At 36.6% G+C, this 144,179-nt stretch overlaps 1 protein-coding gene across 3 annotated transcripts; it reads right to left on the reverse strand.

Moving 5' to 3' along the window:
* Positions 1-4,384: 4,384 nt before the first annotated feature.
* DENND4A (DENN domain containing 4A) lies at positions 4,385-99,742 on the reverse strand (the record flags this gene model as incomplete). Of its 3 annotated transcripts, none has more annotated exons than XM_082849098.1 (31): positions 4,385-4,852; positions 10,283-10,347; positions 10,512-10,674; positions 11,279-11,396; positions 12,347-12,601; positions 12,835-13,033; positions 13,902-14,048; positions 14,143-14,318; positions 15,751-15,845; positions 19,642-19,831; positions 30,890-31,989; positions 36,201-36,329; positions 37,162-37,278; positions 39,750-39,878; positions 40,286-40,427; positions 40,695-40,823; positions 40,917-41,123; positions 41,498-41,633; positions 44,075-44,208; positions 56,693-56,838; positions 57,394-57,612; positions 59,355-59,455; positions 63,641-63,816; positions 64,072-64,216; positions 66,925-66,983; positions 68,366-68,432; positions 71,892-72,133; positions 72,952-73,121; positions 74,688-74,757; positions 93,923-94,172; positions 99,432-99,742. In XM_082849098.1, 31 exons carry the CDS (start codon positions 99,740-99,742, stop codon positions 4,716-4,718), a joined length of 5,724 nt encoding a protein of 1,907 aa, XP_082705224.1. In that variant the 3' UTR covers positions 4,385-4,715. The 3 variants fall into 3 exon arrangements, with proteins under 3 accessions (XP_082705224.1, XP_082705223.1, XP_082705225.1); XM_082849097.1 differs by having other exon boundaries at positions 39,750-39,881; XM_082849099.1 differs by lacking the exon at positions 39,750-39,878.
* Between the last annotated feature and the right edge of the window lie 44,437 nt (positions 99,743-144,179).

The raw sequence follows: 144,179 nt of genomic DNA on the forward strand, positions 1-144,179 counted from the left end.
GTGCTAGGCTGCCATTTGATGATTAAAATCGACTCTAATGGTTGAATATCATTTTTCTGATCCGTTTGCTAAATTTCTGGCATTCCTCTTTGCCTAGAAAGGAAGTTCTGACTTCACACTATGTAGAAAAGAGTCAAAAACAAAAATGAAGGCTGGGTCTTGATGGATGAGCAGCTGGTGGGGAGAAAGGAGATTTCAGGGAGATGGAAAACTTACGTAACTTCTAAAAGATCAATTTGTTATGCTTGAAATAAAAAATTTTGCAATCCATTATAAATCTACAATTTATTAAAATTGTGCTTTTTTTTTTTTTTGCGGTACGCGGGCCTCTCACTGTTGTGGCCTCTCCCGTTGCGGAGCACAGGCTCCGGACGCGCAGGCTCAGCGGCCATGGCTCACGGGCCCAGCCGTTCCGCGGCATGTGGGATCTTCCCGGACCGGGGTACGAACCCATGTCCCCTGCATCGGCAGACTCTCAACCACTGCACCACCAGGGAAGCCCAAAATTGTGCTGTTTTAGAGGTAAAGTACCATCTTAAAATGTCAAGATAATGGTTAGCTGGTCCTCTCATTTGATGGGCAAGATGTTCTGTGTAGCTAGTTACATGGGACAAATTCTAGGTCTTTCATTCAGCAAGAAAGTCAGAACTGTCCTACGTGAGTGTCTAAATTGGAAGGAAGTGGCTGCACAGATGATTTCTCCTTCATTCCCCTTGAGGCTGCATTTCCTTGAAGGCCCTGGTGATAGGTTTGGGCCAAATTTATAAAAATGTAAAACTCTTCCTAATTTAATGGGTTAAGATTCTGTGTAGTACCAGGAAAAAAAGGATGTATTCCAAATTTTAAAAAATTAGTATATGTTTAAATGGTTGCTGTACATTATGAACATTATATTGTACTCATCAACAGATCTGAAAATGCTTCTATCAAATTATAGGCTTGGCCTTTTGTGATACTCTGAAAGTATTATAAAAATTCTATATCCTAATAATCATTTAAAGATAAGTACCAAAAGGGGCAAGAATTGGAATTTAATATTTAAGACACAGCCTGGTAGATACATTTGAAGAACTGGTTGGCCTAATGGGCCACAGAATATCCTTGGTTCTGGCCCCCTTCTTTGTGGGAGGGTCCCCCTGCGGGTGCAGCTTGCAGTGTATTTTGGGCCTGGTTCCTATGAAAGGTACAAAGAGAGGGCCAATGATCTGGGTTGTCCATCCCTGTGGGGTCACTAGAACCAGGCAGGACACCCTGGTCTAAGGCTGCCCGTACAACCAAAGCATACTTCTGGTCCTCAGGCCCTTAACTGTGATGAGCCGGCCAATCTGGAGAATTTCATTTACAGAAAATTCCATCAGTTGCTCCAATGGTTTTATCACAGTACTGTGTTTGAAAAGAAAATCTTTAAATACAAAAGGAAGGAGCCATCCAAATGAACAGCAACAGTGGAAAGGCTGCAGTAACTTTATCAGAAGAGTCTGTTATCATACACAGACTTTTTGAATCAGAGACAGAAATTCCTATATTAATTTGTCCAATACTAATTTTGTAAACAAAAATAATTAAGCCAGCAAATGTACTTACTTTGGGGTCAGAGAAAGAGGGCAGTATGAAGGGATAATAAGAAGATACCAAGTACTGAGAGTATTAAGGTAAACTGGTATGCAGCTACCAGAGAATTCAATTCTGAAATAAAACTTTGTCTTGTATCCAAACAGGAAGGGCAGAGCATGCTAAGACTAGCACAAAGGCAGACCAAGGACCCTCTCAAAGAGGCAGCGTACTCTTTCCCTTCCTGCTCTGAGATAAAGTGCCTAATAGCAGCTTTCAAGTTCTAGTGGGAGAAACAAAAATAAAGCTGGGCAATCGCACATTACCATACAAATGGTTATTTTCTTACCATATACTTACAAAATATGTAGAAGTACAACATAACTTTTATATGCAGCAGGCTGACACTTGCTAGCTGCACTAAAGTATCATAGTAATTACCAGCATGAAATAAAATAAAATAAGCATATCACCTAAAATGTTGAACCAACATTTTCAGGGGCTATTTCTCTACAAAGAAAAATGGAAAGCCATTTTAAGAAAACGTTAAAATAAAATAAGCTAATGGCTTTAGGGTTTTAAAGCAAAAATCCTCCCCACAAAATAAGAAGAAAAAAAAAAAGACAAAAATCAGAATATGACCAGACTGCATAACTCCCTAACAGGAGGAAGAAACTGAATATTGAAATATGATATAAAATACAAATGTATGACATTCAAAACACAATGGGAGGAAGTAGTAAACAAGTTGTACCAGGACATGGCATGATTTATTTTCAACTAGTAAACAGATAAACAAAACTAAGAGTAAGAAAATAAAAGACAGATAATGTAGCAAAAGGGTATTTCTCTCTAACATGATTGGCCATGATTCTCTAAAATGTATGGTCAACAGAGATAAAATTGAAGAAAAGTTTGTATGGAGTTATTTCAAAGGATGATCTACATTTTAATTTTCTTCTGATCAAGGTTTACCACTCTCTATTCATGTTTTAGGTTTTATTTTTAAAGAGTAAATTTGTGCAAATAATATTCCCTGGGGATTGAAAATAGGGGAAATAAAACCCAGTCAAAAGTAGAAACAAAACTTGGTGTCAGGGGAAGGAGATAAAAATTACATTCACTTTTCCAAATGAGTCTGAACCATAAAGAATGGGCTTTACCTTACTTTTTTTGGCCAGATATTTGAAATCAATAAACTGTTATTCATATATATTGCTTGTGTTAAAGAAAAGATAATCAATAGTGAAAGCTGTTCTTATACAAACAATAACAAAAAACCAGAATAGAACCCCAGAATTCTGTTTGGAGGGATGTTTGTCACTAATGCCAAAAGCCTCATCTATCAAATGTTTCTCTCCTTTGACAACTTTGAAATGACTGTGACTTAGAGAACGTAAGACTGAATTAGAATGTGAAGTGTGGACCTGAATAGGAAGGAAGGATAAGACAAGAGTGGTATTTACAAAAGTGAGGCAGATACATGTGCACAGCACCAGACTTTTCAGGTAAGCAAGTTCAGCGCCAAACTAACTGAACTAAAATTTTACATTTTTAAACTTTCCCCATTATTTCCCAGAGTAGAAAGCTGTGAAATGTTTTAGCTTGGTGCTGTTCACTAGTGGGATGAACTCAAGTGTTTTTTCTACAGCTGAACTGGTTCTTAGTCTCAGGACTTTAAGGTATCTCCAGTCCAAAGTGTCCTGAACTCTGCCGGCTTCTACACATCTAATTTAGGACCTTTCATTTTTTCCTTCTTTGAAATTGGCTAGAGAATTCCTTCATTATGACAATGTGTTCAAACACACACCACATGAACACACTGAAAATCTATAAATAATTCTAACAGCCAAAGGATACTTTTTTATCAGAATTACCCAAAGAAAGTGATATTAGAAATAATGCGACTACAAATATTTTTTAAGATTCTATTTAATACCCATGGTACTTAAACATTCAATTTACTGTCTATTTCTGGATATTGCTGGATTTTAGATTCCATAAACCAGATTCTGAAGGCTTATTGAAAAAGCCAGGTTCCTCAATATGGGAAATTCTATCTGGCTGTACTTTTAGAGAGTTATTATTTTTCTACTTTTGAAAAAATATTTTGAATATTTATATATAATATATATATATATATAATATTAACAGAATACTCCAATAGGTCATATTCCAGATAAACATACTACAATTTGCATCATACCCAATATTTTAGATATTAAAATAAAGGTAGAATTTGGGATAAACTGTCTGACATATTTCCTAACATAAGTGTTCATGTAGAATATTAGAATTTAAATTGATATTTGGCTCTATAAGCTATTTTCCCTGTGTATTATATGTATCTATTAGCAATAGAGAAAATTTTGGAATCATGGTATATTGAACCTGATTTTACAGAAGCAGATTTGGAACCTCTCTGGCTCTCCTTCCACAAGGCTCAGTGAGTCAGTCTGGGCAATGCACACCTTTGCCATGACTCACCCACTGCAGCCAGGCTCAGGAGTACTAATATGCGATCCTAGGACAACACTGACACTAGCGCTGACATTTCTGAATCATTCTTCTAAGTAGTAAAAAAAAGTATAGATATACATATAGAGATCTGCAGCTGTACTAATTAATTCAAATAGCAGCAGACAAGGAAAATAAGCACTTAATTACCTTGCTTCATAAGATTAAGTTCATTTTGTTTGCTATATTAAGTTTAAAAATTAAAAAAATATCAACTTATTATAAACAAGTTAAAATATGTATAATACAACTTCACGGTCAAAACATTTGAGTAGTCTATGAAAACAGGAGATACTTTGTTCTTACATTTGTTTAAGTTCCATACATGATTTTTCAATCTGTCTCTTCCAAAAGAATCCATAAAACAGTTGTCTTATTCTATGGGAACCAATTTTGTTTATGGATTTTTTCATCACAAAAATACTTAATTACTTGTACGGGAGAAGAAAAAACAAAGAAATGGGAAACAAAGTAGCTCTCTCCCACTTGTTAGTATTTTCTTAAGACACTCTGTACATAAACTATCTGAACTTCCTGAACCATTTACAAATGCATTTTCAAAAATTGAAGAAAAAAGGTTAGAGTCTAAAAGTGTTATTTTATACACTGACTACACAATACATATTGAAAAAATACACACACATATCTTAAAGATAAGGTTCTCCAAAGGTTTTTCGACATTCCATCACTCCTGTACTTGGTGGTCTATCACAGTTGTGAGTACTCTTGACTTGACTAGGTGTGAGGCGATCATATGCCACCTTGTACTCTTTATCAAATGCATCTGCAAAAATTCATAAAGAAATAAAGGCATAAAGAAATTTGTATTTGATATTATCAGCAATCAAGTTCATGTAATACTACAGAACCACAAAATTAGAAGCCAAGAAGGAATCTCTAGGTCATTTCTGCCAACACAGAATTTCAGAGCTGGAATGGGGACCTTAGAGTCCGTAGCATTTAGAGCTAGGTTACACAGACCACTGAAATGTGAAGTACTAAGATGTCAACTGATTAAAATTCTTCTTTCCCAAATTAAAAAATTTTGGTAAAATACATATAAAATTTACCATCATAACCATTTTTAAGTGCACAGTTCTGTGGTATACATACAGTTCTGTGGTATACATTCACAGTTCTGAATGTATACATATATTCATAATGTTGTGCAATCATCACCACCGTCCATCTCCATAACTCTTTTCACCTTGTGAAACTGAAACTCTATACCCATTAAATAATAATACTCCTCTCCCCTCCCCCCAGCTCCTGTCAACTCTAATTCTACTTCTGTCTCTATGATTTTGGCTTCTTTAAGTACTTCTTAAGTGGAATCATACAGTATTTGTCTTTTTGTGACTGGCATATTTCACTTAATATAATGTCTTCAAGGTTCATTCATGTTGTAGCATATGTCAGAATTTCTTTTCTTTTTTAAGGCTGAATAATAGTTCACTGTATGTATATATCCCATTTTGCTTATACACTCATCCTTCAATGGACACTTGGGTTGCTTCCACATTTCAGCTATTATGAATAAGACTGCTATAAACATGAGTATACTAATATCTCTTTGAGACCCTGCTTTCAATTCTTCAGGGTATATACCCAGAAGTGAAATTGTTGGATAATGTAGAAATTCTATATTTAATTTTTTAAGGGAAATGCCATATTGTTTTCGACAGCAGCTATACCATTTTATATTACTACTAACAATGCGCAAGGGTTCCAATTTTTTCATATCCTTATTTTCCAGAAAATAACCAACACATAATTTTCTGGGTTTTTGATAGTAGCCATTCTATCTAATGGTATGAGATGGTATCCCATTGTAGTTTTTTTTTTTTTTTTTTTTTTTTGCGGTACGCGGGCCTCTCACTGTTGTGGCCTCTCCCGTTGTGGAGCACAGGCTCTGGACGCACAGGCTCAGCGGCCATGGCTCACGGGCCTAGCCGCTCCACGGCATGTGGGATCTTCCAGGACCGGGGCACGAACCCGTGTCCCCTGCATCGGCAGGCGGACTCTCAACCACTGCGCCACCAGGGAAGCCCTGATACCACCTTTTGATGCACAGAAATCTTTAATTTTCATGATGCCCCATTTGCCTATTTTTTCTTTGGTTGCCTGTACCTTGGGTGTCATATCTAAGAAATCACTGACAAATCCATGTCATGAAGCTTTTGTCCTATGTTTTCTTCTAATAGTTTTATAGTTTTAGGACTCACATTTAGGTATTCAACCCATTTTGAGTTAATTTTTGTATAAGGGTCCAACTTCATTCTTTTGTTAAGTGGATATCCCATTTTCCCAGAACAATTTATTGAAAAGACTGTCTTTACCCCACAGAATGGTCTTGGCATTCTTGTCAAAAATCATTTTTACCATAAATGTGAGGGTTTATTTCTGGGCTGTCTATTCTGTTCCACTGGTCTATATGTCTGTCTTTATGCCAGTACCACACTGTTTTGATTACTGTAGCTTTGCTGTAAGTTTTGAAATCAGTTAGTGTGAGTCCTCCAGATTTGTTCTTTTTGAGATTGTTTTGGCTACTTGGGGTCCCTTGAGATTCCATAAATTTTAGGATGGGTTTTTCTATTTCTATAAAAAACATCATTGGGGTTTTGACAGCAATTGCACTGAATCTGTAGATTGAGTAGTACTGATATCTTAAGCATATTAGTCTTCTAATTTATGAACGTGGGGTATGTTTCCATTCATTCACATGATCTTTAATTTCTTTGAGCAATGTTTGTAATTTTCATTGTACAAGTCTTTCACCTCCTTGGTTAAACAAGCTCCTAAGTATTTTATTCTTTTTGATGCTACTGTAAATGGAATTGCTTTCTTAATTTCATTTTGGATTATTCATTGCTAGTTACAGAAATTCAGCTGATTTTTGTATCTTGATCTTATATCCTACAACCTTGCTGAATTCATTTATTAACTCTAATATTTTGGGATTTTTGTTTTGTTCTATTTTGATCTGGTGTGGAATCTCTAGGGTTTTCTATACATAAGATCATGTTGTTTATAAATATAGTTTAACTTCTTCCTTTCCAATCTGGATGCCTTTTATTTCTTTTTCTTGCCTAGCAGCTCCAGCTAGAACTCCCAGTACAATGTTGAATAGAAATGGTGGAAGAAGGCATCCTCTTCTTGTTCTGGATCTTAAAGGGAAGACTTCCTGTTTTGCACCACTGAGTATGATTTTAACTGTGGGTTTTTCACAAATGCCCTTTATCAGGTTGAGGATGTTCCCTTCTATTCCTAGTTTGTTGAATTTTATCAAATGCTTTTTCTGTGTCTATTGAGACATCATGTGGTTTTTGTCTTTCATTCTATTAATATGGTGTATTACATTGATGGAGTTTTTTATGTTGAACCAACATTGCATCCCTGGGATAAATCCCACTTTGTCATGGCAAATAATCCTTTCTCTACGTTGCTGGATTTGGTTTACTAGTATTTTGTTGAGGATTTCTGCATCTATATTAATAAGGGATATTGCTCTTTCATTTTCTTTTCTTGTGATGTCTTTGTCTGGGCTTGGTCAGCGTAATTATATTGGCCTAACACATAGAATGAGCTAGGTAGCACTCCTTTTTCTTCTACTTTTTTTGTCAAGAGTTCGTGAAGGGTTAGTGTCTTAGTTTGGGCTGCTGTAACAGAATACCACAGACTGGGTGGCTTAAATGATGAACATTTACTTCTCATAGTCTGGAGGCTGGGAAGTCCAAGATCAAGGTGCCAGCAGATGTGGTGACTGGTAAGAGCACTCTTCCTGGTTTGCAGATAGCTGTCTTCTCCTTGTATCCTCACGTGGCTGAGAAAGAGAGGGACAGCTCTCTTCTTTTTCTTTTACTTTTCTTTTTGTTTTTTTTGGCTGCACCATGCAGCTTGCAGGATCTTAGTTCCATGACCAGGAATTGAACCTGGGCCACAGCAGTGAAAGTGCTGAGTCCTAACCACTGGACCGCCAGGGAATTCCCTCCTCTTTTTCTTATAAGGATACTAATACCATCTTAGGGGCTCCAACCTCATGATGTAATTACTTTCCAAAGGCTCCACTTCCAAATACTATCATATTAGGGCTTCAATATATATGAATTTGGGGGTAGGGGACACAAACATGCAGTTCATAACAAATGGTATTATCCTTCTTTAAACATCTGGTAGAATTCACCATCTGGTCCTGGGCTTTTCTTTGTGGGACGATTTTTGATTACTAACTCAATCTCTTTACTTGTTATAGGTCTATTAAGATTTTCTATTCTTGAATCAGTTTTATAGTTTATGTCTTTCTAGGAATTTGCCTGTCTCTTCTAGGTTATCTAATTTGTTGGCATATAATTATTTATAATAATTATTTTTATTTCTGTAAGGTCAGTAGGAATATCCCACCTACTTATTTAATTTTTGGCTGCGTTGGGTCTTCATGACTGCATGCAGGCTTTCTCTAGCTGCGGCGAGCGGGGGCTACTCTTCGTTGCAGTGCACGGGCTTCTCACCGCGGTGGCTTCTCATTGCGGAGCACGGGCTCTAGGTGCACAGGCTTCAGTAGTTGTGGCATGTGGGCTCAGTAGTTGTGGTTCGTGGGCCCTAGAGCGCAGGCTCAGTAGTTGTGGTGCACGGACTTAGCTGCTCTGCGGCATGTGGGATCTTCCTGGACCATCGAACCCGTGTACCCTGCATTGACAGGTGGATTCTGAACCACTGCGTCACCAGGGAAGTCCTGGAATATCACCCCTTTTATCCTAATTTCAGTAATTTGAGTCTTCTCTCTTTTTCTCTTAGACTAGCTTAAAGGTCTGTCAATTTTGTTGATCTTTTCAAAAACAAACTTTTGATTTCAATGAGTTTCTCGATTTTTAAAAATATTTTCCCTGTTTCTCTATTTTATTTATTTCTGCACTAATATTTCCTTCCTCCTGCTTGCTTTGGGTTTAGTTCACTCTTCTGTTTCTTAAGGTAGAAACTGCTTTCACTGAATCTCAAAGTTTTGGTATGTTGTGTTTTTAATTTTCATTTACCTCAAAGTATTGTCTAATTTCTATTATGATTTTTTTGACCAATTTGTTATTTAGGAGTGTGTTGTTTAATTTCTATATACTTGTGAATTTTTAATTTTCCTTCTATTATTGATTTCTCTTTTCATTGTACTGTGGTTAGAGAACATACTTTGTATGATTTCAAACCTTTTAAATTTACTGAGAGACTTGTTTTATGGCCTAACATTTGGTTTATCCTGGACAATATTCCATGTGCAGTAGAGAAGAATGTGTATTTTGTTGTTGTTGGATGGTGTGTTCTGTAGATGTTTCTTAGGCCTAGTTGGTTTACAGTGCTGTTCAAGTCTTCTATTTCCTTGCTGATCTGCTGCCTAGTTGTTCTATTATGGTTGAATGTCTATTTCCCCCTCCAATTCTGTTAGTTTTTACTTCATGTATTTTGGGGCTCTGTTGTTAGTTGTATATATGTTATAATTATTATAAACAATTAATAATTCTTGGTGGGTTGACTGTTTCATCATTATACAATGTCTTCTTTGTCTCTAAAGTCTCTCTTTTCTGATACTAATACAGTCACTCTAGCTCCCTTTTTAGTACTATTTGCATGGAGTATCTTTTTCAGTCCTTTTACTTTCTATTTGTTACTCTAAAGGAGGCCAAGCACAATAACTGAGAGTAGAAGATGATCAACCAAAAATGTTTGAGACCTCCTAAAATATATATTTAGCTACATTACATTTTTTCTGAAACAAGCTTAATGTCATTAGTGATATGACACAATAGTTAAAAGCATGGGATTGGAAATTAAGACTGCTTGGTTCAGATATGGCTCCATTATTGCTGTGAAACCCAAGTTTAAGTCATTTAACCTCTTGGATCCTCAGTTGCCTCAGTAATAAAATGGAAATGATAACAGTACCCATCTCATAGGGATTTTGAGGATTATATGAGATAAAATATGGAAACTACTTGCTACAATGTAAGGCACATAATAAGCCCTCAAAAAATGTTAGCTTTCATTATTTATCATTATTATTACCAACATGACCAAAATATCAAAGTATCTTTTACCTTATATTAAAAAAATCAGACACAGTTGTATTATATTAATATAATTTTGTATTAAACTAATTAAGACTACCAATATAAAAACACTTTGAAAACTATACCATGATATATAAATATTACATGTTATGCTGAATTACCTATATCAATGTTTTCTCTTCCCAGTGCCACAAGTGAGAGAAACAGTATTTCTCTATATAAACTCCTAGGGGGAAGAAGAAGTGGAGAAGATATTACTATTCAAACACTCTATACATATCTACAAAAATTTTTATGTTAATATAAGCGTGAGATATTCTAACAAATCACTCAGCAAACAATATGAATCTGCTTAGAGGAACAATATATTCATTTAAAAGAATGACTTACCTCTGTCTTTTAAAATGAGGACATTTATTCAGTGTCTCTAAAATCTGACTCATTGGTCCATAGACATCATTCATTTTAATGCTTTTTACCATATTTTTCAATAGTTCCTGGTTAAATGAATTATCACCTTTTTGCAATAAATGGACCATTGGATACTTCTGGGCTGTAAAAGAACAAAAGAGCAGATGAAGAAAAATGTTCTGTGTAGAAAGCAGAATGTAATGAAGCAGCAACTGACAGCTATTTAAAAAGTTACAAAGCAATAAAAATAAATTAAGGGCAATAGATAAAAGAACTGAAATCTAAGAATGAAGTAAGAAGAAAAAAGGAAGAAATAAGACAAATAATGATAAAAATAAGCTTGAAGGCTCAAATACACAATAACTAAAAATACTGTTTTCCTTAATACAGCCCCTGGAAGGAATTTTAAATCAGCAGCCTGGGATGGAGACAAACAAAAAATAAGTACAAAGAAGAGATAGGGACAAGCAATGTGCTAAAAACAGAACTCTACAAAACAAAACCCCTCCAGCACATACACAGCACCACTCAAAAAACAAAAACAAAAACAACCCCTTGACCTCCATAGACAATAATACTAAAAACAGCAAACTTAACACTCACTCTCAAACAAAAGAGTACGATTTTGACCTGTAAGACAAAAAGTAGTGTAAAATAAAAGTCAGTTACACATTAGTTTAGGCTATTTAAAGCAAGTAGAGAGTACTCTCACATGAAGGACATCAACATTCTATGACAGCACTTACTGTGGGCATTCCAGAGGATGTACAACGGCTGTCCTGGATCCTGATGTAATTTCATATTGTCCCACAACATTTGTATTAAAACATATTTACTGTCTTCAGACATACAGTGGCGAGGAATCTGTGTTGAAGAATAAAAAAACATTCATTAATGATCCTTATATGACAATGTTTTGTAAATATTTTATAAAGAGCCTTAAAAATATTTTTTAGGATGCACGTGTGCAAGAGAGAAAAGAGAACAGAAAAATCACTGATTTGTCTGCATTTTATAACCTACCGAAGGGAGATGACCTGAGTTGAGAAGCCAGCGATCCCTAAAGTAGCAGATTTAACAAAGTACTAAGATCAGTGAGAAAGGGTACCATGAAGGGCTAATCTTGACCAGCTTATGACTAAGGCTCCACAGAAAGATGAATCCAGGAGCCCCATTCTCCATCAGTTCAAGACCCTAGCGAAGATGCTCTGACTGAGTTAACCTCTCATTCACCATGTACTGAAAATGCAAACACATGCACAATCACAGACATGAAGTACAAGAAGGGAGAAGACAAAGTTCCTGAACTTAGACACTTTGCCATTTAGTGCCAGTGACAGCATATGAAAAAGAAAAAAAATGCTTTAATAGAGCAACATATCAAAAATACGAGTGAACATATAACAAACTACTTAAATGTTAAACAAAAATTCACAGTAAAGTAATGAGAATGGTAGCACATGACTGCGATATGAATTACAGGTGTCCAACTAAAGTGTTAGGCTTAGTTTTGAAGGAGGTATGAGGCATGAGTGGGGCAAACTCACAAAGTCTTCTCATAAGAGTCATTTACAGTTTATTCTTGAGGCTATAACAAAAAGTCAAGTCCATTTTGTGTAAACTTTATAAGAAGTCTAAAAAACATGACTGTCTTACCGCTAGACTGTAAGGAGAAAAATTATTTGCAACAACTTTATTGATTCAGATGGTTATTAAAAATATTCAGCATAAAATTACTTTTTTGTCATTAGGAATATGCAAACATTACAATGGTGACAGTAGCACTGGCTTTTAGTTAATTTGTACTCTCTTACCTTTGAATACTTGTTACAATGCTCAGAAGAAAGAATCAATCCAGGTAAATTACTGGGTAAGTCAAGACGTCTAAAATACCACACCAGGTTCCAAAAAACAATTGGATGATGGTCCACAAAGTCTGCCACTGTTATTGCATGATCACCTTCATTTTCCAATAAGCTTTCAAGTTCCTTCCATACCACTAAAGGACTAAGATATGGAACAGTGATAGGATCTGGACTTGGGAGGTGCCATTCTAATCCTAAAGAATCCTGTTGAATAAATAAAAACCATAAATAGCAATTACAAGATTGATGATACTAAATCATTAAAAAAAATTCCTGTCGATGATTTCCATATAATTAGAAATGAAACTGTATCATGTAACAAGACACTCTTCTTAACAATAATAAAATTGAAGCTTATAAGGCTGTTTAGCACAAGGGGAACAAACTCATATGTAAATTATCAATGTCCAAATTGTAAAAAACACCAAAATACATACTGTAGCTCCTTGTAAAGTAGTTGGCAGGCTGCCTGTAGGAATGAGCTTCTGTCCTCCATTGTCTTCCTTATCCAAGGTGCCATAAGTACTAACACTCCTGGCCATTGGAAATACTGGACATTTTGACAAAGCTGCTTTTGATCTATCAGCAGGGATCTGAATACTTCGGGCACATGTATTTTCGAGCAACTTTGATTTGCTTGGGCATTGAAAAAAGAAAAAAGCGTATCACTGTCTAGATTTACTTTATTTCACTGACCATGTTCTTCTCTTTAGAATCAGAGCTGCACATAGCAAAGTAAAAGGAAGGAAAGATGTTAATCAGGCTTTGGCTGGGAAAAAGGATACAGTTTAAAGTAGCCTAGTCATGTTAATTTCCTTTTTATCCAGTAAACTTTAAATATACAGAGTCATTCATTTGTTCAAAACATTTAGTGGACAGCTTTTATACTGCAGGAACCACAGTAGGCCCGAGGATACAAAGCAGAAAAAATAAGCACCTATTCTTTCAGGAGTCAGAGCTAGTGGGAGACAAAGAAAGGGCTATAATAGACCTATGATGAAAGAAGGGACACACACAGATTTGCAGTTTTGCAGTCTAAGCATTCAGGATCAAACAGGTCATGCTAGCCTGCTAGTACTATGTAGGCATTTTCTTTTGCACATGCATTTACCAATATAGCTTCACTTGCCCAGCTATATTTGGTGTATTTGGCACTTCTCCAAAATGGAGTCAATTTCCGCATTTGTTTTAAGCACAGACTTACTTGTATTACGCTTACTGTGTAAGTCTTAGTTTGATTTTATAGTTCATCTATCAGCTCCAAATGTTTTCTTAGATTATTAAATATTCCTAAGTAGAAAATTAAATATTGCAAAGTAGAAGTACCTCAGTACTGACTTAATTCCTCAAGAGAGAGAGATAATTAATTAGGAATAAGAACTTGAGATTAAGAATCTATTATACATAGGAATTTAAACCTTAAAATGGTCAGCTAATTCTTCTGTCATTACTTGAAATGTATAGTATATGTTGTTAAAATATAGTTCCACATAATCATAATTACCTATTTAGATCAAAATTCCCTTGAACAGAGAGAACAGATGTGTCAAGACCAGAGGCTGATGTTGAGATACAAGACTGCCTTGTCTGCCTTGAAAAGGAGGATGGAAAATGCATATTTTCTGTAGACGGGCTTGACTTCAAAAAGTATCTGTAATGTGAATCAAAGGAGCTTTTTGAGAAAAGAGATATTCTAGGAAACATGATCCTTAAACATGAAGGGGGAAAAAAGCATAAATCGTTACCTTCCAGGTCGTCTTAAATCTCTTATTTCGATGTTCAGAAAGGGCAAGAAAAGATTGCCACAAAATGGGCAGGTTGTATTGAGATTTGAATCATCTGCTGTCCAGCCAGCCATGATTTCCTCATCATGGACAAGACAATCACAGGTTCTACAACGAGAGCAGCTCGAGATAAGAACCTATGGGAGAAAACAGCATTTTATAAAGTAAGCCGGTTAGTGCAATTACAATTTAAAAACCATTTCAATTCATATATCTACTGGAAAAGTAAAACTCAGAAGGATTCAGAAGTTACAAATGAAGAATGGATTACATTCAGTACATTATATAATATACTCATCTTTAACTATTTCACCTAAGTCTATTCCAAAACTTCTGCCTGAAAGGGAAACTTGCATTTAAGTGAGGATTTTTACCATTATAATTACGTACTATAAAATCTGCCATGATTTTATTAATGGAAAACTAAACCCAAGTATTACTTTGTTAATACACAAAATAGGTATTGGTAATTACATGTTATAGATCTGTGCTACTCAAAGTGTGGTCACCAGTAAGGAGCTGGTCCACAAACTCTTACTGGTTTGTGATAAGCTAAGTAAAGAAACTGAGAAGAGGATTTGGAGACCTGTAAACTAATTGCTGTAACAGCTAAGTCGGTGATCAGTAGATTTTAGAAGAGTAACAGCCATGACAGATTGGAACTTAAAATCAGCAAGAAAAAAAACCCTGGTCTGTCACTACAGACAGTTTAAGAAGCATTGCTATAGATAAATGTAAATGCTGTCATTACATTAAAATATAGAAATTCCTGAAGCCATCAGAAACTTTGTAAACTTGCAACATCAGTGCTCATCATTTATTTTCCAGCTGCATGCAAATTTATTTTCCAAATTTATGCGAATTAGTGTGAAACGGAAACACAAATGTATTTGGAAGCAATTTTTACACAAAAATTAGGGAAAGTTTTTAAAGTGTAAAACTATAACCTTTTTATTGCAAGAAAATGGGATACAGCAGCATACCCAGCAGATATCTACATCAAACTGACACAAAGAATGAAAAACATGATGGAAAAAGTTGACACAAATGCCAAAACTGCTCCCTGTATCCTCATCCAAAAAGTGTGCCTGCACAGCAAAATTAGTTACAAGTGTTTAAGTTGTGAAATAGGGACTTCCCTGGCAGTCCAGTGGTTAGGACTCCGTGCTTCCACTGCAGGGGGTGCGGGTTCAATCCCTGGTTGGGGAACTAAGATCCCGCATGCCGTGTGGTACGGCCAAAACAAAAAAGAAAAATAAAAGTGTAATAAAAATTCAAAGAGGACATACATAAAACAAGGGGTAAATATAAATACTGGAAATAAAAATGATTTTGTATGTTGATAAACATGAAAGGAAGTATGGAACTTTTCTAAACAGAAGAAGTCATATGACTTCAATAATCTGAAATACTAGATAAATTTTAAGTTTATTCAGGAGCAATATACATTCTGAAATTTTCAGATGCCATATATTTAACTTTTTATCACTCTACCAGAGACTATCAGCACTTAAGAAATGTAAATTTTATTAAGTAGTACATGAAGATGTTCTTTTGATTAAATTGTACCTCCATTGCATAGTTCTGGAAGATATTTGTATTACTCATGTTGCAGGAAGATGCCACTTCTGATTTCCCAGGTAAGGCAAACTTGGACAAGGATCCTGTTCATTATTAAAAAACAAAGAGCAAAACCATTAAAATTAACAGAAAGGATATGAGAATCTTTCACTTTCATAAATTCTCTGGTAAAATGTCAAACAGTTTTATTTAAAACTAAGATGATAAAGGTAATTTAAGAAAAAGCAAATAAATAATGAAAAATGTTTTTCAGCATATGCCTTTGTGTACACCTAAGGAAATGTGCTTTAATTCATTACTCACTTATTAAGCACTTTGTACAGACTAGAAGGCATTCCAGTTGTTTGTAATTACTGTTTTGCTGTTTCTATTCTTACATGTTTTAGATAAAAGAAAGTGTTTAGTTCTAAGGTCTAAAAAGTATAAAATAGCTGATCTTATTTCAGATCATGAAAAGAATTACTGGCAACTCTCTGCCTTATAAGGATCTTTAAAATCTGGAACAGTAATCTTGCTTTTAAACACTAGGGAAGAGTTTCCAAGTACATTCTTAAGAGCAAAGGGATATTTAGCAGGTATTAAAATGACAAAATAAGGGCAGTTCTGTGGTCAAGTCAATTGCTGACAGTGGCTATATCTAGTTAGGAAAACTGGAAGTAATCAATACATTTCCTATACTTTTTTTTCCCCAGTAGTTACTACATTTTATGAATGAACAATGGTATTTTTATAAATATAAAGGTTAAAAAAAAGTAACAGTATAAACTATCAGTTCCAAGAAATAGCATAGGAAAACATGTTAAACACCACCACGGGGATGCATAATCCAGACTAATGATCTGATTGCTTCAGCAAATAAATGACAAGGGAGAAAAAAAAGATAGCTCTAGAGCTTCCTCTAGCCCTAGGCTCTGCCACACAGACAAGCAGAGAGGTGGAGAGAGAGCTGAAGCTTCACATCATCCTTGAAGATGATTAGAAATGGTGGCAACTAGAGTTCTTTCCTGATGGTCCCCCAATAACCTTCTGTAATCCCCCTCTGCTAAAGCTAGTTCTAAATTGCTATCAGCCTTGACTAATTCAGTCATTTATGTGGGCAGCCTACCTCTTATATCTCATCAATCTACAGCACAGAATAAATATTCTTTTTAGCAAATACGAATCAGGTTGTGAGGTAAGTCTTATTTACTTAGCTCAATAAACAGTTCTTGCATGTTAGAAAAAAAAAATAAGAGGCTGGGAACTAATCACCTGATTTCTTCATGAATATACGAAAGGGGGAAAAAACAGGGAACAAAGATGAGAGGAAGTTAGTAGACATATCAAACAAATGCAACAAGTGGACCTTGTTTGGGTCTCAATTTGAACACACCACCTATAAAAACAGTTTCATGAGATAGTTGTGAAAATTTAAGTATATATTTTATATAAGATATATGATAAATATTGTCACATTAAAAATATAATAATATTACAATTTTGTTTTGAAAACAAATGAATGCTTCACAAAAGATACTGTATGAGTCCATAACATGTTCAAAAATGGCCATGCTGACATACAGTGTTAGAAGATGATGTTCATCTGTGAAGGGAGTGGTGAGTAGATGTGGTTATGAGAGGAGGTTCTGGATGCTGTTTATGTTGTGTTTCTTTCTTTTTTCTCCCCCCCCCCCACAAACATTTATTTATTTATTTGGCTGCACCAGGTCTTAGCTGCATTATGCAGGAGCTTTGTTGCGGCATGCAGGCTCTTTAGTTGTGGCATGTGGGATCTAGCTTCCTGACCAGGGATCGAACCCAGGCCCCCTGCATTGGGAGCAAAGAGTCTTAACCACTGGACCACCAGGGAAGTCCCAAGGTTCTGCCTCTTAATCTGATACTGGTTAATCAGTTGTCCTCAATTTGTGAAATGTACAGTGTTTACATACATAAAAATGTACACACTACATGTATAACATAGAGTAAATAATAAATGTATTAAATAAACTTTAATAAAAAGTTACAAAGATATAACATTAAAGTCCTTATGTTTTAGATATATCAATACATGTTGAAGTATTTATGAATAAAATTATATATTGTTTGGGATTTACTTTAAAATAATCCAGTGGGGAAGGAAAAAATGTTGGCAGCAGAAGAGAGGCGGAAAAGATAAAACAAGATTGGCCATTTGTTGATAGTTGCTGAAGTTGTGTGAAGGGTACGTGGGAGCTCATTGTGCTATTCCTTCTACTTTTGTGACTGACTATTTCCACAATAAAAGCTTTTTAAAGTAGCAAAGATGCAAATTTGAAAAACATTATAATGCATTCATTCCTCACATCATATAACAGGATAACTTGCAAATGGATTAAATATTTAAATCAGGGGTCAAATCTATTTTTGTATGACCACAAACTCAGAATAATTTTAACATTTTAAAGCACTGTTAAAAAAAAGAAAAAGACAAAAAAGAATATGTGACAGAGATAACCTAAACAAAACCTAAACTATTTACAATATAGCCCTTTACAGAAAAAGTCTGCTGACCCCAGAAAATGTTAAAAAGGAAATCAGAGAAGTATGAGAAGAAAACAGTGGTGAGCCTAGGGAAGGGGAAATCTTTCCTAATAACTCAAAATCCAGAAGCAATAGGGCAAAAACTGATAAATTTGATGACATAAAATTAAAAAGTTTTATGTGGGGAAAATAAAAATCCCTGAACTTGACAAACTTGGAAAAAGCATCTGCCACTTATATAAGAGACAAAGGATTAATTCCCTAACATAAAAAAGAGCTATTAAAACTTAAAAAAAGTGGGGAGGACCAAAAAGTGAAAGTGGAATGTAGGCAAAGGACAGTTCACAGAAAAAGAAACACAAATAGTCCTTAAACACATAAATGGATATGCAACTTAATTTATAAGATAAAGAAAAATGAAAACTAAATTGAAATACATTCTTCACCTATCAGATGGCAAAAATCTGAAAAGTGTGCTAACATATTTTCTTCACAAGGCTGTGGGGAAATAGGTATTCTTTTTTTTTTGCGGTACGCGTGCCTCTCACTGCTGTGGCCCCTCCCGTTGCGGAGCACAGGCTCCGTACGTGCAGACTCAGCGGCCATGGCTCACGGACCCAGCCGCTCCGTGGCATGTGGGATCTTCCCGGACCGGGGCATGAACCTGTGTCCCCTGCATCGGCAGGTGGACTCTCAACCACTGCGCCACCAGGGAAGCCCAAAATAGGTATTCTTATATACTACCTGTGGGACTACAAAATAGTATACCCCTGAGGAAGGAACCTGGCAATATCACTTCAAGGAAAAACTTGGAAGTATCTTCCAAAAATACACTGGCAAAAGTATAATATGACATATATGCATCACAGTATTATTTATAACAGTTAAACACTGAGAACTTAAAAGTCCATCAACAGGGAAGTGGTTAAAATAAACCAATACATCCACACATGATGAACAATGCAACCGTAAAAATGAATGAGGGACAACACTATGTGATGATATGGAATGCTCTTCAGCATATAGTGTTAAGTGAAAAAAGCAAGGAACAGTTAAGTGTTTATAGCATGTTACCTTTTGAGTAAGAAGACAAGGAGGTATTAAGAACACACAAACACACACATACTTTTTAAAACACATTAAAAAAACACATTAAAAAAAGCAACAAAGGATAAATCAAAATGAATAAAAATGGCTACCTCTAGGGACAGTAACAAACCAAGATGAAGGGATGAGGATGGAAGAAGCTAGACATCTCTGAAAGTGCCTTGGTTCTGTACTGTTTTGAGCCATGCAAATCTTTTACAAAATTAAACATAAAGGAGAAAAAGTAAAGGTACCACAAATCAAATGCAGTATGACCGAGCTGTTTGGACAAACCTTCTAAGGAGGAAGAACCTTCCAGGCTTGTTCTGCTGAAATCAATTCCCTTAGTCCCTGCAGTGGCACTGCTTTCCTGGCAAGAAGTGGCTCCTTCCAACTCGTGGCAGACATCTTCATCTGTTAAAGAGGTAGATTCAGAATCCTGGGCTCCCACTGAAGAAAGACTGGTACGATCAGAACTTTGATCCTAAGGACATAATTATAAGCTTAATTTCCTTCATATTTAAAGTTAGTTATTTAAACGTTCACTTCAAAGGCAGAGGAAACGCCTAATTACTCAGATGATCAGTTAGTTAACATTACAACTTCTAGTGGAAAAAAAAACCCAACCAATTTTACAAGGGCATACTGGACAAACATGAGCTGGAGATCAATTTTTAAGACAGCATTTCTTAGTTAGATCAAAGCAGATACCTGTTAGTTAGATAACTGCTAACTTTAAGTCTTTGTTTATTGTTAATTTTCTTCCCTGCAAATCCCAGCCCAGGATGATACCATTAGAAAATTACATTTTAATCTCTTTTAATTTCATTTATGTTTACATTTTATTCTTTTCCATAACAATCCAGGTTTCAAAGACATGTATTTCTAGTTTTCATTTTTGAGAACACCAAAGTAGAAGTATTTTTTCCTGGTTACACCAGTAATATGTAAGAAAATTTGATAGACTTTTGTATGAAGAAAAAAATTTTTTTTAATAACTGTAATTCCACTGCCCAGATAATACACAGGTGTGTGTGTGTATGTGTTACTGAGTTACTTTTAATATTACTTGAAAAATTTTAATGGCTTTTTGGCTATATCTCATTGTTTTTTATTTAGTGGGTGTTCTAGGGATTGCAATACATATACCTAATCATTTACAGTTGACTTAAAATTAGTATTGTACCACTTCATATATAATAATATACTAATAACGAATGTCAGTAGGGTGAGTCTCTTAATCACTATGAAACCTCTACACATACTGAAAACCCCATGAGATAACGTTCAAAGTTTTGTTTTGTCCAACTGCAAGTATTTTAAGGAATTTAAAAAGGTTTTAAGGGACTTCCCTGGTGGTGCAATGGTTAAGAATCCGCCTGCCAGTGCAGGGGACGTGGGTTTGAGCCCTGGTCCAGGATGATCCCACATGCTATGGAGCAACTAAGCCCATGCGCCACAACTACTGAGCCTGTGCTCTAGAGCCCGAGAGCCACAACTACTGAAGCCTGTGTGCCTAGAGCCCATGCTCTGCAACAAGAGAAGCCACCGCAATGAGAAGCCCACGCACCACAACGAAGAGTAGCCCCCACTCGCTGCAACTAGAGAAAGCCCCCGTGCAGCAATGAAGACCCAATGCAGCCAAAAAAAAAAAATATATATATATATATATATATATGTGTATATAGCTGAATCACTGTGCTGTATACCTGAAACTAACACGACACTGTAAATCAACCATGCTTCAATAAAAATTTTTTTAAAAAAAAGGTTTTAAAAAAGGGGTCTTATAGAGATTGGTTCAAGATGACGGAGTAGAAGGACATGCTCTCACTCCCTCCTGCGAGAACACCGGAATCACAACTAACGGCTGAACAATCACTGACAGAAAGACACTGGAAATCACCAAAAAAAGATACCCCACATCCAAAGACAAAGAAGAAGCCACAACGAGATGGTAGGAGGGGCACAATCACAATAAAGTCAAATCCCATAACTGCTGGGTGGGTGACTAACAAACTGGAGAACACTTATACCACAGAAGTTCACCCGCTAGAGTGAAGGTTCTGAGCCCCACGTCAGGCTTCCCAACCTGGGGGTCCAGCAACGGGAGGAGGAATTCCTAGAGAATCAGACTTTGAAGGCTAGTGGGATTTGACTGTAGGAATTCGACAGGACTTGGGGAAACAGAGACTCCACTCTTGGAGGGCGCACACAAAGTACTGTGTGCATCGGGACCCAGGGGAAGGAGCAGTGACCCCAAATAAGACTGAACCAGACCTACCTGCTAGTGTTGGAGGGGCTCCTGCAGAGGTGGGGGGGTGGCTCTGTCTCACCGTGAGGACAAGGACACTGGCAGCAGAAGTCCTGGGAAGTACTCCTTGAAATGAGCCCTCCCAGAGTCAGCGATAAGCATCACCAAAGAGATTGGGTAGGCTCCAGTGTTGGGTTGCCTCAGGCCAAAGAACCAACAGGGAGGGAACCCCGCCCCACCATCAACAGTCAAGTGGATTAAAGTTTTACTGAGCTCTGCCCACCAGAGCAACAGTCATCTCTACCCACCACCAGTCCCTCCCATCAGGAAACTTGCACAAGCCTCTTAGATAGCCTCATCCACCAGAGGGCAGACAGCTGAAGCCAAGAAAAACTACAATCCTGCAGCCTGTGGAGCAAAAACCACATTCACAGAAAGACAGACAAGATGAAAAGGCAGAGGGAACAAGATAAAACCCCAGAAAAACAACTAAATGAGGTGGAGATAGGCAATCTTCCAGAAAAAGAATTCAGAATAATGATAGGATGATCCAGGATATCAGAAAAAGAATGGAAGCAAAGATCGAGAAGATGCAAGAAATGTTTAACAAAGACCTAGAAGAATTAAAGAACAGAGATGAACCATACAATAACTGAAATGAAAACTACACTAGAAGGAATCAATAGCAGAATAACTAAGGCAGAAGAATGGATAAGCGACCTGGAAGCCAGGATGGTGAAATTCACTGCTGTGGAACAGAATAAAGAAAAAAAGAATGAAAAGAAATGAAGACAGCCTAAGAGACCTCTGGGACAACATTAAACGCAACAACATTCACATTATAGGGGTCCCAGAAAGAGAGGAGAGAGAGAAAGGACCCAAGAAAATATTTGAAGAGATATTAGTCGAAAACTTACCTAACATGGGAAAGGAAATAGCCACCCAAGTCCAGGAAGTGCAGAGAGTCCCATACAGGATAAACCCAAGGAGAAACACGCCGAGACACATAGTAATCAAATTGGCAAAAATTAAAGACAAAGAAAAATGATTGAAAGCAGCAAGGGAAAAACGACAAATAACATACAAGGGAACTCCCATAAGGTTAACAGCTGGTTTCTCAGCAGAAACTCTACAAGCCAGAAGGGAGTGGCATGATATACTTAAAGTGATGAAAGGGAAGAAGCTACAACCAAGATTACTCTACCCGGCAAGGATCTCATTCAGATTCAACAGAGAAATCAAAAGCTTTACAGACAAGCAAAAGCTAAGAGAATTCAGCACCACCAAACGAGCTCTACAACAAATGCTAAAGGAACTTCTCTAAGTGGGAAACACAAGAGAAGAAAAGGACCTACAAAAACAAACCCAAAACAATTAAGAAAATGCTCATAGGAACATACATTATCGATAATTACCTTAAACGTGAATGGATTAAATGCTCCAACCAAAAGACACAGACTCACTGAATGGATACAAAAACAAGACCCATATATGTGCTGTCTACAAGAGACCCACTTCAGCCCTAGGGACACATACAGACTGAAAGTGAGGGGATGGAAAAAGATATTCCATGCAAATGGAAATCAAAGAAAGCTGGAGTAGCTATACTCATATCAGATAAAATAGACTTTAAAATAAAGAATGTTACAAGAGACAAGGAAGGACACTACATAATGATCAAGGGATCAATCCAAGAAAAAGATGTAACAATTATAAATATATATGCACCCAACATAGGAGCACCTCAATACATAAGGCAACTGCTAACAGCTATAAAAGAGGAAATCGACAGTAACACAATAATACTGGGGGACTTTAATGCCTCACTTACACCAATCGACAGATCATCCAAACAGAAAATTAATAAGGAAACACAAGCTTTAAATGACACAATAGACCAGACAGATTTAATTGATATTTATAGGACATTCCATCCAAAAACAGCAGATTACACTTTCTTCTCAAGGGCAAACAGAACATTCTCCAGGATGGATCATAACTTGGGTCACAAATCAAGCCTCAGTAAATTTAAGAAAACTGAAATCATATCAAGCATCTTTTCTGACCACTATGCTATGAGATTAGAAATCAATTACAGGGAAAAAAACGTAAAAAACACAAACACATGGAGGCTAAACAATACGTTACTAAATAACCAAGGGATCACTGAAGAAATCAAAGAGGAAATCAAAAAATACTGAGAGACAAATGCCAATGAAAACATGATGATCCAAAAACCTACGCGATGCAGCAAAAGCAATTCTAAGAGTGAAGTTTATACCTATACAAGCGTACCTCAAGAAAAATCTCAAATAAACAATCTAACCTTACACCTAAAGGAACTAGAGAAAGAAGAACAAAGAAAACTCAAAGTTAGCAGAAGGAAAGAAATCATAAAGATCAGAGCAGAAATAAACGAAATAGAAACAAAGAAAACAATAGCAAAGATCAATAAAACTAAAAGCTGGTTCTCTGAGAAGATAAACAAAATTGATAAACCATTAGCCAGACTCATCAAAAAAAGAGGGAGAGGATTCAAATCAATAAAATTAGAAATGAAAAAGGAGAAGTTACAACAGACACCGCAGAAATACAAAGCATCCTAAGAAACTACTACAAGCAACTCTATGCCAATAATATGCACAACCTGGAAGAAATGGACAAATTCTTAGAAAGGTATAACCTTCCAAGACTGAACCAGGAGGAAACAGAAAATATGAACAGACCAATCACAAGTAATGAAATTGAAACTATGATTAAAAATCTTCCAACAAACAAAAGCCCAGGAACAGATGGCTTCACAGGCAAATTCTACCAAACATTTAGAGAAGAGCTAACACCCATCCTTCTCAAACTCTTCCAAAAAATTGCAGAGGAAGGAACACTCCCAAACTCATTCTATGAGGCCACCATCACCCTACCAAAACCAGACAAAGATACTACAAAAACAGAAAATTACAGAATATCACTGATGAATATAGATGCAAAAATCCTCAACAAAATACTAGCAAACAGAATCCAACAACACATTAAAAGGATCATACACCATGATCAAGTGGGATTTATCCCGGGATGCAAGGATTCTTCAATATACGGAAATCAATCAATGTGATACACCATATTAACAGACTGAAGAATAAAAACCGTATGATCATCTCAATAGATGCAGAAAAAGCTTTTGACAAAATTCAACACCGCTTGATGAAAAAACCCTCCAGAAAGTGGGCATAGAGGGAACCTACCTCAGCATAATAAAGGCCATATATGACAAACCCACAGCAAGCATCATTCTCAATGGTGAAAAACTGAAAGCATTTCCTCTAAGATCAGGAAAAAGACAAGGATGTCCACTCTCACCATTATTATTCAACATAGTTTTGGAAGTCCTAGCCATGGCAATCAGAGAAGAAAAAGAAATAAAAGGAATACAAATTGGAAAAGAAGAAGTAAAACTGTCACTGTTTGCAGATGACATGATACTATACATAGAGAATCCTAAAGATGCCACCAGGAAACTACTAGAGCTAATCAATGAATTTGGTAAAGTTTCAGGATACAAAATTAATGCACAGAAATCTCTTGCATTCCTATATATTAAAGATGAAAAATCTGAACGAGAAATTAAGGAAACACTTCCATTTACCACTGCAACAAAAAGAATAAAATATCTAGGAATAAACCTACCTAGGGAGACCAAAGACCTGTATGCAGAAAACTGTAAGATACTGATGGAAGAAATTAAAGATGATACCAACAGATGGAAAGATATACCATGTTCTTGGATTGGAAGAATCAATATTGTGAAAATGACTATACTACCTAAAGCAATCTACAGATTCAGTGCAATCCCTATCAAATTACCAATGGCATTTTTTACAGAACTAGAACAAAAAATCTTAAAATTTGTATGGAGACACAAAGACCCAGAATAGCCAAAGCAGTCTTGAGGGCAAAAAGTGGAGCTGGAGGAATCAGACTGCCTGACTTCAGACTACAATACAAAGCTACAGTCATCAAGACAATATGGTACTGCCACAAAAACAGAAATATAGATCAACCCACACACCTATGGTCAACTAATCTATGACAAAGGAGGCAAGGATATAAAATGGAGAAAAGACAGTGTCTTCAACAAGTGGTGTTGGGAAAACTGGACAGCTACATTTAAAAGAATGAAATTAGGGCTTCCCTGGTGGTGCAGTGGTTTAGAGTCCGCCTGCCGATGCAGTGGACGTGGGTTTGTGCCCCGGTCCAGGAGGATCCCACATGCTGCGGAGTGGCTAGGCCCGTGAGCCATGGCCACTGAGCCTGCGCGTCCGGAGCCTTTTCTCTGCAATGGGAGAGGCCACAACAGTGAGAAGCCCACGTACAGCAAAAAAAAAAAAAAAAAAAAAGAATGAAATTAGAACATTCCCTAACACCATACACAAATATAAACTCAAAATAGATTAGAGACCTAAATGTAAGATTGGACACTATACAACTCTTAGAGGAAAACAGGAAGAACACTCTTTGACATAAATCACAGCAAGATCTTTTTTGATCCACCTCCTAGAGTAATGGAAATAAAAACAAAAATAAACAAATGGGATCTAATGAAACTTAAAAGCTTTTGCACAGCAAAGGAAACCATAAACAAGATGAAAAGACAACCCTCAGAACAGGAGAAAATATCTGCAAACGAATCAAGGGACAAAGGATTGATCTCTAAAATATATAAACAGCTCATGCAGCTCAATATTAATAAAACAAACAAACCAATCCAAAAATGGGCAGAAGACCTAAATAGACATTTCTCCAAAGAAGACATACAGATGGCCAAGAAGCACATCAAAAGCTGCTCAACATCACTAATTATTAGAGAAATGCTAATCAAAACTACAATGAGGTATCACCTCACACCAGTCAGAATGGGCATCATCAGAAAATCTACAAACAACAGATGCTGGAGAGGGTGTGGAATAAAGGGAACCCTCTTGCACTGTTGGTGGGAATGTAAATTGATACAGCCACTATGGAGAACAGTATGGAAGTTCCTTAAAAAACTAAAAATAGAATTACCATATGACCCAGCAATCCCACTACTGGGCATATACCCAGAGAAAACCATAATTCAAAAAGACACATGTACCCCGATGTTCATTGCAGCACTATTTACAATAGCCAGGTCATGGAAGCAACCTAAATGCCCATCGATAGACGACTGGATAAAGAAGATTTGGTATATATATACAATGGAATATTACTCAGCATAAAAAGGAATGAAATTGGGTCATTTGTAGAGACGTGGATGGATCTAGAGACTGTCATACAAAGTGAAGTAAGTCAGAAAGAGAAATACAAATATCGTACATTAACGTATATATGTGGAACCTAGAAAAATGGTACAGATGAACTGGTTTGCAGGGGAGAAATTGAGAGACAGATGTAGAGAACAAACGTATGGACACCAAGGCACGAAAGCGGCTGGGAGTGGGATGTATTGGGAGATTGGGATTGCCATGTATACACTGATGTGTATAAAATGGATGACTAATAAGAACCTGCTGTATTTAAAAAAAAAAGGGGGGGGGTCTTTCGTATTAACCAGATATTTACCATCTATTTTGCTCTTTCTTCATTTCCAAAGACCCAGATTTCTTTGTGGTATAATTTTTCTTCAGCCTGAAGAACTTCCTTTAGCATATTTTATACAGCAGGTCTGCTAGTCATGAATTCTTTTCTTTTATCTGAAAATGTTTTTATTTCACCTTCACCCCCAAAAGAATATTTTCACTGGATATGGAATTCTGGGTTGACAGGCCTTTTCTTCAACAGGTTAAAAGTGTTGTTCCACTGTATTCTTCCCTCCACAGATTATGATGAAAACAAGTGGCCATTCAAATCCTTATTCCTCTGTAGGTAATGTGTCATTTTTGTTTAGTAGCATTCAAGATACTATTCTTTTTTTTTTTTCTAGCAGTTATTTTTTATTAGAAATGGATATCTTTGGTTATTAACTGTTTGCTTTTATGTATATATAGGTGTTGTTTTCTTTGAGTTTATCTTGTCTATAGTTTACTGAGTATCTGCAAATCTAAATCTTTTACTGAATTTGGGAAATTTTATCCATTATTTCTTCAAATATTTTTCCTACCATAATCTCTTTCTCCAATTCTTTTGGAATCCCAATTTTATGTTATACATTTTGATATTGTCCCACAAGTCTCTGAGGCTCTGTTCATTTTTATAAAGTCTCTCTCTGTTCTTCCAACAGCATAATTTCTGTTACTCAACCTTTAAGTTCAATGACTCTCCTTTGTCATCTCCATTCTGCTATTGAACCCATCCAATAAGTTTATTTCAGAGTGTATTTTTTATGATAAAATTTTTTGACAAATAATTTTTCTGGTTAAGAGTTCCTTTCTTTTCTTATTTGAAATGTGTTTTTTCTTTATTTCAGGGAATCTAGTTATAATAGCTGCTTTAAAGTTTCCATCTGATAATTCCAACATCTGGGTTATCTCAGGGTTGTCTTTCCCTTGAGAATTAGTCACATTTTCCTGGTTCAAGTAATTTTGGATTTTATTTTGGACACCATGAATGTTATGCTGTGTAGTCTGGGTACTTTTATAATCTCTTGGAGAATGTTGAGCTATTGTATTAGCAGGCAGTCAACTAAGTTATGTTCAGATTGTAATTTGTGTTTTGATTTTTGTAGGTGGTGATTTAATCCCCAGTTTAATTCTCTAAGCCTTGTCCATGCTGGTCTGCATCTATCCCATGTATGTGTAGCTCAAGGGTGAGGCTCAGACTTGTGTGGGCCATGCACAGAATTAGGAATCCTTCTTTCACAGATTCCCCTCATACTCTCCAGCCCAGAGGCTCCCTTCTCTGGTTCCTCTGTCCAGGAAATATGGGGATTCACTTGAAGTTTTAGCTGCCAGGGATGCCATGCCACACTGTGACTGGGACCTGCTCTTGGAGCAAAAATGTATGAGAAAGAAAATGGGAAAATTTCCCCACAATCTGCTGCTTTTATTTTTCAGAATCTTTAGTTTTTGTATTTTGTTTGGAGTTTTTAGTTGTAAATCAGTGGGAGGGACAGGCTTTAGTAGTCTTATGTTACCACAGTGGAACTAAAGCTCTCACCCAAATTTTTAAAGAGTATTTTTGCTGGGTACAGAAAGGTTGGCAGTCATTTTCTTTCAGTACTCTAAAGATGTCTTTCCAGTGTCTTTTGACATCCAATTTTCTATTCAGAAGACAACTGTCAGCTTTCTTACTGCTGCTCTTTTGAAGGTAATAGCTCTCTCTTCTTTGGCTCCTTTTTGGATTGTCTCTTTGTATTTCATTTTCATCTATTTTAACATAAGATGTCTAAGTATAGGGTGTTTTTTTGGTTTTTTTTGCATTTATTCTGCTTGACATTTGTAGATCTTCTAAATATGTGAGTGACATCTTTAATCACTTTTGGAAAATTCTTGGCAATTAGCTTTTTAAATGTTCCTTCTACCCTTTTTTTTCTTCTTCTTCTGGAACTAAATTACATCAACATTAGGCATTTTCACTAAACCCCACATTTTTTCCTGTATTTTCCAATGTTTTTCCCCTGTCTGTACTTCAGTGTGGATATTTTCTACTAACTTCCCAACTAGTTTACTAATCTTTCTTCTCCTGTTTTTTTTTTTTTTTTGTCTTTTAAATCTAACTACTGCTTTCTTAATTTCGCATCTTTTTCAGTTCTAGAATTTCACTGGTTCTTTTCAAAAGATAATTACCTGGTGAAATTTTGCATGTTTCTAGCTTTTTTTTTCTCATCCTTTTCTCTATTTTCTTGGACATATTTTAATTACTTCAAAATATCTTGCTAATTCAAATATTTAGATCACCTGAAGGTCTGTTTCCTCCATCTGTTTTTCTTTTGTTTTTAGTTATGGTCCTTGTCTCTCAGTACAGCTTTCTTTTTTCTTTTTAATATTTATTTACTTGGCTGCACTGGTCTTAGTTGCAGCACTTGGGATCTTTGCTGCAGTGTGCGGGATCTTTAGTTGTGGTGTGTGGGATCTTTAGTTGCAGCATGCAGGCTCTTAGTTGAGGCACGCAGGATCTAGTTCCCTGACCAGGGATGGAACCCGGCCCCCCTGCACTGGGAGTGTGGAGTCTTAACCACTGGATCACCAAGGAAGTCCCTCAGTATAGCTATTTTTAATTCAGTAATAGAATATAAAAAATTATATATAAAAAACTGTGAGGACTCCAGTTGATGTTCTGGTCCTCTGGAAAGGACACACTTTTTCCTTGTTAGAGTAAAGGCTGATTAGTTTAATCTAATCACAGACTGAGCTGAGTCCAGCCTAGGTTGCAGTTTTGGTCAGGTTCAGTCTACCTCTGTTTTGCCAATGCTCCTAAGGCATGGCTCTGCAGGAATTTGAACTAAGGGCCTGGTGTGTACACCAAAGCTTCCCTGCCCTCACTTTCGCCAGCTCCCAGCAGCTTATGAACTAAGCTATTGTATTCCCAGCACCATGAAACTGCTGAGAACTCTTATTTATCAGAGACATTCTGCTTATGTTTTCAGACTAATGTTTCATGCAGTATCAGTATTTGGAAAATGTCCTGAAGGAAAAAAGTTGTGTATCTGAGGACCCTCCAGTCTCTATTTTTATCTCTCCAGCTCTACAAGATCCCAAAAGTCCTGCTGGCACCCTCACCTCTCCACAGTCCTCTGATAAGGCAAAGCCTGGATTTGCAACCTCTTGCTCTGTGCTCAGAATAAGCAAATGCCCTCAAGGAAAAAGTAGCTATAAAACTTCAGCTCATCTCTGCAATTCTCCTCTCTCTAGAATCTTGCCCCTCTACTTTCTAGTTGTTTCAGCAGTTCTCTGATGACTTTAAACAAATACTTTCCATATTTCATCTAGCTTTTTGCTTTGGGAGGTATGCAGGTGTATCACAAGGTACTCCATCCTAACCAGAAAGAGAAATCCTATGCCTGGCTGGTAATTTTTGAAGGCAATAAATAATGAAGCTCAGTAAGCATTTTCATATGACTCTAATTTTTACTCCAGCTACAGATCACTTTCTTTCAAAACTGAACTAAAAATATAACCTTAGTTAGTGGATTCTTTCCTTTCGAAGTTATTGTTCAAGTCCAAATTCTGATACTTACAAACCTTATGCATCCCAAGAGTCCTTTCTGTAAAGCTGTATTTTAGGAGAATGGTAAAAACAGACATCTTTGCAAGTAAGATACTTTTGGTGGTGGAGGAGGGTAAAAGGAAAAGTAGAAAACACTAATAAACCTACCTTGGATGATGTGGTGTACATGGTGAATCTTGAATACCATTTGCTTGCTTTCTCTGCGACTCCTTTTCCAGCAGTGAACATACTGTTTCTTAGAACATCTAGTTTAGGTACTAGTAGTGTATCTAAATTAAATGAAGGTGATGAATGGGTTAATGCATCTTGAGATTCTTCTCTAAATGGGCAAGTAGGTGAGAAGGCTGGAGAAGACCAGAGTCTATCCCTTGGTCTGTCTTCGCTTTTTGAGTAACTTTTAGATTTGGTAAGTCTCACTGGCCCAGGAGAATTAGGAGGCAGGCTAGATCTTCTGCATGCCTTGACCAACGTTGGACTTTTCTTAGTGGTTACTTTATCATCACAGGCCCGTTGTAAATCAATGCTTGGTGTTCGACTTGTCAAAGGACTGCTCATGTTATTCATATACATCACAATTTCTTCAGCTAAATCCCGCCTAGCAGATGGTGTCGAAACGCTTTTGCTATCATCTTCCTCCTCTTCCTCCTCCTCTTTTTGCTGCTGTTCAGTCTCAGCAACCAAAAGAGAGAGGGGATCAAATCCTGTTGCAACATCAGTTTTTTCGAAAGGTTTTACTGAAAAGCTGCTATTCAAGCGTTGACTCCTCTTAGGATTTTGTGGAGCAATGTACCCCACTTTTGATCCATCTGTTTCATTGTCTAAGTCTTCTAAGTCAAAAATAACAGGAGAATCTACTTTATCTGCCAAACAACTAGAACCATCAAAAGGTGTATCATCATCACTAGATTCCTTCTCTATACTGTCTCTATTTGATCTTAAAGATGGCTTTCCAATATCAAGACTATTTGGTCTTGTGCTTTTTGAGATTACATTTGAAAGAATTTTTGCATCAGCTCCTAATTTTTCAACCATATCTCCAGGGTTTGCTTCCTGGTTAATTCTATTGAGCATAAGTCCCATTAGTACTCCTCCACTAAGATTTCGGTTTCTATTTCCCCAGGACATTTGCTGCTGCAAATTAGGCTCATTGTCACTTTTATGTCTTTTCCTGAAGCATCTACTGTGAATGTTTCCTGTTTCATTTGTATCCTCAAAAGATGATATTAAGAGCGGCTCAGACGAACTTTCTAAAAAACAAGAAAAGTGTTTTTAGCCACGAAAAATGTAATATGCAAATATAAGTTGTCTGAAATATTTAAGATACTAGTAATAAAATGATAACAGCAAGCACTCATCAAGTGCCTGCGATTTCACAGATGCTATACTAGGCACTTTACTCACATTATCTACCATAATCATTCCAATATCCTTATGAGTGGAGAGAAAACTGATAGATTACCTAGACCAAAGTTACCCAGTCCTTAAGCGAGAGAACTGGGATTCAAATTAAATATGAAGGGTATGATCTGAGATATAAGGATGCACTGCTTTTTAAAACTTGTAAGATTAATATTTATCCTTGGTATATTTAACAACAATAATAATGAATTTATGTCCATTTCACTGAACGGATTAAATAACAATGGTTATACAATTGTGGTTGTGCTAGACGACCTTAAGATTCTGAGTCTTCTGCCTATAAAAACAAAACCAAAAACACTAAACCAAACCAAATAAAAGGCAGCTATGTGAGCTTTATTCATAAATAAAAATTATTTTTAAAACTCCAAATCCTTATGACTATAGATGTGGCTAAATAATTTTACCTTTGCTTTACATATTGATTCACGTTTATAACAGTCAAATGTGAATGGCCACTTTCTATTCAGAAACACTGTTCACTGCTTTTTACCAAATTACTTAGGTACCTACGCTGAAAGCAGAAATCTAGATTTTTTGATCACTTTAATTGTCCTTACGTGGGAGTCTTCTAAAGCATTAGTCTAGGTATGGTATTGTCAACTACTCTTTTCTTTTAAAAATAAATTTATTTATTTATTTATTTTTGTTTGCGTTGGGTCTTTGTTGCTGCACGCGGGCTTTCTCTAGTTGCAGTGAGCGGGGGCTACTCTTCGTTGTGGTGCGCGGGCTTCTCACTGCGGTGGCTTCTCTTGTTGCGGAGCATGGGCTCTAGGCATGTGGGCTTCAGTAGTTGTGGCGCACAGGCTTAGTTGATCTGCGACATGTGGGATCTTCCCCGACCAGGGCTCGAACCGATGTCCCCTGCATTGGCAGGTGGATTCTTAACCACTGCACCATCAGGAAAGTCCTTCAACTACTCTTTTTACATGCTTTATCCAACAGAATTAGCTCTCTATAATGAGCCAATTCCTAAATATGTGCCTTTTTTCCTATCATATGATGTATTTGGGTAACAGGATAGGAGATAAAAGGGACTACTAGAGACCATAAAAGCCTACAAACTAATACTGTTTAATAAGCATACGGCATTAACAAGGAAAACAGTAGAGCAGAGAGGTAAAGTGTCTTCTTTTTTTCTGTATCAGCTTATGATTAAGTATATAAGAAACCAAGAACATACTTTCTTCTGATATTCTGGGAAACCTGCTTAACAGGTTATATATTATCAAAGACCTGGAGCAATCTTATAATCCAAAGATGTAACTCTAGGCCTGCATTTAAATAGATGTGTTCCTTTGCAAAGTAAGAACAATGCAATGGCCTAAAGACAAATAAAGCTGGTTATCAAATTATACCAGGGGTTGGCAAACGACACTGCTGAGCCACATCCAGCCTGTGGACTGTTTATATACAGTCTCAAATGGTTTTAACATTTTAAAAGAGCTGTAAAAATCACACACACAAAGAACAAGCAATAGAGACTTTATGTGGCCTGTAAGGCCTAAAATGTTTACACCTGGCCATTTACAGAATAGTTTGTCTGACTCTAAGTTTATATACCTGCTAAATTCCAGCAGACTAGGCTGGATGCTGCACGCCTCTAATAGAGAGGCTGCAAACTATTTAACTTCCCTGGGCCTGGTGGCTCTATGACATTAATTCTGGCAAGTGATAGTAAAGTGGTAGTTTTTGAGGGTTTCTGGGAAAACAAGCCAATTTTCTAAGGCATATAATAGGTTTCCTAGGTATGAACTAGAGTTGTTAGTTTATCCTTAAGATTTTTGACTCCTTTACCAGGAAAGTAGACGTTTTCCCAGAAACCCTCAAAAACTACCACTTTACTATCACTTGCCAGAATTATGTCATAGAGCCACCAGGGCACGTGGGCTCAGTAGTTGTGGTTTCCGGGCTCTAGAGAGCAGGCTCGGTAGTTGTGGCACACGGGCTTAGCTGGTCTGCGGCATGTGGCATCTTCCTGGACCAGGGCTCGAACCTGTGTTCCCTGCATTGGCAGGCGGATTCTTAACCACTGCGCCACCAGGGAAGCCCTTACAGCTCTTCTTGCCAGTATTTAATATCAGGGTGTTTTTATATTTACTTGATTATTTGATTAATGTTTTCCCAGCCCTCCCATGTACTTCTCTTTGGAGGCAGGGACCATGTTTATTTTTGTTCTTTACCATATCCTCAGTAGCACCTGGCATATGGTAGCAGGTATAGTAGGAGCTCAAAAAATAATCGCTGAATGAATATTGTCTGCTGGGAAACAACTGCAGCCAAGAGACCAACCCAGAATATAACATAGTATAATATATTATAATATGCCATGTTACAGCTAAATGTGGTAGCTGAAGGGAAAAAGTTAAAGCACACTAAAAGCAGAATTAGGCTTAAAAAAACATTTCAGAGTATGTTTTCATACTTCAGAGCATGTTTCATTTCAGAGTAAATTCTCTTGTGATTGAATTCTCAGTAATTCAATATAAATTTATCAAAATGTTAAAATTCCCAAGATAACCATGAAGTAACCATAGGATGATGATTTTATTTCTATTACCAACCAAACATTAAAACATTTCTTTGGTTATTCCACTCCCACATCTTTTAGAAGCTGTCATTTATTTATATAATGATATAAATAAAATATACATATACTGTACTGCAACACATGAAGAAACTTGAAAGGTGTTTTGAATTCTAGCAAGTACTAGTATGTAAGAAAAAAGTTACAGAAATGTAAGTATTCCTATAAATCCCACATATAGTCTTTGGTAGTAGTGATAAACCCAGAGTACTTAACAGATGGGAAAGTTTTCAAGTCAAAAATCTAGAGCAGGGGTCGTCATGGGCCAGAAAGTAAATATTTTAGGCTCTGCAGGCCATACAGTCTCTGTGGCAACTCCACAGCTCTGCCAACATAGTGCCAAGGCAGCCATAGACAATATGTAAGTGAATGAGCTGGGTGTGTGACAATCAACCTTTGTTTATGAACACTGAACTTTCATATAATTTTCAGGTGTCACAAAATATTTCTCTTCTTTTGATTTTTTACCATTTAAAAATGTAAAAAGCCATCCTTAGCTTGTGGGCCTGTACAAAAACCAGGCTGCAGGCCTGGTTTGGCCCATGGGCCACAGTTTGCCTACCCCTGAGTTAGAGGCACATCTAACTATGCTGCAGAAAAACAAACATCATTGCAGCAGCCGGGCCCTTTATAGAGATATTTCAGCTTTGACAGCACAAGTCCTTCAGTGTTCGTTTAGATTATAATGATGCAGAACTGAGCTAATACAAAAAATAAAATAATGTAATTATGAAATCAGACTATTAACACTAGAAACTCTGAATCTTATGTCTGTTTATTGCCCCCCAAAACAGTCTGATGAAAAACTTGTGAGACAAGGTATTATCCCAGGTCCTAAAATGACTTTTCCATTAAGTAGCTGAGAAGTTATGGGACCTGCCAATAGTCCGACTATGCCTGAGTTTTCTCATCTTTGAAAGAGTGCTAATACCCCCTCTCACTAATATAAGCACTACTGTAATAATACATGAAAAATAATATATAGAAAGTGCTTTGAAAAGAAAAAATATTAGGTATTGTTATTTAAACTACCTGAAGGACTATCCTTTCGCCTCTGAAAAAACAGGAACAACACGAAGACTAAGGAACTCTATGCTTCATTTAAAAATTGGCGAGGTGTCTGGTACCCTCAGATTGATCATCTCACTTGCTCCCCACTTCCCCCTTCCCAAAACTCCCCACAGTCCAAACTCAAAAGGCAGCTTGTAGGTATGTCCCTTTACTTTGTTACAATAAAAGCTTGAACAAACTATATTATAAAATACAGAATTTAAGCTTCTAAACTATACCATGAGAGGCTGCGAAAGTATACCAAAAAACCAAAACCAAAACCAAAACAAAAAAACGAAAAATGAAAAAATCCCTTGAGAATTAAGACTTAAAAAAAAATATTCACTAGAAATACAGATACAAGTTATTCTGCACATAACAGACGAATACCATTCAACTTACCTGTGCTTTCTCCTGATGTTTTATCAGCACTGTTATTTGCAGCACTGAGGCGAACTATACTGGAAGAACTTTGATAATTGAGCTTAGGAAGACAATCAGCACTTCCCTTTGCACTCTCGCTCTCTGACACTGTAAAGATTAAAATGCAACTGTTAAGATGAAATCTATATACATCAGAGGAGCCATAAAGAGAAGTAGCTTTTAGTTCTAAATACTTCTACCGGAAAATACGTGATGAGAAAATACCGAACACCTCTATATCTATATTTGTCAATCACGAATAACTGATACCATTCATTCAAGTCCTCAAGGTGTGTATCAAACAACTAAGTACTGGTCACACATAAGGTCCATGCATACATTTTATATTTCTTCTTTGGTTGTGAAACACTGCTTTTGACGGGGGGAGGTAAGCAGGAAAAATATAACTCACAGACCATTAATAAAAGCATTAAATAAAAATACTGTTAAGCCCCAGAAAAGAGCCACTGTTTGAAGAAATATATATTTCTACTACAAGAATAGTATTTGATTGGAGGGTGTTTTGCCAGTAAGACTACAAACTTCACACATGAAGTACTTGTACATTGGAATGTTAGGTGGTGTAGAGGGCTTTTATAATGGGAGGAAATAGGAGTAACAATGGGAAAATGAAACATAAAATTAGTACTTTTATACTTAAAGTCACTCGACTTTTCTATTAATGTAAGCTCACAGTTTTTTTTTTTTTTTTGCGGTACGCGGGCCTCTCACTGTTGTGGCATCTCCCGTTGCGGAGCACAGGCTCCAGACGTACAGGCTCAGTGGCCGTGGCTCACGGGCCCAGCCGCTCCGCGGCACGTGGGATCCTCCCGGACCAGGGCACGAACCTGTGTCCCCTGCATCGGCAGGCGGACTCTCAACCACTGCGCCACCAGGGAAGCCCGCTCACAGTTTTATACAATATCAACTTAGTACCTACAGGAACTAGAATCACTCCCTTTCTTATCTTCTTCTTCTTGAATGTCCTCAGTAGATGTATCCCCTCTTCTAACTTCATCCTTAGACAGTGAATTATATCCAAGGTCAGACTGGCCACCTGGAAAAAGAAAAAGACAAAAAACCCTATGCTGTTTATCATCAACTTCTTTAGTAAGAAGAACTGGAATTAGAAGCAACACATTGGTGTTTAGATTTACTCATAGAAATTTTTCTGGATAACTTCCAGTTGAAAGCATTATTTTGTTAGTTCCTCCCCACCTCTATTAACGTAAGAAAGGGATGATCACAAAATAATTTATTTTTAGTTTCACAATGTAGTCAACAGTAATTACGTATGTTCACACTACTATCTGGGCTCCAAAAGACACAGACAAACCACACATTCTTTATACAAGTCCATGACCTTTCTAGGTGAAGGTGTGAGATCCAGCTAAGCAATGGAGAAGAAAAATCTGCAGGGAACTCCTAACAAAACACTCACACACAGATCACTGGAGCCAAATGTCTAAATCATCTGACCAAAAAAATGGGTTTATTTAAACTTATTGGTAGGTAGTTATTCTGAAAATTCAACTGAATAATTACTGAATTGCACATGAGTACAAATACATGGGAATGAGAAAAAAAACTAGTGTTAAACCTATTAAGAAAAGCAAACTCTGCATCAATATAAGAAAACTTCTAATACACTGTTCTGTTAAAGAGGCTCTCTGTAATTTTCAGCAAATTATTTTCACTAGATTAGCATCAAAACATAAGGTTTTGAATTCTAGTACTCTACCTTAGGAGACATGATTTTAAGTAAACCACTTAACCTTTTTGTTTGAATCTCAAGTTCCCAGATTTATAATATAAAAGGTTGTTATGATTATATGAGTATATGACTGCATTAAAAATGGTTTTATAAACTTGCAAAGAACTATCTAAAGAAATTGTATTAAGTATAATTAGGTATTTACTTTAACATCTTTGTTATAATTTTGAGTTTGGTATTTTTTCTAATCAGTTTCATCTCTATTTCCAAAGAAACTATAAATTATAAAACGTGAAGATAATCTTGATAAAATTCATGCTTTTATTATAAGGTCTGCACTGCTTTAAGATGGCCTTTTTTTAATTTTTTTATTTTTTTGCGGTACGCAGGCCTCTCACTCTTGTGGCCTCTCCCGTTGCGGAGCACAGGGTCCGGACACGCAGGCTCAGCGGCCATGGCTCATGGGCCCAGCCGCTCCGCGGCATGTGGGATCTTCCCAGACCGGGGCACGAACCCGTGTCCCCCGCATCGGCAGGCGGATTCTTAACCACTAGCGCCACCAGGGAAGCCCCCTAAGATGACCTTTTTAAAGGCCACAGTTAAAAACAAAAGATGGATTTCTTCATTTTTAAGAGATAATGCCTAAGGATGACTACTACAACTCTGTGATTAAATTCACAATTGCATGAACAAGAAACAAAACCAGGGCTTCCCTGGTGGCGCAGTGGTTGAGAGTCCGCCTGCCGATGCAGGGAACAAGGGTTCGTGCCCCAGTCTGGGAAGATCCCACATGCCGTGGAGCGGCTGGGCCTGTGAGCCATGGCCACTGAGCCTGCGCGTCCGGAGCCTGTGCTCCACAACGGGAGAGGTCACAACAGTGAGAGGCCCGCGTACCATGAAAAAAAAAAAAAAGAAAACCAGTCAAGGAAAAGCAACATATCAAAACACATACTTATATTTATTACTCTTAAAAGTATGCATAAAAGGAGACAGACCAACAATGTTAAAATTTGAAGATAGAAGCCTCCATATTTTATTATTAATGCTTAGATTTTTAAAGTTTCTGTCCATTAATAGGTAGCTCTTATACTGTATTCACAAGTCGTGTCTAATTTTTATAATGTAATAATGAAATGGACAGAATTATTTAAATAATTTAGGTGTGTCAGTTTTAATAATAGAGAAAGTTTATGTACAAATCTTATATTTTAATGAAATTAAGTCATCTTTAGTGCTAGAATGTTACAAGTTTTATATATATTTAAAATTTTTCATTATAGCTTTTAATTTTAATATAGTTGAAGACTCGCAAGAAGTTGCAAAAATAATACAGTACAGAAAGTTCCTGTGTACTCTTTATCCAGCTTCCCTGAATGATAATATCTTACATGAAACATGGGACACTGTTAAATCTTGGAAATTGATGTTGATATGGTACTATTAACTCAGATCAGGGATCTAAGTTTCTTTTTTTAAAATCCTAACAACATTAAAAGAACTATGATAACATGTTCATAATACAAAGAAGAACTTACCCTAAGAAAATGATATGATAAAGAGACCTGTGTACTATCCAGAGTTAATTGGATTATCATGGACTAAACACTCGAATACTTTCTTAAACTTTCATTTCTATTCAAATAGAGAATGAATAAAATTGCATAGTTATAAAATACAATGTCATATGCCTACCATATAAAATTAAAAAGTGACAGTTACATATATCACTGAAAATTAAAATCTAAAAAAGACAGGCTAGCAAACCTAGTTTTTAAAATGTATTGTAATAAATGTATACATAAGCACACACAAACCTGTACTAGATCTATCATCAGAAGCATACACTTTGATTAAACCCGTATTAAAAGATGCCTGCTCCACAGTGTGTGTCCCATGACCACTATCCATGCTGCCATGACTAACAGCATCCAGGTCACTGCCATCTGCTTAAGAACACAATTTGACAGCATTTTACTACTCACGGAGATACCAAAAATACATATTAGCTTGCTGCTCAAGTTAATAATCTACTAATACTGAACATGACAAGCGTCACATAATTAGCAAAATACAACTGTAACAAAGAAACCTATTGTGAATTATTAACGAATACTAAAACAAGACCACCAAAGGTTGAAAATTTAACAGTTACAACAAAATAAGTAAAATTTGGTGTTTTTTTAAATGGGAAGAACACTCTAATATTAGAATTTGCTTAATGGCAATAAAAACTAGAAAACATTCAATATTTTGAAACTAATTAAAATTTCTAAAAAGTGGAAATTGTAACTAGTCAATTAATTTTAAAGAAAAAGTACAACATATACATCCCTTAAAAACAACTAATTACCTGAGAGAGTTGTTTGTGATAAATGTGCATGTTTCTTTAAAGCTCTTTTGAACTGTGCTACTCCTAAAACAACGTTCCTCACTTTTGTCCAAAGAAAATAGCCACTACGACTCCTTGAAGGCCAGGTACTTTCCAAAACAGCCTATTCATTTGACAAAATAAAATAATTAGTAAAATAATTTTTATAAATGAACACCCACTGGCTTTAGAGTTAATCTAAAGAATAAGTAGATTGTATAATCCAAAATATCAATAGAACAAAAAAAATCTTACTTCCAATTTATAAAATATATTTTAGATACTCTAAAATAAATACCAAATAATCCCTGCATCATTTATTTCTGCCATTAAACTAAGGTTGTGAAATCACAGAAGTTATACTCTTTCTCCATTAAGTCAAAATAATTACCTTATTATAATAACCATAGGTTATGGCATTGGGGTCAATACCAGCTTTCTGCATTTCAAACAGCACTCGAACTGCAAGCACTGGCTGATCATACTGTCCACAGAGCTGCATAAGAATGCGGTAGCACACCTGGAACACAGTAATTTCGAAAGTGTACAGAATCAAAATATCTATGTACATAAATCTGGAATAAAATAATGCATTTTAAAGGATAATTGTTACCTCATCAGGTGGATCCATCTTCTTTGACTGCATTTTTTTAAGCACATCATAGGCTGTTTTCAGAGCCCTGACTTTTGAATGACATACTTTCACATAAGCTGGGAGACAAATAAACCACAGCCCGTAACAGTGACGCAGTAGACACCTAGACCACATCTGAGGAATGGAAGAGTACCTCTTGGCAATTTTATGGGCTGATTTAATTTCCTAGAAAAAATGCAAGGGTCTTATTAATAAATTTGCACACTTAAGCATCCTTATCCTTAACTGAAGGCTGAGCAAGTACAACTCACATGCTTTTATAATGTTTCCCTAACAAAATCTGTCTATAATTAATATATATTCAAGTCTCTGCTTTAATCTGTATTATACAATATGTAAAATAATGTTCTAGGACAAGAGAACTGGTTAATTTTTTGAAGTCAGATTACTCTAAATTTTCTTCAGAATGCTTCAGGGAGCATAAATGATCTACTAATAGTTATATATGGGGTACTAAAGTATATTAAGGGAGGAAGAGTGTCAAATTTATTTTTGTTCTAATACTTGATTACATGAAGAATACAAAATCATCAAAGCACCTGTTTTGTTCTTCTGAACATGGGAGAAGGGCTACTAGGACTATTTGATTTTGAAGGCAATTTGCTCTTTCGGGTTTGTAGAAATCCTTCAGGTCTCTCAAATAAATTGTTCCTAAGAACTGGAAATCCATTATAGCTGTTTTTGAAAAGAAAAAAAAAAATCTCAAGCACACATAGATGATCATACTGGTTACAAGCTAACAAAAAATTATGACCAATAACTTATTTTAACTTATTAACTTATTTTAACTATCTTTCTCCATCAGACTATGATAATCAACAAATATTCATGCTAATGTTGTTTTTCTTACTATAATAATAAAAATGTAATAGCCAAATACAGATTCAAGTATGTATTTTAGAGGGAAAAAAGTGAAATACATTTAAATTTTGCTGAACTTGACACCAAACTCCAAAGTAACTCAAAAAAACTTTGTTAGTATTTGTGTAAATAAATAGCAAACATATCAGATAATACGGGTAAAAGGCCCACCAAATCAATACTCTTTCACACAGGACAGTTATTAATATCATTGTTTGGATTAACATATTACTGTAGAACCTTCCTCTTAAAAAAATGCAAATAACATAAGTCAACCAGGACAACCTATTACATTATCATGAATGGATTTAACTGGTTAGGTAAGCTGATTCAGGGCCTCATTTATGAGAAAGAAAATTGAAGAGGTTGGAGAAGAGGAACAAAGATTAGAATAGGCAACTCTATGAGGAGGTGGGCCTAATTTGGGTGCTAGAGCACAGTGTTTGGGGCATTTAAAAGGTAGCAGCAGCTGGGAAAAAGACATGCTAAAACGACAGAAGAAGCCCCTGAGGAGAAAACTTATCCTACTTTAGAATATTCTTAAAGGCATATAAATAGTTTTAATTAACTAAGAAGAAAACTAACTATAATAAAAGATAAACTATATCTATTATACATTATTATAGGAAAATCCAGTAGAATAAGAAAATATTAGTCATGACTGAATGTTAGTAGGAATAAAATAGCAATGAAGTTCAGGAAAACTATGTTCCCTAAGAAAATTCACTGTATGTACATGGTGTGATAATAAGACCATTCTGTGTATCTTATGGAAACTTATTGTCTTATCATTTTATACAGACAATGCAAGTATATGAGTTACCTCCTACTAACAGGATCCACTGTGTCCATTAAAGACACTTAAGGATTTTCCAATGATGGGTATGATTACACCAAAATTATATTAGTAGTCTCAAGGAAAAAAAAATGACTTAGATTCTTTAAAAAATGGTAAATTTTTAAGCTAAGTAATTTTCTTATTAAAGGACTAAATCTAAAGGTAAATTTTAAATTAAAAAGTTAAAACCAAACCACAAAAAGAAAAACAAACTATATTAGTGAAACATACCAAAAGAAGTCTTAGAAGTGTATAATGTACGAAAGAGATAAAAGAAATGAGATCTTGTTTAGAAAGAAAAAGAAGAAAGAGAAATTATGAGAAATATTTTAAATGTCTTTGAGAAAAGGCAGACTTCTAAAAATTGACATGAGCAATATATAAAAATTAAGGGTAGGAATCAGGTGGCTTATGAAGTAATCAACATTCACAAACATCTGTTACACTACTTTTTCATCTGTAAAAAGAAGAATTCAATCCAAGTTATAAATAAGGATGTCCTGAAAAATCCCTTTTCAATGAAAATAACAAACTGTGACTTAATGAATAATAGATGTGAAATGGTTTTAGAATCTTTAAATAAGAAATTATTATTGGAGAATTTAAAAAATCTAAAAGGAAATGCCATTTTAATGGTATACTAGAAACTACCTCTAGTTATAACAAATGTTATATATAATATATGTGTGTATGTATATAAATACATATCTAGATATATAGATGTATAATAAATCTACCTCTATCATAACCCTATCACTGTGCTCAGAGTTTTTCTCTTTCCCACTAGACTTGAAAACGAGACCAGTGGATCATTCAAGTCTATACCAAGCACTTAGCACAGTACCTGAGCCAATTTCCTAAATTAACAATGACGAATCCCAATAGTTCTGAATTTCCTTGACTTTATAAAACTCATGGAAAAATTAAAAGCCTAAAAAAATCACATCATCCAAATCAAGGCCACAGATATCGACTCTAAATTAGATTTAATCCTTTTTTAAAAAATTGAAGTATAGTTGATAATCCTTTTGTAAACCAAGGTTACATTAACCAGCCTGTGTTGGGGGAGGGGATGAAAGTGAGGAAACCAGCCTTAGGGAGAAACAAAAATAAAAATTCTGTAATAAAAGTGCTGCATTTTGATGGGGTGGGCCCTAACTTCTTAATCAACATTTATGAGAATATATACTTATGCAGATATAGAGAGCTTCTTAAGTCTATAGAATGCAAAATTATATATTTTTTCTTTTTATACCTCAAAACTTAGTAATGGATGTGGGATAAGCTTGCTTACCACCTAAAAATTAGGGATCTGTAAAGTTTGGATTTTTGAAAATACCACAGTCCTTAGAAAGCTACGTCACAGATGATGGATTGCTTCTCTCTTTCAATCTCAAACATTCTGCCTCTTGAATACCTGTACTGTAAAGGGGGTTCTTCACCATTGGGTAGATGGGGAATCTCAGGTGGTGTTACAAAAACAGTATGTTCACTTTTGAAAGATTCATCCAGTTCTATAAGTCGCACTTCACCACTCTTGTCCATATCCACCTGAAGGAGTTTAAAAAACATACATTAAAAAAATACGTTCGCCAGACAAGTGTTTGACTATAGGGGAATGGTTATATAAACATTTACACAACTGGATACTAAGGAACTATTTTTTTTTAAAAAAAGAATGAGCAAGTCCTCTACGTAGCACTATATAAAGCCCTCCAGGATAATTAAGTGAAAATAATAAGATTCAGGACATTGTATACTATCTTTTAAGTAAGAAAGAGGGAAAAATTTTTTTAATTAAAAAAAAGAAAGGGAAAAATAAGAACACATATTCATTTTTTGCTTGTAGTCACATAAAGAATACTTAAAAAAAAAAAAAAAAAGAGGGACTTCCCTGGCGTCCAGTGGTTACGACACTGCGCTTCCACTGCAGGAGGTGCAGGTTCGATCCCTGGTCGGGAACTAAAATCCTGCATGCCATGCAGCAGCGCAGCCAAAAATAGGAAAAAAAAAAAAAAGTAATTATCTATTTGGCTAAGAGGAGATGAAGGGAGTGGACAAGAATGGGACAGGACCAGATTTCCCAATATATACCTTTTAATGTTATTTTTGCATTTTGAATAATGAAAAGTTATTCAAGAAATACTATTTAAAAATATTATTATATTAACATATAATACTATTAAAACGTACGTGTGTGTGTGTTGAGAATACTGGGTTCTGTCTTTGATTTCTACTAAATATAACGAATTTCCCAAAGTTCTTCCAGCATATGTAGAAGCACATTTGAATTAAATTCTAGTCACATCAATATTTAAAGCATTTTAGTAGTACTATTTCCCCTAGATACTCTATGGTAAGGTAATAGTCATAAAAAATAAAAACTTCATAGAATCTAAATTTCCCAAAAGGCACTCATAAACTAAAGAGCACGACATTGACATTAATTTAAACCAGATGTCAAACACAAAATGACAGATGACAAAATATAACCCACAGAACTTTTCCAGGTTAGACAGAATTAATGTCACATACCAGCCAGGAATAAATGGGAAAACAAGAATTATTAACAAGTTAAATCTTAAGATAAGGATTTAGGGCAGAGTATACCAAAAAAGGACAGGGATAGCTTTAAAGTTTTTCTAACTTTTAAGAAGAGTTGATACATTCAGAATCTTCTTATATAAATTGTTGTTTATAATTTCACAGCATTACATGCTGTAATCTCTAGTATTAAAGAATGTTTTTAATGGTGTATCCAGACATTTTAGACAACAATTAAGGCGTGTTTCAGAATTATAATTAATGGCAGGAGAAAATGTTCACAAAATAATGATAAATGAAAAAATCAGACTACTAAATAATATAAATGTGTGTGTGTGTATACACACACACACACACAGAGTGTGATTCTAATTTTTCTAAGAGTGTGCCTATATCTGTTATATAGATATATTTCTGAGTGTGCACACTGTCTCTCATACACACAGATGCACATACACATCTGTTATCAAAATGTTACCTATGGGTGATGGTATTACTGGCAATTAATTTTCTTTATATTGTTATTTGCTTTCCAGTTAAAAATAATGAATATTATTTTTATTTTCTTTTTAAAAATTACAAAAGTAATAAATGCTCAGAATAAAAATTTAAACAAGGCAGACTATATTGCTTTTAGAATAAGCACTTATTTCAATTCTGTTGAAGGATATCTGAAAGTTAATCAGTATAAAAGAAGGTGCCTTTCTTTTTAGCCTGTCAAAAAGACTTTTTATATGGTAAAACTAGCAATGATACAACAAATATAGTAAGTTGGATAATCATAAACCCTGCTGGTACTCCAAACTGGTACAGTCTTTTTTAGAAAGCAAGATGTGTTTAAACCTTATTCTTTCTTAGAATAAGTTCTAAGAAAATAACCTAACATGAAAAAAAGCTATCAGTATGAAAGATGTTTTTTTTGCAGGACTGCAATAGCAATAAATTGGAAGTCATCTGCATGTCAAAAAATAGGTAAATGAATAAAGGATGATACACAGATGAAATATACAATCATTCAAAATGAAAAGAGTGAAGGTTATGCAGACTCCTGGTTGAACAAGACAAATTAAATACAACAATTTACCTTCAATCCTTCCTAAAATCTCAACAAAATGAGAGTAAGGAGATTAAAAAAACAACAACAATGACAAAATGAACTGGAGAGAAGACAACAGCAGAGCTGAGTTCAAAACATTTCAGAAGCTGCAAAGTAGATTGATGAGACCTGTCAAAGCTGAAAGCCACATATCTGGCACTGGTGAGGGGATAGAGGAGAGCACCCAAATAGTCAGCCATTTTGCTCTACAGAGCACCAGAAAGGTCAGGAATGAAAACCATGATGCCCCTGAAGATGGGAGGGCAAGTGGGGTTGAATTGGGAGAATTAGTTAAATCCTGCATTTAAGAACTCCGAGATCCCTTGCCCAACCCAGTATAGTTAGGCCACTACCTCTCCCCAACATGGCATAAGACTAGGTTGGGTCTTTCTGAGTGAAGAACCAGAGGGACTTTAGACTTGAGGACACCGGGCAGAGCTGAGGAAGATGAAGAAGGTTAATAAAAACAGGTGAAGTGAGTAAAAGCCTACATGTTACAACAAGTGGAAAATCTTAGTTACCTTCCCCACTCAGCTCTGAGAATACTTGCAGTCAGGCTTATGCACTCCAGGCTTGAGACTGGAAATACCTCCTGGGGAAACTACGTAGCCTAAAAGAAAAGAACTACAGACACTGATCAAATAGGGACTCTAATGAAATAGTTGAGTTCCTTTATGATCATCAGTCTCATACCTAAGGAAGCTCCAAGCCCCACCCTCCCAGAAAGAGCTCTAATGAGTTCTCTGTGCCTCACACTTGACAACGAATACCAACCAAAGATCACACAAAAAACCAATAACTTGAAAAAGAATAAAGTAAACAAATATTAAAAGGTATTTAGAAGAAGCAGAGACAATGCAAGGGGGAAAAAAACCTTCAAAATAACTGAAATGAATAAGCCTACACCCATGAAACAAGAAGATGCTATAAGAAAGGAGCATTCAGGGACTTCCCCTGGTTAAGTGGTTAAGACTCTGTGCTCCCAATGCAGGGGGCCTGGGTTCAATCCCTTGTCAGGGAACTAGATCCCACATGCATGCCACAACTAAGGAGCCTGACTGCCACAACTAAGGAGCCCGCCTGCCACAACTAAGGAGCTCACCTGCCACAACTAAGACCTGGTGCAACCAAATAAATAAATAAAATAAAAATTTACAAAGAAAAAAAAGAAGAAGAAAGGAACATTCAGAGAATGAAAAGGAGCTATGGAAATTACAAAAATGATAGCAGAGGTAAAAAGTATACTATAATTGTTGAAAGATAAAATTGAAAAATCTCCCAGAAAGTGGAGATGAATGACAGAGAGGCAGAAAATGGGATGGGGAAAAGAAAAAAAGAAAAAAAGAAAATTAAGCAGATCAGGCCAGGAGGGCCAATATACAAATATGTATTTCAGAACAAGAGAACAGAGAAAGTGGAGGAAAGAAAAAGAAAGAAAAAAATTAAAGAAAATTCCCCACAATTTGAAGGCCATGAGACCATAGATTAAAAGGGCCTACAAGTGTCCAACTCAGGTAAGAAAAGAAGGCTGACACCAGGCATATCCTTGTGATTTCAGAATATCAGGGATCTTAAATGCTTCCAGACAGAAAAAGAGATTAGGCACAGAAGATTAGAAATCAAGATACTGTTAGACTAGATGTTATTCTCAACAATGACAAGCCAGAAGACAATGCAGTGATGACTTGATTTTACATCCGACCAAATTAGCATTCAAGTATTAAGGCAGAATAATGAAATTTGCAAACAGGCAGGGCATCAAAAAATGTATCTCCCATGTACTCTTTCTCACTAAACTACTGAAAGCTGTGATTCACCATAACAAGGAAATAAACCAAGAAAGAAGTTATTGAAGCCAGAAAGCAGGGGATACAAATCCGGAGAGAGGTCAGTATAATTCCAAGATGATGGTGAAGGAAAATCCCAGAATGACAGACTAGAAAGCAGTCAGTTCAGACTGGAACACAAAGATGGAAAGCTCCAGCAAGAACTTAAAAACAAACAAACAAACAAAAAACAAATGGATAGATTACTTAATATTAGAAAAATGGAGAGATTTTAGATTTTTTACCTTCATAGAAGAGTTTGGAGATGAATTAATAATACACACAAAACAAGAAATATAGCAATTATTAACTTCAGGGAAAACAAAAGTCCATACATAAAAGGAAATTTAACTACAATATATATATGGCCTACCTGTGATTATATACAGTGATAAAAATATTAACATTGAACAACCATCTGAACAGCTACATTGGGAGAATTTTGGTGACGGTGGTAAATATGACATTAATAGATAATATATAAAACAATAAGCAGCAATAACAACACATTATTTGGAAATCTTAAGGAAAATGACTGATGAAATGGCTGAAAGAGAAGGCGCTTACCTTTGGGAACAGAAACTAGGGGTGGGAAACAGAACTACTATATGACCCAGCAATCCCACTCCTGGGCATATACCTGGAGAAAACCATAATTCAAAAAGATACATACACTCCAATTTTCACTGCAGCACTATTTACAATAGCCAGGACATGGAAGCAACCTAAATGTCCATCAACAGAGGAATGGATAAAGAAGATGTGGTACATAGATACAATGGAGTATCACTCAGCCATAAAAAAAGAACAAAATAATTCCATTTGCAGCAACATGGATGGACCTAGAGATTGTCATTCTGAGTGAAGTAAGTCAGACTGAGGAAGACAAATATCCTATGATATCGCTTATATGTGGAATCATAAAAAAGGGTACAAATGAATTTATTTACAAAACATAAGTAGAGGCACGGATATAGAAAAAAAACTTATGGTTACCATGGGATAAGGGGGGGGGAGGGATAAATTGGGAGATTGCAACTGACATATACACACTACTATATATAAAATAGATAACTAACAGGAACCTGCTGTATAGCACAGGGAACTCCACTCAATACTCTAATGGCCTATATGGGAAAGAATCTTAAAAAAACAAAAAAAAAGAGTGGATATATGTATAACTGATTCACTTTACTGCACACCTGAAACTAACACAACATTGTAAATCAACTACACCAATAAAAATTAAAAAAAAAAGAAAGAAACTAGGGGTGGGAAAAAATGTGACCTAAGCCTTGTAAAATCATTTGACTTTTTAAACTAGGCTATGTTTTACTTTTTAGAGATTTGGCAGCATATAAAAATGTTTATAAGATCTGGTTATGTAAAAAATTAGGAAGTATACTATAATTATGTAAAAACATTGAAAGTAAATGTAAAGTGGATATTAGGGTACTGGGCTTATGGAGTTTTTTCCTCCCTTGTATTTTCCACACTTCCTGTTACTTTACAAAACAACATTAGGAACATGTCAATGATAACTCAAAATCACTCATATCCCTAGTAGGATATGGTATCCATGGACAACCCAAAAGCAAATGAGAAGCTCTCTATACAAACATTTTTATGCAGATGAAATGGGGTAAATGAAATTATAAGGGCAGCAATGATAATGAAGTAGAAGAGATGGACTAGAATAAAAAGGTTATTCTGGTCCAACAAATACCCAAGGTCATTGGAAAGGAAGCTGGAAACTACTCCGGTCTCCATAATGTAACATTATAGGAGAACTACTTGTCTGTGAGCACCAGGTGCTTTTAAATTTTTATTTATTTATCAGCTTCTCCCTGTCAGACCTGTGTCTTTGCTTGCATAGAAAAAAAATCTGTGGACATGGACAACTACTCTAATTCTAAGTATTGTAAAGTCTACTAAAATATTAAAATTGTGCTCTGTAAATTCAGTACCTTGGTAAAAGATATTTCCCCTATCTTGTCTACCAATAAAATCTCATTTCAACATTACAAAAACAGCCATGTAATAAATCCTCCATTTATCAGTTGGGCATTTCTGTCTTTTGGAAAGCACAGTGACATCTGTCTCTACTGGGAGAAAAAAGAAATCCAACACCCATGGCAGGATAAAATTAAAATAATTTTCATATTCTCTTCATATTTTTTCACAAGACATTAAAATGCTCAGAAAACACTGCAGAGGAATGCTTGGGAAACCAAGAAAAACCTTACCAGGCTATTTGTTGCACAAAACTGCTTTTAGTTAAGCTGCATCCTATAGGAACAGATTGTAAGGATTTAAAATACAATCATATGAAGAACAAGAACACATGGTTCTTAAATTAGTCATAAATGAAACTCAAATAATTTTCATACATTGTTTTTCTTACTCCTATTCAGGATTACTCACTCCAGCTTTTTAAAAGTTGGTCAAATGTTTTCTGTTTGGATAGGCTAAGATCAAAAGAGGAATGTATCTAATTTCTGTTCAATCTTAGTCATGGATTCTGCTCAATCTTAAGCACTTAATGCACATCTAATATTATTTAATTTTCATAGCTAAACTGCCAGAGGTAAGGGGATCTGTTCACTTAAAAAATTAAGCTTAAGGTCACTCAACTAAGGAATAACCCCACATGAATGTCTATTTTTAAAGTATTACTGATATTCAAAAACCGTTTACAGATTAAAAGTAAGCACTGACTTGCTGTGCTGAATGCACTTAAACTGTGGTATTAAAATATGAAAAGTAGTAACAGCACTGTGTAATTATTATTTCAGAGAGTTCTGCTTAATAATACTAGGAATACAATTAACCTCTACTCTCACTATATATGAAGGTTATTAAGATATATTTTATGACATCACAAATAAAATAAGATCAATTTTAACTAAAAAAAAGATAAATTTTGGATTTTGTTACATTTTGTTATTTTCTCTAATAAAACAGTTCCTTGAATTGTAATAAAGCAAATACAAGTAACTATGTTTTAGTGAGTTTATTTTCAGTTTTGATTTTCTTAGGAATCATCAAAATCTTTAAGTATAACATTAATCCATTATATATAAGTGATATTTTGTTGAATCTAGACTTTGAATGGGTAAATAGCATTTTAGGAAAACAATCTGCCTAGAAATAATAATTACACATTTAATTGGATTGTTTCTTTTTTGAGACTTCTCAGAATTTATTTTCTTTAAGCAATCACTCCAGTCACGCCTCGCATTTTGACTCTTATCAACTAAATAACAAGTGACCTATTTTCAGAAAATCCTAGACAATATAGTAATTATCAGTAATAAAATATCCTCCTTAGAACATGATACCCTAAGTACCTTGCAAAATTATGTCATGTATGTCTTACAATATTAATGGTTTTTGTTTTTTTTTTTTTTTTCGGTACGCGGGCCTCTCACTGTTGTGGCCTCTCCCGTTGAGGAGCACAGGCTCCCGACGCGCAGGCTCAGTGGCCACGGCTCACGGGCCCAGCCGCTCCGCGGCATGAGGGATCTTCCCGGACTGGGGCACAAACCCATGTCCCCTGCATCGGCAGCCGGACTCTCAACCACTGTGCCACCAGGGAAGCCCTAATGAGTGTTTTTTAAACCATGTGATACTATTATATGAGTTCTTAGCTGAAACACAAACTTGTGAAAACAAGACACATAAAATGAGCAAAAAGTAAAACGGAACAATACAAGATTTCTCTCTTCTGCACTGTTAACTGGATTTTTCCAACTAATTCAGTATTCCTATATGGATTAATAAATCTATTGGCTAAAGCATGCTATTAGCAAAACCCTGTCACTAATTTGGTCCCTTATGATTCAGTTGACTTGGCACAAGGAACAACTGTTACCCAAATACATGCCACTGTTCACAATCGCAGCTCAGTGAGTACATACAGACGACCAGTGGAAGCCCAGCACGATAGAGGAAGAAACTTCAAGGTACATGCTGGTCAGAAACATCATTTTTATTTACAAAAACCAACACAATTATTCCTGTAAAAAGGGATTTAGAGAAATTATTCTTTAAAACATACTCTTTTATTCATTGTACACCTTTTCTATTTAAAGCACACCTTTCTATTTATTTATTCTATTAATATTTAACTTTATAAGCACCAAATAAGGCAAACTTAAAAATTTGATTAAAATACTTAAAACCATGTTCTTAGTACAATGCTGCAATGAAGACAAAACTATCAAGGAGCTATAATATTAATTCTCAAAATAAACAGGATTTCAAAGCTTTATGCAGGCAGAACTCAACTTACAAAAAGGTAGAGTTCTAAAAGTCTGTCTATAGGTACTTCCCTGGTGGTCCAGCGGTTAAGACTTTGTGCTCCCAATGCAGGGGGCCCAGGTTCAATCCCTGTTCAGGGAACTAGATCCCGCATGCCGCAACGAAGCTCCTGCACATGGCAATGAAGATCCCATGTGCCGCAACTAAGACCCGGTGCAGACAGATAAATAAATAAGTAAATAAATAAAATTTTAAAAAATTACTTATTTATTTATTTTTGGCTGCGTTGGGTCTCTTTTGCTGCACGCGGGCTTTCTCTAGTTGTGTCAAGCAGGGGCTATTCTTCATTGCAGTGCGTGGGCTTCTCATTGTGGTGGCTTCTCTTGTTGCAGCGCACAGGTTCTAGGCGTGCGGGCTTCAGTAGCTGTGGCTCGTGGGCTCAGTAGTTGTAGTTCCCGGGCCCTAGAGCGCAGGCTCAGTAGTTGTGGTGCACGGGATTAGTTGCTCCGTGGCATGTGGGAACCCGTGTACCCTGCATTGGCAGGCAGATTCCTAACCACTGCACCACCAGGGAAGTCCAATAAATATTTTTAAAAAAATAAAAATTAGGGCTTCCCTGGTGGCGCAGTGGTTGAGAGTCCGCCTGCTGATGCAGGGGACATGGGTTCGAGCCCCGGTCCAGGAGGATCCCACATGCTACGGAGCGGAGGCCCACGTACCGCAAAAAAAAAAAAAAAAAAAAAAAAAAAAAGTCTGTCTACAAATAGGTTATTCAAAATACAGAAAATGAATTTCCCCTCAAAACAATATCCTGGGCTTCCGTGGTGGCGGAGTGGCTGAGAGTCCGCCTACCGATGCGAGGGACACGGGTTTGTGCCCCGGTCCGGGAAGATCCCACATGCCGCAGAACAACTGGGCCCGTGAGCCATGGCTGCTGAGCCTGCGCGTCCGGAGCCTGTGCTCTGCAACGGGAGAGGCCACAACAGTGAGAGGCCCACGTACTGCAAAAACAAACAAACAAACAATATCCTTTCTGGGGTGACAGAAATGTTCTTTGTTTCGGAGTCATGGTTACATGGACATCTATATTTGCCCAAACTTATCAAACTACACACTTCAAAGGTGCATTTATTGTTTGTATATTATACTACAATAAATTTGGACTTTAAAAAATGTCCTAAAAGGTGGTTAGAATATCAATCCACCAAAAAGAAATTTAGTACATATTTGTAGCACAACACTGTAGCCATGCACCATCTGAACTACAGCTAATCACCACATATCAGTGTTTCTGTGGGAAAATGAATTATGAGTTCTAAGCAAATACTGACATATATCCATCTTTTCCCTATTCTAAAGCATTTCAAGGACTAGGGTGGATATTTCTGGGCATCTTAGCTTATTAACTATCAGCACCAGAAACAGTATTTCTCCACATCAATCATCCCTCAGGTGTTCCAATTTGAAGGAAAGTGTAAATTCCTCCACAAGGTTCTGAACTTGTTCCTGTTCCTCATATGTGTAAGTCATTCAAAAGTTGAACATTTCTACGTCATGCAGTAATAAAACCAAATTAACTACTAATCTACAAACTGGAATAAAAACCAGAAAAATATAAAAATCGTCATAAATTTTCCTACTTTATAGTTCACACAACACTACTCTGAACACTGTGAAATATGCAGTTATAATGATCTTTCCTCACAATACTTTTAAAACGTACATAAGGAAACAACACAGAAAGACTAAATGACGTGACTAAAGTCACAAGTAGGAACGCTGAGATCAAAGTTCTCCTGATTCCCAATGCAGTGTTTTTCCTTCTACATCTTGCATGATGAAAATTTTTTTTTTTTTTTTGCGGTATGCGGGCCTCTCACTGTTGTGGCCTCTCCCATTGCGGAGCACAGGCTCTGGACTCGCAGGCTCAGCGGCCATGGCTCACGGGCCTAGCCGCTCCGCGGCATGTGGGATCTTCCAGCACCGGGGTATGAACCCGTGTGCCCTGCATCGGCAGGCGGACTCTCAACCACTGCGCCACCAGGGAAGCCCGAAAATCATTTTTATAAGACATATTTGGTACTTATTTATTTGATCAATCCCTCTATATGTAACAATCTCCCATCTCCAACACCACTCCTCCTCCATGCATATGACTCCTTCACCCTAATTTGGCTTTGACAACTCCTTCCAGACCAACCCTCTGCCCCACCAGGCTGACATCTCCCTCATCCAGATTAAACTATGATACCCCATTTGCTGGGCCTACCCAGTGGGGACACTGTCCTTGCCTTGCTTAAACTCTGACACTCCGTGCTGTCCTCACGTCTGCATGGACGCATCCTGTTTAGGTTCTGACCCCTGGAAATAGTCTGTCCTCCAGCATGGACACTCTCTTTATCCTGCTCGTCCTCTGATCCCCCATGCTAGGCCACCCCCTGCATGGATAGATGCTCTCCTCACCAGGCATGGGCTCCAAAACCCATGCTAGGCTGCTCCTCCTTCACCCATTCAGGTTTTTTTTTTTTTTGCCATAATTGCTGTATTTTTTTTTTTTTTACATCTTTATTGGAGTATAATTGCTTTACAATGGTGTGTTAGTTTCTGCTTTATAACAAAGTGAATCAGTTATACATATACATATGTTCCCACATCTCTTCCCTCTTGCTTCTCCCTCCCACCCTCCCTATCCCACCCCTCTAGGTGGTCACAAAGCACCGAGCTGATCTCCCTGTGCTATGCGGCTGCTTCCCACTAGCTATCTATTTTACATTTGGTAGTGTATATATGTCCATGCCACTCTCTCGCTTTGTCCCAGCTTACCCTTCCCCCTCCCCATATCCTCAAGTCCATTCTCTAGTAGGTCTGTGTCTTTATTCCTGTCTTACCCCTAGGTTCTTCATGACATTTTTTTTTCTTAAATTCCATATATATGTGTTAGCATACGGTATTTGTCTTTCTCTTTCTGACTTACTTCACTCTGTATGACAGACTCTAGGTCCATCCACCTCATTACAAATAGCTCAATTTCGTTTCTTTTTATGGCTGAGTAACATTCCATTGTATATATGTGCCACATCTTCTTTATCCATTCATCCGATGATGGACACTTAGGTTGTTTCCTTCTCTGGGCTATTGTAAATAGAGCTGCAATGAACGTTTTGGTACATGACTCGTTTTGAATTATGGTTTTCTCAGGGTATATGCCCAGTAGTGGGATTGCTGGGTCATATGGTAGTTCTATTTGTAGTTTTTTAAGGAACCTCCATATTGTTCTGCATAGTGGCTGTACCAATTCACATTCCCACCAGCAGTGCAAGAGTGTTCCCTTTTCTCCACACCCTCTTCAGCATTTATTGTTTCTAGATTTTTGGATGATGGCCATTCTGACTGGTGTGAGATGATATCACATTGTAGTTCTGATTTGCATTTCTCTAATGATTAATGATGTTGAGCATTCTTTCATGTGTTTGTTGGCAGTCTGTATATCTTCTTTGGAGAAATGTCTATTTAGGTCTTTTGCCCATTTTTGGATTGGGTTGTTTGTTTTTTTGTTATTGAGCTGCATGAGCTGCTTATAAATTTTGGAGATTAATCCTTTGTCAGTTGCTTCATTTGCAAATATTTTCTCCCATTCTGAGGGTTGTCTTTTGGTCTTGTTTATGGTTTCCTTTGCTGTGCAAAAGCTTTGACGTTTCATTAGGTCCCATTTGTTTATTCCATTCAGGTTTTGACACCCCTCTTTGAGCCACTGTTTCCCAAGCTCCTCTCTATCCACCATGGATACCCACTTTGCTCTATCCCACTAATGATAGTGGACTACAGGGGCAGGAAAAGTTTCACACATGAATTTAATATAGTAGAATTAATTCACTTAATTTATGCTACAATTGCACTCCCAAACTGTAGAAATATTCAGGTGAAATGTTATGTTCTACACCTACTCTCAGCATGTGACAATCCACCTTAGACCAAAAGGAGAGGTGAAAATTAAGGATGATCAAGTTAGAGGTCCATAGGCTTGGACAAAACTCCCATAGTCTGTAAGTGGACAGGAAGTGTTACAGACCTGGTTGCTAAAATAAAACTCATAATTTGGTAAAATCCTGCAAAGTACTCTTAAGAGGTTGTGGTCTATAACATCTAGTAGGCCACCAAAACTTTCATAATAAAGGGTCAGTGATGAAATGGAATTAATGTAAATTTTGTTAAAAACTGGTTAATTTATAAATAGAAACTGTAACTCATAACATTTACAATAGTCACACAAAAGAAGTTACGGCACTGTAGACATACTATTACTTACTTTATCTACACAATCATCAAAAAACGCCAGGCTTGCATCTTTATCACTGACAAAAGAACATTCCTCAATGAAGCGAATAAACATTTGTGTTTTGGTCATCATGTTATAGAATTTCTGATGTGACCGGTCGCGGCTTCTTAAGAAAGCTGTTCAACATAAATTTGTAATGTTAGCATATATAACACCATTTACAGATTCAGAGAATTTTTGAGCTAGAAGGAACTAGATCAACCATGTCATCTATACCCCCCACACCCTACTATTTTGCAGAAAAAGAAACTAAGACCCCTGAAGGGGAAGTAACCTGACAAAGATAGCAATAGGAAAGGAACTTGAAACCAGATCTTTCAAATCCCCCAACCCAGGGGCTCCTCTGCTTGCCCAACACCACCGGGCTGCCCTGAAAGCTAAACACATCAATATCTTAACACATCTGTGACACAACAGAGTGCAGTGGTACATGGTTAGGAAGCTCTGTACTTTTCAAATAGTCTCTTCTGCATATTTTGCTAATGGGATTACATCTAATGTGCCTGAGAAATAACCAGTCCAATGGAAATGGATTACCAACTGAGTTGATACTCACATACTCCTGAAATAGGTAAGTATATTTTGATAAATATGAGCTACTAACCCCGAAAGCAATCATCACAAGGTTAAGCTCAATAATATGAAAGCTGTAGTACTATGCAGTCACTCACCTTGTAGGGCAAAAAGAGAGGCTGCATCTGTGGCTGTCTCAGATGGGGCTTGTGTTATTGGTCTTAAGTATGATCTATAACCTTTTAAAATAGAGGCCATGAAACACAAAAATGCCTCCTGGATTTCCAAATCTATCATGTGCAACCTCTTTCCAGAATTAAAATCATAATCATTCATTGCTAAGTCCATTAGTCCATCGTCTCTTGGTCTCTGCTGCACTGTGAAGAAATACAGTGTTAATGTTTTCCCCAGAACTGTCAAAATTAATGTTCATAATGGTATCAATTATAAATCCATTGCATATGTAATTCAAGTCATTATGCTGCGTACCTTAAACTTGTACAGTCCTGTATGTCAATTATATCTCAATAAAATTGAAAGAAAAATAATAAGTGTGTTGTCTTTTCAAAAGGGCTCAAGCTACTTCAACCCTTTGTTTACATAACTCCTTAATATATAACCCTAGCAAAACTTGAATTTGGTCTGAGGATAAGGATGGTAGTAATGCTCAATGTTAACTTCCTGATTTTCATGGTTATAGCATACTGTAGTGATATAGAATGTACTTATTGGTAGGAAATACACTCCAGTTGGAGATGATGGGGACATCTATTCTCAAAAGGTCACAGAAACAAAGTTTGTGATTGCCTCAAAATTTTAAAACTTCTTAAAATATGAGGAACAATAAATCATCTTAGGGAGGTGTTTTTGGAGTTCTTATTGTTTAAAAAAGTAAAAGTATGTGGGCACTGGAATGGAAGGCCTAGGTTTTAATCCTAGCTTCATCCTTATTAACTGTATGATCTCTGACAAGCTACCTTCCTCAAACTTAGTATCTTCACAGTTGTAAAGACAAAAGAATGTATGTGAAAGTGCTCTGAAGCTGTAAAGTGATATATAATCCTGAATAACAATATCAGTATTGTTTAAACCTGTAATTTTAAGCTGTAAGATTCTGCCCTTCAGTACAGCTAGATGGGTTATTTCACTTATTTTAATAATACTTAAATATTGCTACAAAAGATGCTGGACTTCTCAGCTATTCAAAAGAAGCACATGAATTTTTAGAAAGCAATTAACTAAGTAGCTTAAAAAATTCCATACATAATTTATTTGCTCCATAGTATAAAATTTGTTCCATTTGATGTCATTTTTTCATATCCCAATACTTATGAGCCACTTCCAAATTATCTATGTGTTATAACGTTTACTTTGAAAACAGTCTTTTTCCATGTCTCTTTCCAACTATTCTATAGGCACCCTTGAACCCTCGAGGATGTAGGCAACCTCCCATGTTTATATTTCACCTAATACATAAATGAGAACCTCAAATATTGCTGCACCATTACTGACCATTTTTTATACAATAAGTACTAAATTATGAACCCTGAATGGACTGTTGGTATAAAATACCAAGAGGATTAGTTAAATGAAGGCTTAATTCATCTTATTGGTGATTCTGGATCACTATCAAGATACTCTTATTGTAAGCTTTGAACTGAAATTCTCCATATCCTAATCAATTTTCACTTTAATTAATTTCTGAATGCTTTTGGCAAGCTTCTATTTTCAAATTACTTGAGGTAAGCACAGCATTAAGATCTACTGAAGGTGAAAAGCATATGACCTTGCTCTCAATCCACAAGAATCATCAGCATTTTCTAATGTAATTTAAACCATCTGTCTTAGATTTTCAAAACTAACTTTCTATTCTATGTATAAAGAAAATATACAAGTAGAAACCAGTATTGTTCTATAGTATTTGAAAATAATCACCTTAATCTCTTTTTGAATTTTATTATGATGTAAAATATAAACTTTGTAAATCTCCCATTCATTGCCTTTAAGATTGTAAAAGCACTTTCCTTTAGGTAAACGCCATCCTTTTACAAGTAAGGCAAAGTTGCTGGAGTCCTTTCTTCAGATTAAATTACTTCCTTTAAATAAATTATACACTTACATTTTGCCAACTGCTGGTGCAAATTATTCAGTGTGTTCATCAGATTTTTACATGGTTTCTTTGGAAGTACCTTCCAGGCTACATTTTTCTTATCACCAGTTCTGAGATTAAATGACAACAATAATATATTTGTCAGATTAACTTGGGGTGGGGCAGGGGTGGGTATATATCTGTTATTTATAAACAGGGGAAAAGAGAAAACACATTGAACAAAAATAAAATGTACAAAATATTCTACTTAACAGAAGAAAAATACTACAGGGGTAAATTGGAGTGTTTAATACTTAAAAATTAATTTATATGAGAGTAGAACCCTGTATTAAATATAGCTCAAAACTTTACACTTATGTTTATATTGAGTCAATTCCACTTGCTTTGGAATCATGCAAATCACTACAAAACTTAATGTGGTGGTCATTACTCTCAATCTCATCTAAGAGTCTTTAGACACCTAAATATTGGGAAAATCCTACTATTAGGGGATTTTTTCTTATATACTCTAAGACAAAGCACTGTAGAAAACTTTCAATGAACTTATGATCCATAAAGCTTATCAAAATACTTCGGTATATCCAAATATTTAGTTTCCTAAAAATATAAGTAAAATTTAGCTTTGTTTCTTTCAGAAAAGAAATAATCTATAATATTAGATTATTTGGGCTTCCCTGGTGGCACAGTGGTTAAGAATCCGCCTGCCAATGTAAGGGACACGGGTTTGAGCCCTGGTCCTGTAAGATCCCACATGCCGCGGAGCAACTAAGCCTATGTGCCACAACTACTGAAGCCCACATGTCACAACTACTGAAGCCCACAAGTCACAACTACTGAAGCCTGCGTGCCTAGAACCCGTGCTCCACAACAAGAGAAGCCACTGCAATGAGAAGCCCACGCACTGCGACAAAGAGTAGCCCCCGCTCGCTGCAACTAGAGAAGGCCCATGTGCAGCAACGAAGACCCAACACAGCCAAAAATAATAAATAAAAAATAAATTAATTTAAAAAATATTAGATTATTTGAATAAAGTATAACACTCCAAAATACTTTTATAACTATAAAAGAGGACATCAGCTTGACAGTGATATCTTTGTTTCTAGATGAACTCCTATAATCTCCTTTATACAACCTTTACAACACAGTTAATCCTTTTTTAAAAAAAATTTATTTTATTTATTTTTATTTTTGGCTGTGTTGGGTCTTTGTTGCTGTGTGTGGGCCTTCTCTAGTTGCGGCGAGTGGGGGCCACTCTTTGTGGCTGTGCGTGGGTCTCTCACCATGATGGCTTCTCTTGTTGTGGAACACGGGCTCTAGGCACACGGGCTTCAGAAGTTGAGGCACATGGGCTCAGTAGTTGTGGCTCGCGGGCTCTAGAGTGCAGGCTCAGTGGTCGTGGCACATGGGTTTAGTTGCTCCACGGCATGTAGGATCTTCCCAGACCAGGGCTTGAACCCTTGTCCCCTGCATTGGCAGGCAGATTCTTAACCACTGTGCCACCAGGGAAGCCCATACTCTTTAAACTATATATGGAGTAGGAGAAGAAAAGAGCATGGTGATAAAACATGATAAAGCTTTTGGACTTAACTATAGCTTTGTTGATTCCACTCTCTATTTATTAAATCTTTTTTCTATTTCAAAAGCAATAAATACTCATTTTAGGAAACTTGAAAAATGCAGAGAAAAAGGAGAAGAAAAGTAAATCACTTATGTTCTAACCACCAAAGACAACATCACAGCACCGGTGTGAAATGGAATTGCTGAACTTTTTTTTTTTAATGTTCCCTAAACTTCCCACAGAACAAAAAGGGCAAGTATTACTTTCAAACAAAAGAGTGGATGGGAAAGCTTAAGCTGACAAAGAAGAACTGTCTTGGAATCTACCCTATCTTTCCACAATGATAATAAAATACAGATAGGGCAGGGTCAAACTGCAGATGTCCTGCTATGAGATTTTATTTCATCTATAATGTGACCAGGACTATGGAACCCTGTATTAAAGTGAGAACACAATGTAAAAAGACTTTTGACATTATTTTCTTGCTAAAACACAGCACTCCTACTGTGCCTTAGCATTCACTGTGTGTGTGTCTGCCTTGCTAACCAGATTAGCAACTTAAGAGAAAGGAGTGTATCTGGTTTGTCTTTTTATTCCCAGTGCCTAGAAAAAAAACAAAAAAAACAAAAAGGCACTCAAGAGATGTCTGTAGCATAAGTGAATGAACAGTATTTTGGCATCATTTCATCAAATTACTATTATTTACTCACATAATTTCCTCCTCTTGTCCTTGATATCATCACTGTAAAACTTGGCTCGGGAGAAGAGTTCTATCGAGGGATTTCCCTGGTGATGCAGTGGTTAAGAATCCACCTGCCAATGCAGGGGACAAGGGTTCGAACCCTGGTCCAGGAAGATCCTACATGCCGCGGAGCAACTAAACCCATGTGCCACGACTACTGAGCCTGCACTCTAGAGCCCATGAGCCACAACTACTGAGCCCACGTGCCACAACTACTGAGCCCAAGCACCTAGAGCCCGTGCTCTGCAACAAGAGAAGCCACCGCAATGAGAAGCCTGTGCACCGCAACAAAGAGTGGCCCCTGCTTGCTGCAACTAGAGAATGCCTGCACGCACAAACGAAGACCCAATGCAGCCAAAAATAAATATATTAAAAAAAAAAAAAGGAATTTTATCTAGTACCTGAGTTTGGATCTATGACAGACTTCTGCATTTTTATTCATAGTGAGTTCCATTTATAGGATTACTATTGCATAAGTAGTAAGCCAGTAATTAGTGGCAGAAGTAATAGTTATAGAGTCAGACAATGATAGTTTCAAAATCAGTTCTGGCAGTATTATGTGCCTGTTTATAAATTACTTAAAAATCTAAGCTTTGGTTTTCTTATCTGTCTGTCAGACTGGTTAGTAAAAACTACCTCACAAAATACAGAGAATAATATGAGATACCTTAGGCTATGCATACAGCTTTATGCCTAGTACATATCAGATATTAATTTCCCTTTCTTCAGAAATTTCTTGACATTCATAATATATTCCTTATTATATGTATTTATGAGTCAGAGAAGGGAAAAGGAAACCACAAATTTCATACTCAGATTTTTCTTTCAAATTTCAGGTTGAGGCTCCAGAAATTCAGGATGAAGGAAAGTAGAAAGCTATTAATTCACTAGTTTAGTCTTCCCATAGGTTTGGAAAGGCGATAAAACCAAGAAGGAAGACCACTGATGAGTGCAAACAGGTCATGTTTCTTTGATTCTTTAACTCATTAGTGATCAAAACAAAGTTAAAATAATAAGAAAAAAATTCTTTTAACAAATTGAGGAAAAGTATAAAAGTATAAAAAGAGAGAAAATGTATATACTTATTTACCATCCTGAATTTCAATTTTTAAAAACATTATGTCATGTAACATTAACAACTGGCCAAAAAAAAGATACTAATTTAATATTTGAAGAATTAAATATTTCTGGTAAAGTATGAAATGTTCATGGTAAAGAATCTTTGACGCTATTTATCCCATATATAAAATGGCTTTAATGCACAAAGTACATCCCATATTTTCTTGGTTAGGCTTTTGAAAGCATACATGCCTTATAAAAGAAAATTATTTTTTGCTAAACTTTTCTAATGGTTTAGGCAGTTGAGGTTTTGACATATAACAATACTAGAATTAATGTAAGATTTCAGAATTAAATCAAAAGGCTTTAATATGAAACATGCTTATTTAAAAATGGAGAAAAACCTATCTCACAAATACGTACTTAAATTGTAAAAGGTATACTAGCTTTTGGGCTTTACTAATAGGGTAACTTGCAGTTATTTTAAGTATATCCTGTGGATGCAACATGGTATTGCATCAATTTCCTCTTCCCTGAAGAGCTTAAGTATGATTAAACTGAAAATAAACAATACAAGAGAAAACACTGAATTATAAAAAAGCTGTAAATATACAGTTCCAGTAGCTTAGCTACAACTTAAATATTATTCCAATAGAGAGAGAGAAAATTATAAAATCCTTACATTTCTTACTTAAATTTCTAAGTAAGTGTAAGGTTATAATATTTCTCAAATATTGAAAGAGCTGCCATGTAGATAATACACTAAACTTATCCCATCAAAGTATAGTAAGAACTGATTCAAAGATGGTAAAAACCCCAAATATAAAAACAACATAGCTCAAAAGAATTCTAGTTATCATTCACAAAAAATACATTTACATACATACACTACAAAGTTGTAAATTACTGAAAGTAGAATCATTAAAACGAACTTACTGAGAAATTGTGTTGGTATCTAGGTCAACACAACTGACATCTGGTGGAGGGTCATAGAGATCAAAGTATCTTGAATCAATTCCTACTATGAACGGACATGGTGCACTTAAGACATCTGCTAAAGCCAGTGGGCAGAGAGGAACATAGGGGCATGGCCAGTGGAAAGGGAAAATCATCTTGGATAAATAAAAGATAAGAGAATATTTAGCTGTTTGACATTGAAGCATAATTCATCAGCACACACAAAAAACTGTCTTTTAAATATTTATACCAAAAGTAGTATAATGCTTATTAAATAATTACAACTAGTGTTAATGGCCAGAAAATTGAAATGCATTACACTCTGAATTTTAGTTAAGCATTAAAACAGCTTTAAATTATATGAATAATTAGGTTTAAAATGAAACTGATTGCCAATAAGAAATACTCACAGACACTAATGCTTCTGTCACACTAGTAAGCACTGAAGGCCGTAAGGAATGAATAAGAATCTTATGTTCTGTTACTGCAAACACCAGTAGTGTCACAGCATTTTCAGGGCCTAAATTCTGAAGTAGTGTTGAAAACTTGCCACCACTATAAATCCAAACAAAAATATATAATTAAAGAAAACAGAGATCAAACACCTCATTATCCAAAATAATTTTTAAAAGTTCATGATTAGGGTAGGATTATAGTTCATATTACATATTTAATTTTAAACATGACTGTTGCTCTTATGTAGGGAAAACACTGCATCAGAAACACACTATGAAAATAATGAAGTTTTATGAGGTTCTGAAATCATTCAATTCTTCTGCGTTGTATTAAATATGGAAAATGAAAAGTCATCTGCTTCATTTTATATAAAAAGATCTGCCATGTAGATAATGTTCAAATAAAGAATTCAATGTATAAGAGGGGTGCTTTGGTTGAAAGCAAATCGTTTAATGCAAGTTTTTTTAACATGGCTCATCTTCCTCTGTAATTAGCAGAAAACGTATGTGACTTACAGGCCCAACTTCCTTAAGGTAGATACACATCTCAAAATTTGGATTTACAAATAGCTAGATTATCTTTACTATTGTAATGATAATATTAATTAAGAGCTACAAAGTGATGATACACATATACAAAGCAAATTAATAATCAAAACTTAGACATTGTACATGGTAACAAAATACTGTATTAAGAAAGTAAACGATTCTGGGCTTCCCTGGTGGCGCAGTGGTTAAGAATCTGCCTGCTAATGCAGGGGACACGGGTTCAGGCCCTGCTCCGGGAAGATCCCACATGCTGCGGAGCAACTAAGCCCGTGTGCCACAACTACTGAGCCTGCATGCTAGAGCCCACGAGCCACAACTACTGAGCCTGAGTGCCACAACTACTGAAGCCTGCTCGCCTAGAGCCCGTGCTCTGCAACAAGAGAAGCCACCCAATGAGAAGCCCGCGCACTGCAATGAAGAGTAGCCCCCGCCCGCCGCAACCAGAGAAAAGCCCAAGCACAGCAACAAAGACCGAACACAGCCAAAAATAAAAACATAAATTTTTAAAAAAATTTTTAAAAAAAGTAAATGATTCAGTAAGCTAACCAGTATTTCATCTTTATAATGTTAAATAATTGGCTTCACTAAATTAACTTTTTAAAAGTAAACCAAAACTAATAAAGTCTCTTGGAGAAATAAACACATATGCCCACAAAAAACTTGTGCATGTTCATAGCAGCATTATTTATAGTAGCCCAAAAGTAGAAAGAACCCAAATGTCTGTCAACTGATAAATGGATAAATAAAATGTGGTATATCCATACACTGAAATATCTGTTGGAAATAAAAAGGAATGGAGAACGGATGCATGCTATAACGTGGATAAACATTGGAAACATGCTAAGTGAAAGAAGCCAAACACAAAAGGCCACATTTTATATGATTCCATTTATATGAAATGTCCAGGACAGGCAAATCTGAAGCGAAAGAAGCAGATCAGCAGTTGCCTAGGGCTGGGAAGGGGGAGAGTGTGTGTGTGTGTGTGTAGGGATGGGGGCTGGGAAGGGGGCGTGTGTGTGTTTGTGTATATAGGGATGGGAGGGGTAAGGGAGGGTAACTGCTAAAGGGTACAGGGTTTTTTTGGAGCTACGAAAATGTTCTAAAATTGATTATAGTGATATTTGCAGAACTCTGTGAATGTAATCATTGAATTGTACAATTTAACTGGGTGAATTGTATGGTATGTGAATTATATATCAATAAAGCCATTACCAAAAAATAAAAAAAGGCTCTTGGGTAATGTAGAATTGTTTTAAAGTAGTCTCAGTCAGTATTTCTAATTTATTCTCAGCTCAAACAAAGGTTAAGAAAACACTGGTCACTCTGGGCCAAGACCTGGTGATGAAATAATCTGCAATTCTTACAAAATTAATGTCAAAGATGGCAGCTGGTCTCCCTTAGGTATGTGCTACAAAATAACTTAATTATATTGTAACTATTTCCCTGCTAGAAAAATTACACAGCTAATTAAATTTTAAGAAATGATACTTAAGAAAAAACATATTTCATAATCTCTCTGAACTTTTTTTTTTTAAGAAGATGTTGGGGGTAGGAATTTATTAATTAATTTATTTATTTTTGCTGTGTTGGGTCTTCGTTTCTGTGCGAGGGCTTTCTCTAGTTGTGGTGAGCGGGGGCCGCTCTTCACCGCGGTGCGCGGGCCTCTCACTATCACGGCCTCTCCTGTTGCGGAGCACAGGCTCCAGACGCACAGGCTCAGTAGTTGTGGCTCATGGGCCTAGTTGCTCTGCGGCATGTGGGATCCTCCCAGGCCAGGGCTCGAACCCGTGTCCCCTGATTAGCAGGCAGATTCTCAACCACTGCGCCACCAGGGAAGCCCTCTCTGAACTTTTAAGGTGATGAAATACATTATTCTATTCCATGGGCTAGTATTTATAAATAACTTTTTATTTGGGGGTTAAATTTAAAATTAATTGCATTTGAATGTTCTTCAGAGGATATTTAAAGCTAAAAAAAATTGTTTTCATAATCTACAGACATAGATACGTATTTATGTAGTTGCATGTACTTAATCATAATAAATGGATACACAAAATACCAAACACTATTGTAAAAGTTTTTCTGTGCTCTTTAAGACCTTTAATCTCACTGTTAAGTAAAAGAAATTTAGGTAAGAAACAACTAAATGAGAAGTATTTCCATCGACACTTGCAATTTTCCCCAGGAAAGAGAGAAAATACTTGAATGTTACTTTAGCTCACACTACATTTAGAGAAACACAAATGAAATTTTACTTGCCTTAGCGGAAGAGGTGAAGAAACAGGCTGACTGAGAATCAGATTATCATGTGGTGATAACTGAAAATAGATTTAAAATAAAGTATTTGAAATATAAAGATGAACTTTAAAACACCACCTTCCAGAAAAAACCATATATATATAGACGATGCCCATAAAGTTTCAATATCCCCATTCACCAGTATAGGAACCATCTATATCACTAAGATTCTGAAAAATATGTCCTGATGACTGACCTCTTCTAACTACTAACTCTTCTTACTCTGAATCCTATCTCTTTTCTTCTGTTTCTCAACATTTCCCTGATGCCATTTAACAAATCTGTATCGAAAGACTAAATTATTCATTTAATACAGTAAAACCAGAGTTAGCAAACCTATGGCCTCAAGGCAAATCCACAGGCCACCTGCTTTTATAAATAAAGTCTTATTAAAACTAAGCCATGCACATTTGTTTACGTGTTACCTATAGGTGCTTTGAAAGCAGACCTGCGTAGTTTCCAGAGAGACAGTATGGCCTTTACTGTAAAGACTGAAACACTGTTTCGGCCTCAACATAAAAAACTTGCCAACTTCTGCTATAAAACATATCTTTTATGTGTATTCAAACTGAGTGTGCTATATGTATTCTGGCACCAAATAACAAGACGTAACTTGGGATGATATGTAGATATGCAGACTACTTATAAAGCTTATCAAAATGATATTTTTCTAGACATTTAATCTGTATCAATATATTAATGCAATTAATTTAATCTACATTTAAAATTTTATGCAGATTTATACAAATTTGCAAATATCTATTTATAAATGATTTCTAATTTTGAATGATACTCCATTAAGGGCTGTGATAAATACAAGGCACATATAGTGATAATACATGAAATAGTTTCTCAAAATCACTTCAAAAATCCTGATTAAATAGATTCAAAAGACAACTTACATATAAAGAGCATAGACAAAAAAGAAATGTAAACAGAAGACTAAAGATAAAGTCAACAGGGAAAAGAGATGGGGAAAATAATTGATGTTCACTTTAAACTTCCTCCTCTCACAAAGATATGAGCAATTCTTCCTGCAGTATATGAAAGCTTTTTCTTTTATGTCTTCTAATACATTTAACTTAGGGAATAAGTGCCAAAGGCACAAATGTTCAAATACCAAGAATAAATTTAGGGAAAGCAGTGCCTTTTTACGTGTTCAAAACATCTACTGCTGTCTACTTCTTTAACTCTGCAACACTTTATCTAAGAGGAAACATTAGATGTCTGTCTGGGAGGCCGTTAATGAAACCATAAGGGTCCAAACTCCAACGTAAAACAGTATCTGGTTCTCTTTTGATTTCATTTGATTTTTTTACCCATATAAAATTGTTATTCTTATGGTACATTTTGACAGAGTCAATAATTATTTAACTAAGCACTTACATCATGAAAATCTTACCTGAACTAAAATCCGTGGTCTCTGAGGAGATGGAAAAGGAACTTTATGCATAAAATGAGAAATATGCCTTAAAAACAAACAAACAAACACCTGATTGATTCCAAAGTGAATACCATATGCTAATAAAGGTCAACATGTCACCACAAGTCCAGGTTGAGTCAAAAGCTCTGTGTACCTATAATTTCAAAATCCCTGCTACTACAAAAGCAAGTGAACAAACAACAACCAAAAATCATTTGTCCCAGGAAAGTTGCTTCTATCTAAACCCACCCACAAACTTTTCATATTAATACTTTCTCACATTCAATAACGTTTGTGCTATTAATGTCTGAAAAGCCACTGTAACTTCTCCCTCTCCCTAAGAAGATAACAAACAACGTATCAGAGATGTGGACATTACCAAACAAGCTAATTCTTGCATATACTTTTAATCAATTGCTCATATTTAAAAAATGAAGCAACCACTGAGTACTACAGAAAAATGAAAGAGTTTAACTGTTTCTAAAACATTAACAATATACTTTCTATTAACAATAGGTTAAAAATTCTATTACTGATTTTATGGTTTTTTCCCCAGAAGAGAACAGATAAAAAGCTAGATTGATGGGTTTTGTTTTGAACACCATGGAAAAGAAAAAAGGCAACAATAGTGAACAATCCTTTTTTAAGGAATGAGTTATTTTATTTCTCTATTACTTTTTAACTATTTCCAAATCATCTTGGTTTCAGAACTGAGATAATTTCAACTGGATACAAAACATCAGAAGAGAAAATTATTAATTTTTTACAAACATGTTTTGACTGCCTGCTATATATAAGATACTGCCAGACATGTTGGGAATTATTTTTTAAAAAGCCATATACTACCAGTTTCTACTATTAAGATACTCACAATCTAAGAACAAAAAGATAAGGGGAATGAGTTCCAGAGGACACATATCTGCTTTCATTATGTGAAGTAGTTAGAATAGCAGAAAACAAAGTGTGATCCATGAATACCTAAAGATCCCCAAGACCCATTCAGGGAGAATATGCAAGGTCAAAGCTACTTTTTAAAGACACCATTTGCCATTTCCACTGTGTTGATATTTGCACTGATGGTGCAAAAGCCATTGCGGATAAAACTGCTGCCCCTTACTATGAATCAAGGGAGTGGCACTGAACTGTAGCTGTTGTATTCAGTTTCACTTAAGAATGTCTCGGATGAAGCAGTAAATACTATTAATTTTATTAAATTTTGACTCTGCAGTGTATACTTATAAATAATCTGTGTGATGAAAGGGGAAGAATGCATAAAGCACTTCTGCTGCATACAGGAGTATGATGTTTGTCTTCAGGAAGAGCACTTGTGTGACTGAGTTGTGAGTGAATTAGCTGTTTTTGTTTTGCTGTGTTCCCACAGAATGCCATTTTTCCTTGAAAGAACAAAAGACATATTAACATTATCCAATGTGGGTATTCAGTAGATATTTTCTACATTAAAATGAACAAAGTGAGGCTACTGCTTCAAGAAAAATAACTTACAGTACTTGTTGCCAATAATTAAATTCAAGCTTTCCAATAAAAAGAAATGTAGTACTGTCACATGCTACAGTATGGATGAACCTTGGAAACATTACGAAAAGATGAAAGGATCCAGTCAAAGAAGACCACGTAAGTTGCTTAGAGCTGAGTGGATGAGCGGGGAATGGGGCAGGACACCTAATGGTATGGGGTTTCTTTTAGGGGATGAAAATGTTCTAAAATTAGATTTTGGTAATGGTTGTACACCCTGTGAATGCGTGTTTTAAAAAAACATTGAATTGTATACTAATTTAAATGGGTAAACTGTGTGATATGTGAATTATATTTCAATAAAGCTGTTTTTAAAAAGCCAAGGGAGAAATCAAAATGGAATACTAAAACCTTTTTCTCAGTTACCCCAAAGGAGGAACAAACAAACAAATAAGTAAATAAATTCAAGCTTTCAAGTGAAAATTAGAATCTTGCTACCATAAACTTGACAATTTCTCAATACTCAAAAAGTTTTCTGATGTAGGTGGTTATATTCACAAATCTGATTTTTAAATTTTGATAGCGAGATGTATCTATGTTAACTCAGTGAACCAGTATTTTCCAAATGACGAATGTATGATGCTACAAAATCACACATGTATAAAAGTTCCACTCAAAGAGATAAACCAATAGATTTTACTGTAACAGAGAAAGTTCATCACTAAAGTTTCAGATTCCACATTGACAGTAGCCTATAACAAACTATACTTGCCAAGTTTTGGTGCACTGTCAAAAAAGAAAATCCACAATTTTCTGAAAAGACTATTCAAATGCCCTCCCTTTTCCACATACATATTTGTGTGAGGCCATGTTTTTTTCATTACGTCAACCAAAACAACATATTGCAACAGACTGAAAGCACAAGCATATATGAGAACCTAGCTATGGGACTTCCCTGGTAGTCCAGTGGTTAAGACTCCGTGCTCCCAATACAGGGGGCATGGGTTCCATGCCTGGTTGGGGAACTAAGATCCCACATGCCGCATGGCCAAAAAAATTAAAATAAGATAAAATGAGAACCTAGTTACGTTCAATTAAGCCAGACATTAGAGATTTGCAAAAAATGTAAAACAATGCCTCTTCTTCCTAATTTTTTTGTTTTAGGAAATGGTTATTAAAAAAAAAGATATTTATGATAACATGTAATGGGTTTATCATTTTTTAAAATAAATTAATAAATATTTTTGAAGTTCTCTGTTTTAATTTCTAATGTAGTAAATATTAATAGATATAACACATTAAAAAAAAAGCTCTTTGGGGGAGAGTCTTCATTTTTAAGAGTATAAAGTGGTCCTGAGACCAAAAAATTTGAGAACTGGTGGATTAGAATACTGAGATGCAGGCAGAAAACTGCAAGGAAAAATTATAAAGTAATATTTTACATTGAATGTTCTTATAATAATTCTATCACTTTCAACTGTCATTAGAATCACAGAATTCTGCCTAAGAACACAAAAGAGCTTAAGTGACAGATGATATAAAATAAACAATAGTCAAATAGACAGTGGTGATGTTTAGATCTCATTTGTGTCAAACCTTACTACATTAAAGATTATTCAGTTTTAGTGATCTTAAAGTAAATCACAAAAATTTTAAAAAGAATAAAAAATACGTTTATCTAATATTTCCTTTAAATTCATATCTAAAAATAGTAAGGAATATTTTAAAGGTCCATATAAACCCAAATTACACGTAAAATAAGGATTAACAAAACCTGTAAAAAAAACCCGCTAATTAGGATCTCCAAACTTCACAAGAGTATCAAAAAGATGAAACATTTATTTCATTTTGTTAGAGATAAAATTATCTAAAATAACAAAACTGTAGGTATAATAGAGAACTGAATCAACCAAACTTTTTTTCTCTTGAAAAATCTAGCTTCCAAATAAAATTTACTCAATTACCAGTACAAATACACCACACATAATGGAAAGAGCTGCCAAATTTAGAACCAAAAAGGCTTCTAACTTACTTCTCAATTGGAAGGACATGAGGCCCAGAGATGGAATAACGATATAGAAAAGTCAGAAACTTCCTGAATGCATCAAAAAAAGGCCAGTGAGAGAGAAGACAGATGCATTTACTAGTGTGAATTGTCTTGGAACTATCAGACGTCTCATCTGCTGATGATGCTAAACCCAAAAGAAATCTCTGTTTTTCTGTGAGATTCTCTTCGGAGTATGGTTCATAAAACTGAATAGCAGCACCATAGACCTGGAAAACAAGTAATATATTTGATAAATATGCCTTATATCATTTATTCCAATCACATCATTAGTTAAATATTTAATGGATGAGCTATATTAGGAGTCATTATGTGCCTATGAGTCAAGCAAGGTGCCAGGTACCAGAAACCCAGTGGTGAAGAGATAACACTCTTGCTTTCTTGAAGTACTACATCGACAACAACAACAACAAAACTACACAGCACAACTCTCATGTCTCATTATTGGGAAAAAAAAGGTGTTTTAATTAAATTGCATTTGTTTTATAAAGAGTAAAAGCAACTGTATCAATATTCTCTATAGGAAAGTTATTGAAAATAATTATTTAATAAAGAGTGGGACAGAATTTTAGATAAGGAAATACAAATTCCAACTTCAGACAATTCACTGAATTTCTCTAGACCTCAATTTCCCAATATATAAAATGAAGATGTTAGACTAGATGATTTCCAAAGTCCATTCCAACAATATAACAGTTTATGATTCTAAATAACACTGCATATTTAATAATGTTTTTAGTATTACTTTAAAGTTTTTATACCACAGAAAATGAAGCAATGAAGGATCATCATTTGATGATGAAAAAAATCTTTCACTATATTCACAAAAAAAGCACTTGGGTATATGGGACAGAATGAAATTCTCTTTTCCTATGTCTCTGGATATAGTTATTTTAACAAAGTGGAAAAGGTGCGCGTAATAGATTCAATTTAACCAGTTATTTTTTTCTATTGTTCCTGCATATGAAACTTAAGACTAGAAAATGTACAAGAAATTTGCAGATATCATTTGTTAAACATATAGTACCTTTTCAGCTGAGGCTCCAGTTAACACAAATGTAGAAAATACAGGGAGAGGGTATTTGCTATTTGATGGCCAACATTCAATAGTTGCACCCATTGGTAAACAAAATAGGGGAACAGATTCTGGGAGTGAGAATGACTCATAATCTTCTTGAGGGTATCTACAAATTAGACCTATAAAAACAATAATAAATATTAGCTCATCATGTCTTGAATTTAGGCGCTCATAATTGGAATGATGCTAAAATGCTTTATTATTTAACACTTTTGGAAGACATATATGTTACATATATGTTCACTAAGTAACTCTGAATACTTTAGTAGGATTCATATAGATTTTAATCCTCAAACTATTCATATTAACTACGTAATATTTATCAAGTTTCATCCACAAAGGCTAGTAAGGTAAACAAGAAAAGATTATTCTAAAGCAACATACACAAATATAAACACACTCCTAAAAATTCATTTTGTGGTCACACTGCCTTAAAGCATATGAACATACTATTTTTTTTTTGAAATATTCAAATGCATATATCCACTTCACTAGCTTTCAATAACTTTCCCTTAGGGTTTTTTTGACACATTAAAATAGATATTCTATAGGACTATATATATAACTTCTAGGACAAATACAAGAAAAATACACAAAAAAATAGAAGTCACATATTTACAATGTCTTTAAAATAGTATCAGCTTAACCCCAGCTTCTGAATAATCCCAGATTACATGAAAATAGAGTTTCAAGTGCCTTATTATTTCATGTTAAACAGACTAGTCTAGAGAGTAGTCCGGGTATCTTCTACCTAACAAACCCTCAGAGAAGACTCTTGTCCTGGATTTTGTGGGACTAGAAACAGAAAATAGGTTCCCTGACCTTGAACCCTTAAAGTCAAGTGGAAACCATCACCAGACATGATGTTAAATACAAAATGATAAACTAAGAATATGAGTGGTTGGTCTGCAACACTAATATCTGTTTGACTTTGGACAAATCATGTACCTATATGTCTCTGGTTTTCTCAACTATAAAGTGAGATGAACTAGATACAGAGGTCCAAGGCAGTTCTAAAATTCTCTAATTATATGCCAGCCAGCCAGTTAATCCCATGAGGATTTACGGTTAACTCTCCATTACTTTCTCAACTCATGAAGTAACGGTATAGCCTTTAAGTAACTATAGAAATAGCGATGAACTATGGACCCCAGAAAATCACAGGTAGAAGAAGTTAGGAGTCTAGGACACTAACTTTAAAAATTTATTTTTTAAAAGGTTGAATCTGCACTCTTGTACATAATTTGATATTTTGAGGTTTCTGGCAATTCAACTATGTATTATAAAATTACAAGTTAGTTTATAATATTTCAGATTATTTTCAAATATAATTACATATGAATTATAGATTTGATTAAATTTAATATAAATATTAAGGAAACATTAATTTAAAAGGACAATAAATACTTTTCCACATTTTCTACTGATTTAAAAACTTAAAGAGAACGATACCTACTTATTAGTTATTTACTTAAACCTAATATTTTAAAAACCTTGCCTTCTTTTAAAATTAATATTCCATTAAGCAGCCAATAAAGTATGGATGAAGACAAAACAATCAAAAGACATGGGTTATAGTCCCAGTCCTGACACTAACACATCGTAAGACAGATTTTGTTTTTTTTCTTTAATCTTATTGGCCCCATAATACATTTATAAAGTATTCCATGAAAAATTATACTTACCAGCTTTGTAAGATATAGTGTTAGTCTTTGCCACCGATTTTTTATAACATAAGTACACTGCTGATCCCCACTGAATTAAAAAAAAAAGGAAATATCATTAAATTGTAAAAGGTAGTAACTTAATAAAATGGAATCTCTTTGATCTCTCCGGTATGTATTTCCTAAGATGTAGTGACAGATTTCTTTCTATTTTCACTTGGTTATTTTGTCAACATTTTATTGGAGTTATTGCCTAATTTTCTTTCAGAAGTAAAATGTAACATATTTTCCCCTTGCGATAGCAATAACATGAGGATAACGACCCTTTAAAACAAAACTAAACCACAAAAATTTAGATTTTATTCTAAGCCCCAACTCTGGGCAGAAATGATAAAAAGAAATACCTACTCGTGTATGTAGACCTTTCTTTTGATTCCACAACACCTTTCAGATATTGACAAATTTTCCCCAGTTCTTTATACCAAAACTCAAGAGTTGTAATTTGCCATATCCATTTCCTTATTTCCTATTCTTTCATGAATCCATTCCAAACCAGGTTTTAATCCCATCATTTTTTTAAAAGAACACTTTAATGACTTTAATGATGCCAAATGTAACAGCTGATTCCCAGTCTTCATCTTTTTCAACCTCTCAGCAGATTTTGATACCACTAACGACTCCCTTCCTGAAACATTTTCCTGTCTTGGCTTTTGAGGCATCACGCTCTCCTGGGTCCCTCGCCACCAAATCTCTGGCCAGTCCTCAATCTCCCCTGTAGCATCCCCTCTCTTTTCCTGATCATTAAATGTGATCTTTTCTTTACTTTCTCTAAATGATCTCATCTATTTAGTACCACGCCTTTAAATAACAGCCACTCTTCAAAGAGTCTCAAATTCCTAGTCCCAGCTACAAATGAGATGAAGAAGACTATGGGTAAAGCAAATCTGGGGGCAAAGAAAAGGAGTTTTAGACATCTTAAGTTTGAAACATCTATTAGACATCCAAGCATAGAGTCAAATGGAGGTAAGGTGAGAAGTCTGAAACGGATATGTAACTTAGGAGATGTCACCACTTGACATGAGGTGGTGACAGATACATTCACAGAGCACATTTCCTCACCTCCTTCAGGCCTCAACTCAAATGTCACTTCATTAGACAGCCTTCCTTTCATCACCTTACATACAGTAACAAGTCTCTACCCTCCCCAGTCCTCCCTACTGCCTCTATCTGTTTGTTTGTTGGTTTTTTTTCTTTTTTCCATGCATAGATAGCACTTACCACCACTGGGCATATTGTATATTCTCTAATTTATTATCTGCCTCCCACCACTAGAACATAAGCTCCATGATGGTAAGGGCTTTGTTTTGTCCACTGCTGTATCTAGCACCCAAAACAGTGCCTATTATGTAGAAATACTTAATAAATACTTGTTAAAGGAATGAATGTGAGGGGATGTGTTTGTGCATACATGATGGAGAGTGCCTGCATGGACCAGTACATGAGGACAGATACTTAGCACTGAGAACAAATATATTAAAAAAATACACTTATTTTAAGAAATACATTTTTTAAATATTAAGAGATTACCATAACAAACACCCATTTACTCACCCCCTAGTTTTAACAAATGTTAACAATGACCTTATTTGCTTCCGATATTTTAATTTATAAAGAAACAAAAAAATTACAGATTTAACTAAAACCTCATCTTCCATCCCTTTCTGTCCTCTAGAGATTGAGGCATCACCTTCCATCCCTTTCTGTCCTCTAACTACTAGCCTGAAGCTAGTGCATTTCATTCACATGCATTTTAAAAATTTCTACTACGTAAATATACACATCTTTAAGTACGTAAAGATGTTTTGTATGCTTTATGACTTTAATAAATGGTGATGCGCTGAATATACTCCTTTATGGCTTGCTTTCTCACTCATCAAAATGATTTTGAGAATTAGTTACGTTGATACAGATCTACTTGCTTCATCTGAACCGCTGGATAGTATTCCATTAATGAAAGAAACAGTTTCTTTTATCCATTCCCCTACTGAGGGACATTTAGGTTGTTTCCTTTTGGGGGGATTATTATGAACAATGATACAATAAGTTGGCTCATCATCTAGAAATTTTCCACTTTCTTAAACATTTTTAGTATGTCCCCAGCAGGTTAGTATGTTAAATCCTAACTTATTTAGGACATTAAGTTATGCTCATTGCTCTGTTGGGATTTTATTTTTTAATAAACATTTCAATATTTTTGCATCAAAAGAATGGATGTATAAAATTCAAGTGGATATTATGAATGTAGGCAAACTGGACTTTTAGTTTATCTGGTGGGTAAAAAATTTATAAAGGGTCCTGTATTGCAATCTCAACTCCAGTTCCCAATAAGCCAAATTTGTAAAGATAACAAAATAACCTTCAATAACTTTTGTGATGATAAAAAAGGAACTATATATGACCATGTGGATACCGTAGAAACCGAAAGGAATATCCTAAAATAAAAAACAAAGACTTAAAGTAAAAGTTAGAAGGGCTCTGGAAGAAAAGAGCCAAGGATACAAGAAGCTTCTTCTAAATTTCTTCTTATACAAAGGTTCAGCAAAAAAGAAAGTAGGAAGAGCCATTGTTCTTAAAATACTTTAAACATTTAACCCATAAAATATCCGCACTGTGGTTTGCCATGGCAAAAACCTTTCTTCTGGAATTACGTGCATGATTTAACTACTTGGTTTGTAAATAACTCCACTTTTCTAAATCAACTTGCTAAATCAAACACTGACATTCCTGAAAAGTTGTAAAACAAGAGCCACTTGTAGAGAATATTAAAAAAATACTCTCAATGAGTTAAAAACTGAGGAGAAAGTCCCAAATTAGCCAAAAATTTGCTGTGCAAATCAAAGCACCTGGACTAAATATCCTTAACTACACATTTTTGCAGTTTTGGACCATATGACACTCTTAAGTTCTCTTCCAGCTCTAAAATATTCCTGTTCTATTCTAAATCAATCAAAGTCCAAATCACTTAAGGCTTATGGTTCAAAGGTTAAAAAACTAGTAATTCTTGAAAACTTTTGCCACAAGCTTTTATTTTTAAAAATATATTTATTATTTTTTAATTTTGTCTGCATCGGGTCTTGGTTGCTGCACGCAGGCTTTCTCTAGTTGCTGCGAGCAGAGGCTACTCTTTGTTGTGGTGCTCCGGCTTCTCATTGTGGTGGCTAATCTTGTTGCGGAGCACAAGTTCTAGGTGCATGGGCTCAGCAGCTGTGGCTTGCGGGCTCTACAGTGCAGGCGCAGTAGTTGTGGCCCACGGGCTTAGTTGCTCTGTAGCCTGTGGGATCTTCCAGACTAGGGCTCAAACACACGTCCCCTGAGTTGGCAGGTGGATTCTTGAACACTGCACCACCAGGGAAGGCCCCTTGCCTTTTTTTTTTTTAACATCTTTATTGGAGTATAATTGCTTTACAATGGTGTGTTAGTTTCTGCTTTATAACAAAGTGAATCAGTTATACATATACATATATCCCCATATCTCTTCCCTCTTGCGTCTCCCTCCCTCTCACCCCTCTAGGTGGTCACAAAGCACCGAGCTGATCTCCCTGTGCTATGCGGCTGCTTCCCACTAGCTATCTATTTTACATTTGGTAGTGTATGTATGTCCATGCCACTCTCTCACTTTGCCCCAGCTTAACCTTCCCCACTCCCCGTATCCTCAAATCCATTCCCTAGTAGGTCTGTGTCTTTAATCCTGTCTTGCCCCAAGGTTCTTCATGATTTTTTTTTTTAAGATTCCATATATATGTGCTGGCATATGGTATTTGTTTTTATCTTTCTAACTTACTTCACTCTGTATGACAGACTCTAGGACCACCCACCTTACTAAAGATAACTCAATTTAATTTCTTTTTATGGCTGAGTAATATTCCATTGTATATATGTGCCACATCTTCTTTATCCATTCATCTGTTGATGGACACTTAGGTTGCTTCCATGTCCTGGCTATTGTAATAGAGCTGCAATGAACATTGTGGTACATGACTCTTTTTGAATTATAGTTTTCTCAGGGTATACGCCCAGTAGTGGGATTGCTGGGTCGTATGGTAGTTCTATTTTTAGTTTTTTAAGGAACCTCCATAGTGTTCTCCATAGTGGCTGTATCAATTTACATTCCCACCAACATTGCAAGAGGGTTCCCTTTCTCTACACCCTCTGCAGCATTTATTGTTTCTAGATTTTTGGATGATGGCCATTCTGACTGGTGTGAGATGATATCACATTGTAGTTCTGATTTGCATTTCTCTAATGATTAATGATTTTGAGCATTCTTTCATGTGTTTGTTGGTAATCTGTATATGTTCTCTGGCGAAATGTCTATTTAGGTCTTCTGCCCATTTTTGGATTGGGTTGTTTGTTTTCTTGATATTGAGCTGCATGAGCTGCTTATAAGTTTTGGAGATTAATCCTTTGTCAGGTGCTTCATTTGCAAATATTTTCTCCCATTCTGAGGGTTGTCTTTTCATTTTGTTTATGCTTTCCTTTGCTGTGCAAAAGTTTTTAAGTTTCATTAGGTCCCATTTGTTTATTTTTGTTTTTATTTCCATTACTCTAGGAGGTGCATCAAAAAAGATCTTGCTGTGATTTATGTCATGGAATGTTGTGCCTATGTTTTCCTCTAAGAGTTTGATAGTGTCTGCCCTTACATTTAGGTCTTTAATCCATTTTGAGTTTATTTTTGTGTATGGTGTAAGGGCGTGTTCTAATTTCATTCTTTTACATGTAGCTGTCTAGTTCTCCCAGCACCACTTATTGAAGAGGCTGTATTTTCTCCACTGTATATTCTTGCCTCCTTTATCAAAGATAAGGTGACAATATGTGTGTGGGTTTATCTCTGGGATTTCTAACCTGTTCCACTGATCTATATTTGTTTTTGTGCCAGTAACATACTGTCTTGATTACTGTAGCTTTGTAGTATAGTCTGAAGTAAGGGAGCCTGATTCCTCTAGCTCTGTTTTTCATTCTCAAGATTGCTTTGGCTATTCGGGGTCTTTTGTGTCTCAAACAAATTGTGAAATTTTTTGTTCTAGTTCTGTGAAAAATGTCAGTGGTAGTTTGATAGGGATTGCATTGTAACTGTAGATTGCTTTGGGCAGTACAGTCATTTTCACTATGTTGATTCTTCCAATCCAAGAACATGGTATATCTCTCCATTTGTTGGTATCATCTTTAATTTCTTTCATCAGTGTCTTATAATTTTCTGCATACAGGTGTTTTGTCTCCTTAGGTAGGTTTATTCCTAGATATTTTATTCATTTTGTTGCAATGGTAAATGGGAGTGTTTCCTTAATTTCTCTTTCAGATTTTTCAACATTAGTGTATAGGAATGCCAGAGATTTCTGTGCATTAATTTTGTATCCTGCTACTTCACCAAATTCATTGATTAGCTCTAGTAGTTGTCCGGTGGCATCTTTAGGATTCTCTATGTATAGTAACATGTCATCTGCAAAATGACAGCTTTACTTCTTCTTTTCCAATTTGGATTCCTTTTATTTCTTTTTCTTCTCTGATTGCGGTGGCTAAAACTTCCAAAACTATGTTGAATAATAGTGGTGAGAGTGGGCAACCTTGTCTTGTTCCTGATCGTAGTGGAAATGGTTTCAGTTTTTCACCACTGAGGACGATGTTGGCTGTGGATTTGTCATATATGGCCTTTATTATGTTGAGGTAAGTTCCCTCTATGCCTACTTTCTGGAGGATTTTTATCATAAATGGGTGTTGAATTTTGTCAAAACCTTTCTCTGCATCTATTGAGATGATCATACGGTTTTTCTCCTTTGATTTGTTAATATGGTGTATCACATTGATTTGCGTATATTGAAGAATCCTTGCATTCCTGGGATAAACCCCACTTGATCATGGTGTATGATCCTTTTAATGTGCTGTTGGATTCTGTTTGCTAGTATTTTGAGGATTTTTGCATCTATATTCATCAGTGATATTGGCCTGTAGGTGTCTTTCTTTCTGACATCTTTGTCTGGTTTTGGTATCAGGGTGATGGTGGCCTAGTAGAGTTTGGGTGTGTTCCTCCCTCTGCTACATTTTGGAAGAGTTTGAGAAGGATAGGTGTTAGCTCTTCTCTAAATGTTTGACAGAATTCGCCTGTGAAGCCATCTGGTCCTGGGCTTTTGTTTGTTGGAAGATTTTTAATCACAGTTTCAATTTCAGTGCTTGTGATTGCTCTGTTCATATTTTCTATTTCTTCCTGGTTCAGTCTTGGAAGGTTATGCATTTCTAAGAATTTGTCCATTTTTTCCAGGTTGTCCATTTTTTTAAAATAAATTTATTGATTTTAGTTTATTTATCTTTGGCTGTATTGGGTCTTCATTGCCCCACGTGGGCGTTCTGTAGTTGCGGCAAGTGGGGGCTACTCTTCATTGCAGTGCGTGGGCTTCTCATTGCGGTGGCTTCTCTTGTTGGGGAGCATGGGCTCTAGGTGTGCGGGCTTCAGTAGTTGTGGCACACGGGCTCAGTAGTTGTGGCTTGTGGGCTCTAGAGTGCAGGCTCAGTAGTTGTGGCGCACGGGCTTAGTTACTCCGTGGCATGTGGGCTCTTCCCAGACCAGGGATCGAACCTGTGTCCACTGCACTAGCAGGCAGATTCTTAACCACTGCGCCACCAGGGAAGTCCCCAGGTTGTCCATTTTATTGGCATATAGTTGCTTTTAGTAATCTCTCATTATCCTCTGTATTTCTGCAGTGTCAGTTGTTACTTCTCCTTTTTCATTTCTAGTTCTATTGATTTGAGTCTTCTCCCTTTTTTTCTTGATGAGTCTGGCTAATGGTTTATCAATTTTCTTTATCTTCTCAAAGAATCAGCTTTTAGTTTTATTGATCTTCGCTATCGTTACCTTCATTTCTTTTTCATTTATTTCTGATCTGATCTTATGAGTTCTTTCTTTCTGCTAAGTTTGGGGGTTTTTTGTTCTTCTTTCTCTAAGTGTTTTAGGTGTAAGATTAGGTTGTTTATTTGAGATGTTTCTTGTCTCTTAAGGTAGGATTGTATTGCTATAAACTTCCCTCTTAGAACTGCTTTTGCTGCATCCTATAGGTTTTGGGTCATCATGTTTCCATTGTCATTTGTATCTAGGTATTTTTTGATTTCCTCTTTGATTTCTTCAGCGATCTCTTGGTTATTAACTAGTGTATTGTTCAGCCTCCATGCATTCGTATTTTTTACAGATTTTTTCCTGTAATTGATATCTAGTCTCATAGTGATGTGGTCGGAAAAGATGCTTGATACGATTTCAATTTTCTTAAATTTACCAAGGCTTGATTTGTGACCCAAGATATGATCTATCCTGGAGAATGTTCCATGAGCACTTGAGAAGAAAGTGTATTCTGTTGTTTCTGGATGGAATGTCCTATAAATATCAATTAAGTCCATCTTGTTTAATGTATCATTTAAAGCTTGTGTTTCCTTATTTATTTTCATTTTGGATGATCTGTCCACTGGTGAAAGTGGGGTGTTAAAGTCCCCTACTATGAATGTGTTACTGTCAATTTCCCCTTTTATGGCTGTTAGTATTTGCCTTATGTATTGAGGTGCTCCTACGTTGGGTGCATAAATATTTACAATTGTTATATCTTCTTCTTGGAATGATATGTTGATCATTATGTAGTGTCCTTTTGTTTTTGTTTTTATTTGCGGTATGTGGGCCTCTCACTGTTGTGGCCTCTCCTGTTGCGGAGCACAGGCTCCAGACACACAGGCTCAGCGGCCATGGCTCACGGGCCCAGCCACTCCGCGGCATGTGGGATCTTCCCGGACCGGGGCACGAACCCGTATCCCCTGCATCGGCAGGCAGACTCTCAACCACTGCGCCACCAGGGAAGCCTTGTAGTATCCTTCTTTGTCTCTTGTGATAGTCTTTGTTTTAAAGTCTATTTTGTCTGATATGAGGATTGCTAATCAAGTCCAGGAAGCACAGAGAGTCCCATACAGGATAAATCCAAGGAGAGACACACCAAGACATATATTAATCAAGCTATCAAAAATTAAACACAAAGAAAAAATATTAAAAGCAGCAAGGGAAAAACAACAAATAACATACAAGGGAATCCCCATAGGGTTAACAGCTGATCTTTCAGGAGAAACTCTGCAAGCCAGAAGGGAGTGGCAGGACATATTTAAAGTGATGAAGGGGGAAAACCTACAACCAAGATTACTCTACCCAGCAAGGATCTGATTCAGATTTGACGGAGAAACTAAAACCTTTACAGACAAGCAAAAGCTAAGAGAATTCAGCACCACCAAACCAGCTTTACAACAAACGCTAAAGGAAATTCTCTAGGCAGCAAACACAAGAGAAGGAAAATACCTACAAAAACCCAAAACAATTAAGAAAATGGTAATAGGAACATACATATCAATACTTACCTTAAATGTAAATGGATTAAATGCTCCAACCAAAGGACATAGACTGGCTGAATGGATACAAAAACAAGACCCGTATATATGCTGTCTACAAGAGACCCACTTCAGACCTAGGGACACATACAGACTGAAAGTGAGGGGATGGAAAAAGATATTCCATGCTATAAGCTTTTATTTATTTATTTATTTATTTATTGCGGTACGTGGGCTTCTCACTGTTGTGGCCTCACCTGTTGCAGAGCACAGGCTCCGAACGTGCAGGCTCAGCGGCCATGGCTCACAGGCCTAGCCGCTCCACGGCACGTGGGATCTTCCCAGACTGGGGCACGAACCCGTGTACCCTGCATCGGCAGGCGGACTCTCAACCACTGCGCCAACAGGGAAGCCCGCCATAAGCTTTTAATGGGAGGTGGAGAAGTGGGGGAAACATATTTGAGGCCAAAGCTGTAAACCTGGTACAAAAATCATGTATGAACTTGAGGAAAGACTCAACATGCATTTCCTCATGTCCATTAGACTGTTTTTTGGGTTTTGGTTTTTTGGGTTTTTTTCCTCCTGGTTTTGAAAACTAGTAGATGCTTTCAATCAAGCCACCTAATCTCCCCAAATCAAAAATAAGCTATAATAACTATACCCTTGAGTATTATCCACACATCAATAATTTAAATCTAACCTTTGTCTGATTCTCTATATACACATTTGGCAGATATGAAAACAAGTTTCCTGCATTGCATGTCTATTTTAGTTTTTCTGAACGAGTTAGAAGTCATTGTACGTCTCCTACAGAGATCTAAATTTGCTTTTACTACCTTATAGTCAATGGAAACAAAGATTGTTAAAAGATATAAACCACAACCCATTGCTTAAAATAAGACCCTACCACTAAGATTACGGAACTTTCTCTATATTCAGGACTGATACTAGATTTAAGAGTAAGAAAATAGGATGGCGGAGTAGAAGGACGTGCTCTCACTCCCTCTTGCGAGAACACCAGAATCACAACTAGCTGCTGGACAATCATCGAAAGGAAGACACTGGAACTCACCAAAAAAGACACACCACACATCCAAAGACAAAGGAGAAGCCACAATGAGAGGGTAGGAGGGGCGCAATCACAGTAAAATCAAATCCCATAACTGCTGGGTGGGTGACTCACAAACTGGAGAACACTTATACCACAGAAGTCAACCCACTGGAGTGAAGGTTCTGAGCCCCACATCAGGCTTCCCAACCTGGTGGTCTGGCAACGGAAGGAGGAATTCCTACAGAATCAGACTTTGAAGTCTAGTGGGAATTGACTGCAGGACTTCAACAGGACTGGGGGAAACAGAGACTCCACTCTTGGAGGGCACACACAAAGTAGTGTGCACATTGGGACGCAGGGGAAGGAGCAGTGGCTCTACAGGAGACTGAACCAGACCTACCTGCTAGTGTTGGAGCCTCTCCTGCAGAGGCGGGAGGTGGCTGTGGCTCACCATGGGGACAAGGACACTGGCAGCAGAAGTTCTGGGAAGTACTCCTTGGTGTGAGCCCTCCCAGAGTCTGTCATTAGCCCCACCAAAGACCCCAGGTAGGCTCCACTGTTCGGTTGCCTCAGGCAAAACAAACAACAGGGAGGGAACCCAGCCCCGCCCATCAACAGTCAAGCAGATTAAAGTTTTACTGAGCTCTGCCCACCAGAGCAACAGTCAGCTCTACCCACCACCAGTTCCTCCCATCAGGAAACTTACACAAGCCTCTTAGATAGCCTCATCCACCAGAGGGCAGACAGCAGAAGCAAGAAGGACTACAATCCTGCAGCCTGTGGAGCAAAAACCACATTCACAGAAAGATAGACAAGATGAAAAGGCAGAGGGCTATGTACCAGATGAAGGAACAAGATAAAACGCCAGAAAAACAACTAAATGAGGTGAAGATAGGCAACCTTCCAGAAAAAGAATTCAGAATAATGATAGTGAAGATAATCCAGGACCTCAGAAAAAGAAGATGCAAGAAATGTTTAATGAAGACCTAGAAGAATTAAAGAACAAACAGAGATGAACAATACAAAACTGAAATGAAAACTACACTAGAAGGAATCAATAGCAGAATAACTGAGGCAGAAGAACGGATAAGTGACCTGGAAGACAGAATGGTGGAATTCACTGCTGCCAAACAGAATAAAGAAAAAAGAATGAAAAGAAATGAAGACAGCCTAAGAGACCTCTGGGACAACATTAAGCCTAACAACATTCACATTATAGGGGTTCCAGAAGGAGAAGAGAGAGAGAAAGGACCAGAGAAAATATTTGAAGAGATTATAGTCGAAAATTTCCCTAACATGGGAAAGGAAATAGCCACCCAAGTCCAGGAAGCTCAGAGAGTCCCATACAGGATAAACCCAAGGAGAAACACACTGAGACACATAGTACTCAAATTGGCAAAAATTAAAGACAAAGAAAAATTACTGAAAGCAGCAAGGGAAAAATGACAAATAACATACAAAGGAACTCCCATAAGGTAAACAGCTGGTTTCTCAGCAGAAACTCTACAAGCCAGAAGGGAGTGGCATGATATACTTAAAGTGATGAAAGGGAAGAACCTACAACCAAGATTACTCTACCCAGCAAGGATCTCAATTAGATTCGATGGAGAAACCCTAATCAAAAGCTTTACAGACAAGCAAAAGCTAAGAGAATTCAGCACCACCAAACCAGCTCTACAACAAATGCTAAAGGAATTTCTCTAAATGGGAAACACAAGAGAAGAAAAGGACCTACAAAAACAAACAAAACAATTAAGAAAATGGTCACAGGAACATACATATCGATAATTACCTCAAACGTGAATGGATTAAATGCTCCAACCAAAACACACAGGCTTGGTGAATGGATACAAAAATAAGACCCATATATATGCTGTCTACAAGAGACCCACTTCAGCCCTAGGGACACATAAACTGAAAGTGAGGGGATGAAAAAAGATATTCCATGTAAATGGAAATCAAAAGAAAGCTGGAGTAGCTATACTCATATCAGATAAAATAGACTTTAAAATAAAGAATGTTACAAGAGACAAGGAAGGACACTACATAATGATCAAGGGATCAATCCAAGAAGAAGATGTAACAATTATAAATATATATGCACACAACATAGGAGCACCTCAATACATAAGGCAACTGCTAACAGGTATAAAGAGGAAATCAACAGTAACACAATAATAGTGGGGGCTTTAACACCTCACTTACACCAATGGACAGATTATCCAAAATGAAAATAAACAAGGAAACATAAGCTTTAAATGGCACAATAGACCAGACAGATTTAATTGATATTTATAGGACATTCCATCCCAAAACACCAGACTACACTTGCTTCTCAAGTGCACATGGAACATTCTCCAGGATAGATCACATCTTGGGTCACAAATCAAGCCTCAGTAAATTTAAGAAAATTGAAATCATATCAAGCATCTTTTCTGACCACAACGCTATGAGATTAGAAATGAATTACAGGGGAAAAAACTTAAAAAACACAAACACATGCAGGCTAAACAATATGTTACTAAATAACCAAGAGATCACTGAAGAAATCAAAGAGGAAATCAAAAAATACCTAGAGACAAATGATAATGAAAACATGATGATCCAAAACCTATTGGATGCAGCAAAAGCAGTTCTAAGAGGGAAGTTTATAGCTATACAAGCTTACCTCAAGAAACGAGAAAAATCTCAAATGAACAATCTAACCTTACACCTAAAGGAACCAGAGAAAGAAGAACAAAGAAAACTCAAAGTTAGCAGAAGGAAAAAAATCATAAAGATCAGAGCAGAAATAAATGAAATAGAAACAAAGAAAACAGTAGCAAAGATCAATAAAACTAAAAGCTGGTTCTCTGAGATGATAAACAAAATTGATAAACCATTAGCCAGACTCATCAAGAAAAAGAGGGAGAGGACTCAAATCAATAAAATTAGAAATGAAAAAGGAGAAGTTACAACAGACACCGCAGAAATACAAAGCATCCTAAGAGACTACTACAAGCAACTCTATGCCAATAATATGCACAACCTGGAAGAAATGGACAAATTCTTAGAAAGGTATAACCTTCCACGACTGAACCAGGAAGAAATAGAGAATATGAACAGACCAATTACAAGTAATGAAATTGAAACTGTATTAAAAATCTTCCAACAAACAAAAGTCCAGGACCAGATGGCTTCAAAGGTGAACTCTATGAAACATTAACATAAGAGCTAACACCCATCCTTCTCAAACTCTTCCAAAAAATTACAGAGGGAGGAACACTCCCAAACTCACTCTATGAGGCCACCATCCCCCTGATACCAAAACCAGACAAAGATACTACAAAAACAGAAAATTACAGAACAATATCACTGATGAATATAGATGCAAAAATCCTCAACAAAATACTAGCAAACAGAATCCAACAACACATTAAAAGGATCATACACCATGATCAAGTGGGATTTATCCCAGAGATGCAAGGATTCTTCAATATACGGAAATCAATCAATGTGATACACCATATTAACAGATTGAATAAAAACCATATGATCATCTCAATAGATGCAGGAAAAACTTTTGACAAAATTCAACACCCATTTATGAAAAGAACTCTCGAGAAAGTGGGCACAGAGGGAACCTACCTCAACATAATAAAGGCCATATATGACAAACCCACAGCAAACATCATTCTCAATGGTGAAAAACTGAAAGCATTTCCACTAAGATCAGTAACAAGACAAGGAGGTCCACTCTCACCACTATTATTCAACATAGTTTTGGAAGTCCTAGTCAGAGAAGAAAAAAATAAAAGGAATACAAATTGGAAAAGAAGAAGTAAAACTGTCACTGTTTGCAGATGACATGATACTATACATAGAGAAGCCTAAAAATGCCACCAGAAAACTACTAGAGCTAATCAATGAATTTGGTAAAGTTTCAGGATACAAAATTAATGCACAGAAATCTCTGGCATTCCTATACACTAATGTTGAAAAATCTGAAAGAGAAATTAAGGAAACACTCCCATTTACCATTGCAACAAAAAGAATAAAATACCTAGGAATAAACCTACCTAAGGAGACAAAAGACCTGTATGCATAAAATTAGGAATTAAAGATGATACCAACAGATGGAGAGATATACCATGTTCTTGGATTGGAAGAATCAATATTGTGAAAATGACTCTACTACCCAAAGCAATCTACAGATTCAATGCAATCCCTATCAAATTACCAATGGCATTTTTTACAGAACTAGAACAAAATATCTTAAAATTTGTATGGAGACACAAAAGACCCCGAATAGCCAAGGCAGTCGTGAGAAAGAAAAACAGAGCTGGAGGAATCAGACTGCCTGACTTCAGATTATACTACAAAGCTACAGTAATCAAGACAATATGGTACTGGCACAAAAACAGAAACATAGATCAATGGAACAAGATAGAAAGCCCAGAGATAAACCCACGCACCTATGGTTAACTAATCTATGACAAAGGAGGCAAGAATATACAATGGAGAAAAGACAGTCTCTTCAGTAAGTGGTGTTGGGAAAACTGGACAGGTACATTTAAAAGAATGAAATTAGAACACTCCCTAATACCATACACAAAAATAAACTCAAAATGGATTAGAGACCTAAATGTAAGACAGGACACTATAAAACTCTTAGAGGAAAACGTAGGAAGAACACTCTGTGACATAAATCACAGCAAGATCTTTTCTGATCCACCTCCTAGAGTAATGGAAATAAAAACAAAAATAAACAAATGGGACCTAATAAAACTTAAAAGCTTTTGCACAGCAAAGGAAACCATAAACAAGATGAAAAGACAACCCTCAGAATGGGAGAAAATATCTGCAAACGAATCAAGGGACAAAGGATTGATCTCTAAAATATATAAACAGCTCATGCAGCTCAATATTAATAAAACAGACAAACCAATCCAAAAATGGGCAGAAGACCTAAATAGACGTTTCTCCAAAGAAGACATACAGATGGCCAAGAAGCACATCAAAAGCTGCTCAACATCACTAATTATTAGAGAAATGCAAATCAAAACTACAATGAGGTATCACCTCACACCAGTTAGAACGGGCATCATCAGAAAATCTACAAACAACAAATGCTGGAGAGGGTGTGGAGAAAAGGGAACCCTTGCACTGTTGGTGGGAATGTAAAATGATACAGCCACTATGGAGAACAGTATGGAGGTTCCCTAAAAAACTAAAAATAGAATTACCATATGATCCAGCCATCCCTGTACTGGGCATATACCCAGAGAAAACCATAATTCAAAAAGACACATGCACTGCAATGTTCATTGCAGTACTATTTACAATAGCCAGGTCATGGAAGCAACCTAAATGCCCATCAACAGACAAATGGATAAAGAATATGTGGTATATATACACAATGGAATATTACTCGGCCATAAAAAGGAAAGAAATTGGGTCATTTGTTAAGAAGTGGATGGATCTAGAGACTGTCATACAGAGTGAAGTAAGTCAGAAAGAGAAAAACAAATATCGTATATTAACGCATGTATGTGGAACCTAGAAAATTGGTACAGATGAACCGGTTTGTAGGCCAGAAGTTGAGACACAGATGTAGAGAACAAACGTATGGACACCAAGGGGGGAAAGACGCAGGGGGGTGGGGATGGTGATGTGCTGCATTGGGCGATTGGGATTGACATGTATACACTGATGTGTATAAAATTGACGACTAATAGGAGCTTGCTGTATAAAAAAATAAAATAAAATTCAAAAATTAAGAAAAAAAGAGTTAAGAAAATAAACATTTAAGAGATTTTTATTCCTATAATGTTTCTTAAGAGAACTGAGAGGACCTTAAATACTGGGCAAAAATAAAATAAAACAACTCTTCCTTGCTGTATGTCAATTATATCTCAACAAAACTGAAAAAAAAGAAAATCTCATCCTCAGTCGTTAAATGCACATAAAAGGGACTGAATAAGCAGAGTTAACTAAGGAATAATTAATAACAGCTAACGTTTACATAGCACTTACTAGGTACTATCCTAAGTTCTTTACAGATATGAAACATTTAATCTTCACAAAAAGTCTGTGAAATAAAATACTACTTTATCCTTGTTTCATGCATGAGGAAACTGAGGCACAAAGAGTCAAAGAACTTGTCCAAGACATGCATCTGGAATGCAAATCCAACAGGTTAGCTGGAGTCCATTCTGTTCACACTATGTTACACTGCCTCTTTATTCTTTCAGCAGAGAATTAATGCTCTCTGACAACACTGGGACCAATACTTTAGCGTAAGGAAAAATAGGAACTCATGTCTGGTTTTGGTTTCAGTGCAACAAGTCTACCTTGAACACTTTGATTAATTAATAAGACCTAGAAATGGTTCTAATGACATTGGCGATTTCCTTTGAACACAAAACTAACAAATCTATAAAATAAAGGAAAATTCACCAATGGGAAAAGGGCAAGTATCTGTGAGCCTGAACAGTCTTGCTAAAACACCAAACCAAATCTTGAAACAAGGTTAAGCTGGACATCAGATTATGGAAGAGTTCAAAAACCCTTCTTGCCATCACTATCAATACCACATGAGGCCTGTAAAACTTACTTGCTACCATGATCTTCTTCCTCCACCATAATCTCTCCACTGTCACATGTAATCATCAAATCAAAATGCAAGGATAGCATGAAAGAATAGGGTATTTTGTATATGAATGGCTGTTGACAAGTAGGGGTCACATAGCTGCAAATAACTCTTTTAGGATACAAATGAGATACCGTCAGCATCCATTTTTCGAATTACCTATTTAAACATTTTAAACGAATACTGCTACTACCTTAAAACTGCAGATTTTTCTAAAAGAAAATTTGGAATTGAAAGGTATTTACAGATAATAAACTAACACATATATAGTGTTTTCTTGTATTTTCTGGAACATGATTCTAAATTCATTTAACCATCACAATTACTTATAAGGTAGATGCTACTATCACTCTCATTTTACAATTGTGAAACTGAGGCACAGAGAAGTTATGTTACTTTCTCAAGGTCACAAAGCCAATAAGTGTCAGAGATAGGATTCATATCCAGACACTCCGGCTCCAGAGTCTGTGCTTTGAACCACTTGGCTATACTGATCTTAACCACTACACAATACAGATCTATTTTACTATCTTATTGAGGGGGTTAAAAACATTTTCAGACTCCTAAAATTTGTGTTGTATCCAGTCACATATCAATACACTCCATTTCTTTTTCTTGTAGCTTTACCTAAAGCTTCAGTATTTCTCTTCTTGCTAGCTTAAAAGAAGAGAGCACATAAGAGCTCAATAAATGTAAATTATTTTAGGAAGTATGTAGTTCTAACTATGGTCATAACAGCTTTGCTTGTAATATAAAAAACTTAGAATCTAAATGTCTTACAATAGAAGATGGAATAAATTGTGGCACATCCACTTAATGTAGTAATATTTAGCCATTCAAAGCTGTTATATATGAAAAGATGTTAAACCTCCACAATAATCAAAGAAATGCAAATTAAAATTAGAATGATTTCTTCTTATTAGATAGTCAATAATTAAAAAGGGATTGATAACAACCAGTGTTGGTGAGGTACAGGACCTGGGAAAGGGCATTCTTATACAGTACGGTTGCTGGGAATATAAACTGTCACAACTTTTTCAGAGCAATCTGTCAACACTTCTCAAAATGTACACCATACCCATCAATTCTAGTTACAATTATTTACTCTTCCAGAAACACTCAAATAAATATACAAAGAAAAAGGTACAAAATTGATCAAAGCAGCATTATGAGTAATGGGAAAAACTGGAAATAACTTGTATTCATCATTCTTCATTTGTATTTTCTGGAATACTATACAATCATTGAAAGAATTAAGTAGAGAGTTATATTAACTGATAAAGATGGATAGTTAAAAAAAAGCTTATATCAGAATATATTGAAATTTCCAATTTTTGAAAAATAAAGGATGAATTTATCCATATTACATATACTCCACATATGTGCACACAAAAGGGTCTGGAAGGATACAAGCCAAATTGTTAATTGTTAATCCTGGCAAAGGATCACAAAAGATGGAAGCAGGAACAAGAACTTTCGCTCTTTACTTCCTAGATGTATGAGTTGCTCCCCTTCCCCTCTCAATTTTTTTTTTTGACTATATATTTCTTTTTAAATTTAAAACAGCAATTAAAAAAAAAGATAATTACAATTACAGATCATGCATGGCCTTAAGGCTACTGGAAGGACTCTGGCTTTTACTAAGAGTGAGATGGGAAGCCATTAAGGGTTGTAAACCAAAGAGAGATATGATCTAATTTGTTTTGCTATGTGAAGAATAGGTTGTAGGAAGAAGTAGAAGCAGTGATCAGCTAAACCAGGGGTCTGGCAAACTACGGCTTGTGTTTGACCCAAGGCCTGTTTTTGTACAACTGAGCTAAGACTGGTAAAAAGGTTGTTTTTAAAACAAAAGATGAATTTGTGACAGAGCCTGTATATGACCTGCAAAAGCTAACTTATCATTTAGCCCTTTATTCAAAAGTTTGCCTAACTCCTGAATTAGGAGACCACTGCAATAATCCAGTTAAGAGATGATTATGGCTTGGATCAGGGCTGCAGCACGTGGAGAAGCTGAGAAGTGTTCAAGTTCAAAATATGTTTTGAAATGAAAGTCAACAGAATTTACAGAAGTGAATGAGAGGTAGAAGATAAAGGTTAAGGATTACTCCAAGGATTTTTAGTCTGAGTAACTAGAAGAGTGGAATTTCCTTTTACTAGAGGAGGAAAATTATGGGGATAAGTAGATTTGGAGAGGGACACTAGGAGTTCAGTTTGGACATGTTAAATTTGAGATAACTTATTTGATAAGATATCCAAGAAGAGATAATGAATTAGAAAGATGTGGGGGGGGGACACAGAAATTTAGAAGTCATCCACACATAGCCTGTATTTAAATGATTAAATTATCAATGAAGTGAGTTTAGATTTAAAGATAAATGGTCTGAGGATGAACCCTGGGGCACTCTGTTGTGTTGCAGTTAGGGAATTGGGAAGAAATTAGCAAAGGCAGAAGGGGAATAACTGGTGAGGTAGGAGGAGAAAAGCCAGAGAGCACAGAGGATAGAGACTGAATCTTCTCTTCCTGCCACTGTTTCAAGAAGGGAGAAGTGATCATCTATGTCTAAATGTACTAAAAAATTAAGATGAAGAGTTGATCACTGGATTCAACAAGTGCAATCTTGGTGGAATGATGGAGACAAAAGCCTAACTGGAAAGAGTCAAAGTGAGGAAGGAGACAGAATACAGTCAACTCTTGAGATGTTTTATTATAAAGAACAATCAAATGGGGGAACAGATGGAGTGAGATATAAAGATCAAGAAGCTTTGTAAAGATGGGAGGTATTGTAACATGCTTTTGCATGCTGGAGGAAACAACCCACTAGAGAATGAAAAACTGATGATTCAAAAAAAAGTAGGGAGGATTGCTGAATCTATGTCTCAAATAGGTGAGTATACAGGATCTAATGCACAAGTGGAGGGGTTACCCTTGGTGAGTGCATCACTTTTGCAGTAAGGGGGAAAAATTATTTAATTACCAAAAAAAAGAAAGCTTTTTGCACAGCTCTTTTTGAAAATACAACTAAATTACTTTCCTAAAAATAAAATATCTGACATCTTTAAAAAATCTATTTTTTAATTCAGTAATTGTGCTAGGCTGTTTCCCAAAGATTTATTTTAAATTATGCTCTTTTCATCCGTGGCTAATTTTATCAGTGCAAAAGAGTCACTTACCATACTGTTATTGAGATTCTTGTCAACTTTGCAGAATGTGTGTGGTGGACTTTCTCCTTTACTGGGTATAATAATACATATGTCTGTAACAGCCAACGTATTCTGAGTCATGTTTTCAGAGGCTCTTCGGTAAGTGATATAAATTCTTTGTGATGAGGTACTGCCGCTAATATTTGCAGGGCGTCCGTAAGGAGTACTCTGGATAACTTCACACCCCTGTTTCAATCTTTCTTTCCAGTCATATAAAACCCTAAAAAATAAATAAAATAAATTAGTACACAATTACAAAGCACCTGCAAATATGAAAGGTAATATTGTCAGGAATCATAAACTGATCCTTAAATGTAGCAGATATTCCAATTGTACTGCAAGTTTGAATGCACCATCCCATATAAAATTAAAGAATAACTGGGAACTTCTCTTGTGGCACAGTGGTTAAGACTCCGTGCCCCCAATTCAGGGGACCCCGGGTTCAATCCCTGGTCTGGGAACTAGATCCCACATGCATGCCGCAACTAAGAGTTTGCATGCCACAACTACAGAGCCAGCGAGCCGCAACTAAAGCAGTCCTCAAGCTGCAACTAAGGAGCCCAAGTGCCGCAACTAAGGAGCCTGGCTGCCACAACTAAGACCCAGCGCAACCAAATAAATAAATAAATATTTTTAAAAATAAAAATAAATTAAATTAAAAATTAAACAGTAACTGTTTTCCCTACCAAAAATTAATAATGTAAGGAAAATTTATATTAACCTCTGTTTATTGACATAAACCACAGAATAGCAATTTTGTGCAAAGGTACTTATTTTAGCATTCCATTTAAGAGATAGATAGCTAGATAGACAGATGGACAGATAGGTGTATGTATGTACGTATGTCTCTAAAACCAAGCATCATCTTTAGAAAAAGCAACCTTGTATTTTGACCAAAGTTAAAATTTTACAAAAGGCTCCTTGCCATACAGTAGAGAACTTGCTTGCACACTTTTACCTCCAATACTTCCTTCAGCTTTAAGAGAGAGTTTTAAGGCTTTCAAAAGAGTAAATGACCTTAAGTCTATCTTTCATCAAAAGTACAAGTGAAAGTTTCCCCCTTCTCCTTTATGGTAAAATCATACGTTTTTAATAAAGGACAGGCCAGGCACCCATTCCTTAAGTTTTCTAAATACTATTACTTAAAGTACTCTGGAAAACAAAGAAAACATCATGCTTGAATAATATTAGTTTATTCCCTCACAGAATTCACTAATTTGTACTTTAATGCTAAGTCTTGGGCATTAGCAAAAAAAAATTAAAGCCCTATTATATTAAATGTTTCTTTATTTGTTATAAAAATTATTATAGAAGGTAATGTCCCCAACATCAATCAGTATTCCCTTTTATAAAATCCCATTATACAAATAAAATTTAGTGTAAAAAATTGGTCAAATTATTTCTTTCTAATATAATTTTTAATTTCCCTTTTGTCTCAGCTGTCAGCAAACTTAAGAATTTTTTTCTTTAAACATTCTATTTTGAAAGTTTAGAGTGAAATTTGATGCTTAATCATAGCAGCTATGTATATCCCAATGTTAGCCTAATTGCTTACTCCTCCTCCTCTTGATCTTGCTTTTCTGTCTTGTTTTTTCTTAATCCTAAAAAATGGCATTGTCAAACTATTATATATAGAATGGATAAACAACAAGGTCCTACTGTATAGCACAGGAAACTATATTCAATATTGAGGCAAACTATAATGGAAAAGAATATAAAAAATATACATATATGTATAACTAATCACCTTGCTGTAAAGCAGAAATTAACACAACATTGTAAATCAACTATACTTCAATTTTTAAAAATAAATAAGTAAAAAAAATTTTAAAGGCATTATAACAGAGAAGTTAGACATATCTGAATTCGAACCCCTGTACCAGCTGTATTATCTTAGGCAGTTACTTAACTTCTCTGATCCTTATACTATTCAACTATAAAATTTAAAAATCTAACTCATAGGATCTTGGCAGAATTAGATGAGAGTACAAGTAGGGTCTCCCAAATAATGTCTGGCATACAGATGTTCAACTGAAAACAAGAAAAGAAAAATACAACACACAGAACAAACCACTATTTACTACCTCAAGTTCTTAAAAGATATGGAATATAAGTACATTTTATATATAAGCTACCTATTTCTTTAATCAGGTATTGTGCTGTTGCATATATTACTTGTATCACTATTTTTGATTTTTATATTGTTGGGTAACTTTTCTTATCTATTTAAACTATAAGCTTAGTTTAAAGGCAATAATGATGTTATATCCTCCACAATGACAAATATATGAAAATAGCCATAAGAGTGGTTAATTTATTCATTCCAGTCCAAGTCCTTTCCTGTTGGAGAATCCTTCCTATGCCTGGAAAATTCCTCATCTCTAATTTAGGCAGCTCCAACACCTTGTCTAACAAGAATCTGCAACATTCCCTTCATTTTATTTGCAAACTAGAATTCTGACAGTGATCACTGATCATAGGAGCAACTTAACGTAATCTTTTAAAAATAAGATCTAATAGCTGCCTTATTTTCTCAAATATGTAAACTTCGTATGAAGCAATATTATACCTGTTCTGAAACCCACTTAAAGTTACTGTAATTAATTCATGAATTAACACAATAAAGACTGCGTTTAATATAACTTTTATCAAACATTAAGTAATAGAATTTTAAAAGTAGAAGAATGTTCAGGAGCTCTTCCAATTCATCCTATCTCCCCTTAGGTATGAGTAAACATGGCTATTCACCTTTCAGACTTAATATATTGGGAGATGGAACTTTTATAGCCCTTCTACTGATGTTAGTAGGGACATTGCTATCATGCTTATTTTTAACCAGAATATTTTAAGTTAAGCCTATCCCCTTTTGCAACAGAGCCATGGAAACAAGGAAGTTAATCTTCATTCCCTATAAACCCTTCATCTATCGTGAAGACATTATTAGAGCTACTCTTAGCCTACCTTTGGCCTTTTTCTTTCAGTTTTTCAGGGAGAATCTTCTACATAAATAAATACATATGTATATATATTTTTACATTTATATATTCCTCTTTTACATATATATTCCTCTTTTTTAAAAAAAACCCAATCGTTGCAGAAATTGACAAGGTGATCCTAAAATTCATAGGAAAATTCAAGGGACCCAGAATAACCAAAACAATTTTGAAAAAGAACAAACTTGGAAGACTCACACTTCCTAATGTAAAAACTTACTACAAAGCCACAGTAACTAAAACTGTGTAGTACTGGATAGGAGAGACATACAGACAAATGGAATAGAATTGAGAGTCCAGAAATAAAGCCATACATTTATCACCAATTTTTGAAAATGGGAAAAGAATATTCTCATCAACAGACGGTGCTGGAAGTGGATATCCATATGCCAAACAGTAAGGTTGGACTCTTTCCTCAACATATACAAAAATTAACTCAAAATGGATCAAAGATCTAAATGTAAAGGCTGAAACTATAAAACTCTTAGAGAAAAACTTAAATGTAAATCTTCGTAACCCTGGATTAGTTAAAGCTTTCTTAGATACAACACCAAAACACAAGCAACAAAAGAAAAAAATACATAAATCAGATTTCATCAAAATAAAAACTTTTCAGCTCCAATGGATACCATAAAGAAAGTGAAAAGACAACCCACAGAATAAGAAAAAATATTTGTAAACCATTTATATGATAAGGAACTTACATGTAGAATATATAAAGAACTCCCAAAGCTGAACAATAAAAAGACAACCCAATTTAAAAATGGGTAAAGGATTCTGAATAGACATTTCTCCAAAGATATATAGATGGCTAATAAGCACGTGAAAAGATGCTCAACATCATTAGCCATCAGGTGAATGCAAATCAAAACTACAGTTAGATACCATCTCATACCCACTAGGAGAGCTATAATCAAAATGATAATATAAAATGTTGGCTAGGACTGGCAGAAATCAGAACCTTCATACACTGCTGATGGGAATGCAGAGTGGTACGGCTACTTTGGAAGACACACTGGCAGTTCCTCAAAAGGTTAAACACAGAATTACCATATGACCCAGCAATTCCACTCCTAAGTACATATACAAGAGAAATGAAAACATGTCTGTATGAAAACTTGTACATTAACATTTCCAGTAGCATTACTCACAAAAGCCAAAAAGTAGAAACAACTCACATGTCCATCATCTGATGAATGGATAAATAAATTGTGGTAGACCCATAAGATGGAGTATCATTCAGCCATATAAAGGAATAAAGTACAGACACATACTACAACATGGATAAACCTTGAAAACATTATGCTAAGTGAAAGAAGCCAGCCACAAGGTAACCATATACAGTATGATTCTACTGATATAAAATGTCCAGAATTAGGCACATCCACAGAGACAGAAAGTAGACTGGTGATTGTCTACAGCTGAGGGAGTTAGGGAGAATTAGACAGAAACTATAATGAATACAGGATTGTTTATTTTGGGGGCATGATAAAATGTTATAAAATTTATTGTGGTGATGGTTTCACAACTCTATAAATATACTAAAAACAACTGAATTGTATAATTTAAATGGGTGAGTTGGATGGTATGAATTATAACTCAGTAAAGCTATTATATGAAAAGGGAGCCCCAAGTTCAACACAATATCCTAAATAAGGCACTAATTTACCCAAGATCCTTGTTTGATGCATACAGACTTAAGCACCCAACTATAATGATCATTATAACCGATCCTTAAAAGACACCTTTTTCTCATACTTTAAAAATAATAAAAAATGTTATGAGCAGGATAATACATTAATTTCTGATATTTTCCTACAAATGTTTTTCAAATTATCTCCCCCTTTTTTTTTTTTTTTTTTGCGGTACGCGGGCCTCTCACTGTTGTGGCCTCTCCCGTTGCAGAGCACAGGCTCCGGACGCGCAGGCTCAGCGGCCATGGCTCCCGGGCCCAGCCGCTCCGTGGCATGTGGGATCTTCCTGGACCGGGGCACGAAGCCGTGCCCCCTGCATCGGCAGGCGGACTCTCAACCACCACACCACCAGGGAAGCCCTTTTTTTTTTTTAAGATTTTTTTGATGTGGACCATTTTTAAAGTCTTTATTGAATTTGTTACAATATTGCTTCTGTTTTATATTTTGTTTTTTTGGCCGCGAGGCATGTGGGATCTTGGCTCCCTGACCAGGGATCGAACCCGCACCCTCCCCCCCTGCATTAGAAGGCGAAGTCTTAACCACTGGACCGCCAGGGAAGTCCATCTCCTATCTTTAATAGAAAGAAACTCAGACAAAAATGCTAGAACCTGTAGAATGAAGAGACACTGAAAAGATATAAGGAACACAGGAAGAGAATACAGGATTCTGGATATAAACGTGTCTATTTTTCTAAAGCAGCCATGTATCTATTAATAAACAAATTGAACAGTTAACTTCAAAATCCATAAGGTGTATTATTTGGATCAATAATTCTTTTAAAAAATTACTTACCCCAGATCTGTAAGTGGAGGCTTATCTCTTCCTCTTCTATAGCAAAGGAAAATCTGCGGCCCCACAAGACTTCCATTATTGAGATCAGCTGACAGTCCAGTTGGGGTAACATCAATACACGTGTAATCCCATGGCACTTCCTCCCCAAGAGATTTAATAATAACTGAAACATCTGTGATAGGTTCTTTTGGTTTAGCTACTTTATGACAAGCATCATTGAAGTGAATTTCTTCTTCAAGAGGCTTTGAAACATCAGTTAATCCTGCTACAACAAAGTAGTCAGCAACACGAGGCCCCTTATCTTCAATCATCTTCCATTACAGAAAGTTACATCTGAAAGAAAAGTAAAAGATAGTATTCTCCTGTAATAAGTCAAATAAATATTCTCCTATAATAAGTCAAATAAACCTAAGTGGTTTGTGTACAAATAAGAACCAAAAAAAAAAAGTGCACTACCTCCCTGATTAAACACGCTAGTATTACACATTTCACTTTCATATGTTAAAAGTATGCTTTTTTAAAAAAACAGGACTATATTTAGCATTATTTTTTTATTATAAAATTAATGCATAAATTTTCATTTTTGGCAATATGGAAGCCTAGATTACCTAAGTAGACAACAAAAAAAACACACATTCTTTTAAATGCATAGACTAACTTGTAAAAATGTAAGGGGAAATTCCCAGGGCCCCAAAACAGTGAGGAAACCAAAATGCCAGAATGCAGTGTATAAGCTCATACTGGGTGGGAGAATTTGGCTGATCTCCTCAGTAATCAAGGGGCGTGTATTTTTAAAAGGTATTACAGGGAAAGGAGACAATGCTTTGGGACCACGTAAGATAGGGGATTAGAACTGAGACATCTGTATAAAACCAAGACCCTCAAAGAACTACATCCCCAGTTAAGGAGTGGATTTTAAAAATCCATCCACTGGTACAGGGAGATAATAAAGTTTGCCTCAATCTGAGCCCTACTTTGGGGGGAGTAAAAAGTCTCTTCTGAGAATGTATAACAATAGGCCTACTCACACTTGGATCTGAGGTTTGATCTTAAGCCATCTGCATGGTTCCAGGATGCTCCAAACTGAAATATTAATGATAACTGTCTTCCCAGGCTAGTGATAGCCCTGGGGAAGCAAATGCAAAAGTTCTAGAGGGTACCCTCAACACAGGTTTTCCACAGATAAAGCCCTGTTGAAGATGACCTCCTATTCTAAAATTATAAAACACACAAAGAAAAATCCACCCTGAATGAGTTTCAAAAGATACAAAAAATAGAAGTTTTGTATCTTACAAAACTTTTATTTCAAAACAAATAATAAAAGTAGGGCAACAATTATAACGGTAATGCATGCTTATAACAAATACAAAGAAAAAATACACAAAGTGGAATTCATCGTGTATTTGCAAACACTTTAATAGCAAAATCTCCTTCAGTTGTCTAGTATCACTTAAACCTTATTTGTTTCTTGAACTAGGAGAAGACATTCCCACCCCCAGCCCCTGCCACAGTACTGTCATTACTTATATAAGAATTATAGGAAAAAAAGTTTAACCTAAAACAGAAATTTCCAAACATGTGTCTCATGTTAGACTTAGTTCCAAAAAATTCAAAGAAAGGATTTTATGGACAAATATTGTACTGTATATTTATAATATATATTAAAAAAATTAAAGCCTTGGAAATCTTCTGATAAAGGTACCTGATTAACTTCCCTTAATCCAGGATTTCCCCAGTCTATTTGAACAACAAACCCTATTTTCCCACTTAAAAACTAGAAAAAGCCCTCAGAACATGCTTTATAAAATGCTATTTAAAGTAAACAGCCTTCTTTTGTAGACTATAAAATACCTGGAGGCAAAGAAATTCTTATGTAATATACTTGTTTATAATATAATTATCACCACTTTCATCATAATCCCAAAATTCATTTAATTTTCTATACGGCTAATGTCATGAGTTTTCAGAATTCATGCCACATTTTTTGGAATTTGTATCCATTGCTTAAATATACTCTACATTCTCACTCTTTGCTTAGAAAACACACCTAAAAAAGGATCGAATGTTCCTACTTGTTTTATTTAGGTATATATGGCTCCTATGTAGCAATTCCCTTACACATAAGATTTCTGCACAAAACGAACGGCTTAAACTTTTCAGAAATCCCTACTGTCCCAGACTGACAGTAAAGGAAAGTAATAAACCTGTTCTCCTGGAAAACTGTTAAACACTGATAGTCACTCTCAGCTGACGGTCTATTACAGGTGTTTTACAAAAAAACAGCTGACCATCTATCCATTCTTTTAAAGTAGGAAAACAAAGCACTTCTGTATTTAACTTATTTTCTTCATTAAATAGTGTTTGAAAATAACTCTTCAATGGCTGCACAGTATTTTAACGGACGTAACATTATTGACCTACTTCCTTATTGTTGATCATTTATTATACCTACTTATTTTGCTAATAGTTTTTAAATGCTAAGATGAATAACCTTGAACATAAACCTCTGGTTACAACTCTTATTTTTTTCAGGATAAATTTACTGAAGTAGAATTATTGGGTCAAAGCAACACATACACTTACAGCTTCTATAAGTGTTTATTTGCTTTTCTGTGTGCATAAATTTTAAATTATAAGCTCTTGATAGACACGAGTCTTAAAAATTACCTTAGTAGAGCACTTTCCTTTCATCATAATGAAGAGATTTAAATATTCTCCTTTTTCTTAGACTCTAACTTCGTGTTATTTAAACTAAAGTGTATAGTTACTATTACATACAATAAAGTTTTATGTCTTGCTATGCAGAAAGAAGGGAAAGAGAATGGAAATAGTACTATGATGAAAACATATATATGTTTAATATGTTCTCTTGAAAGCTACTACCTTAGCCATTGGAAATAAACAGCTATTATATGAATAAGCAGATATTTGCGAAAAAACTGTATGAAAATTGTTTTTGTTACATCTTCCTGGTTTACAAATTTTTATCATTTGATCTGATTTGCAGTTGAATACAGTAAATAACTACTAAAAGGGAACAAGTTAAAGTTCTTCATCAATACATATAAGAGCAATCAATTTTAAAGTGGTGATAAAATATTCTTACTTTTATTGACAGAATAGTAAATTATATATTACTCCAGTTCCCTTAACTTGTTGTTGTTATTGTTGTTTTCCATTTATTCATTCGGGTGTGGAGAGTGGTAAAGAAGGTAGGCAAAAATATCTGAAGGCACTCACTGGTGACAGAGCATATAATGTCAAGAGCACAGCTGGCAACATCCCAGGTGACTTCTAGATCTAAATGCTCTTTAATTGTCTCAGAAAGAGTCTATAATACTGAAAATGCACCTCTACTTTTTATTTTAAATCAACTGTTTTTAAAGTAAGTTTGAGGTTTAGAAACTAGGGGGAAGACATTGTTACAAATTACAAGGCAGAGATAATACTGAAAATCTTTAACACAGAAATAAATAATGAATAGTATTTCCTAACAATTTCAAGAAACCAAGAGACTTCCATTGGAGTGTAAAAGTTACAATCCTCATGGAAAATACTAAACATATATTAAGACAAAATGCCTTATGTTGGTAAGAGCCAACAAAAATTACTTGGAAAGAGCATTTGAGGAAAGCATTCATAGTCATGTACAAAACTTGGACTTTTAGCGTAGTATATCAGAGCAAAAACCCTTAACAATTAGGAGGTAAATTTCTTTTCTTTTCTTTAGAAGGTAAATTTCCTTAAATTCGTTTTGGAAATGGGGGGGCCACACAAAACAAATATTTGATCCAACAGTTCTCAAAATAATCACAATAGTATAAAACCCTGAAACAACTTTATTAAAGTTCAAGTAATAATACTACATCATTAAGCAGTTATTGTTTTTTTAATTCCTCTTTGTTCAACATGATACAGATAACTTAAGGAGTTAGCTCATAAGATGTTTACAGACATCTTCTTAAAATTTCAGATACCTACTTGGCTAGTATTTCATTGCAAATTACATCTGTTTTCTTTGAGATTAGAAAACAAAAAGGATGTGCTCTCTATTCCTAAAAGGTTCATGGGAGCGAAAATGAGAAATCATTACAAGAAAGTTCTTACCTAATCAGCAACTAAGGGAGACTGACCTGTTTTTCTCCCTTTCTATCTCTGCCCCATCAATTCAGATTCTTTTTTATTTCTTCTATCACTCCATTAGGTCAAGTAGTAAAGCATTTGCTACCTAGGCTAACTCTAAGGACAAGAAAAGGCAAGAGTGGAAATCAGGGATAACATTTTAAAGATATATGAAAAACGAATCTGAACATAAATTTTGCAAAATTATATACTATTACTGAAATGGTAAAAGGAGCAAAGTCTTTGAGATAGGGCCTAGTATAGTCATAAACTCAAGATTATACATGAAAACGGTTGATAACACAATGGACCAGTTCAACTCCCCCTCACTCCAGTTCACTTCAATAAATAAGCTAGAAGAAATTTTCTTTCTTTTTTAAAAACAATGTAATTCCACAGTTAAAAACCTAACCTAGCTCATCTTTTCTTACATTATCAAAACTAAGCTAGAGACCTTCATTCCCATCTTTTTCTAAACTTCACCTCTCATTTTTCTTCCAACCACGGTAATCTATCCACTGTCCTTCAAATACAGTTTTGCTCTTTCCCTTTGATGATATACCCTATTACCTTTTTCTAGTCAATATATGTTCATCTTATTTTTCAAAACAATTTAAATGTATGTGGATTTTCATTTCAACTTTATGAATTGTACAGAACAGTAGAAAGAAAAAGAAATTCTATAATCCCATTCACAATAATAAATCTGGTTTATATTTAACAAAGTTTCCTAGTCTTCTTCTTCTATATGCAGTTACAATATAGAATATAAATATTTTTATTTTATTTAAAAAGCATTAGTCTAAACTGTTATAATCTTCATAATTATACTAAATGACTGCATAATATTCCATCAAATAGAAATATACACTATAATCAGTACCCCAGTTTTCCTTTCCCAGCTAGTACCCAAAGTATGGTAGGTAGGTGCTTAAAAAAAATTTAAGTGAATAAATAGTTCACTTTATAACCTTCCTCAAGTATATTATACTAAATGTAATGTCTTTTTTCTGTAATTCAGAGTCCATTTTCTGAACCCCAACTACCTTAAATACTATAGTTTTTGAATGTACGGTAAACACAGATAAAACTAGATGATTTGAGTCTAACTAACCACCAGGGCCTTGGGCGAAATTAGAAATTTACTGAATAAGTAATTGATTCATTCATTCCATGAATTTTTCATAAATACTTTTTAAGATGTGACACTATTCTAAGAGCCAGTGACGATACTGATGAAAGCTAGCCTCTGCCTTCAGAGTTTCTTGTTTAGTTTTATGTTTCCACATCTCTTTCTATTCCTTTATTCCACCTCTAGCCATCTTTTCTCCTACCACCCTTCCAGATCCCAAGTGCCTGCCTTCACCCTGCACAAAGTTTTTTTTTTAAAAAATAAATTTATTCATATTTTATTTATTTATTTTTGGCTGCATTGGGTCTTCGTTGCTGCATGCAGGCTTTCTCTAGTTGCGGACAGTGGGGGCTACTCTGCGTTGCGGTGTGTGGCTTCTTATTGAGGTGGTTTCTCTTGTTGCAGAGCACGGGCTCTAGGCGCACAGGCTTCAGCAGTTGTGGCATGTGGGCTCAGTAGTTGTGGCTCATGGGCTCTAGAGAGCAGGCTCAGTAGCTGTGGAGCACAGACTTAGTTGCTCCGCAGCATGTGGGATCTTCCCAGGCCAGGGCTCGAACCCATGCCCCCTGCATTTACAGGCGGATTCTTAACCACTGTGCCACCAGGGAAGCCCCCAAATTTTTCTACCAGTTTCTCCTGAAAGCCCCATGCAGAGGAGTGACTCCTACTTTGTTGTTCCTTTCCCCATCTCCTTGAAAATTGGCCCTACTTCAGCATCAGTATTCTATGGAGATTTTGAAAGGAAAGAAATCTTATTTGTATATCATATTTAACAGTAGGTTTGCTTTCTTTTAAAAAAGGTTTAACCCACCCAAGCCAACTTGACTTTTTTTTTCTTTTTGCATATTGTATCTACTACAATATGCTCCTTGCTTTTTTTTCACTTGAATTGTGAACTGTTTTTTTTTTTTTAAGGTTTATTTACTTATTTATTTATTTGGCTGCATTGGGTCTTAGTTGCAACACGCGGGATCTTCACTGAGGCGTGCAGGATCTTTCGTTGTGGCGTGCAGGCTCTTCATTGCAGCGTGCGGGCTTCTCTCTAGTTGTGGCGCATGGGTTTTCTCTTCTCTAGTTGTGGCACGCAGGCTCCAGGGTGCGTGGGCTCTGTAGTTGTGGTGTGTGGGTTTCAGAGTGTGTGGGTTCTGTAGTTTGTGGCATGCGGGCTCTCTAGCTGAGACACGTGAGCTCAGTAGTTGTGGCACATGGACTTAATTGCCCCGCAGCATGTGGGATCTTAGTTCGCTGACCAGGGATCGAACCCGCATCCCCAGCATTGGAAGGTGGATTCTTTACTACTAGACCACCAGGGAAATCTCCCAACTTGACTTTTTAAAAGTAAGTTTTTAGTAACCCAAATTGATGGACTATGTGGGGCAAATTTCTTAAGCAAGGGGGCACTTATTTGTTTTCTAGTCTACTCTGGAACCACTTCCTCTCTCAATATCTATTCCTGAGCAAAAGCCAACAACAAAAAAATCAAAACACAGCTGTGTAATTTGAAGGTTCCTTTTTGAAAGATTGACAATTTATATTAAAAAAAATTAAGATAGGAATAATAGACCTTTAAAGGGGAAGGATCTTTTCCTTAGTGATAGTCTTATCCTTTATTTTATAGCCAAAGAAACTAAAGCACAGAAGATGGCTTACTTAAGGAGACCCAGCTAGTTAGTGGTAGAGCCTGGACAAGAACTCAGGTCCCTTAAACCAGTATTCTTTATATTTGGAGATGCTGTTTCTAATAAATGGTGTTCAGTTAATACTGATCCAGGGCACACTTAAAGCATCTCCTTTCAGTAAGTTATTTTGTGTCACTTGTTACTCATAATCGTTACTTGGTGAATATATGCCAAATTCTTATTAAGAGATCTAGTAAATTAACATTTCACTATGTTTATACAGAAAACAGCTAATAAAAACAAATCGAAATGAAAAAAAAAAAACTACTTACACATTACTGAAAGTCTGTCTCTGAAAATGATGCCAGATCTCAATTTGTGAATTCTGCAAGCCTTGGAGTTTGAGAAATACTGTATTAAAAAGAATAAGAATTAAGCTTAAATTAATTCCAATCAAATATTTCCCCCTAAGATGCCTGTGGATACTTAAAAGTCCTGTTAACAATGATAATTTTCAAACAAAATGGTTACATATATTGTTTTCATATGGTTAAAGAGTCAACAAGTAATTTTCATATACCAGCTCCTCCAGAAAACACATTTCAGTCCAGAATAGATACATACTTTAAAAAAAAAAAAAGCAGGGCTTCTCTGGTGGTGCAGTGGTTGGGAGTCTGCCTGCCGATGCAGGGGACATGGGTTCGTGCCCCGGTCCAGGAAGATCCCACATGCCGCGGAGCGGCTGGGCCCGTGAGCCATGGCTGCTGGGCCTGTGCATCCGGCACCTGTACTCCGCAGCAGGAGAGGCCACAACAGTGAGAGGCCCATGTACCACAAAAAAAAAAAAAAAAAAAAAAGCAAATAAGGGGGACAAAGAGAGAAAACAAAAAATAAGTAAGGACACAAAAGACTAAATGTGTACAGGAACAAGGAGAAAGAAAAACATGCCTATTTCTTAGGCATTATGTATAGTATCTCATTCCTAGAAGAAAAATATAAGCACGAGCACAAGAGGAAGAAACCATAGCTTTATCCAATACTGAATATCCACTAATAATGGGGAAATAGCAACAACAGCAGACACCAGATTTACCTAACTTGGTTGGTGCTTGGTGTGTGTCTGGGAAGTAGGAGAGGAGTGGGGAAAAGGCCAAAATCATTTGAGTCAAGATTTGATTAAAGTGTCTTAGAATGGAATGGAGGGTGAAAAGAATGAATGAGAAGTAACGTAAGTACAATCTTATTACATTTTAGATTGCTAAAAATGGTTAAAATAGATATATATGTTTAAAAAACTAGGATAACACTCCACCTCAGATTCACTGAGTATTTTCAGTCAGTAAATATGGAGTAGTACATATATTTTTCAAATATTTCTAAAATCTTATTGCTGACAGGCAGCAAAGAAACAATGTAAATATTGACCTGCTGAAACATTTTTTAAATTCACCATCAGATTATCACAAAAATGTTCTAGCTGAAACACTCTATGTATGTAAAAACACTTGCAAATTTTGAAAACTACAGCTCCTATTTTATTGATAGAATATCAGGCTTGTTTTGATGCAATCATGAATTGTGAATGTAGTATATAACCAATTCCAAATAAATTTTCTGCTACATTGAGTTTCTTAATATAGTACAAACATTTTGTTTTTGACCATGACTCTGTGCTCCACTAAACTTAATATTTGTTTGTTACTCAATAAACAAAGCAATGGGGCTTCCCTGGTGGCACAGTGGTTAAGAATCTGCCTGCCAATTCAGGAGACACAGGTTCGAGCCCCGGTCCGGGAAGATCCCACATGCCACAGAGCAACTAAGCCCGTGCACCACAATTGCTGAGCCTACACTCTAGAGCCTGCGAGCCACAACTACTGAGCCCACGAGCCACAACTACTGAAGCCCGCGCGCCTAGAGCCCGTGCTCCGCAACAAGAAAAGCCACCGCAGTGAGAAGCCCGAGCACTGCAATGAAGAGTAGCTCCTGCCCACCGCAACTAGAGAAAGCCCGCGTGCAGCAACAAAGACTCAACGCAGTCAAAAATAAATAAATAAAATTAATTTATTAAAAAAAAAAGTATTTTGTTCAATGTTGAAAGTTTTAGATTTACAGCAGCATTCACAATATGCAATGTTTCCTCTTTGACAGTATGAACTTCCAAAACCTTTACTTTGATTCCATGAATTGTATGAAAAAATTGACCCATTATTAGAATTAACTGATTTCCCAGTACACAGAAGATGAGACTGATATAAAACTGGCATCACTTAAGTGTTTACAAAGTTCTTCTGTTAATGGAGACAACACATCACAGCTACTGCTTCACTTTCCATACATGCATAAGAAAACTTGCAATAAAAAATGCATAAATCTATTTAGCAGAGCATCCTTTGATGTAAATGGAAAGTCATGCTCCTCAAAGTGATACGTCAATGTGCTTCCTGCAGCTATATATGTTAAATTATCTTTCAGCACAGACCCCTTTAAATTGCTATTATTTTTAATTGAACTTTTTATTTTGAAATAATTGTAGATTCATATTCAGTTGAAAAAAATAATAGAGATCTGGTATACTTTTTACCTAGTTTCTCCCAATTGTAACATCTTGCAAAATTATAGTACAATCACAGTAGGGATATTGACATTGATGCAATTCCCCTATCTTATTCTGTTTTCCCCAATTTTACTTGTATTCATTTGTGTATATTTGTTTGTGTGTGTGTGTACTTAGTTCTATACAATTTTATTACGTGTTGCTACATGTACTTATCACCAAAGTCAGGATACAGAACAGTTCCATCACAAGGATGCTTAGTGTTGACCTTTTATTTTTTATTTAATTATTTATTTAAAATATTTATTTATTTGGCTGTGCCGGGTCTTAGTTGTGGCATGCGGGATCTTTGCTGCCGCATGCAGGATCTTCATTGCGGCATGCGGGATCTTTTTTAGTTGTGGCACGCAGGATCTAGTTCCCTGACCAGGAATCGAACCGGGGCCCCCTGTATTGGGAGTGCAGAGTCTTAACCACTGGACCACCAGGGAAGTCCCAGTGTAGACCTTTTATAAGTACGCCCACTTCCCTCCTGTCCTCCCCACACTGTCCCTAATCTCTGTGGAGTGGTATATTTTTACCAGAGAGCACATAGGGCCAATGAAAGGAAAAGACAACTCTCTAAAAGCAATACCCCCTTACAACACAGGTGCAGAAACAAACCAGAGAAAAAAGCATATACGTGTGGAAAGACTTGTTGGTCACATTCACTCAGCCATCTGAACACTACATTTGAATATGATTATACAAACATAAATGCACAGACATACGTATGCACACAAAGATAGGGACAGAGAGTGATCATCTACTAAATCACAATAAAAATCAATCCCCTTGGTTCTGAGATAAATTTTCCTATCATGAATAAATTCCAGACTGGAATCAAGAGGACAACATAAAATAATGCTACAGAACAACTACAGTGGGGATTCCTACATGTATAAGAAAATAAAAATGAGTCTTTTACTGTGTTCAGAGGTAAACCTGCCCCTCCCCCAGAAATTAGGTTTGAACTAAGGTAGCAGGGACTTCCCCAGTGGTCCAGTGGTTAAGACTCTGAGCTTCCAATGCAGAGGGAGCAGGTTCCATCCCTGGTCGGGGAACTAAGAGCCCACATGCTGTGAGGCGTGGCCACCGGAAAAACAAAACAAAACAAAACAAAACCTGTAAAACTGATATTTTAAAAAATAAAGAAAATAAAATAGCTGGTATTCCCTTGAGAAATGGATCTGGTGTAGAAAGAACAGGAACAGACTAGAAATAACTGAAGGTTAATATGCAGATACCTCTTGTCTCTCCAGACAGACTATAAACAATTCAAAGGCAGGAACCCTGTCTTTTATTTCTTTTGATTCCTCACATAAATTATAGGCGTTATAAATACATGGTAGGTGTATAAATATTTATTAAATAAATGAGGTCAGCACAGTAGGAAAAACATGTGAAAGTTAAGACACCACAGAATCATAGGATTGTAGAGCTAGGAGGCTCCTTGGAGATTTAGTTTCAATCCTTTTTAAATGAAGAAATTGAGGCATAAACATTAAACAGCTTGCCTAAGACCAAATACATCAATTTATGACTCAACTCTCATAGCTTTTAATTTGGAGTTATTCTATACCATACTTCAATTCAAGAATGAAAGAGAAGAAAGTAAGTCCTTGGGGAGCCCTGTGTGTTAATTCATGAATGTGGGCTTTGATGGACAAAAAAAGTTAACAGGTAAGTGGGAGAAGTTAAACTGGCTGAAGAGAGTGGGGCAATTGGCAGGTAAGAAAAAGAATGAATGACTAAAAATCAGAGAAAAGAGTAAAACAGAAAATGAAAGAAGTTGAAAAAAGAGATATGACAAGAAAAGTAATAAAAAAAGATGAGTAAAAAAATAGTGCAGAAATGGGATGGAGAAAAGTGAGAAATGGTTAGAGAGGTATGGGGAAATTGTATCCAAAGAATTTTTTTTTAATTAATTTATTTATTTTAGGCTGCGTTAGGTCTTCATTGCTGCACGAGGGTTTTCTCTAGCTGTGGTGAGTGGGGGCTACTCTTTGTTGCGGTGTGTGGGCTTCTCTTTGCGGTGGCTTCTCTTGTTGTGGAGCATGGGCTCTAGGCATGCAGGCTTCAGCAGTTGTGGCTTGCGGGCTCAGCAGTTGTGGCTCACAGGCTCTAGAGCGCAGGCTTAATAGTTGTGGTACACTGGCTTAGTTGCTCCGCGGGAGCGGATGTGGGATCTTCCCAAACCAGGGCTCGAACCTGTGTCCCCTGCATTGGCAGGCAGATTCTTAACCACTGTGTCATCAGGGAAGCCCTGGAGAATTTTTAATGCTATTTATGTTCTTTTTAAATAAAGAAACTATTAGATTTATCATTCCTATAAACAATTCCCTATAAACAACTACCAGTCTCATACTGAAAATCTGTTCATATTCAATACTATATATGAAATGCAAATATATGATGCTTACCAGTCTAGAGTGAGAGGGAAGTCTGGTTTTAAATTTTGTCTCTTGCACCATCTTTTTTTTTTTAACTTAATTTCCCATATGAATACCACTCCCACATCGCAAAGTTCTTGCCTCCTCTTTGAATTATCATAAACATTTTTTTAATGTGTTGATAGGAGTTAACTTTTTAGTATTTATTTTTATTTATTTATTTATTTGGCTGCGTTGGGTCTTAGTTGTGGCATGTAGGACCTTTGTTGCAGCATGCAGGATTCTCTCTAGTGTGGCGCACAAGCTCCAGAGTGCACAGGCTCAGCAGTTGTGGTGCGCAGGCCCTCTAGTTGTGGCACTCGGGCTCCAGAGTGTGTGGGCTCAGTTGCCCCATGGCATGTGGGATCCTAGTTCCCTGACCAGGGATTGAACCCACGTCCCCTTCATTGGAAGGTGGATTCTTAACCACTGGACCACCAGGGAAGTCCCCTGAATCATCATAAACATTTGTTAGCTGGTATCTAAAATGAATTGTTGCCACCAATGGGATGTTCCCAAAAGCTTCTCTTAAACATAAAATATCTGGTTTTTCTTCTCCATTTCATGGTTACTTGAAATAATACTCACTGGGGTGATTAAAAATACATTTTCAGAAGACAAGTAATCTAAAATTCAGTTATATTAACATATAATACAAATGAGATTCATTGATTAAAAATATCACCTTTCTTGAAAAGTAGATATCAAGATTTATAGTTCTCTCATTTGGTTAATGTTGAACATCTCACTTTCTTAACTATTTCATTTCACCACCTATTTAAATATAGTACTTTAAGCCTTTTAAAGGCTTAAAATCCACTTTTCCCCACAAACTGTAACAAGTAACATATTTATTTGTTAATAAGCACCTGAAAAGAACTATGAGAATACCTGAAAACAACTTTGAGACATCTGTTATTCTCCCACTTAATAATGACTGATACAATTTTTTAATCTGTAGGATTTACTAGATGATCAAAGACTACAAACAAATAGTTCATACACAAGAAAACCCAAATACTTGGAAAAATTGATAGGCTTGCAAATAATTACAGAAATTAAACTTCAAGGTTTTACATCATGTCCAGTGAATTAACAAATATGGAAAAAAACATTAAACCCAATGCTGTAGTGCTGTCAAGAAATAAGCACACTTAAAAACTGTCAGTGGGGGACTTTCCTGGTGGTCCAGTGATTAAGACTCCTTGCTCCCAACGCAGGGGGCCCGGGTAGTCAGGGAACTAGATCCCGCATGCTGCAACTAAGAGCCTTCATGCTGCAACTAAAAGATCCCGCATGCTGTAACTAAAAGATCCCGTGGGCCCCAACTAAAGATCTCACGTGCTGCAACTAAGACCTGGCACAGCCAAATAAATAAATAAAACATTTTAAAAAATTGTTGGGACCTCCCTGGTGGTGCAGTGGGTAAGACTCTATGCTTTCAGTGCAGGGGGCCCGAATTTGATCCCTGGTCAGGGAACTAGAGCCCACATGCATGCCACAACGGAGAGTTTGCATGCTGCAACTAAGAATTCCGCATGCCACAATGAAGATCCCACATGCCGCAACTAAGACCTGGTGCAGCCCAAATAAATAAATAAATACTTGACAAAAAAATTGCTAATGGCACCATGAATTAGAACAATTTTTCTGAAAAGTAATCCATCAGTACTTAAAACTAATTGTACTCTTTTTTTTTTCTTCGGTAGGCGAGCCTCTCACTGTTGTGGCCTCTCCCGTTGCAAAGCACAGGCTCCGGACGCGCAGGCTCAGCGGCCATGGCTCACAGGCCTAGCTGCTCCGCGGCATGTGGGATCTTCCCGGACCGGGGCACGAACCCGTGTCCCCTGCATCGGCAGGCGGACTCTCAACCACTGCGCCACCAGGGAAGCCCTAATTGTACTCTTATTAACTAATTCTATTTTGGTGAAACATCTCAAGAACATACATATATTTTTTAGTCAAACTGTTGGTCTAGATTATTTATAACCATACCTCCTTAAGATTCATAGAAGTTTTAGAGTAAAAAAGGTAGAAAGGTAAATAGGACTTGCCCAAAATAGCACAGTTCATCACTAGCAGAGCAGGGCCTAAAACTCCTTATCCCAGGTCTCTTGCTACTACATACCATGTAGACTATTCCACAGAAGCCTGAATCAATGACCCAGATTTGACAAAGATAAAGCAGATCAGGTTGGTGAGGCTAGATGACACATTGCTCCTTCTAAACATTCTGATGGCCAGGACCAGCCCTACATACACTTCTATTCTTTAAACTCCCTTAACCTTCTTTCAGCAATCAAACCAAACTTCAGGACCTTCTCTTTCTTCTTATTCCCAGGAAAATTTTTAGTTCCACTAACTGCTGCTCACTTTCAAATTTACATCACCAACCATGACTCTCTACTGAGATCCAAAATGCCTTCATGAGGCGTCCCTGGTGGTGCAGTGGTTGAGAGTCCGCCTGCCGATGCAGGGGACATGGGTTCGTGCCCCGGTCTGGGAAGATCCCACATGCCGTGGAGCGGCTGGGCCCGCGAGCCATGGCTGCTGAGCCTGCGCGTCCGGAGCCTGTGCTCCGCAACGGAAGAGGCCACAACAGTGAGAGGCCCACGTACCGCAAAAATAAAATAAAATAAAATAAAATGCCTGCATGATATCTCTACCTGCACATCTAATAGCCAAACCAGAACTACTTCTCTGGCATATCTCCACCTTTAGACCTAAACCTACTTCTCTGCCCACACACATACTTATACTCTATTATAAATTCAGCAGGAAGGCATAAATTTGAACCTGGGACTTTGCCTGTACATATTATCAGTCAAGGTAGTTGACAGTCTCAAGTGAATATGGGCTCCAGAAAAGGAAAAAATAAACACTGCAGGAATACAAAAGAGGGGTTAAAGAAAAAAAAAGGCCAAGAACAGAACAACCTATCCCAGAGGAAACAGAATTTTTGGTCCAGACCAAACATATTTCTTAAATAAGCAGGACAAACATCTTCAGGAAACTAAAGTAGGATATTAGGAAAATAATAAGGAACAATGAAGAATCAACTACAGATACTGGGTATTAAAAATAAAATAATTGAAATTCTAAGTCAGATAGGTTAAATAACAAAATGAATATAAATATAGTTGAATATTATATTTGATATGAGGGAAAAAATGAGTATAGTTGAAAATAAAATCAATGAGTAGATGATCAGAATGAGATATTAAGAAGGTATAAAGCAATTGAAAATATATATTATAAAAGTTTAAAAATATGGAGGCTTGGGCTTCCCTGGTGGCGCAGTGGTTGAGAGTCCGCCTGCTGATGCAGGGGACACGGGTTCGTGCCCTGGTCCGGGAGGATCCCATATGCCGCAGAGCTGCTGGACCCGTGAGCCGTGGCCGCTGAGCCTGCGCGTCCGGAGCCTGTGCTCCGCAACGGGAGAGGCCGCAACGGTGAGAGAGGCCCGCGTACCGCAAAAAAAAAAAAAAAAAAAAAAAAAAAAAAAAAAATATGGAGGCTTAAAAGAATAAGAAGACAACCCACAGACAAAGGAAATATTTGCAAAAGATGTATCTGATATAGGACTGTTATCCAAAATATATAAAGAACACTTGAAACTTGACAATAAGAAAATTAACCACCCAATTAAAAAATGGGCAAAAGACCTGAACAGATACCTCACTAAAGAAGATATACAGATGGCAAGTAAACACATGAAAAGATGCTCCACATCATATATCATTAGGGAAATGCAAAGTAAAATAACAATGAGAAATCATCACACTCCTATTAGAATGGCCCAAATCCAGGACACTGACAACACCAAATAATGGCAAGAATCTGGGGTGGCAGGAACTCTCACTCATTGCTGGTGGGAATGCAAGATGAATCATATAGTCACTGTGGGAGACAGTTTGGCAGTTTCTTGCAAAACTAAGCATACTCTTACCATATGACCCATCAATCACGCTTCCCAGTATTTACCCAAATGAGTTGGAAACACGTCCACACAAAAACCTGCACACGATGTTTACAACAGCTTTATTCATAACTGCCACACTTGAAAGGAACTAAAATGTTCTTCAGTAGGTGAATGGATAAATTAACTGTGGTACATCCAGACAGTGGAATATTATTCAGTTCTATGATGAAATGAGCTATCAAGCCATGAAAAGACATGGAAGAACTTTACATGCATATTACCAAGTGAAAAAAGCCAATCTAAAAAGGCTTTATACTATATAATTTCAACTATATGACATTCTGGAAAAGACAAAACTATGAAAACAGTAAAAAGATCAGCAGCTGCCAGCAAGTTAGGAAGAAGGGATAAATAGCCTAATAAGCACAGAGGATTTTTAAAGCAGTGAAACTATTCTGTATGATACTACAATGGCAGATATATGTTATACATTTGTCAAAAACCACAGAATGTACAACACAAAGAAGGAACCCTAATATAAACTATGGACTTTGGTGATAATGATGTGTCAGTGTAGGTTCATGGATTATAAAAATGTACCACTCTGGTGTGGGATGTTGACAGTGGAAGAAACTGTGTTTGTGTGGTGGCAGCAGTATATGGAAACTCTCTGTAGTTTCTGCTCAATTTTGCTGTGAATCTAAAACTGCTCTAAAAAATAAAGTGTATTTAAAAGGAAAAAAACTAAAAGAATTAGTTCTGAACACATATGGAGGCTAGGAAAAACAGAGCCAATATCTAAATAATAGGGCTTTCAGAATGTGAGAAAAAAACAGAGATGAAGAAATACTTGAGAAATAATGACCAAGAATTTCCAAGAATTAAAGATATAAGATGTCAGTTTGGTATAATAGATAAGAAAAAAATACCTAGACACCTTATAAGGAAGTCTTAGAACATCTCAAAGAAAAAATTCTAAAAATCCCCAGAAAGAAAAAGTAGTTCACCTACCAAAAAAAAATCTGACTCCAGACTTCCAATTAGTAAGATAATGGAGTAATATTTTCAAATGTTGTAAAAAATGAAGTTTAATATATGGTTAAACTATTATTTAAATACAAGGATGAAATAAAGATATTTTTAGGAATATAAGTACTCAGATGGCTTGCCAAGAAAGCAGCTAAACAAACAAATAAAAACTCAAACTATTGGTCTAAAGGTTATAAATCTAGGGGACTCGATAAGATATGGCAAGAAAGGGTGCGTAAATAAAGGTTCACTATTGCTAATTAAACAATGGAAGTGGGGGGAGGGAATGAAGAAGGAAAAAGAAGAGGAAAAAAAAGTGTAGTATACCCATAATAATCCTGAGTATTAAAAGACTAGGGAATGCTAACATTGTAGGGGCAGAGAGGAGGGAGAGCCTACTAAGATACATGCTTTATTCAGGAGGAAGATATATATAATCAATAAGCTTAAAAATTTATAAATATAAATAAGAATCTAAGTAAAGGGTAACCAGTAGAAGAAGAAAAACAGAATACATAATTTTCAAACTGGCACAAAAAATTATTTATCCTCAGAAATTGGAAAAGAGAAAGAAAGGAAAAAAAAATTAGTGTAAATAGAAAACACAGAATAAGATGGCAGGAATAAGTCTTAATATAATAGTAAGAGATATACTTAAAAAACTCTTAGAAAGCACTCTTGGAGGTAACATGCCAGTCTTCTTACTGATCCTTGAACGAACCAGGCATGTTCCAGCCTCAGGGCCTTTTTATCCTTGCTGCTCTCTCTGCCTGGAATAGCCTTCTCGGATGCCAGCTGAGCCAGCTGCATCTTCAGGTCCTTCCTTCTAAAAAGTCACCTTCTCCGTGAGGCTTTCCATGACCACCCTATTTTAAAATTTCAACAATTTCCCACACCCAATACTTCATATTTGCTCTTTCCTTGTTTTAATTTTCCCACCTTATTACTTTTCACTATCTAACATGCTACATATTATACATATTCATTTCATTTATTATCTCTCTCTCTTTCCTCAAGATTAGGAAGTTCAAAAAGGGTAGGAATTTTTCCATTTTAGTCACTGCTATATAACCAGCACCTAGAACAGTGCCTGAAGAATAGTATGTGGTCAATTTGTTGAATGAATGAATAGACAAATCAAGGTGTCCATAAGTAAAGGAATCATTTTAAAATGTGGGAGATGCCATGATTTGAATATCATGTAACAGTCAGAAGCAACGATAATAGATGAAACATAGCAACATAGATAATATTTTAAATGTAGTGTTGAATTAAAATAGTACAAAACAGGGCTTCCCTGGTGGCGCAGTGGTTGAGAGTCCGCCTGTCGATGCAGGGGACGTGGGTTTGTGCCCCGGTCCGGGAGGATCCCACATGCCGCAGAGCGGCTGGGCCCGCGAGCCATGGCCGCTGAGCCTGCGCGTCCGGAGCCTGTGCTCCGCAACGGGAGAGACCACAACAGTGAGAGGCCCACGTACCGTAAAAAAAAAAAAAAAAAAAAAAGTATAAAACAAAAAGGAATCTAAAGCAAAATATCATTTATATAAATTAAAAATACATACCTAAAACAGCACTATAGTTTTGAAAAATATATCCAGGATGACATGCTAAGTAAACATATTAAAGTAGATATCTATGGGGGAAAGGGAATGGGAGTGAAGATGGAGGGTAAAAGAAGATAAAATAAAATTAAAGCAGGCCCCCACACAGGCCAATGACGAAAGTGAACCATGAAATCAGAAATATGATTAAATCAATTCTCTATACTTGAGGAGCCCTCACCCCCACTTGCTCCCAAAAAGAGCTATTTAGACACTGGTTTCAGCAAAACTCAAATCACTGTGACCTAGAGAAGACCCATTTCAGTGAAGTGTTAGTAAGAAGAAAGCCCAACTGGAATGAGCTGAGGAGAGAATGGGCGGTGAGGAAGTATACATAACCCTTTGCAGAAGTTTCGATGTAGAGGGGAGCAGGGAGATGGAATGGTAACTTGAGAAGACATGGAATCAATAGAGGACTTTTTAAAATAAATAAACAAAGTTAAAGGGGGGGTATGCCAAGGGCAATCATCCAGCTGAGATGGAAAATGAGGATGAAGAAAAGAAAGATAACTGTAAAAGCCTTGAGAAAGTATGAGAGGATGGGATCCAAAACATAGAGGACCAGATCACAGAGACAAGGATTTATCTCTTATTAAGCTTTCCATAATAATATGTTTAACAATGATTTTTCTGAATATGCAGGCTTTGGTGATGTGGGTTCTAACTTTTCTGGGGTAATGAACCTCTTTGAGAATCTGCTTAATGCTATGGGTCTTCTCTCCCTTAAAATACACATACAGATATTCAGATAGAACTTTACATACAACTTTAGGGGGGTCACTGAGCCATGCTCCCCAAGCTAATCCATACACAAGTCTGTTCGGGGGTTTTTTGTTTGTTTTTACTTTTTAATTAACATATACATATAGATAAGTACAACTCTAGGAAAGTAAACACAATACCACCATTACAAATACCGCTCAGGTCAAGAAATAGAACAGTATCAGTAACTGGAAGTCCCCAATCCCCCTTCAACCTTCCCCAAAAGAACCACTATCTTGAACTAGTTTTGTCTGTTTCTGAACTTTATATATATAAATGGAACGTGGAAGGATTCTTACAGTATGTGTATGGTCCAGTTTTTTTCACTCTACAATATGTTTTTGAGATTCAGTCATACTCGTATGTGTAGCAGTTTGTTCATTTTCACTTCTGTATAGTTTTTCATTTTGAAAATATCATAATCTTATGTATCCATTCCATTGTTAATAGACATTTGGCTTGTTTCCAATGTTAGGGTATTATAAATAATTACAAAGTCATGTGTAAATTATTGTACATGTTTTTTGATGCACAAATGCATGCATTTGCCAAAAATACCTACAAATATAAGTGCTAGGATACAGGGTCAATGTATACCCAACTTTGGTACATAATGCTAAACAGTGTTCCAAAGTAGTTGTAATAAGACCTTATATTGGGGCTTCCCTGGTGGTGCAGTGGTTGAGAGTCCGCCTGCCGATGCAGGGGACACGGGGTCCGGGAAGATCCCACATGCCGCGGAGCGGCTGGACCCGTGAGCCATGGCCGCTGAGCCTGCGCGTCCGGAGCCTGTGCTCCACAACGGGAGAGGCCACAACAGTGAGAGGTCTGCGTACCGCAAAAAAAAAAAAGACCTTATATTGGATGGGTAAGATGGCTTAGGAAATAAAAATTTGTTTTTTGCAAGCAGAAACATTTCTCTGACGGACCTCTCTAAAATATTAGTTTGTTGTTGTTTTGTTTCAATTAAGTCATTGCTGAATACAACTATATGAACACTATAAAAAGAGAAGTTAAGTGCTCGGCAATCAGTTTGGCCAAGCTCAAATCCTAGCTCCAGTTAGTGTTAGATTATCATACAAGCAAATAAACATGTGCTTAGGTTATGGTAAAAAAGTGCACCAAGAAAAGTTTAATTCAAATAATTTTATTTAAATAATTTAACAATGAGGGATCATCATTTTAAGAAATCAGAACTTTGCTGATTTTGCTTATCTTTATTTGATGGTTTGGAAATGATTTTGTTCTGAATTATAGAAGTAGCATCATAATCACTTTGAGACTTGATGATGTAAAGGTTTAGAGACAGGAAATTATGACTCTGATTCTCTCAATCATTCATTTAATAAACATTTACCAAATGTTTATTGAAAAGGACACGCGTCAGCATTTTATTTTTGACCGTCCAGCATCTGAACTCCTTTACTATATTTAAAAAATCTGCCACTGTGTGTGTCTTGGAAGGAAGGTAAGCCCTAGAGTCAACCATGGAAGCCAAAAAAGACCAGATACTTGCTTTGCTATTTAGGAACCAGGCACATAGATTGGTCAATTAGATGCTTTCATGAAGAATTTGACTCTAGAGCTAAAGCTGCAGAGACAGTTTAAAATTCATTCTTACGGCAGTGACATACAGTACCCAGAGGCAGTGTTCCAGCAATGGCATCCAGCATCCTGTGGAGTCAAAGGTATCTTAAACAAAAAGGACATTTCTGTGGCATTACTTTGGCTATGGACTAGCCCTGAGGTTGATTAGTTGGTTTCCTATTTGTTCTCAGAGTCTGGTTCTCCAGTCTTTCAGTCATTTCTGTAAGCTAACAAATATCTTTCCAATAAATTCTTTTTAACCAAAGTTGATCTCTGTAGTTTGCAAACAAGAATCCCAAAATGGCAACCTTACCATATGCCAGGCTCTGTACCAGGCACACAGAGACAAATAATTTATGTATGGCCTTGCCTTACAGGAGTTTAATAGAGAAGGCAGACAAGTAAACAAACAATCACTGTAAGTGATAAGACTATAACAGAAGTAATCACAGAAAGCACAAGAAGGACACACGGTTTGGGCTTCAGGAGTCAGAAAAGAAAGAGCTATCATCTAAATCTTGAAATATGAGTAGGGTAATAGAGGAGAGATGGAAGGGCATTCCAAACAAAAGAAGCAACAAATAAGAGGCATATGGCCTTTTCTTTGCTCATCACTTCCTTCCTACACAGTATCAAAAGCATAGTTGAAGGATAAAAGTGACAAAAGGCAGACTGATAGATTTGTGGAAGGGGATGAGCAACAGTTACAGTTTGTGACCTGGGTGACAATAGTGGCATTTTTGAGCTTGCTACAGGAAAACAACCTCATACTCGAAACACACACACTCACCATCACCACTCCCACCACCGCAAAGCTGGCCACAACTATCTTTTCTCTCCTTCTCACCTATCTCAGTCACTTCTCAGAACAGTCAACTAAGGACCTCTGGCTTTGGGGTTTGGGGTTTTTTTTGTTTTTTGGGTGGTTGGTTATCTGTGACAGCTGTGGAACAGGAGTCATGAATGGGTGGATAAAGCAATTGAAAAGAGAAGTAAAGGCATTAATCAACTGATCAGAGTAGTGAAGCAAAAAGCATTCTGCCAACTGCTCACACTCCTTTTGCTTAAAGGTAGGTACGACTCTACAGGAGAAAAAAACTGACGTAAAGTATTTTACAAAATAATTGTGTGTGTAATTTCAGTACTGACATAGATCATTTTTAGAGACTTATCTTTTAAAATTATACTAGGCTTATGCTATGTATTGTTTTCACTGTTTACTTTTATAAAAACTGTGATATTCATAAGTTTTATAAGCCCTTGCATTTTCAGTCATCCACTGTATGGAGTTCTATGCTTGAACAGGAGAAAAATAACCATAAAAGTAAACTAACCAACCAACCACTATCAGAAAAATTTGATAAAGGAGCCTGAAAGCAAATGATCAGTGAAGACTCATTTTCAAAAGTGACATCACAGTTACAAACAAAATGATGAGTATTCTAAAATCTATAATCCTCCTTTGAAAAAAGAAGTATGCACTATCATGTGAAGGACAGATATGAAAAAGTAAGTTTTCATTTTAGCTTCAGTAAATTGAATGATGTAAAATTCACTTCAGTCATACCAAACGCCACACCACCTTTGTAAATTCAGTTCTTTCTGCCAGAATGCCCGTTCAAATGGCCAGCTCCTGTGTAATATTTGAGACATGCTCTTTGAAGCCCTTCCTGATCCCCTTCCCTAGAAGAGACTGTCATTCTCTTTCCTTATACTTTAAGACCTTCCTGCACGTATCTCTATTACAATTATCACATTAACACTGTAATCATTTCTTTGAACATCTACTCTTCTCAACTAGATTAGGAATTCTTTGAGAGTAGGCAATGTTACATCTCTAGCTCTGTAAATATGTTTTAGCACAGTCCCTAAAAAAGGACAGGTAGTCAGTAAACGTTTGTTAAATAGAAAATGACATGATGTATTAATAATAATATTAATATAAGATTATTTGTGTTCATGAAATAGCATGATTCAAACTTCAAATTCTATATGCAGAAGCTAAAAAATCAGCTCTTATTTGAAAAAGGGAGATATTTTTATAGCTTTCAGAATAACCACCTATGGACTGGGGATGAAATTAAGTTCTTTACTACTACATAAAGCTAATGAGTGGTCTTTTTATTTCAGAAAACCTTAATTTTATTTCACGTTATTTAGCATTCCTTTGCAATCACCACCTTTTATGGTATCTATGTAGCCTACCGACATACCTCTCCCCTGAGAGTTGTATGCCCTGTATGCACTCCCCTATCATAGAAATGGGGCCTGAAAAGTTCTCTAAAACCTTGGTTTCATCTGCCATAGCTGACTGGACCAGACATAGACATTTGCCTCAAACTGGATTTTTTCCCAGGGTTTAGCATGGGATCACAGAACCATGAGTGAATTTAAGAATTTAAGAGTTAGAGGACTTGTTTGGCCATGCGCAGTGGTAAAAGACAACATGCAGAGAGAGAAAAACGATGCAGACAAGTAGGGAGAGGCAGAAGAGATAATGCTGCCCCAGGGTGGGGAGAAAACAGTTGCCTGAGTTACTGATGAGTTTCCAGTTCCTGGTTCCCCTCCCCCTCATGAAGCCTGGTTGTACTTCTACCTTCAAAGTACAGTACTGTGAAATCCCCAGTACCCTTGCCATCAACACTAATTCCCTTTTTTGAGTAAATTAGTTTGAATTTCATTTCTAATACTCACAAACAAAAGAAATTTGATTTTAAAAACCTCAAAAAAGAAAAGGTCAAGTAGGAATATAAAAATGTCAGTTAACCAGAGGAGAAAAAAAAAACCCTTGTTACATTGGTATCTTCAGGCATTTCTCAGCGTAAGAAAATGAAAACTATTCACCAACCATAACAGGTTCAAACAACAACCTATAAATCCAACTTCAGCATAGTTGTGAGTCAGTATGAATAAAATTATATTTCAAAGTTCAGGGGAAAAAAGAAAGATTAAAGAATAGGGAGTATCTCAGAGCTTATTAGAACAAATTATTTTATAAAGAGAAATAATACCACTTACTACAATTTTGACCAAAAAGGGGGTGGGAATATGTCTTTTCTCGTGATAACAGCCAGTCCTATCTAACAAGCCTAAGTATCATTTATACCGTTTTCCCCATCCATCTATACGCTTTTCTCATACAAACATGGCACTTCAGAGTCCTCAACTAAAATGCTCAGTGGCAGAAGACAGTGACCTTTAAAAAAAAGGAAGCGTTTTCCAACAGCACAGTCATTCTATGGCATTAGTTTCTAAAAAAAGACTGATATATTAGGTTTTCCATTTTTCTCTGAAATTAGTTTATTAGTAAGAAGTTTCCTTTGGCAACTCAGACTTTAAAAGAAAAACTAGGTTCTTTAGTATTTTCAAAGGGATAGTGAAGAAGAATGAATATTGATAACTTCTGTTCAAAATAAACGTTTGTAAGAAAAACTGACTAGTTTCACATAATCAAGATTTAGCAAGACTGGGAAAATCTACAAATGCAACAGCAAGTTCAGAGATAAAAACAAACAAACCAAAACAAACAGCACTTCTATCAAATTTGCCAAGCTTATATAGACGGTTCTGGTGTTCAGAAAAAAATGAGACGTTAAAGTAAAAGGAGAGGCTTATGAAAAATTGAACAGTGATTGCCATAAAAAAGATTTTAAGTAAACAAGTCCCAATTGTTTACAATAATGGAAGAAGGCAGAGGCATCGATCATTTTTAATGACTTATATTGCCTCCACACTGTGTTTACTGAAATTACATTTGATTATGAGTGTCCAATATTCTCAGAATTTATTTTAAGCCAAGGAGTGAAGGGATAATGTGCAGGTTTGACTCTGAAGTGGGAATATTTCCAGTTTCCCCATTCTACCCCGTTGTTCAATCTTTCTCTGCAACATACTTCAGTTTATCTCCCAAATTAATAAAAAGCACAATATCAGCAGAGCTATCACCCTCACACCTTAATCCATAATAGGAAAGGCTGGTTAATGCTACAGGATAGGCTATATGAAGACTAAGCATAAATAAAGGGCATTCCTAGAGTTTAAACAGTGTTATTAATAAGAAAAGTGTGCAGGAATTTAAAAAACTAATTAAGTAGAACAATTAAGAAATGCTAATCATCATTAATGCCAATTTCAAATTTGTGACAGAACACCAAATGCTGGAGCTGCAAGAAAGACTAATGGTTAGCTCGCCAAGACATTCTCAAAAGCTAGGAATTTGTCTTTCATTTTAAAACCCAGGATTAGTTGGTTTGTTTATTCATTCCCTAATTCTAGGACAGTGGGGGGACTCGAATACATAAATTAAAACATTCTAAGGGCAGCAATGGCTATAACACATTATTTACTGAACACTAAGTAAATTTAAGCTTCACAACAATCTTATGAAGACATCATTATCTTCATTTTACAAGGGAAGAAACTGAGGTACAGGGAGACAGCACAGATAGTCAAATAGCAAAGTCAGGTTTGCTAATCCCAGACAGTTTGGGTCCAGAGCAACTACTTTATACTGCCTCTCCAATACTAAAATAATTCATTCAACAAATTCTTAACTGAGTATCTTCTCTTGTGCCAGACACTGTTCTAGTTGCTTGAGACATAACATAGTTACTAACAGATTATTTCAGAAGGAACTTGACAATCCAGACAAGAGTATGGGTCTGACAACCCACAAAATGGGAGAAAAAAATTGCAAACGAAGCAACTGACAAGGGATTAATCTGCAAAATATACAAACAGCTCATGCAGCTCTATGTCAAAAAACCAAACAACCCAATCAAAAAATGGGCAGAAGGTCTAAATAGACATTTCTCCAAAGACAACACACAGATGGCCAAAAAGCACGTGAAAAGATGCTCACATTGCTAATTATCAGAGAAATGCAAATCAAAACTACAATGAGGTATCACCTCACACTGGTCAGAGTAGCCATCATCAAAAAGTCTACAAACAATAAATGCTGGAGAGGGTATACAGAAAAGGGATCCCTCCCACACTGTTGGTGGGAATGTAAATTGGTACGACCATTATGGAGAACAGCATGGAGATTCCTTAAAAAACCAAAAATAGAACTACCATATGATCCAGCAATCCCATTCCTGGGCATATATCTGGAGAAAACTCTAATTCAAAAAGATACATGCACCCCAATGTTCATAGCAGCACTATTTACAATAGCCAAGATATGGAAGCAACCTAAATGTCCATTGACAGATGAATAAGATAAAGAATATGTACTACTTATATACAATGGAATACTACTCAGCCATATAAAAAGAATTGAAATAATGCCATTTGCAGCAACATGGATGGACCTAGAGATTATCATACTAAGTGAAGTCAGACAGAGAAAGACAAATATCATATGGTATCACTTATATGTGGAATCTAAAACAAATGATACAAATGAACTTATTTACAAAAGAGAAACAGAGTCACAGATATAGAAAATAAACTTATGGTTACCAGGGGGGAAAGGGGGGAAGGGATAAATTGGGAGATTGGGATTGACATATACACACTACTATATATAAAATACATAACTTGGACTTCCCTGGTGGCACAGTGGTTAAGAATCCACCTGCCAATGCAGGGGACACAGGTTCCATCCCTGGTCCAAGAAGATCCCACATGCTGCGAAGCAGCTAAGTCCATGAGCCATGACTACTGAGCCTGCGCTCTAGGGCCCGCATGCCGCAACTACTGAAGCCCGTGTGCCTAGAGCCCGAGCTCCGCAACAAGAGAAGCCACCGCAATGAGAAGCCCATGCACCGCAATGAAGAGTAGCTCTCGCTCGCCACAACTAGAGAATGCCACGCACAGCAATGAAGACCCAACGCAGCCAAAAATAAATTTTAAAAAAATATTTTTAATAAAAATAAAATAGATAACTAATAAGGACTACTGTATAGCACAGGGAACTCTACACTCGATATTCTGTGATGACCTATGTGGGAAAAGAATCTAAAGAAGAGTGGATATATGTATATGTATAACTGATTCACTTTGCTGTACAGCAGAAACGAATACAACATTGTAAATCACCTATACTCCAATAAAAATTTAAAAAAAAAAAGTATGGGTCTGAAAAGGCTTTCTGGAGGAGATAAAGCCTATGCTGAGTCTTAAAAGATGCAAAGGAGTTAGGCAAAAAGAAAAGGGAAGAAGAAAATGAAGTCATTCCAAGGAGATGGACTACATAAGCAACGGTCAACAGTTCAGAACTAGCATGTACATTCAAGGAATCTTCAAAAAGTAGTTTTTTATGGCTAGAGTGTAAAATGGAAAGCAGAAATTATGAGTTAAGATAGAGAACCAGTCCCAAATCATGATGAGGCTTAATGACCTGGTAAAGAGTTCAGACTTTATTCAGTTGACAATGGGGTGTTAAAGAAGAATTTTCTAACTGTGTTTTAGACTTACCAGTCCAGCAATTCTGATGTGAATATTACAGAGGTAAAAATGAAGACAGGAAAACCAGTGAGAAAGTAAGGAAGTAGCTCCTAATAAGGCAGTGGCTGAAACAGGGATACTAGGGAAATGATCGATTCAAAAAATATTCAGGTGGCAAAATCAGCAGAATGAATAGTAAATGAATGTATGTGAGGAGAGAGAAAGAGGGAAGAAACATGAAAGACTCCAAAGTTCCTTGAATGATGAAGTCAATAGTCCAGATGTCTTTGAAAAACAATAAATCAAAGAAAAACTTTAGATAGGTAAATAAGTTCAATTTGGACAAACGGAGTTTAAAGTGAAGATACATAAGCAGTTAGATAAGACAATCTCTGATGCTTTGAATACTAATGCTGGAAAAACAGCTTGGTGGGTGATTGGTAGATACACAGTAACTGAAACCACAGGGATAACTACGACTTGCTTACTGTAAAGGCTGAGAAGGGCAACTGGCTAACCCTGGGACCACCACTTCTTTTGGGACAGGCAGAGGAAGGCAAGCCCTCAAAGGGAATGATCAACACAATGAGAAGCTCCAGGATAAACAGAAGAGGGCAGCAGGGTGGAAGTCAAGGGGTTGAGTTTCTTGAGAAAATGGCCAACGGTATTATTGTCATTGGTTACTTTAGCAAGAGCAAGTTTAGTGACATAAGAAGTAGAAATTAGGGCTTCCCTGGTGGCGCAGTGGTTGAGAGTCCGCCTGCCGATGCAGGGCACACGGGTTCGTGCCCCGGTCTGGTAAGATCCCACATGCCGCGGAGCGACTAGGCCCGTGAGCCATGGCTGCTGAGCCTGCACGTCCCGAGCCTGTGCTCCGCAATGGGAGGGGCCACAACAGTGAGAGGCCCGCGTATCGCAAAAAAAAAAAAAAAAAAAAAGAAGTAGAAATTAGACTGCAGTGGGATAAAGAGTATATGGGAGAGAAAAGATGTAATTTCAGCCAATGCAGATTACCATATCAATTTTCTCATCTATAAAATTGAGGTAATGGGTTATTTTGAGCACTAAATGACTTACTACATGTAACCTCACCTGTAAGTAACGCCACAGGCCCTCATGCTCACTGCACGTAGCCACACTGGGTGTCTTTCTGTTCTTATCTCAAACTCCTTTTCATGGGAAGGCTTTGCACTTGATATTCTCCCATAAGAATCACTCTTTCCTCAGCTCTTCACATAACTGGCTCTTTCTCATCTGTCAAATATCATCTCCTAAGAGAGGACTTCCCTAAGAAGTACCCTAAGGACCCTCTCAGTCATTCTCTCACATCATTGTGTTTTACTTCCTCTGTAACTCTTACAACACTTTGAACATTTCTTATTTAGAGGTAATATAGCAAAGTGATTGAGAGTGTAGGCTCCACAATCAGACTGGCTACATACGAATTCCAGCTCTGCCATTTACTAGCTATGTGACTGTGGTCAAGTTGCTAAATCTCTCAGTGTCTTAATTTCCTCATCTTTAAAAGGGGCAAAATAATAAAGTACTTACCTCACAGACTTCTTGAGGGAATTAAATGAGTTAATCCATATAAAATTACTGTAAGAATACAGGTAGATTCTGAGCACTCAAATATTATTATATATTTGTTTACTTGCAAGGATCTTAATGCTCCACTAAACAGCATTTCTCAAAATGTACTATGAAAAATATCTGAAGCTGGAATAACTCTAAGTCCAAATCATAAATATATCAACCAATAACCAAATGACAGAGTACTATTCTGACTAAACCTCAGGAAGTTTTACTTTCAGAAAAGGGATTTTTTTTTTGGCCACAAAAGTCAGAGACAAAGAAAACCATACAGAGCTAAGGCTCTGTAATTAGTAAGGGAAATTTTTTTGATAAGTTTTATATATATAATTACTTGTAATTTAGACCAGCCTATAAGAAGTAAAATTAAAATATGGAGGACAGAGAAAAAAAGGTTCTGAAAGGTCCTGACCTAAGTAACTTTGGAAAATAGTGTTTTGACTGGGAACTCTAAACGACAAAAGGATTTAAAAAAAAGATAAAACTTCTCTAGTTGTTAAAGTCATTTCTCACCGGGATATGATTAACAATTATGAAACTGTGCATGTATAATGAGACTGAACAAACAAGTAAGTGGACTGCGGATGATGAGAACCAGGTTTCTCATTTCTGGAGAGTAAGGTTACAGATAAGCATGGGGGTAAGGATAGAATGAACCATGTGGTACTGAAGCAGAGTCAAAGACATCAGTATGAACTCATGTTTAGCTTCATTTAGATCCAGATGGACATATAGGTAAAAAAAAGTTATATATCTGTATACATGTGTTAGTATACATACATATATTTCCTAGGTCTGTACACTGAGGTCTAAAAGCAATGATATCCCAACAGCAATGAGCATACTCAGTGCCCAAATCTTGGTTTCTAATATCCTTCTCTAATAAAAGTAACTAGGGATCCTTGAAGAAATGGTTGATTATAGGGCTGGGGCAGGGAATATAAAAGATTAGCCTGGAGCATCTTGTAGTGCCAGAAAGTATGGAAGTGCTCAAAAAAACAAAACAATGGTTTATGTCTTGTTGGTCACAGGAACCAACCTGAAAGAGGTAGAACAACTTGAGCAACAAAATAAGGTAGTATAGGAGTATAACCCAAATTTAGAAATAAATATACATAAGTCCATATTGATATAAACGATTAAATAAATAAATGGAGGAGAAAAGGAAAATCTCCCTTAAAGAAGAATCCCAAGTAATTTTGTAGATACTCACCCGTCGAGGAGTTAGAGCTTAACTTCCTATCCACTGAATATGGTCTGCACTTAGTAACTTATTTCCAAAACGCAGCATATAGGAAAACTTTACAGTAGAGAAACCTGGCAAGCACTACCTCAGCCAGGTGATCAAGGTTAAAAATATCAGTGATAAGTCATATTGATGGTATGTACCCTTGATACGATATAATGAGAACAGCATTTTATCTCTGCAGTCATCCTCCCCAAAACCCATAACCCTAGTCTAACTATGAGAAGAACATCAGACAAACCCAAATTGAAGGACATGCTACAAAATCTCTGACCCATACTCCTCAAAACTGTCAAGGTCATCAAAAGCAAGGAAAATCTGAAAAGCTGTCACAGACCAGAGGAGCCAAAGGAAACATAATGACTAAATGTAGTGTGGTATTCTGGATGGAATCCTGGAACTGAAAAAGGACATTAGGTGAAAACTAATGAAATGTGAATAAAGTATGGACTTTAGTTAATAGTAATGTTCCAGTGTTGGTTCCTTAGTTGTGACAAATGTAAAACAGAAGTGTCGGATATTAGCAATAGGGGAAACTGGGTGCAGGGGATGTGGTAACTCCCTGAAACTTTTCTGTAAATGTAAAACTATCCTAAAATTAAAAGTTCATTTAAATAAATTAATAATAATAACAACAATAGCAGGGAAGTTATTGCCTTAACCAGACTGACTTTAGTCCTTTAAGTCATGTATAGAGGGTTGGACAAAAACAGAAACAGTTAGTACTATGCAAAACAATCTCAACACTGATGAACAATTTATAATACTGTATATGTAAGTGCCTAAAGTCATTTCATATGTGCATATTTTTATTCCTTAGTTGATAAGGACTTTAGGAGCAGAAAACTCTCCTCTAAGCAGGAAGCCACTCAAATTTTAGACTAAAACAAAACTGTCGTACTAATTATTATTAATAAAAATTCCACCTGGTTTTTGAAGTCCACAAAATTGAAATACTTTTAGTTAAAATATATCCACAGTACATTACTGAAACATTTTCTCATAGTTTCAGAGGGAGAGAAATATAACTATACATATTTTATGAAAGTACATTGGGAAGTTCACTAATAACAATATACTATAATGTAAAATTCACAATAACTTGGGTCCATAATGGTCACTGTTCAAGAGATTTGTAAACTCCAAAAATAAAAAGAACACTTCACTAACGTTTGTAACTATCTTGAACATATTTAAAAACCAAAAAACCTATTACAAAAAAGTCTAACAGAAAATGTGTAAAGGATACAGGCAAATCACTGAAGAGTTAACCAAAAATGCCCATATAATGCCGCGGAGCAACTAAGCCAGTGAGCCCCAACTACTGAGCCTGTGCTTAAGAGTCCCCAAGCAACAAATACTGAGCCCGCTGGCCTAGAGACCGTGCTCTGCAACAAGAGAGGCCACCGCAATAAGAAGCCCACGCACCGCAAGGAAGAGTAGCCCCTGCTCACTGCAACTAGAGAAAGCCCGCGTGCAGCAACAAAGACCCAAAAGCAGCCAAAAAAAAAAAAAAAAAAGTCCATACATAAGAAAATATGAAGGGAAATAAAAATAGAACACAAATGAAATGCCATTTCAGATGGCAATCAGATTGGAAAAATCCAAGAGTCTGACAACACCAACTGCTGGTAAAGATACGGAGAAATAGAAATTGTTTGTCAGTATCCTATAAACACCCTGTAAAGGGGAAAAAGCATATACCCTAAGACCCAACAATTTGACAATCAGGTATATGACCTGGAGAAACTCTAGCATGTTGCTTGAGGAGATGCAAGGAGTTCATGAGGCACTATTTATAACAGATAAAAAATGAAAGCAATCTAAATGCTTATCAATAGAAGAAATGACAAAATGCAGTATATTTATTCAATGGAACACTACAAATCAGTAAAAAATGAATGAACTAGACCTATAGTGCCAATAAGAATTGAGGGGAAAAAAAGTAAAATAAAGAAAACAAGTTTCAAAATGTGTATACCATGACATACTCATATTAATAGCTGGTTAAATTTACCAGCACACTTTAAAAAAAAAAAAGTACCAGGCACAGTTTTAAGCAGCTTATATAAATAAACTCATTTACTTTTTACAACAACCTTATGTGGCAGACATTTCTATTATCCAGATTTGATAGATGAGGACAATGAGGCACAGAAAACTTTTAAAACATGCCTGAGGTCACAAAACTATTAAGTAACAGAGTCAAGATTCAAACCTAGGGAGTTATGTCTCCAAAGTCCACACTCTTCAAAAGCATCCAAAGCAATGTCATGTACTACTCAAATACATACAATTTATTAAAAGGTAAACTGGAAGGATACACATCAAATTTATCACAACAATTGCCAGGGAGGGGATGTAAGGAGAGAAGGAAAGAGGATGAAATTGGGGAGAACAAAAGGGGCTTTAACTTTATCAGCAATGTTCAAGTAAAATATAAAGTTCTACGCCGCTCTTTTAGAATTCAGTGTGATACCGATGACTTATGTGGTTCTTTTATATTAAATGCACATCTCAAGCAAAAATGAAAAAAATGTCAACGTTTTGTATGGTATGTGCATTGTTCACTACTTTTTGTAATTTTCTGTATTTTTTAAACTTTCCAAAAACAAAATGCCTCCTCTATAAAACAATATTATAACAAAAATAAGAAGAGTGGCATCCCTGGTGGCGCAGTGGTTAAGAATCTGCCTGCCAATGCAGGCGACACTAGTTTGAGCACTGGTCTGGGAAGATCTCACATGCTATGGAGCAGTTAAGCCCCTGCGCCACAACTACTGCTCCTGCACTCTAGAGCCCGCAAGCCACAACTACTGAGCCCATGTGCCACAACTACTGAAGCCCGTGTGCCACTGCAATGAGAAGCCCGCGCACCACAACGAAGAGTAGCCGCCGCTTGCCGCCAACTAGAGAAAGCCCACACAAAGCAATGAAGACCCAACACAGCCAAAAATAAATAAATAAACAAATAAATAATTTTTTAAAAAAATAAAAAGAAATTTAAGAAATTTCCAATCTCCATATTTCAGGTTTTATTTGGAAATGCAAACAGCTAAACTGTGAGTTTATGTGTGTATATATACTTTAACATACATATGGAAAATGCATTTTTACAGGGCTCAAAAGAGTTATACTAGAAGTATATCAGAAACAGTACCTCTTACTTTACATTTTGATGACTCACTCTTCTCAGGGAAAATGAAGTATATACAGCACTAGCAAGAAAACTCCCTTGATACCTTTCTACCTCTTTTTTCTGCTTGTTGGTGGTTTTTAAAAGAAGGAAGCAAGAAGAAAGTACCAAGAAGTTGTCACGTACTTTAAAAAATAACAGCCATAGATGAACATATACGCAGCCCTTCTGAACTTAAGATTCCCCCACATACAATCAAGTAATGTTCCAAAAATTTATTTGTAAATTGGTTGTCTGGAACTCAGAACATACTTTCCCATAAAGAAAGTTAAAAGAGGATGTGAGCACCAGGAAAAAGATACTGCCTGAGGTGCCAGGGCATGAGCAGTGGGACAGAAAAAGCAGAGTATACAATATGCACTGATGAACCAAGAAGAAAAGAAAGGTTCTCTACCAGAGTTTGAGGTTAGAAACTACATTTCATTCATTCACCTTTGTATACTCAGTGACTAGCAAAGTACCTGGCACCTCATAAACATTCACAAACCGCTGACTGATGAGGTAATGAGGAAAAGACTTAAGTCAAGCAGTCCATCAATAGGTGGCACTGGCAACACAGAACAGTTAGGGTGTAAGACACAAACAGAAAAGAAGTTGGAGAGTAACGATGTGCATTAATAGGAGCATCCACATATGGAAAACTATTACCAGGCTGGTGCTGGTAGCTAGGAGAATGCCTTCACCTGTATTATTGGCTGTTTCCATTATTGTGTATATTGCATAAGCACCGTATTTTCAGTTAGTTTGGCTAATAATGAATCATAAGGTAGTTTCTCTGTTGGGGCGGTGGTTATGTGGGATTTTCAGGATTTTCTCCTCTGACTCTTGAAAATATTTTAATGTCATTTTAGTGATTATTAGAGTAATACTATTCAGAAGACAGAACAAAGTACAAACACTAAAATAGAAGTTACCTATAATCCTATCATCCAGAGATAATGTCTTTTAATATTTTATGTACTTCCTGCCAATCATTTTGCCATATATGTGATATATTATAAGTAATAACATAGTAATTCCTTATATTCTGATTTTTATCTCAAGATTATATTGTGCTTTCTCATCTTAGTAAATATTTTTTAAAATGACTTTTAATAACTGCATTTACCACATAGATTAACCATCATTAATTTCACTAATCCTCTATTATATGGCATTTTAACTATTACAAATTTTTCACTATTATAGTAACAACTATATAAATTAATCCTTTCTTATGTATAAAGTTCTACACTGCTATTGTAGAATTCAAAGTGGTAATTATGATACACAGTAATAAGTAATAAAGTAATAAGTAATAATAAGTAATAAAGCATGGAGTGCTTGACTCCCCCCAACCCACAAATTCTACTGAGCAATAATCAGTAGGACACTGAACAAACAAACAAGAAGAAATTTTATCAAGTTTTCTTCATTCTCTTCTTCTACACCTCGTAGGAAGGAGGAAAAAGTCCTGAAAGGTAAGTCTCTGATATCAGAGAGGACAAGAACAGCAAGCCAATCTTCCTGCTACAGCCACTTCTGTTTTCCACTTAGAATAAGGAGCCATCAATTTAAATAGGAATAAACAAGATTTATAATATATCAAACATCTCTGTTGGTATTGGTGCTTAAATCTAGGTTTTCATAGTAAGTAGACTGCTTAGAAAAATTCTGCAAACAGAAAAGATAATGTAACTAATATATCACTCAGTGAGAACACAATTTTCTTTTACAATTCCTCCATTATTTTTATTATTTTTTGAATGAATTAGAAAATGTCATGTACTCTATTTCTTCCTTCTTATAGCCTCCCAATTATTCCAAATTTTATTCAAGCTGCCACAAATAGGTCAACAGCTCCAGGAGCTTAAGAATCAATAACTATTTAAGCCAGTGGTAATTCATGTGGAAAAGTTCAGAACAAATCAGCATCAGCTTCCTGGCTCTCTTGCACAATCAGAAAATTTATATCGCTTCACCAATTTTCAAAAGTGTAAATTTGTGTACATAAATTTAAAACTCAGGCCAAATTTTACTTACATTTATTCCCAGTACTGGGCTGCTGTCAAGATCAATTACATTCTTATAAAACCCACAATGAAGTTAAGTCTATGTTTAATCATTCAGAAAAAGAAAATTATGTAACATATAGTATGTACAATAATGACGATGATGATAATATATACTATTCTGGACTCCTACTGACAGCTGCAGTTCAAAGGGAGAATGTGAAAATGAGGTAGAAGTTACCAAAAATGTTTAATTTTGGCCAAAACAAAACAAAGTTCCCGTAAAAGCGGCCAAATACAATCTTTTGTTTCATTATAAATTCAAACGGGGTTCAAATAGCTCAGAAATTATGTATACTTAGGTTTTCAAAGGCTGAAATCCCAGTATCTACTCTAGACATAAAACTGTATAACTTGCCCCAAGAGTCCTTACTTATTACCCAATCTTAGGTCCACCGGAGACTACTTTTTACAATAATCTCAAATGTACTACAATAGATTAGTGTAACCTGGGTTACGCTGTTTACAGGTGTCTCCGCCTCCTTCCCCCAAGAGGAGAGAAGAGGTAGACTAGGGCAAGCAGAAAATAGAAAGAGACCATATACACCAAACAACAGCTTGTAATCTTGTAAAATTGCTTCTTTTAAACTTGGACTATTATTTTCATTAACGGATAATATTTTAAAGAATAGCATATTCACGTAGTAATACAATTTCTGCCCTCACGGGTCTCTAGCTAGCTGACACGCGTTTTCTCCTCAGATAAATACATGCCTGTTGACTGATGCCTATCCTGCTGCTGAAAACAAAAAATAACTGTCCTATAAGACAAAAACCCTTCTCTAAGGCTCCAGGCGTAACCATACGTTTGAATTAAAAGCACACTGAAACAATAACAAAAATCTTCCAGCACATCTGTCAATTAAAAGTACGATAACGAAACGCTGTCGCTGCGACCCAGTTTTAGGTCACAAGCTTTCCCCCCCCACCAAGAAAGCGGTAAACTTCAAAGGGAACAGTGGCTACCAGTAATTGTTTACCCTCTCCCGCCCCCGCCCCCCAAAAAAACACTGGGAAAAAAAACAAACTGGACAAGTTGGACGTTTAGCAGGTTCACGCTGGTCGGAGTAGGCTAGGCAGACCTCTGGGAGGAAAATCGGGCCTCTGGGGGCCAGCCAGGATCCAGCTGCCGCCTGTTTAAAACAGCGAGCAGGTGGGATTCCGGGAGGCCACCTCCGTCTTACGTAACGGGCTTGTCAAAATCCCAGCTCCAGGACCTCCCCTTTCACCGCCCCCGCCCCCACCCCCAGCTCCCAACAAGAGCCCCAGGCCAGCCTGGAATAGAAAATCCGGAATGAAAACACAGGAGTCCCCCCAGCATCCGACGCAGAGGCGCGGGTGCTACTCTCAGCACCGCCGCGCCATCCGGAGCAGACCCAGCTCTCGGAGGACGGCCAGGCTCCGAGAAATCCCCGGGCGGAGGTCGCGGCCATCCACGCCACATCTCCGAGTCCAGCCGGCCCCACTCCCGCGCCCGCGGCTGACACCGCTCCGGGCACTGACAGCTCCACATGCCACCGCTGTCCGCGCTGCCGCCCCCACGCTCACCTCACCGCTGACTCCCTCGCGAGCAGCTGGTCGAGCTTGGAGAGCGGTGCCGCGTCCACTCACCAGCGGCGTCGGGACACGAGAGGCTGAATGCCGCGGGGCTCAGAACCCGCTTAGCTCATCCCCAGCCCGGCGCTCCGCCCTGCGCGGCACCCCCTCCCGCCCAGGCCTGCCGTCTCAGTCAGACGGGACTCCCCCTCCCCTCGTGGCCGCCGCTGCCTCCGCCTCCTTCTCTGGTTCCAGCCGCCGCGGCCGCCGCCACTGCGACCGGCGCCATCTTGACAGTGACGGAGTGGGCGGAGGCGGGGATCGCGGCCTGTGAGCGCCAATAGAGGGCCAGTCCCTTGCCCGAGGGGGCAGGACAGGGACAGGTTGAGGGTCGCGGGGTCCTAGCGCCCGATACTGCTATGGGCGTAGAAGGTGGGCGGAGCTGAGGGGCGTTCTCTCTCGTCGCGCGGTAGAGTTGGGGAAGTGCGCCGTGGTTCCCCTTCGCGTTGGCAGATCCGGACCCCTAGGCGAGCGTGGGCGGCCTACACCTTCCCTTCCCCTTTCACCACCCCGAGGGTCAGGGATCCGTCATGGGCCAACTGACTTGTTTCCTCGTTCCTCCCCAGCCGTCCCAGGAGTCCTGACATTGGCTAGCCAGAGCTCGTCGCGTCTGCCTGAAAGGCCGCTCCTCTACCAAGAGCACTCAGATTCCCCAGGAAACCCCCTGAGGGGTTAGCAACCACCTCTAGTAGGTTTCGGTCCCAAGATACTGAAGGTCAGGTAAAATGGGGAATTCAGGAGGGTTCTCTGAAAAGTACGTTGATAAAACACCTATTGTTGACTGAAGGGGTGTAGATTACATTGGATTAATGGGATATGGCCTACTTACACCTGGCTGTGGTTCCACCATCAGTGGCTGTTGGCAAGTTGCCTCTGAAAAATGAGGATAATAAAAGCTGATTACTGCTACAGGGTTGCTTCGAAGGTTAAATGCTGTAATATATGTGAAGTGCTTAGCATAGTATCTGAAAGTACTCAGTGAATGTTAGATATTATTACATGGACAAATGAAGGAAGAAATAGGACCCTAAAAGGTTTCAAGTCAACTCTCCTAAATTGTGAAGAATAGGCTTTAATCCCTTGTACTAACCAGGTTTACAGCTCTATTTCCTATCTCCACTTCTTTCATTGTATTCAGTCAGTCAGTCAACAAACATTCACCGAAACTCAAACAGACACTGAGGGGACACACTGGTGAGAGAAACAGAAAAGGTCTGCCTTCATGGAGCTGACAGTCTAGTGGGAAAAAGAGGGACAAAAGTACTTCATCACATTTTGAAGGAAACATGCTATAAATGTTATGAACAGAAATCTGGGAGAGCAAATACCAGGATAGCTTAAAAAAATCCAGAGTGGTCAAGAAAGGCCCATCTGAGGGATGAGAAGGAGCCAGTAGAGAAAGGAGCCAGCCAGTAGAGAAATGCCCTGGGGAATTGTTTAAGGCAGAGGAAACAGCTGTGCAAAGGACCTGAGGTAAGAGGGAACTTGGCTGTTGGAACTAAGTGCTGGGGAATCCATGGTGCGAGGAGGAGCCTGCCCTGAGAACGGAGAGGTGAGTGTGTAAGCAAGTGAGGGCCCATTCCCCCAGGCCCTAAGAAGACATGAAAACAAGATTGGGTTTTATTGTAATTGCTGCTGAAAGCTATTGAAGAGTAAGGGATGCCTGTTAGAGCAGGGAATTGGGAACAGTGATGTTTGGGGTACGACATCATATCTATATTTCAGGCAATATATGAGCCAAAGAACTGGATTAATGGTAAAACAAAACAAAACAAAAAACCTGGGGTTGAGCCTCTTCAACACTAACTTGTTCAGATTATATGTTCTGATCTTCAATTTCCTTATTGATAAAAAAAAGTGAGCATCACATAAGACTATACAGAAAAATGCTACTTTCACTGAAAATTATTAAATAATGTAATTTTTTACTAAATGTTTTGTATGTCATGTACAGTTGCCTAATCAGTGCTATTTGATAAGTACATTTACTGGTTTATTTAACTGATTACAAGTAGTAATCCAAATCGGTGATTCTTACTCATTTTTGCACAGAGTGCTACTAAAGAAAAGAATATGAACTGTTACAAATGTGTAGTTTACTGATGCTGTAGTTCCAAATGTGTTAACTGCTTAGCTCTGCACTTTCTCATGAAGTTTGATATCAAGCCATGAATTTTTAAAAAACATTTTCATTGTGGTAAAATATACAAAACATAATATTTACCATTTTAACTATTTTCAAGTGTACAGTTCAGTGGCATTAAGTACATTGTTGTGTAACCATCACTACTGCCCATTTCCAGAACTTTTTCATCATCCCAAACTGAAACTCTGGACCCAGTAAATTATAACTCCTATTCTACTTTCTAAGACATGTATCTTTTTTTTCTTAACACCTTTATTGGAGTATACTTGCTTTACAATGGTGTGTTAGTTTCTGCCGTATAACAAAGTGAATCAGCTATACGTATACATATATCCCCATATCTAAGACATGTATCTTTGAAAGGTATCTGCTGAGTTCCCCCCAACACCCAAAAAAACCACAAAATGGCAGTGGCCTTGGTGATCAGTAGGATTGTTTGCTCCCATTGAAGGGTTTAATGGACCATATAAGTTTATTATGATGATTATTTTTCTTTGGCCTTGCCCCACGACTTGTGGGATCTTAGTTTCCCAACCAGGGATTGAACCCTGGCCCATGGCAGTTAAAGTGCCAAGTCTTAAACACTGGACCACGGGGGAATTCCCCCATGTAAGTTTAGAAACCACCACCCAATAAATAAGAGGAAGAAATAAGTGTAAGTTTTTAGCTCAGATGGCTAACACATCATACTACTAATGAGGAATACTAATATAGGATCAGTTAATTTTTAGCACTGAAAAACTGTTCCATGACCGTAAAATGTGCTCTGTAGTCTTGTAAATGTGTGCTCCAAGATGACCCAAACAACCTGCCCCTCTATGTATAACTACTCTAAATGCGTATCTTTTTAATGCTGTTAATTTTCATTAAAAAATAAGTGATTCCAGCTCTGGGTAAATTTAATTTTAAGAAGTACTCTTCTGTGAAGAATGGATTAGAAAAGGGCAAGAGAGAAGGAAGCCTATTTTTGCCACATTTCAGATAACCCAACATTCCATAAAGTTATAAAGTTCAAAAGATCAAGATCTTGGCCTGAAAATACTGAGTCGACCACTTTTTTTGTATTTTTAAGCACATCCTACATGCAGCATTTTAACTCCACTAAACAAAAAGTTAAATCTCTTTTCCAGGCCAGACCCTTCCTCCCTGCTGCCCATTATCATTCACAGTGTTCTTATCCCCAGAGTGAGGATGGCTGTAGGCCAATCAGTGATTACAAGCGAGAGGTTATAGCATAAAGGCTCAAGAGGGAACTTTTGGGGATGATGGATATCTAGATTACTATCCAGATTGTAGTGATGGTTTCACAGATGTGTACATACATCAAACTTATCAAGTTGCACACTTTAAACGTGTAGTCCAGTGTATGTCAATTATTTCGCAATAAAGCTGTAAAAAAAAATTAGAAGTCCAATTGGGAACCTCCCATTCTTTCCCCATTGGACACAGATTTAGCCTTTTATTGGTTTTAATTGTTGTGAGATCTATCGGGTCAGTTCCTCGTCAAGGAGTAGCTTGGTGTATCAAACATTTGACTAGCAACAAAAAGCACTCTTTTAACTGGCAAACGAACTCACATATTTTCATCTACATTACAGAATAGCAATTAAAATACTATAGACATATAATTGCAAGCATAGTTTACAGAATGGAATTCTAAAAAGTTTCAAAAGTTGAAAAGTTTTGAAGTGTTTTTTTTCTTAATCAAAGATAACACTTTCTGAAAGAACATACTAAAAAGCAGTAGAAAAACAATAAGCAGTATTTGACTGCATATTCAGGAAATGCTTCTAAGTACCTCACCGCCCTTACCAGTCATATAAGGAGTCCTTTCAGCATATGTCACTATAGTCACAGTTAAACAAACTTGAACCCTAAATGTGATTTGGTCAAGGGAGTCTAACAATACAGTCATGGCCAGATGGAAAAGTGTGGCTTAGAAATTTGGGCCCCATGCCATTTCTGAAATTATGTCATCTCTTACTCCTGGAACTCTATCTGGCTATTTCTTAGAAATTATTTTTAAATGCTGTGGTTTGAACAATGCATGAAGGAAAACTATGAAACCAGTAACAGTTTAAAGCACTGGGAGCTCAAGCTGTTGTACCACCTAATCCTCTCCACCTGTTAAATCTATTCAGCTTAATTGCTAGACCAGAAGTTTTTTATGTCTTTAAAGTTACCCATGTCTTGTGAAGAGTATTCTATAAAGCTGTACTTGATATCTATCCCTTGTGGCTTCCTTATGGGTAAGAAAGCCTTCCACTAGGAATTTATGGTCTTTTAGAAAATCTTTGGATGTGCCCCAAAGCAGAACACACAGTACCAAATTCTATTCATTGTGAGAAAGTGTTAGAATGACATTCCAGTATATTTAATCTACAAACTAAAATTTATTGGCAATGTTGTCAGATTATCATTTTATTTCTTATAAACACAAACCTGATGACATACTTTTCGAAGAAAAATTATCTGAACAACTTGCAAGAATAATAGTGAGAAATGTCATGTTGCAAATAACAAATTCGAAACCTGACACTTGAGAGGAGTGTCCAGGGACGGAGGGCTGCAGCAGCAGTCTGAGCCACTGTTCTCTCTACCCTCTTGGTGGCTGAGGAGTCATATCTTTGAGTCAGCACTTCTTCACAAATTGGAAAATTATCACTTCTCACCATCTTCCTCAAGTTAATGCTTTTACCTCTCTCAACAGTTCCTTCTAAATTCAACTTTTAGTTTTTAAATGATCTGCAAAAGAAAGTTATTTTTCTATAGAGTATCTTAGCTATCATTGTCCACAGTCAAGTATTTTCAGAACGTTTAACAAATTCACTTCTGTCAGCATTTATACACAAAGCACTATGCAGGACACAGAAGGAAACGAAGGTAGATAAGCGCATATTAGAGGCACAAAGTATGTTCCCAGGCCATGTAACTTTAATAAAAATCAAACTATGAGAAGTTCTGCACTAAATGTTTAAACTCATTGCTCTTGGAGCTTAGGGAAGTTGAGTGATTAATTCTGAGTATGGGGATTGAAGGTGATGAATAGATGACATTTGAACCAATCCAGAGAGAACTTAGACTTTCTATGCCTTAGACTTTGATGCCTATGTGAGGGCATCATTGTTTGGGATGTGAGGGTGGGAGTGATACAAAATAGGAAAAGCTTTTGTTTTTTCTCTGAATCTTTATAACAGATGTATTAGAATTGTTCTCAACAAATGAAAGAAATGCTCAAAAATTGTTCCAGCACTTTGACTCTCTTTGGGAGTGGCCAAAGGTTCAAATAATTTGGAAGGATGGTTGGATATCTATGCTGACTTACAGGAAATATGAGTCAGCTCTTCTCACGTACTCAGCACTGTTGTTACAGCTAGGATATTTGGGAAACATGAAGCTGAACAAATCAGACACCGTAAGTCTTTTCTTTTTATTGATTGGCCCAGGCATGTATCCTGCAAGGGTAGACAACAGGGATGCCCTTTTTTTTTTTTTAACGTCTTTATTGGAGTATAATTGCTTTACAATGGTGTGTTAGTTTCTGCTTTATAACAAAGTGAATCAGCTATACATATACACATATCCCCATGCCCTTCTTATTGTCAAGGCTTAAGGAACCCTGCCAGCAAAGAGAGACACCTGCAATTGTATTTCTGTTTTCTTTATAATCCCTCGGACTAGGAGACAAACACATCTTTAGTCTGCCCGTCTCTTCTCCGCTTCAGGATTGTATATTCAATTGCCTCCAGACATCTCACTCCCAAGTGCGCCTGAAACTCAACATTTTCAAAGGTAAACTCACTATTTGACCCCAAACCTGTTTCTCCTATATTCTCTAATTTCTTGAATAGTATTCACTATGCAGTAGTCACAGAAGTCAAAACCTGTGAGTAATCAACTCATCTTTTTTCTGATTATTCCTTAACAATCATCAAAACCAGTTGATAGCCACCTCCTTAACATCAAGCATATCCCTCCTCACCTCTCTTTCTCCATTCCTAGTGACCCAGTTCAAACCCGCATCTAGGAGATTGGATTCCCAATCTCCTGTCTTTTCTTCTTTATCCATCCCTCCCTTTGTTGCCAGGCTGATCTTTCTAAAGAAGAAATATCATTTGTTCCAGAGGTAGTTTGAGGTTGCTAGCTTCCTCTTTTCCTTTCTTTCTATTCTTGGTGGAAAAGTTCATCAGTGTCCAGTCTTGATGTTACCTAAGAGAAACAGGGCATTAGGGCCTATTCCTGGTTCTCCCTGTCCCCTCTCCAGTATGTTGAAGACAGCCTCTCATATGGAACACTTTCAGACTCATGACAGGAGGCTCTTAATGGAGAGAAAGCATTTAAGCCTCTACTGTCTATAAGCACACATGTGCATACAGACAAAGAGATGGATTGGTTAGTTATATCAAGATAGTTGTATTAAGGGCAAAGTTAATCCAGAAGGGAAAAACTCTCGCAACTAGTTTATTCAGGATTTGGAGAATAATAGACTTTTAGTAATAAAGATTTAAATTAGAAACAAAGATCTCCAGAACCACTCCTAGGCCCTTTAATGTCAATATCACTTAACTATCTCCTAGAAACAGATATCCTTCCTCTACATTCTTGGCTAATAAGCCTGCAAGTTTTCATATTTGATTGTAACTATCTTAACCACATTTGAAATTTAATAAACATCAGCTTATTGATTTAATAGAATTTAGATGTTGTAATAGTAACTTGCAGTGTTTTAAATTATGCTGAAAGGGAAGCAGAAAGAAGTTGAGATGAGGCTCTCTTTTATTTGAATGCATTAGAACTGAAGTGGAAGAAAGGCTTTTAGAGAAGGCACAATAGTACTGGCAAACTCCTGCCAGCATGTGCAATGCTGTCTGGAAGGTAGTGAATCGTAGTAGAGAAAGCAGAGCCATAGAATCCTCGATGTCAGGCTGAGGAGAATATGTAACAGTACCGCTCATCTTTAACCAATTCTGTGCTAAAAGGGAATGGGGAATTAGTGGAGTTATAAAAAAAGTTAAGACATATTCTTCCATTTCAGATTTTCCTGGTGATCACACAGTACGAGGCTCTGTTTGCCACAAGTATTGTAATACTAGAGGTAATAAAGATGGTTGTCAGTTGCAAAGGAGAATCTCAAGGGTGGAGTTCAGGTAACAGTGTAGGGCAGCTGGATAAGGGTAGGACTAAATGGGTTGGATTATAGAGCGATTGAGGTGGCTCAGGCAATTAGAAGTGGATTTAAAATATATCATCTGAGCCATGTCGTGATGGCTTTATGAGAATGATGTTTTCATAAATTGACTTCATGTTTCTATAACCCAGAACATAGGATTTTTTTTTGTTTGTTTTGTTTTTGTTTTTTGCGGTACGAGGGCCTCTCACTGTTGTGGCCTCTCCCGTTGCGGAGCACAGGCTCCGGACGCGCAGGCTCAGCAGCCATTGCTCACGGGCCCAGACGCTCCGCGGCATGTGGGATCTTCCCGGACCGGGACACGAACCCGTGTCCCCTGCATCGGCAGGCGGACTCTCAACCACTGTGCCACCAGGGAAGCCCCAGAACATAGGATTTTTGAGCAGGAACCTTAGAGGTCATCTAGTGACCATTTCATTTACCAAAAAGTGAACATTTGCCTACTTGTGATTAGTCCAAGGTCATATACATCCAATAGTGGGAAGAGAGCGCAGACTAGAATCCATATCCCCAGATTCCAAGTACTTTGCTTTCTCT

The sequence above is a fragment of the Leucopleurus acutus genome, assembly GCF_964270905.1.
Source record: "Leucopleurus acutus genome assembly, chromosome: 1".
Taxonomy (NCBI): Eukaryota; Metazoa; Chordata; class Mammalia; order Artiodactyla; family Delphinidae; genus Leucopleurus; species Leucopleurus acutus.